A 144,179-nucleotide genomic window follows, 5' to 3' on the forward strand; every position below is an offset into this window, starting at 1 on the left:
TGTACTATGCGACCAAGGGCTCTTAAAGAAAGTGCGCCAAATATCAGCATGTTAGTTTGTTGTTGCTGTTGTTGTTTTTGTTTTTCTTGTGTCTTATGATGAAATGTGATACACTGTGAAGAAGGGTTGACCTTAATGCTACATACATATCTAAATTAGTGCAACAAAACAAAAAAATAAAACAATTTTTGTTATAGATATCTAAGTATGTTTATTTATATATACGAGTATGCCTGTGTAAATATACTTACCAACATATTAATTAAAATGTGTGTTTATTCATGTGCGAGTTAATGAAAATTAGTTTAGCTTGTTTGATCATTTGAATAATTATTTTATTTTGATTTTTGTATTGAAATGCCATTATGTCCAATAATGAAAAGGACGTTTTCAATTTTCTACAACAGCTATTGATTGGTTCGTTTCGCTTGCAACATCATAAATTGTATATATTGATCACAATAAAATTCTATGTCAATTCAGACATATTCTTCTGTTCAAATCCTACTACTCCTTGGATTTATGGGTCCCCATAAAACCATAAATACCATTATTGGGGTTTTGAACGTTTTAGCCGTACCGAAGAATATGTAATCTAGCATTCCCGGAGCTTGGATGGCGAGAAGTCTTATTTGCTGAACATTTTCATTATAGGTCCATATGTTGACATAACTCCCATATCAAGCTCGACACCCTAAATTTTAGGTATTTTTATATGGCTTGACTCACTTTCCAACCAAAGTGACTGTAATTTGGCATTTTGAGTTATTAGTATGTTAAAATAATAAAAATTCTTCCATGTTTTGACATATCCTTCATATGCGGGACTTGACCAATTTTAAAGGGTTTCAAAAAATCGATAATTTATTCTTATTTAATATGAATGAACCATGGCCCAAATATCAAGTCATCCAGAAGGCGAATTTCAGGAAATACACAGCCCTGTCAAAAGTTGTTGTTGTGGCGAAAATATCTTTGAAAAAATCTCGATTTTTTGCACTTTTTGAACGCGCACAACAAAATTTATACACAACACTGACTTTATTTTAATAAATAATTATTTTTTCATCACATTTTGGGAACATTTTTAAACAAATTGAAAATTTTAATTCCGTTCCAGAACCTAAAAGAATCTACTCATTTTACATGTTTTACAACTTTTTACTCGAAAACCGTTCCTCAACCCACAAAACTGGTAAAACATTGAATCAAATTTAGGAGAGCACAAAACAAGATGGAGTTCTCTTTGTAAACTTTTTAGTCTAGAAATTTTGCCGAGTAGAAATGGTAAACAGGAATGCCTACTTCTGATTGGCTGTTATGTCGATTTTGAAGTATTGCCATGTAATTTTGGCATGTTTACTAGATTTGCGTTCCCGAACTTTTCAAATTATTTTGTACTCTGAGAGCAATTTTGAAATGTTTCCCTTTTACTAGATTTACAATTAAAAAAGTACTGGAACAGACCATTTATCGATGCGTTTGTCAAAGCTAACTATGGTCATTTTTTGAATTTAAAATATTTTGACAAAAAATGTATATATAAGCTTGTCTTACTGGGTGACCTTTTATATAGACCTTTATGTAAACCTACAACATCTCAAGAATGTCTCATTAAAACTTTTGGAAGATATAGCCGATTTATTGTGTCAGCATCAAGCGACGGTAAGAGTGATTTTCAAACTGTATACCAGTTTTTCTCGAAATTGTGTTTTTACTATTGGCGGGCATGATAGCTTAAAAAAATTTATACAATCGGTTCCAAATTTAAAGGGATCCTGGGGACAATTCGGCACTTTAGAGCTCTATACCTCAGTACTAATTCAACAGATATGAAAACCTAATGGCTGTGTATAGACATCTGATACTCAATTATAAAAAGTTGTGCCAAAAACATATAATAAATAAATTTGTATTAGTTAGCAATTTTTACAGGTATGTAAAAAAGACAAATTCGCCGAATGTGCCCCATTTGGCACCATAGTCATAGCCTGGTAATTATTACCGCTATCAGTCTGGTTGAAGTTCAGATCCTCTACATGTTCCAGTTTTAATATGCGACTCAATATTTGACTTTTAAGGCTATATTTTCTAGCGGCGGACGTTGACGTCTCAAGGCCACTCATACCATCAGAAATAGTTTTCTATCACATTTTCGTCAATATAAGCACGTTTCGTCTTATACTGTAATTTCGAACCATATTAAAAGATTATTTTTAAAGACAAACTTAAAAATATTTTAAATAATAATATTGGACTATCTGTATATGTCCGAATGTTCTCCACTTCAAAATGCCGATTCTACCCCGAATGTACTTGTTATAGTTTTTTCTTTTATTTTTATAAGAATGTACATTGTAATTAACTACTTTTTAACAATATTGCCTTAAAAATTTAAAAGTTTTATACACGAAATACATACGAATTGGAATTGAAATATTACAAAAACATCTGTAAAAATACAAAAAAACTTTGCATCTAAATAGGTAAGTTTATTAGCTAGAGATATCAAACTTTGCGACAATTATTTGTTTTGATATTCGATACCTATGTGTCGAAGCTATTGATGTACGGTGAAAGCTTCATATCAAAAACGCGATTGCCGAAGGTGCCCCTATACCGAAGGTGCCCAGTCTCTCCTACATATTTCCAAAACTAGATCCAACACCAAACCTCAAACAATAAATTTAGTATGCATTTCCAAACTTCCTACATAGACCAATTCTATACCTCAACAGTGATCCCAACTCCAAATTTCAAGATTCCAGCTATATCGGTTTACCAAAAATTCTAATTTTACCATTTAATACCCATAAGTATGAATTTCCAAAACAACATCCATACCCCAATCCTACACTCCAACAGTTACCCTATTTCCAATATTCACTGTTCCAGCTCAATAGGTTCACCCAAATCCAAATTTGGTACCTTTTAGCCATCCTAAATCCAAATTTCAGGATCCCACCTCTATCGGTTCACCCAAAATGCAAATTGTACCAAATTTACTACCATTAATACCCATAAGTATGAATTTCGAAAACTGCATCCATACCCTAATCCTACACTCCAACAGTAACCCTATTACCAAAATCCAGTGTTCCTGCTCTATCGGTTCACCCAAATCCAAATTTGGTACAGTTTAGTACATAACGGTACGAATTTCCAAAACTTCCTACATAACCCCAATGCTACTCCTTGACAGTGATCGTAACTCCAAATTTCAGGATCCTACTATTTGGTACAAATTCGTAGCATGTGAATGGAAAGAGCTAAAAACTTGAAATGTGGAATGCGAATTAGGGTTGAGATGTAGAGTCTATTTACGAAAAGTACTATATGGTACTATATATTTGGTACAAATTTAATCTATACTAATAAAAGAGTAAAGTGATTGACTGACTGATTTAATGATTCATCAACGCCTAGACGAAACGGCTGAGGAGTGTAGGATTGGGATATAAACGTAGTTTTGGAAATTTGTTACGTATATGTAAAAGTACTAAATCGTACAAAATTTGGTACAATTTGAATTTTACGTGAACCAATAGAGCTAGAATCATGAAATTTGGAGTCAGGATCACTGTGGAGGTGTAAGATTGAGACATGTAAAAGTTTTAGAAATTTGTACTAATATGTACTAAATTTGGTACAATTTGAATTGTGAATGAACCGATAGAGTTGGAATCCTGAAACTTGGATTTGGGATCACTGTGGGGGTGTAGGGCGTTGGTATGTAGGAAGTTTTAGAAATTTGTACTAAATTTGGTACAATTTAAATTGTGGGTGAAGCGATAGAGTTGGAATCCTGAAATTTTGATTTAAGATCACTAAGGAGGTGTAGGATTGGGGTATGGGGTATTGGGGTAGGAAGGTTTGGAAATTTGAACTACTATGTACTAAATTTAGTACAATTTGATTTGTGAGTGAACCGATAGAGTTGGAATTCTAAAACTTTAATTTAGGATCAGTGTGGGGGTGTACTAAATTTGGTTCAATTTGAATTGTGGGTGATCCAATAGAGTTGGACTCCTGAAACTTGGATTTGGGATCAATGTGGAGGTGTAGGGTTGGGGTATGTAGAAAGTTTTGGAAATCGGTACTTCTGTGTACTAAATTTGGTACAATTTAAATTGTGGGTGAAGCGATAGAGTTGGAATCCTGCAATTTTGATGTAGGATCACTGTGGAGGTGGAGGATTGGGGTATGTAGGAAGATTTGGGAATTGGTACAACTATGTACTAAATTTACTACAATTTGAATTGTGGGTGAACTGATAGAGTTGGAATCCAAAAACCTTAATTTAGGATCAGTGTGGGGGTGTAGGATTGGGGTATGTAGGAAGTTTTGGAAGTTGGTACTACTGTGTACCAAATTTGGTTCAATTTGAATTGTGGGTGCACCGATAGAGTTGGAACCCGGAAACTTGGATTTAGGATCACTGTGGAGGTGAAGGATTGGAGTATGTAGGAATTTGGTACAATGTAAATTGTGGGTGAAGCGATAGAGTTGAAATCTTGAAATTTTGATTTAGGATCAATGTGTGTTTTGGAAATTTGTACTACTGTGTACTATATTTAGTGCAATTAGGATCAGGGTATGCAGGAAGTTTTGTTAGATGGTTGAGAAGGGTACTTATGGAAATAATGTGGATTTGGGTAAGCTCGAATCATGAAATTTGGTACTAAATGGTACTCAAATTCAATTTATGGTCGATATTAATGTGTGGGTTGTTTAGTTTTTCTGACATATGCAGTTTTCTGTGAAAATAAAATAATATGTTAATATATGTTTAAATATTACCCACATTTGCAAACGAAGTAGCGGGTATATGCTAGTTGATGATAAAATTCATATTTCCCACGTTTTCAACCAATTGGGTAGTAAAGGAGGAAACATTTCATATAAAGCCAACTTAACATGCCAGTCCTGAATTCTCGTATGTGTTTTCCCCTTAAGCCAAAATTTTAAATTCTCAATAAATTATTCGGTATTTTATATATTTTGAGAACTTTTTCAATCAAATCAAATATATTTTAAGTTTAATTATGGTATGTCATAACATTATGCCCTTAGTTTATGTACATAAACTAACGACTTCATGCTATTTTGATATTAAAAACGGCTAAGAAAAGAAATATTATTTGTTTCTTATTTTTTATCTGAGATTTTTGATTCCTTTAATTGATTGATTTAAAAGTGAGTTATAGAGTTTTTTTATTTTTACTTTTCTCACGAGCTTTGATGAACCATTGCTTTTTATTTATTTTATAGATTACTCAAAAGTAGACGAAATTTGTCTAAATTTCACACGCAGAGTATTTTATGATTATGATCTTTAAAAAATATAACCTAAATTATATATCACTCAATATTTCTCACGTTTAGTACAAGCAGTTACGCTGTAATATTTATTTAAATGCTTAAACACTAATCCTTAATCAAATAACCTATAATTATCTGACTAATCATTTTCCACTTCCATTTTTCATGCCGCTACCAGCAACAGTATTTAATTTGCTTTAAATAATTGCTACCTTGCTAATCACTTTGTAAAATATTGAATTTCAATTATAGTCCTTTGGCAGGCAAACGCAAATTGCACAAAAGGACTCTTTGTGGCAAATTACCATCACTTGATGATTTCGATGCGGATGATGATTATCACAATAAATGACAGCAAAAAGCTTATGCCACGTGTCATCCATCAGTCGCTACTATCTACACCAATGATGAGTGGTTAGCTGCTTCTCACTCTGCGGATTAAAATCAACCGCACACACAGCAATGGGCACGAAACGAAAACATATTGTCGACATCACTTCTTGCGTGGCCACCGTGCACATCCTTCACAAAGTGATGATGATGGTGGTGATGAAAAGGGGTGTGTTTGTCTGTTGCACACAAATATCCTCCTTATCTTGGCTAAATAATCTTGTGGGTTTTTTGGTATCCCGCAGTCCTTTGGGAAATATTTTCATATTTTGTGGTAAAGGACCTCCCTTGATAACTGTCGTGTTGTACATTTCAACAGGTTATTATGTCGTCTTGCATCGTCGACCCAATGACATCAATGAGTGACTGACTACCAACTACAAGCATGGCTGTAAGTCCTGTCAGTGTATTGGTGGTGATTGGATTTTTATCAATGACCAAAAAAACGTCTGATGTAGTGTGGGAACCTTCTGCACAAGGATACTCTGCTAATATCCTTTACAAGTTAATTTCATTTACTTAGTCCCTTGGAATAAAGAGTGGAGACCAGTTTTTTTCGGTTGCTGTTGCCGAGCACTGTGTGATTGAATGAACTTGATTTTTGTTGTTTCAATTGAAAATATCAAATTTCAGAAATACGTTGTGAATTGTTTCTTTCATAATTTCTCAGTAATTTTGTTAGTACAACGTTTTGGGAAATTTAATCAATGTAATTGTTGAATAAATCAAAGTTCCCACTGCACTGTTCCACAATTTGGAAAGTTTTTTTTAATTTAATGTAAAGACAGAATTAATGTAAGTGTTGCATTAGTTTATTAAACATGTGAAAAATGAGTTAAATTCAGCCGAGCCGAACTTTGGATATCCTTTACCATAGGTACACAGGTAGTTACTTGAAATGAAAATATTTAGAACATACCAAAGAGTATAACGATACCAAAAATTGTACTTTATGCTAAATGTTAAAAAAACGAAAGTCCGTATTTATTATAAGGGGCTGGACCTAAAAGCGGGTCGATTACAAAGATTACAACAGTTGGCTAAATTGTCTTAGATTCGTTATATAGGCGATATTTTACGCTAATCAAGAAAATATAAACATTATTGGGTCGGAAATGATTATTTCGATGAGTTACTAACAGAAAAACAAAATTAATATACCCTCCATACTATTGTGGAGGGTAAAAAAGAGACATATCTAATATAATGAACAGATAAACTTATTGAAAAATACTATACTAAGAAAATAAATTATTGACAAAAAATAAACACATGTCTAATATAGGTCGAAACCGTTGTTTGGACTGATACCTAATGTTTTTCACCACCGTGCAATTTTTAAATACAAATTTTGAGAACATGACTATTCTTATTAGAGCGTTGCACTTATCCACTGATTTAGCGGATGAAATTTTGCACAAATACTGTCTTTACTTGTGCGAATTGGTAGGCCGAATGTGGACTTGATCAGATCATGTTATGCTAATGCTCCCATATAACTATACCCCTTACAATTTTTTACTCGTTTTTTTCTACGACTGTTTTAGATCGCAAGCATATATTTCAAGGGTTAATTTTATATCATGTTTATACCCTTCACCACACAAGGCAAAATGAGATAGACACATGGTTCCTTTGAGAATATGTATTGAATCACTTTCTGAGTCGATTTATGCATGTCCGTCCGTCTGTCTGTCCATGTTAAATTATAAACAAAGTTCAGGTCACATTTATGATACGAATTGGATGAAATTTGGTACAGCTCATATATTTGGACCAAGGACAAGTTTCGTTAAAATCGGTTCAGATTTAAATATAGCCCTCATATATATATATATATATATATACAGTGGCTCCATCGAATAATCGGACAAGTGGTTGTCAGATATAATAACGCTTTACATTTCAAAAAAATTGTTTAAATGTGTAGTTTTTTCGCTTTTATTTACACATTACTTACTTTTATTTCTGAACAATACAAAAAACAACAACTTTCCTAGTGATAACAGTAAATTTCGCTAGAAAAACAAAATTAATTCAATTTATTGTGTTCAACGCAAAATCGGACAAAGCAAAGTATCAATGGTAAAAAATGCAAAAAATCGAGAAACTAATATTTAGTTGCATATTCTTTGTTGTCCAGAACGGCCTGTAAACGCTTCGGTATTGATTTGACCAAATTTTGACATACCTCCGGCTCTATGGAGTTCCACGATTCCAGTAAAGCCTCCTTAAGCTGTACTAAGGAGTTAAATTTTTTTTCATACACTCTCCTAGCTAATTCTTCCCAAAGATGCTCAATTACGTTAAGGTCTGGGCTCTGTGCAGGTGTTTGTATAAGTTTGGGGCAGTTATGGATCAACCAAAGCTTTGCTACACCTGATGTGTGCTTGGTATCGTTGTCTTGATAAAAGGCAAAGTTGTTCGCGATACCCAATTTGTCTGCACTTTGCTTTACATTTTGTTTTAAAATGTTGAGGTAGACAAATTTGTCCATTTTACCATCAATAAAATGCAAATTACCTTCTCCCGCACTCGACATGCAGCCCCAAACCATAACGGAACCTCCTCCGTGCTTAACAGTGGCTTTTGTATTCTCATGATTATAGTCAGCATTTGGCTTACGCCACACATACATCTTCCCATCTGATCCGTGCAAATTAAATTTGCTTTCGTCAGTAAACAGAACCTTAATATAATGAAAACTATCAATAGAAATGTATTTTAAGATGATCTATCATTAAATTACCTGCTTCCAATAATCGTCTGGTTTTAGTAAAAACTCCTTGGCATATTTTATACTACAGTTTTTATTTTTAAGGCTAATAAATGGCTTTTTTCTTGCAACTCTCCCATAATAATTATATTTATGCTATGTATTGCGAATAGTATTTAGGCACACATCTTTTCCAGTGCGAGTTTTTAAATTTATTTTAAGTTCTTTTGCGGTTTAAAATGAATATTGTTTTATTTCTTTTAATATCGAACGCTCTTCTCGCTCTTTTAATATCTTCCCTTGACCTTCTCTGCTTTTATTGGTCAATCGGAACTCATCACGGAACCTCTTTATAATGTCGTGGACAGTAGATTTACTCATTCCTACCAATTCGGCAATTTCTCTTACTGTTTTATCTTCATAACTCAATTTATCTATTAATTGCCTGATTTCCACACTGGATTGTTTCCCTTTTGGAGCCATTTACATTTATTTTTATTTAGTATTACCACTTTCTTGGTCTAAATGCAATTTACGAATGAATATGACAAACAAAATACCGATTTGAAGTTAATATTTGCATAATAACGGGACTTTAAACATTGATACTTTGCTTTGTACCATTTTACGTTGAACACAATAAATTGAGTTAATTTTGTTTTTCTGACGAAATTTACTGTTATCACTAGGAAAGTTGTTGTTTTTTGTATTGTTCAGAAATATAAGTAAGTAATGTGTAAATAAAAGCGAAAAAATTACACATTTAGACAATTTTTTTGAAATGTATAGCGTTATTATATCTGACAACCACTTGTCCGATTATTCGATGGAGCCACTGTATATATTCGTCCGATTTTATGTAAATGGTGTACTAAAGTCACCATATTTCTTTCGATTTACATGAAATTTTGCGTAGCCTACTGAATTTAGTCTACAATGATGTGTGCTAAGTTTCGTGAAAATCGGTTGAGACCTAGGTGTAGTTGTCATATATATTTCCTTCCGATTTTATGTAAATTGCTCACTAAAGACCCAAAGTTTGTCCGATTGTCACATATTTTGTACTATTTACTGAAGTTAATATAAATGAATCTCTGGCAAGTTTCCTTGAAATCTAGCCAAATGAAATGAAATTTAGCATATTTTTCTCGTGGGCGGTGAAGCATTCAATAGCATCTTTCCAATTTGTAAGAGGGCTTGTCAGAAGTAATTTTTGAACGTGGCTGTTGCTCTTTCCGCAACCTCCCTTATTTGAAAATATGAAGGCGACTTTACAAAAATCACCTTTTGCTAAATCAGAATATGCGATACAAGAAACGCTGGGACCGGGTCGGGCCGTGTATAATTAAAATGAAAAACAACTCAATTCGAACACTTTTGCACGTATGTATAAGAAAAACTAAAAATATTAAGCGATCTTTAATATTTTGTCTACGATCTATGCTCTTTTTATACCCTCCACCATAGTATGGAGGGTATATTAATTTTGTCATTCCGTTTGTAACACATCGAAATATTCATTTCCGACCCTATAATGTATATATATTCTTGATCAAGGTAAAATTCTAAGACCTAGCCATGTCCGTCCGTCTGTCCGTCTGTTGTAATCACGCTATCTTCCGAAGGAATTGAGATACGGTGCTGAGATTTTGCATAGGGTTGTCTTTTGTCTGCAGGCAGGTCAAGTTTGAAGATGGGATATATCGGTCCACGTTTAGGCATAGCTCCCATATAAGGGTACCCCCTAATTTTCGGTATTTTGGGGTTCTTGAGCACGTTTTTCAACCGAATTCGCTGAAATTTGCTACAATGGGTTCTTATTGGGTTCCAAATCTCTCGACAAAAAATTATAAATATAGGTCCATTTTTTCGGATAGCCCCCATACAAGGGTACCCCCAATTTTCGGTATTTTGGGGTTCTTGAGCGCGTATTTCAACCGAATTTGCTGCAATTCGGTATTTTGAAGTCGTATATGGTAAAACATCGCCCTACCAAAAATTATTAATATTCGCCCCATTTTTGGGGTAGTACCTATATAACCCCCTTTTATTTTATATTAAAATAGTTATCTGATTTGTTCCGCGTTTTGCGTTTGGTTCCAAGACTCTGTTGTAATCATTCACCTGCGGAGGATAGCGAGATGAAAAATTAGAACGTAAGGTTCGATAATGAACTATATCTGCATTTAGGCCTAGCTCCTCTGTGGAGGTTCCAGAAGGAGTGGACCGATATTCCCCATCTTCGAATTTTAACTAAGTTTGGAAGAAATTATAAGATGGGCAAAGTTTATTCAAAAGAAACATGGGGTCTAGAACCAATATTTCGATGAGGCACATTTTCACCGTTAGCCATAAAACTGAGGGTATAATTATCCATTAAAAACTTCTCTGTTAGGATTCATCTGTTGAATATACCCAAAGTAGTGAAGGGTATCATATAGTCGGCCCCGTCCGACTTTACTACTTTCCTTACTGGATTATATTAAAATAGATGACTGATTTGTTCCGGTTTTTGGGGTTACCTCCATATACCCGTATTCCACCATATTAATCCGGGGTCAATGACCCTTAATCCATATTAATCCTTAATAAAGGTTCAATGACCCTTTAGCCTTAATCCAAGGTCAATGACCCTTAATCCGGGATAAATGATTCTTAAACCGGGATAAATGACTCTTAATCCGGATTAAACCTTAATCCGGTGTCAATGGACATTAATCCGGGGCCAATTACCCTTAATCCGGATTAAGCTTTAATCCGGGATAAATGACTCTTAATCCGGGGTCAATGACCCTTAATCCATGTTAAGCCTTAATCAGGGTTCAATGGCCTTTAATCCGGATTCGGGGTCAATTACCCTTAATCCGGGATAAATGACTCTTAATCCGGGATAAATGACTCTTAATCCGGAATAAACCTTAGTCCGGGGTTACTGACCCTTAATCCATATTAAGCCTTAATCAGGGTTCAATGACCCTTTAGCCTTAATCCAAGGTCAATGACCCTTAATCCGTGATAAATGATTCTTAATCCCGGATAAATGACTCTTAATCCGGATTAAACCTTAATCCGGTGTCAATGGACATTAATCCGGGGCCAATGACCCTTAATCCGGATTAAGCCTTAATCCGGGATAAATGGCTCTTAATCCGGTGTCAATGACCCTTAATCCATGTTAAGCCTTAATCAGGGTTTAATGACCTTTAATCCGGGATAAATGACTCTTCACCCGGATTAAACCTTAATCCGGGGTTACTGACCCTTAATCCATATTAAGCCTTAATCAGGGTTCAATGAACATTAATCAGGATTCGGGGTTAATGGCCCTTAATCCGGATTAAGCCCTAATCCGGGATAAATGACTCTTAATCCGTGATAAATGACTCTTAATCCGGATTAAACCTTACTATGGGTTCAAAGATGCTTAATCCATATTAATCCTTAATAAGGGTTCAATGACCCTTAAGCCTTAATCCAAGGTCAATGACCCTTAATCCGGGATAAATGACTCTTAATCCGGGATAAATGACTCTTAATCCGGATTAAACCTTAATCCGGGGTTACTGACTCTTAATCCATATTAGGCCTTAAATAGGGTTCAATGATCCTTAATCCGGATTTGGGTTCAATGACCCTTAATCCGGATTAAGCTTTATTAAGCTCCGGGATAAATGACTCTTAATCCGGATTAAACCTTAATCCGGTGTCAATGGACATTAATCCGGGGCCAATGACCCTTAATCCGGATTAAGGCTTAATCCGGGATAAAAGACTCTTAATCCGGGGTCAATGACCCTTAATACATGTTAAGCCTTAATCAGGGTTCAATGACCCTTAATCCGGGATAAATGACTCTTAATCCGGATTAAACCTGACTCTTAATACGGATTAAACCTTAATCCGGGATTACTGACCCTTAATCCATATTAAGCCTTAATCAGGGTTCAATGAACATTAATCCGGATTCGGGGTTAATGACCCTTAATCCGGATTAAGCCTTAATCCGGGATAAATGACTCTTAATCCGTGATAAATGACTCTTAATCCGGATTAAACCTTAATCTGGGTTCAAAGATCCTTAATCCATATTAATCCTTAATAAGGGTTCAATGACCCTTAAGCCTTAATCCAAGGTCAATGATCCTTAATCCGGGATAAATGATTCTTAATCCGGGGTTACTGACCCTTAATCCATATTAAGCCTTAATCAGGGTTCAATGATCCTTAATCCGGATTTGGGGTCAATGATCCTTAATCCGGATTAAGCTTTATTAAGCTCCGGGATAAATGACTCTTAATCCGTGATAAATGTCTCTTAATCCGGATTAAACCTTAATCTGGATTCAATGACCCTTAATCCATATTAAGACTTAATCAGGGTTCAATGTCCCTTAATCCGGATTAAGCCTTAATTCGGGATAAATGACCCTTAATCCGGATTAAACCTTAATCTGGGGTCAATGACCCTTAGACCTAGCCCCTAGTGGAGGGTATCCAAAGTTCGGCTCGGCCGAACTTACCGCTTTTTCACTTGTTTTACACTTTTAACGTGGTTTGGCTATTCTCTACCATTTTTTTATGATTTCATTTAAAATTTTGTGTATGTAGAAATTTGGGCGTACGTCCATGGGCTAGAGTCAATTATCAATTTGGTAAATATTAATTTTTATAAAAAAAATCTGCCAATATTTTAGAAAAATTTGTGACCAGCTGAAAGTAATCAGCTTTAGCCACTTTAGAATTTTTTTTGTAGAAATATATTGTCAAATTAAATTAAATTTACGTTTGCAATTCAAGTTATTCCTTTATAAACCACTAAGGAAAGTAGTAAAGTAGGACGGGGCCGACTATATTATACCCTTCACCATAATGGTACATTAAACGAATGCATCCTAACAGAACATGAAATTGGATGAATTAAAATATGTGACCTTTATCTAAATGCGAAACGACTTAGATCAATCCGTAAACATGTCATTCGTTTGTTACAATGGGACAAAATTATGTAAATCGATTTAAAGCAAATACAAATAATATCAAAATGCTCAATTTTAATCAAAATACCATGTCAAATCGAAATATATATAGGGACTTTGGTGCACCATTTACCTAAAATCGGGCAAAAATATATATGGGAGCTATATCGAAATATGAACCTATTTTCAAGAAATTTTACACACATCATTCTAGACCAAATTCAGTACACTATGCCAAATATCGTGCAAATCGGAAGATATATAGAGACTTTGGTGTACCATTGGCATAAAGTCGGACGAAAATATATATATAATTCAGTACACTATGCCAAATGTTGTGCAAATCGAAAGATATATAGGGACTTTGGTGCATCATTTACCTTAAATCGGACGAAAATATATATTGGATCTATATCTAAATCTGAACCGATTTTCACGAAACTTAACACACACCATTCTATACCTAATACAGTACACTGTACCAAATTTCGTGCAAATCGAAAGATATATAGGGACTTTGGTGCACCATATATGGGAGCTATATCTAAATCTGAACCGATTTTTCCCAATTTCAATAGGGTTCGTCCTTGGGCCAAAGAAATGAGCTGTGCCAAATTTCATCCAATTTGAATCATAAATGCGACCTGTACTTTGTTTACAATATAACATGGACAGACAGACGGACGGACGGGCATGCATAAATCGACTCAGGCAGTGATTCTATGCATATTCTCAAAAGAAACCATGTGTCTATATCGTTTCCTTTTGCCTGTTACAAACGTATGAACAAAGACATAACACCCTGTACCACAGTGTTGTGAAGGGTATAAAAATAAACATATTCAACACTGGTCTGGCATGGATTTCGTCAAAGCCTAAAAGTATGCTTTAAAAAGTGCATGCAATTACTATTATTTTCTGGAGGCGGACGTTAACGTCTCAAGGCCACACACACCACCAGAAAACCTTTTTCTACCGCATAGAAACACGTTTGGACTTATATGGGAAATTACAAAAATCTTTTAAATTCCTTGAAGCTGAGGTTTGGAAGGTTATAACTCGCGAAATATGAACATATTGCATATAATTTAAATTCAATTCTATAAAATGAAGCGTTATTGTCAAAATCTTAAAATATTAGTAATACATAATAAGTTGCGTGGAAGCTATGATGGTGGTAATGTAAAAAAATGGATGAAAATGTGTTGAAGCCAACGAGTTTTTTTGTGTTCCTTCCTGATTTGTGGCTAAACTACACAACGCACGCACATGTGATCAGTGACTAAGTTGCAGAATACCCAATGGTCATTTTTATATGGTTCTAATATATGATTTTTTGATATAATCACTGCATCCACCCAAAATGGATGCTGACATTTTGAAGCCGGATTTTCCGTGTTTTTTGAATTTTTCTTATATGCACATCCAGATAATAGAATAAACTAATTATATGATTGTAGAACACGTGATTCTGCTTCGTTTAGTGTATATCTCATTAGATTCACATTCATGCATGAATGTGCTCACTGTAGCTTCCTTGCAATTAGGTTCCAAAGACGAAAATTTGGTGCGTAAATTTTTATAAAAAAACACATTTTTTGAGTCTAAAATTAAGAAAGTCCTTTCAAATTCCGTGGAACCCCTAAAAATGGCGTGATTTTAGTTTTTTTACGTGTGGGAAAAACTGCAAAAACTTATTTTGACAAATTCGCGTAAATAATCGCGGGTTTCTTCGAATTAATTTTACATGCATTTATGCTTGTATTGTCAAATTCGCGAATCGGTGTGGAAATAGGTAAAAATACATCGATACGCGAATAATTTGCGTATTTTATCCAAAATTGATTGTGGAGGCACATCCGCGGTTCTTAACCGATCCTTTTATTTTTATTTTCATAGGAGATTACTGAAATCGGATGCGCATAAAAATCGTATGCTCGTTGCGTTATTTTTAGCCATTTTTAGGGTTTTTGCATAGTAAAGTGCATCGAGTGGCACACTTTGACCGCTAAATTAAACATCGAAAAATTAATAACTATTGAAAGACATTGATTCGGTTTATACGAAAATCGCATGCGCATCAACTGATTTCAACTAATTCGCGAATTGCAAGCTTTTCAATATTGATCATTTTTATGTATAGTAAGTGCAATATATTTAGCCATTAATGACGTCAAAACTCTTATCAGATGAATCTACCAATATTTAACAATCAACTAAAAGAAGAAAGCGTCGTATATTTCAGAAGATTAAGGCAAAACCGTATCCTCTTAACCATACTAAAAAATCGAAAATTCAAAAAAAAAAATTGTTTTAATTCAAAAATTAATTTATTTTATTTTCCGATATCTTCATGTTTCTATTTGTTTTTCGCGACTATTAAACCGTATTGCAGTGTGATTTGACTAGTATGCAAAGAAAACAATGGTGTTTAAGCATTTGTGAAGAAATTCGCGAATTACAACGAATAGGAATCCATTTCATTTATATTTGAAATACAAGATTTAAAACCGCTATAACTTTTGTGCGCAGCATCCGAATTTGTGAACGCGAACAGATTTCGAATCAGCATATTTTTCTTAACCTATGTACCAAAAATCATAAATGTGCTCGCAAAAAATTTTTTCAAAATTTTTTTAATGGAATTTTAAAAAAAAATTTTAATAATACTGCTTTAAAATTTTAAAAGTTTTATACACGTAATACTTACGAAATGGAAAGGAAATATTACAGTAACATATATAACAATGCAAAAGCCCTTGAACAGACGTAGGCTTATCGGTGCACCATTTACATAAAATCGGACGGAAGTATATATCAGAGATATATCTACATGTACAGATTTCAACCAATTTTAACAGAAAATATTCTAGACTAAATTCCAACCCCGCTTCCAAATATCGTTAATATGGAACTATTTACATAAAATCGGAAGAAAATATAAACAGGAGATATCTAAATATCAACCGTTTTTACAAAATATAATATACATCAATCTAAACTCAATACAATAAGTTATGCAAAATTGCGTCTTAGTCGGATAAAAGAGTGCAAGTTTGGTGCACCATTTACATAAATAAAATCGGATGAAACTGTATATAAGAGCTATATATAAATCTGGTCCTATTCCAACAAAACTTCGGATACATCAATTAGGACCTGTGCAACATTTTGTCTCTATCAAATATTTGGAGTTTGGTGCACCATTAATCTGAACCGATTCCAATAAAACTCTACGGACATCAATCGGGATCTAATTCAGTACTTAATTTTATGCGTAACTTTTTTAACGTAATTTTGTCTCAATCGGACAAATATTGGGAGTTTGGTGACCATTCGAATATAATAGGAAGAAAATATATATGGAAGCTATATCTAAATCTGCACCGATTTCAAAATAACTTTGCATATATCAGTCCGGATCTAATTTAGTACGTTGTGCAAAATTTGGTCTTAATCTGACAAATATTGGGATGAAATGAGGTTGAACAAAATCATAACCCTAATGATCATACTTTAACCTGCTCACTTTAGGATTTTTTGTAATTCTAGGGACATTTTTGATTCCGCAGACATTTATCAACTTAAGAAAACGATTTCGGTTCCCCCCATTTGAATTTTGGAAGGGTAGTCACATTTTCCAACCAAATTAGGCAAATTACAATGAACGCCCCTTTAAATTTAATTTAAGGGTCCCGGCCGATTTTACATATTTGAATACCCATCTCTTGGTGGATGGTATAAAACGATCATACCGGCTATCAGAAGGTTCTTATGTTTTAAAATGAAGTATATATCTGATTCAAATAGACTAATCGCAAAAAAGGAAATAAACACATTAACACAATTTTATTGTTTATTTTATTTTATTACAAAAATTTTAATGTGGACTTATAGTAGTACATAATCAAAATACATACCAAATGTACTTATGTAGATATGATGAAGTTTACAAAAAAACAACCTTATATAAATGAAAAAGAAAATTACCAGTCACTAGGTTTCGCAGATACAACAACTAATTTAAATCTTAGGATCTTGAGGAGTCAATTTGCAAATTTTAACGGATTCTTCCCAGATACGAATACCCTTTTCAACATCCATGGCAGCAGGACTTAATGTAGCCTCCTTGCAGTCCATGAAATATTTGCCAGTAACATTGGCAACCTCATCGGATGTGGCCAAATAGATGGAGGTTTGCGCGCCACCTTTAGGGGTCTTGAAGAAACCCTTGGTGATGGCCTTCATGGGCAAATTCAAGGGGAATGGAACATTACGCCAGATACCGGAATCAATCATACCGGGATGTAAGAAGTTGACGGTGACACCGGTGCCGGTCAAACGTTTCGACAATTCGCGGGCAAAGAAAATGTTGGCGTACTTGGAGACATAGTACAAATAGGCAGCAGGGAAAGTGCCGATGGGGTTCAAGTTATTTTCATTTACCGAAGCCAAACGATACAATTCCGAGGCGACGATCACGATACGTGCTGGGGCACTCTTCTTGATCAAATCAATCAATAAATGTGTCAAAAGGAATGGACCAAAATGATTGGTGGCCATGGTCAATTCGATGCCATCGACACTGGTCTGTCCACGGAAAGCCAAAGCCATACCGGCATTGTGAATGAGCACGTCAATTTTGCTTTCAGTCTTTAGGATATCAGCGGCAAAGTCGCGAACCGATTGGAAACTGCCCAAATCCAGTTTTTTCACAATCAATTTATTGTTGGCTGTTTCCTTGGCAATTTCATCTGTAAAAAGGAAATTAAATAATTAAAATAGTCACAAATATAAATTTATTTTAATGGACATTGGGCAATGCCCACTCACCTCTGACAGCATTGGCTGTTTCAAGATTTCTGCATGCCATGATAATACGGGCACCACGCTTGGCCAAATCACGGGCGGTTTCTTTGCCAATACCACTGTTGGCACCGGTAATTATAACAGTTTTACCTTCCATTCTTGTCTAAGGGAATATAAACAAATAAAATTAGTTTATTTTTATTTAAGGAAAATACCATTTTTTGTTGATTTTAGGGAACAATAAAAATTAGAAAGGAAATTTGAAGAATTCTGTACAATTGGGATTAATGTGGGGAACATTTGGCCCTAGAAATAGAGGGAACCATACAGATTGGTAATAACATAATATATGTACAAATATCTAGCAGAACCAAATACCGTATATAATATCGGAGCAACATTGGATAACATAATCTGATAAGAGTCCAAATAAAAAAAATCTCCAGACAAGTACTTGCAAAACCATATTTTCATATATAAAAACATAATATTAAATTTGAATAACAATTCGAAACCTCTTTAAGTACGACCGGTCCGAATTTGTTATACCCTTCACCATGTGGTATATTCAAATTTTTCAAAAAAGTGGAAAAATTCATATGGTGATTATGCCATTGTAAGTTGTCTTTGAGAAGGTAGTTAATTTGGGAAAATAATATACCAAATTAAAAAAAAACGCACAGGTATATAAACGGGACTCTGAACTTCAACATACAGGAAAAATTAAGCAGGGTCTTTGTATGTATTTAAAAAAATGAACCCATATTAAAAAATATATCCAAAGAAGTTTGTTATTCAACAGGTATTCATAACATTTCTGCAAATGTGTGTTTTACCCTTCAAGAATTCGGAATGTTGATTAACAGCCTCTTCCGCGCAAAAATGCGACTAAAAAGTACCGAATATCGGTCTGGACCATCATGTGGAGGCTATGTCCGAACATGGAACGATATTGAATATTATCTGCAAAAATCACTCTCCAGGAAGCCGGGAATGCCACTTCGCTGCAAATATGCTGCTAAAACCTTAAAAGTATCGAAAATGGGTCGGGACCATTATGTGGAGGCTATGTCCGAACGTGAATCTATATTGAATATTATCTGCAAAAATATTTCTCCAGAAAACCGCAATGCCGAATAACAGCAACTTCGGTGCAAAAATGTGGCTGAAAACATAAAAGCACCAAAAATGGGACAGGACCTTTGTGAGTCTCTTTATTGCGGAGTTATGTAAAAACTTAGGCTATAAAAAATTGTCTGCAAAAATGTTGGAACGATATTGCATATTTTCTGAAAAAATTACTCTGCAGGAAACCGGGACAGCAACTTCGGTGCCAAAATGCGGCTAAAAATATGGAAAATGGTTCGGGACCATCATGTGGGGGCTATGTCCGAACGTGGATCTATTTTGAATATTATGTGCAAAAATCATTCTCCATGAAACCGAAAATGGATCGAGATCTTTGTAATTCTCTTTATCAAAACTGTCAAAACTTGGGACTATAAAGAATTTTTTTCTGCAAAAAGAATCTTGAATGTTAAATTACAGCTACTTCGGTGGAAAATGCGGCTAAAATCTTCAAACTGGGGGTTACATCAAAACGTGAACTTATACTGATCATTTTTGGGTAGAGTATCCCCTTAGAAACCAAAATATCAAATAAAAGCCAATTCGGTTCAGAAACGTGCTGAAAATACCAAATAATGATAGGTACCTCTACCCTGACATTTGTGCCAATATTGTCAGTTTTTCGTACAGAGATTTCCTATCCAATGATAATCCAAAATATCAAATAAGAACCACTTCGGTTCAAAATTGTGCCTACAATCCCCGAAATACTAAAAATTGGGAGATGCCGTTATATGGAGGCACTACTGATATGTGGGCCGGCATTGATAATTCTTTATGGGGGAAAATTTGACATCACACGAGATCCCAAAAAGTTACAGTCAATTCGGTTGAAAAGACCAAATTTTTTGAGGTAAATTTACATGGTAGCTATGATGAGATGAAAATTCCAAATTACAACCAATCCAGTTGAAAAATTCCGAATATTGCGTCCTCCATTGATGGTACCGTTATATGGCGGCTTTACCGAAACGTGGACCTATATATACCACTTGCAATACCAAACATCCTATGAGATGTAGCTATGTGTGAATCACATAAAATTTTATTCTGATCAAAAGTTTCGAGATTTTCTTGTTTGAAAATGGGACTAGGACTTAAAACCCACGGTCATCATACAATGATACATTTTCTACATAGTCCACGTAATAACATCGTAGGTAGTGAAATTATATCCTCCTTTGTTTAGTATCCTTTCAACGATCATCATTAAATCCACACCAAATTTATATCGGCCGAACTTACGACCTTTTTCCTTGTTTTTGTTGAAAATAACCCCTATACGACATTCATAAAAAATAAAATCTCATTAATTTAAATATAGTAACGTCATCTATGCGAAATATCGGAAAATTTGCAATAAACATGTACCTGATTGATTTATCTCGTCGGAATATTTCGAACAGTTTATAATACAACTTAGTATTGTAGGGTCGATTGACAATAATATATCTTTGCTTGTAATGTAAACACTTTAGTGTTTTACTCTTAGGTTATAATTAACAGTTAATTAATTTTAAATTTTATACAATTGATATTTAATTAAATGTTTAACCTCTGGCATAAAATAATAAACTTAACCACACGAAAGATATATAGGAAAACAAAACAAAAACAATAGATTTAAAAAAAGGATGGGAAAAATTATACAATTGCAGTATAAGTAAATACGTAGGTATGACACCTTTTAACAAAATTAAAAGAAAAAACAAATATTTTTTTTGGCAATATATTTAAAATTTAAATACAAAATGTACACAATTCTGGTATTTTATTTTTTACAAGTATAAATTTTTTTTTAAACAATCCCCACTGTATCTCCAATTACGATTACTTAGAATTTACAAATGGATTAAAAAATAACAAAAACAACTCTGAGGAAATTCCATAATACCACAAATTGTAGTTTATTATTATTTTTTGGAATTAATTAATAGTAGACGTTTAAAGGAAAAATTTTACAACCAATAACCAATGTGTGAGTAATCCAAGGGAGGAAATTTCCATATAGAAACAATAAAAAAATATTGAAAAATAAAAACAAAACAAAAAAGTCGTTACCTCGGTGAAACACCTTCCCGCTGTAATACGCAAATAAAAACGTAGACTAAACAAAGTGGCAATAAATGCTGAGATGACAGCTATTATGAAAATATCTCGTGCATAATTTTCAGATGGTGGTAACAAGGCCAAGAGACCCATCTATAAAATATATACACACACATATACATTGAAACATATAGTTATTACAGATACATGAGATGCACAAATGTATTATATAAAAAAATAAGATTAATTAATATTTATTAGGATCATTGATCGATGGCATTGTATTTGAAAAGTATTGCTGTTGTTATTGTCTTTTGGGTTCAATGTATTCAAATTTGATTTACAAATATGCCATTGACATAAATCTTATTAGCATAACATAGTTTTTTTACGAAAAAAGATGCAATAGGATTATTAGGTTGAGGTTTTTAATATTGAATTGCTTTTGTAGTTTATATAACCTACGGAACTACAGTAAATGTTAATCTAAAAATGTCAATAAATTGATAAATTCTTAATACCTTATTTTCTATCACATCATCTAGGTTGTTGCTAAGGTGATTTAATTTCTAAATATAAGACAAAATCTTGAAAAAATGTGGCAAAAATGTTGCCAGGAGAAAATTAATACCAAACTACAGACACTCAGGTCGGGAAATTGGAACCTAGAAAATTCTAAAACTAGATCGACTCAGCTTGTCGAGATATGACGATCGGTATACTTAATAGTGGGTCTAGGACCAATATTTCGCGGCGTTACAAACTCTTGGGTCTGCATAAAGCTATAATACACTGACAACTTAGTTGTGTAGGGTATAAATAGAAACATATTCAATATAGAACAGCAAATAGAAAACCAAAATATCATATTGGAGCTAACTCGGTGAAAAACATGTCGGAAATCCTAAAAATAACGAAAATTAGAGGGTTGCATTATATGAAAACCATACCTAATCATGAGCAGATATAGATACCTATTAGTAAGAGCGATTTGCCACTCATCGAAAACCCTTGAACCAATATTGATAATTTTTTGGTAGGGAGATTTTCTTTTCAATGAGAGACCAAAATAAAAAAATACAGTGAATTTGTTTGAAAAAGTCCACAAAATCCCGAAATAAGGAGGTACCATTATATGGAGTGCTACCCTAAAATAAATATTGATAACACTGTGCAACACTAAAACCATGATCCAATCGGGACCGCCAAAATCTGAAAGCTTATGATGGCAGCAGAAAACACCTAGCTATGTTTTGAATTATTAGCTAAGGTTTTTGTTGAAAATTATTGCTGACCTTTGTACTTTCTTTTTATACCCTTCACCACACTGTGGTACAGGGTATGACTTTGTGCATGTCTTTGTAACAGGCAAAAGGAAACTAGACAGACACAGGGTTCCTTTGGAGAATATGCATAAAATCACTTTCTGAGTCGATTTATTGATGTCCGTCCGTGCATCTGTACGTCTGTCTCTCCATGTTAAATTGCAAGCAAAGTACAGGTCGCATTTATGATCCAAATTGGATGAAATTAGGTCACTTATTTGGCCCAAGGACGAACCCTAATGAAATTGGGAAAATTCGGTTCAGATGTAGATATAGCTCCCATATATATTCGTCCGATTTCATGTTAATGGTGCACCAAAGTCCCTATATATCTTTCGCTTTCCACAAAATTTGGCATAGTGTACTGAATTAGGTCTAGAATAATGTGTGTTAAGTATCGTGGAAATCGGTTCAGATTTAGATATAGCTCCTATATATATTTTCGACCGATTTAATGTGTATGGTGTACCAAACTCCCTATATATCTTTCGATTTACAGGAAATTTGGCACAGCGTACTGAATTAAGTGCAGAATTATGTTTGTTAAGTTTCGTGAAGATCGGTTCAGATTTAGATATAGGTCCCATATACATTTTCATCCGATTTACTACAAATGGTGCACCAATGTCCCTATATATTTTTTGATTCCCACGAAATTTGGCAAAGCGTGCTTAGAATGGAATTAAGTGCAGAATAATGTTTGTTAAGTTTCGTGAAAATCGGTTCAAATTTAGATATAGCTCCCATTTATATGGTGTACCAAAGTACCTATATACATTTTGATTTCCACGAAATTTGGCATAGCGTACTGAATTACTTCTAGAATGATGTGTGTTAAGTTTCAGAAATCGGTTCAGATTTTCTTATAGCTCCCATATATATTTTCGTCTAATTTCATGTAAATGGGTTCAGATTTAGTACAAATTAATCTCTTGCAAGTGTCTTTGAAATGAGTTCAGATTTAGATATAGTTCCCACATATATATTTTAGGTAAATTTTTAGGAGTTTGGTGCACTCCTAATGTTTGCCCGATTGACACGAAATTTTTTGACAACGTATCAGATTGGGACTAGAACGACGTTATTGCGTTTTGTTGAAAGTGGTCCAGATGCAGACATATGGTCTGTTCTCCTACTACAAGATTCTACGACTTTCTACTACGATAACGAAATTTCCTTTATATTATTGAAGAAAATAGTAAAATGTAGTAGATTCTTGCAGTACGGGAACAGACCAATAGCTTCCATATATATATATTTCGAACGGGAGTCTGATTGGGAACAAATTTTGAAAAGTGCTGCATACCGAATAGGGTGTATCAAATTTGCTTTAAATCGATTAGTCTGCCCGAATGAAATGAAATTTTACATAGGATGCAGAAAATCATGTGTATGGATTGATGTTGGCCGGTTAACTTATAGATAAAGGTCACATCTTTAAGTTCGTTCATGTCAGGATACATATGTAGAATATACCCAAAGTGGTGAAGGGTACTCGTCGGCCCGGCTTGAGGTTTTTAAACCCGGCTTTAATTTGCCGATTTGGAGTAGATTTTCAATTAATACGTACGCTTATCACGTGAAATATCGATTTTAAGAAGAGTTGTTTGTTTTACTTTGACATTTCCAAAAATTACTATTATAGTTTATCCGCTGGATTTAAATAATTTTTCACTATTCGCCCTGGTTTTATGTTCATATTCGTAATATAATTTATAAACCCTTCACAAGTACACCGTTATATGTTAATTACCGATAAAATTATTGTTAACAGGTTTTGATTACTTAAGCATATTTATGGCAATATTACTTAATACATGCAATAAATAAACAACAACAAAAACAAAATGTTATATTGAAAACGAAATCGAAAACGATGAACCACAATAACAAATCGAGGTCACAAGTGATGAGAGAGGCTCTGCACAGTGTCAAGGAGAGAGGAAATGTTTTTTAATGATAACCCTTTCTAAGATGTTCGATGATTTAAAAAATAAATAAAAAAGTATACGAAATTTAAATATTTGCGTAAAAAATAAATTAATTTCCAGGCACCTATTTGTATCCCCTCAGCCTTTGGCGAATGAGGGTATATACCCTTCACTACGCAAAAAAGTCGATTTAAAAATGTCCTTCGATTTTATCCAAATTTAAAAATGATGGACCACACCTTTTGGTGCCAACCCCTTAGAGGGTAAAAATTTGAAAATATTTTAAAAATTATATGAAGCGAAAGGAATATCCATTTTCATCCTAAATTTGCTCATCGACCCATCGGCCTACCACCATTCTGGCACCTCGCCACAAAGGGCAAAATTTTAAAATAAATTGGTAAACCTAATATGAAGCGGAATATCCAAATTTATCCAAACTTTGAACAGCACAATATTTCTAAAGTCCTAAGGTGGGACTTCTGACACCTCCTACAAACAGATTCAATGTTTTGAAATTTAAGCCTGACTTTGCTCATAGAAAAAAAAATTAGCAGACCTAGATCAAGTCCGATGCTTCTTCTGGTATCTTTTACACACAGAGTAAATCCAATATCAATTAAATTGAGTGTCCGATTTGATCCAAACTTTACACATCGTAATATTTTTACCAGATCTATATAAAGTCCTAAGAAGGGACCAATCGACCCACTTCTTCTTGAATCTCCCTCACATAGAGTCCGAAGATGAGGTATATATGGAACTTCCCTATGCTATGCATTTTTTATTCGAAATTGGTAGTGTTTTTAAAAAAGGTATGTTCAAAATTAATTAACGATATATTTTGTTCGAACTTTGATGTTCAGAAATCCTATTTAGAAAACATACATTTTGTCAAATTCGAAAAATAAACAAAAATATCGAAATTTTATTCTTAAAATTTTTTTCTCATAAAAAAACTATTTCAAACCACTGTACTAGCCAAGAAAAAAAGGTAGCCAACCCGCATTGGTATCAAACCAACATGACCATCAAATCAATTATTACACACACACACAGCCCATTGGTATTTACGAAATTTTGGTGTTGGTATTTCAAAGCAAGCACACCAACCGTCCAATATTAAGACCCCACTTTCGCTTCGAAGTTGACACAAGCATAAACAACTAAACAAAAGTTTTGCCGAAAGGTTTGTTCGATGACAAAACAGACACTCCTACAGAAGATTCACATAATAATGGTCGGAAATATTACAAAAACAAAGCAAACTTTATCAAAGTTCAATGTCGACATGTGTAGACCAGACGAAAAAAACACTAGCACTAAGCATAAAAACAACACAACAAAACGAAGCATCAGTAATGAGAAACTTGAAGTTAATGACCGTAAGAAAAGTTAAAGAAGATGGAACGGAAGAAGAAAACTACCACGTCACACAGAAACCAAAAAAAACTATGAACTTAATTAGAGGCAATTTTTCCATCAAGTGTTGAACTCTACACAGTTTTCCATTATTATTTTCACTTTTCCATTAATTATACAAGTCATCGTTAAGTTCACCTTTCTTATTGTTTGTTTGGAATTTATACTTTAATTATTTTTTTCTCAAAAAAAAAAAAACTTACCTTTTTATGTTAATTATATATAATATATTTTTTTTTTTTTTAATATCGGCTTAGCTGTTTCCACTTTATTTCGAACAGCAAACTAAAAATCCACACAACCTTCGCCTTGAACGTTTTGTTTAAGACTGGTCTTTATAGCCATGAATTGAGCGGCTCTATAGTAAAACTCACGTTTAAACCATAGCTTTGTGTATGTATAGTTCGTTTTTTTTTTTTTTTTGTCTTTTCTTATAATAATATTGTTATGGTGTAGTTGGCCCACTTCATATTCGGTCTCTAAACCGCTAGTTGCAGTAGCAACAACAACAACAACAGGTTGCTTTATATGCTGAGATTGCATTTTCAACACAAACAAACTCATTTTTGTTTTGTTTGTCTCTGAGTAAATGTTTTGTTGTTAAATGAAGTTTTTGCCAATTTTTAGTTGGGAGAGAGGCAGTGAGAGTAATTTTTGATGCTGTGACTTTTCTTATGCCTCCCTCCCATCAAGATAGTTATAGCGAGAAATCAAGTTTGTTGCTTAAGTCTTTTGTTTAAACATTAACATAAAAAGAGAAGAGCGAAATATTGTTGTATAGGGGGATTTTTCTATGTCGCACGCTGACTATTAATTATCAGAGGCGCTTGGTTGTATTTTATGAAAGACGATCAAAATGTCATATCTATGTCAGAGTTTATAGGTGACTCTATAATATTATTGTTTTATTCACATGCAATTATCTACTGTAGGTTTTGTGAAATAATTAGGCAGAGAAAAGGCTACTACTTAAACATGTATGAGACAATAATAAGATAAGATTTGTTTTTAAGACATCTTCTACGTATCAGTGGAAATAATAAAATAATTGAATGTGATATTGCCCAGAATCGGGAGTGAAAGAGCAAATTATGAAAGGAATGCTTTATTATTAGGCCATGGTTATATTTCTAGACAAACGTACAATATAACTAAAACATAAGGGCCCTAAAAAACAACAAGATCCGTATCTATTGTATGTCCCTCAGAGTAATTTTCTGTCTGATATGCATTTTTATACCCTCAGCCTTAAGGGTACCACAAAAATGTGTATCATCGAATTATTGATTTAAGACACCAAGTACCATTTAAAGGCGACCAGATTTTGAAATTGAAAATTAGTAAAATTTGTTTACATATTTTACAGACCGGGGGCAGAACTAACAGCATGTGTTATTGTACAACAATCCGAATCGGATATAACAATTTAGAGGTAGAAAAAATATTAATGTCACACGTAAACTCAATTGAGAATACTTGGACTTCATTCACTGTTAAGTTACAAACATCGAATTCAACACCAAAATATCGAAAACAAATATTTTTTACTTACATTTGAAAGGGCAATTGTACCTATCATTCAGAAGCCGGACGGGCCGACTATATGATACCCTTCACCACTTTGGGCTTATTCAGCAGATGTATCCTAACAGACGTAACATTTTTGAAGGACCATAAACATAAATTTGGATGAACTAAAATATCTAAATATGAACCGACTTAGATCAATCCAATTAACATGAAGTCGGGCGTGAATATATATGAGCTATGTCTGCATTTCTACAAAACTCCAATACCTAATTATATGCCCAATTTTGTAGGTTGTGTAAAATTTCGATTCAATTTAACTAACATAAGGACTTTGGTGCACCATCGGACGAAAATATAAATTGAAACTATATCAAAATCTGAACCGATTTACACGAAACTTTTCACAGATTAGGTAATTTGGGCATTTACTTAAAATTGGATGAATATATATTAGAGCTTTTTCCAAACCTGAACTGATATCAACGAAACTTGGCACACGTTAGGCTATACTATCTTCGGTAAGTTTGCCTATCGGTCCAATTTTGGGTCCTTGGGGCAACATTTACTTAAAATCGGACGAAAATATGTATGGGAGCTATATCCAAATCTGAACCGATTTGAGCAAAACTTGACACACGTAATGTTATAGTAACGTCAGTACGTTGTTCAATATTTTGTGTCAATCGGCTTAACTTTGGGTCTTTGATGCACCATTTACTTATAATCAGATAAAATATAGGGTAAACGCACCTAATTCCGTCATGTACCAATAGTCGGCATATGTTTTATATAACTTCAAATAACTAAAAAATTCAATAACTAAATATGAAAAATACCGTGTGTTTGCGTTGATGCAAAATATGAAAATAAATGGAAATAAAAACACAATTATTTAAGAATTTTTTCCAAACGTAGATTTGAATTGTTTTTTTGAATTGTTCGTTGAACAATTAATATTACCTTTTCTACAGGGTGTAGGGGTTGATGCTTTTTGGTCGTGAACCAAAGAACGAGTGTAATGTAAAGCTAAGATGTCACAAAGCGGCGCTTTGACACAGTTACTCGTTAGATTTTGCTACTACCTTTTGTCTTTAGAACGAAATACTAAAAGACGTATACAAAGGTAGTGAACAAAATCTAACGATGGGGGTACAATTTACTTGAATTCAAACTTATATTTCAAATTAATCACCTTGAATAATCTTTAATAACACTGCATCATATCTCTGTATAACATTTAATCTAGCTAAGTTCTTATTCAGTCAAAATTTGGCATTTGGTCAATGACGTTGTCAACACAATTTTTTTCATTTCTTAAGAAAAAATTAGTGGGCATTTCGATTTCAAAAGACTTGTAACAATATTAAAATTATATATTTTTCACAAGGATCATATTCGTAATTGTAAAGAACATACAGGAGAATACATTAGAAATTAAAATCATAAAAAAAATATTTGTTTTCCTATAGTCGGCATATGGCATATAAGCACCTATTCGATAATTTTGGCTCAAAAATGTTAAATTGGAAAAATGAAAAATGATTATTTTTTAACAAAAAAATCAGTTTTGAGTGGTTTTACATAATGGAAGACGTGGTTTTAATCTTAAATTATTTTAACCTCTGAAATGCATTATTTAGCCATGCCGAGAATTGGATAAAAGGTTCCCGAAGCCGGCACCATGTTTTATAATTTAATATTTTAATAAATAAAATTATTTGAATGAAAATAGCAGAAAAATTAATTAAATAAATAATTTTTGTTTAACTATAATACGACATACCGACAATTGGAAAAAAATTGCCGACTATTGGCACAATGACACTATTTTAGCTAATTATCAATTTAATCTACTTTAATACATATTAATTAAACAATTGTTTATTGCATCGGGGAGTAAACAAAATCTGGAAACATATGAACATAAATACAATACAGTGAAAATAATGCTCTCGGGATGGTGCAATGTTTAAAATGCGAAAATTCTTAAAGTGCCGACTATTGGTGCACTTACCAATATGGGAGCTATATTTAAATCTGAACCGAGTTCAACACAACTTCGCATACGTCAATCTGTGCTTAACTCGGTACGCTGTGCTGTCACAATCAGAGACACTTTGAGTGTTTGGCACCATTTGCATCAAATCTGACGAAAATAGATATGGGAGCTATATCGAAATCTGAACCGATTTTCTCCAATTTCAGTAGGGTTCGTCCATAGGCAAAATGGGCTATGTAAAATTTCATCCAAATCGTAAATGCAACCTGTACTTTTTTTATAATTTTACATCAACAGACGGACGGACATGCCTACATTCTCAACTCAGACATTGATTCCATGCATATTCTCAAAATGAGCCATGGTTCTATTTCGTTTCCTTTTGCCCGTTACAAACATTTGCCAGTAAACTTGACATTCTGGGCTCGTGGTGATTTAATAACACGTATTCAAATTACAAAATAGCCAGGCGTAATCCATGTTTGTTTTTATATATATATATATATAAAACTATTTATTAGTGGAGAAAGTACGACATTGTCCACCAAAGTGGTAAGGTAGGGAAGACTATAATTTCGGATCTCGCCACTGAACCACATCAGTTCCATTAGTTTTTTTTGTTGAGATATTGTCCCCAGAATGAATAACAAGATAAAAATAGCATCCCTAATAACCTGCCAACACTACTGGAGAACATTCTGAATATAAGTCCATGTTTCGGCTATATTTTGAATGTCGAATTAAGTTCGAGCAAACTATCAATATGAGCATGGTTTAATATTAGGTATCAACTATAAATATTGACCTTCGTAATCCGACTATGATAATCACACTGCTGCGCAAGGTTCATGAGATTTTACTGCAGGAATCAGCCAATTTTTTTTTCTTCGAGAATTATTGTTCCGGTTTAAAATAACTCTTGTATATACGGAGAGCCGTGTAGAATATCATATAGTCGGCACCGACTTTGCTTCTTTCCTTATTCTTTGTTTCTTTTTTATATTACCAATTCTGTTATCTTCATCTGTCTTGGCAATCTTAGTAAAACGTACTTTACTATAGACTTCGAAGTATGAGATTCGTTTTCTTCTGTTGGTTTTGAATTTTTTCGTATTGAACAGACAACACTGGCCAGGTAGTTGTGTTGGTTTTTTTTTCACATTTTAAATACGTTTTATATGATTCATAAAATAAATTTTATAACATGTCCTTGTCCTCTCCCCTTGGAGAGGGCAAAGTTTTCTTTTGTTAAAGGAAATTTTAAAGGTTCTGTATAATATTCATCTTCTAAAATCGAGCTTTTGGTTGTTCATTGACTGGATCCAGTGGACGACGATTACAATATTTTTTATAACTACCCAAAGAAGTTCTAGCTGCACTGGGTTATATCTTTACTTTATCCACTTTAGTGGCATCACATTCCATTTCATGGAAGACATTTTCCTCTTCAATTTTCGTAAATCTACAAAGTTCCATATTTATATTCGGTACCCGAAAATGTAACCGAAAATCGTGGTGCTCTCAGTTGCACCGTTGAATTACCCGTATTTCTCGTAATATCAGACAGTAGAGTCAAATTTGCACTCACGCTCTTATTATTCAACATAACCTGATTATCACTCATGGTTTGTTACTTATATCAAATTTTTTTCAAAAAAACCACACATAGTCCCATCTAATCATTTCAAGATTTTAATACTAATTATAGTTGCATTCATTTTAATTTAAATATAGTTTTTATTTGTTATTTAAAATAAATAATAACATATTGATAAGTGGTATGCTAATAATAATAAAATAAATATTAATTTATATATACTTGATAAACAATAAAATTAAATGCCACATAATAATAAAATAAATATCAGAATAGTTGTATTTAATCTTTACGATATACTTCATTGGCAATTTCATTGGTGGAACTTTGTAATTGTTTGGTCAATGAATTGTACCATTCGTTGACATGCTGTGACATAATATCGACAATTTTCGAGACTTGAGTTTTAAATGTTTTCACCAATTTCTTTCCCATTGAATCGATTTCATTATCTGAATCGGATCTGGTACTGCGTACAGCTTCATCGACTTTATGTTCAAAGGCGCGCATGCGGCGTGGAAACAAACCGCTGGCCGAGGCAATGGGTTGATCATCCTTATCAACAATATCGTGGTGTGTGGAATCAGTAGGGGTTTCGGTATCTACAGAACGTTTCGAACGTAATGGTGATAGATCCCACCAGGGTAATTCATCAAATTTTGTTTTAGGTGTTGTTGCTTTATCGTCATCTTCCTCATCGTCATTTTTATTTTTATTTGTTTCTCCAAAAATATTACCCGACATGAAATTTGAGAAACGTGACTTTTCAGGTTTGCTTGATGTTTCTAAATGTTCCTCCTCTTCTTTGGAATCTGGCTCACTAGTATCCTCATCCACGTTATGGGCTTCTTTATTCTTTTCACTTATATTCAATTGAGCTTGAGCAAATTCATCGGCATTTTCCTTTAATGGGTCTTCGTGGAATTTTTTATCCGTGTTAAACATTGACGTGGCCAACTCCTCAAAATTCTTACCAAACACATTGACTTTATCCTTTCCAAAAGGTTTATTGTAATTTTCTGCAAAAAGCAATGAATTTAAAGTGGGTCCCATATTCATTTTACTCCCTTCCCGTGGCTGGTTAGGATTGAGGGCTTCATAGAACTCCGTGGGCAATAGGCGCAAGGGTTTCATTTCACTAACAACATCCTGATTACTTCTGAACTTATCCAATTTTTTATTTTGTTGGCCCGCTTCGATTTGTAACTCCTCATCCAGCAACTCTTCTCCATTGATATTTGCAATGTTCTGTAGAAATACATCACCCTCGGGTATTTTAATGTAATCCGGTTCCGATTGGACGCCAACATTTTTAAAGAATTTCTCTTCGTCAAATTCCAAGTCGTCGAAGGTTCTTTTATTCAATTTCTTTTCGGGTTTCTTAATTTCGGTTATCTTTTTCACAAAGGCTGTCTTTTTGCCATCGCGTGTCATGAAAAAGGGCCCGGTGTAGCTATCCGAATTTCTAGCCGATCGATGTAACAGAGGCATATCAATATTTAATGGTTCCTGAAATAACTTCTGTAACCAGTCCAGGGCTGCCTTTCTCTTGGAGGGAGTGAAGGCATCTCTTTTCAAGGGAAATCTTAAAGGTTCCGGAAGTTTGATACTATCGGTTAACGTCTTTATGCCCTCAGTGCCAGCTGTAATGGCATCTTCTAAAATAAACCTTTTTTGACGTTCATTGACTCCACCATCCAATGAGCGTCGATTGCGATATTTTTTATTGCGACTCATTGGAGTTCTGGCAGCTTCCTTAATCAGCTCCTTTAGTAAACGATCTGTTGAGGAATATCTTTTGACTTTCTCCACTTCAACTTCTTCTTCTTCACTTCCCATTTCTTGGGACACATTTTCCTCCTCCACTTCTGTGAACACACAATGTTCCATATTGACATTTGGCAGAACCCAGAAAGTCACTGATGACCCTGGTGTTCTCAGTTGTACCGTTGAGTGGCCCGATTTTCTCTTAATCTCAGGCAATAGAGTTGAATTTACGCTCACTCTCTTATTATTCAACATAACCTGATCATCATTCATGGTCAAGGCATATTTCCACAACTCCGTATCGCGTAGTTTGGTGGTAGAACGCACGGAAATTGTCAAAGGCATTTCTTGTTTATTAATGACCATAAAAGCCAAACCACCGGATACACTATTGGCACAATGGGTATATAGCTTATTGTTCCGTCCAAACAACCCAGTCAGTGGTTTGGCATCAAACACCCTCGAACCCATAATTTTCTTAAACAGTGCCGTTACAAAGAAACTATATTTTGGGTTTTCTAATTCCGATAGTGATAAGTGTTTGAAAATGGTGTTGAAACCACTATTGGCGGCATCACCCATCGTCTGAGCCCAATCTAAACCTTCGTGTAATTCTTCGTCCATCATTGACATCATCAAGGAGTTTTGAGTTTGTGGCAGTGTCAACCAAACTGGTACCTTTTCTTTAAATAGTACCTTCAGAGCGGGATCTTGGTCTTTGAGAGCTGCACTTAGGCTATTGCCAATGAATGTATCGGGAGATCTGTTCAAAGGAGAAGAGAAAAATACGATTTTTATGCTGTCAGTACAGAAAATAATATTTATAAGGATGTTATATCTAAAAATGGATCGATATTATTATTTTTTGTAAAAAGATTTGCCACCCAGGAAAACCAAAAAAAAGTAAAATTAGAACCAATTATATTTGAAATCTTAAAATACCTTAAATAAATCTAACCTTTTGTTAGATTTCTCAGTTAAATATTCTGGGGCTTATCGTGATTTTAACAGGCGTACAGACAGAGGGCTGAACAGAACAGACCTTGCAACCGAAACTGAACACAATAATAACAAAAAATATGAAATTCGAACCAATTATTTTTGAAATCCTGAAAATACCTTACATTAGGATGGTACCTTTATATAGGAGCTTTGACTTAGCGCGGTATTGGTAAAATTTGCCTGATTTCAAAGCTCTATATTTAAGAATTAGTCTTCTTCCCATCGCATATAGAGTGCTATTTAACATTCTGTGTGAATGACTGAAACCAATGGCCAATGACATTATTGGACCATACCAATGCGGCTTCAGACCTGGCAAATCCACCATAGACCAGGTTTTCACTCTACGCCAAAGGTCATACCAGAGGCAAAAGTAAACAGAAATGACAATCTGTACACAAAACCATACACGTTACTCGCCAACGCCGATGACAGCGACATAATGGATCGAACATTACAAGCGGTAACGGCCACCATTGAACAAATTGAGAAGGAGTCTGCCAATGTGGGTCTGATAGTAAATGCCGTAAAGGTCAAGTAGACTCGTACCAACTGTGAACTTCGGAGGAGAATAGTATCAGGCAATAGATGCCACCAGACTAAAATCACACACACAGAAGAATGGGTGCTTGCGTAAGCAGCTTAGGCAGCTCTTGCAGTGTTTGGGAGAAAAAATCTCCGAAAGATCTATGGACCGATCTATGTCGACGGTGAATATCGACGTCGAATGAACCATGAACCACCAGCTATTCTCGGACATCGGCATTGTTAGACGTATTGAGCTGCAGCAGCTACAGAGGCTGGGATATGTTGTACAAATGGATGAGGATGCCCCAGCTCAAAAGGGAGCATACTGATGGTTCACGCAGAAGGAGAAGGCCTCGAATTATTAAAGATCTTCAAAGAATGGTCTTTCAAATTGGAAAAACTGAGCACAAGATCGACTCGCCTTTTTTAAATTAGGCTTATATTTAATATTTTAATATTTTGAGCTCTATCGTGATTTAAACAGGCGTCAACCACGTCAAACTGTTCGAGGACATAGAGAAAAATCATACCCGTCCGTCGACATAACCAAATATTGTTGATTAAATACCTGTTTGGTTGATATCATCGGGAAGGCCCCTGTCATAGCCCCTTGGACAGGTCTTCCCGCCCCAGCCACATCAGTGGAGAACTCCATAGTGTAGAGAGAGTTCCAAATATACAAGCCTATCAAGCAGGTCTGAATATCAGACAAAAGATATAATCGAGAACCATCCATTGCAGAAAGGGAGAAACAGCTGCCTCCACAGACACAAGTAGTCTTAGCACAGTCAAGAACTCCGCAATTCCTTATGGACACAAATTGATTTGGTACCTAACACATGCACAGCATGTGGACTAGAACCACACGATACGTTGCCCTATTCGAATTTCCCATCTAAGCCTACTCACGAGTCACCGATTTCCCTATTGACGCTGCCCATACAGGTTGCAATCTTCCTTGATTTGGATACACAATTGCAACAATTTCAGTTCCTACAACAACAACGAAAGAGTTCCATCAGTACATGTCGCCACTAAATCAACGGCCACATTATTTACCACATAGCATATTACAAAAGCAGTCATCCGAACGGAGGTCCAAAGGTACAAATGAGAGCCTTTAGATCAAAATGTCTATCAAGCAGAATTGTGTCGTATTCACACTGATGCAGTGGAGGAAGCAATTCGAGAATACAAGGTGAATACGAAAACTCCAAACGGATAGCAGTAGGAGAGCAGCGACGAACCAGAGTGGTTGTGCCTGAATTCAGTTTTGGGATTTGGATTTGCTGCCTCAATTTGTATTGGGCACGAATTGATGGTACGGTGGACAACATTTGCTCGGCATTTGGCAACGATCCAAATGACATGCTACACCTCTTCAACTGCACAGCTGAAAACACTTTCCTAACACCATTCTCACTGTGGACCGGAACCGGTCGCAGCTTTTTTGAAATGGAGCAAAAAACAGATTAATAGAAAAATTAACCGCAGTCTAAACTGCAACAACAACAACTAGCATGCGGATATACAATTTTCTTCTGATCAAGAATATAAATACTTTAAGTGGCATCCGACGAATATATCGAGGTACTTGCAAACGAAGTGACAAATGCAACCTTCCTTCCACCTCATGATGGACATAACATACAATTCTTCTTCTATCAAAAATTCGGTACCTATTAAAGTCATCCATACAATATTGTATTTGGTTTTGTACTTACTCAACCCATCCGAAAGCTGTATTCAAATCTCGTGACATTTCAATATAACGACGTGTTTCATCCGGACTACTGCCCGATGAAATGTCAGCACCCATAATTTGCCAATTGTTATCGGCATCTCTAAAAGAATCCACCATTAAATTGAATGTTTTCAGTTCGTTGACATAATCCGTGGCGGCAGAGGTGCCAAAATCTAAAAAGAAACACACACACATAGATAAAAATAACAGATAAAAAATGACCTTTAAATTATATCCTTACCTGTTCCCAATTGCCAAATACACTCATTAATACCAACGGCTTGAGAATTATTTAAAATTTTCAAGGTATGCATGGGATCCCAATCGTTCGGTGTATATGGAACTGGTATTACCATTGTCCAGTCCAAGGCTCTACACAAAAAAGAAAATCAAATAAAAATTCAATATTTTTATTTATTTGAATGTTGTCTGTAAGAGCGATGATCATTTGAATGAGTTTTGATTTAGAGAAGCCAGACTTTCCTTTTCATTGCAAAACTTCGATTCGAATGAGAAAAAATGACTTAGAAATGTAATATTTTATTTACACACCATCCTTGTAATGGTATCCTTACCTTGTCCATTTATTGAAACCCTTCCACACAATCTTTGTGGGATTGCGTAGCTTTGTATTCCTTTTGGAGGCAAAATAATAATCACCCACAAACTTTAGATGCGAGTGACTTAACATTGAGGCCATGCGGGTAATAGATTTCCTATAAGAAGATTTATAAATTAAGATTTATAAATAAATTATTATTATTACTTATTAATTAACCCTTCTCCTTCCACTTACCTATGCGAACCATCCAAGGCTTCATACAAATCCTCCGGTTTCATGGTAAAACTTACAAATTTATCACTTACATCATTTACCGGCCGATTAACATTTAACTGTACCATAATATCGGCATAAGCAACTGTCGCACACAGTGCTACAAATATATACATCACAATTCTTTTCCAAGACATTTTCTAAAATTCTGGAAAACTTGATCTTGAAAATTATTAACAACTTAACTCTTCGACTCGTTGTAACCAACTACTGCCCAGAAGCTAATAGTTGGTGATCTTTAAACACTTTCTGTTGAATAATGTGTAAATTTAATTTTTTTAGTTTATATATAACCGCATCGTTACTTTAAGAAAAATTCTTTGTCAGCAAATTTCAGCAAAGTTCATTGAAATTAACAACGGTCATGATGTTCTACAAGTTCATTTGCATTCGTGTGTTTCTTTGAACGCATTTTCTTTAGATCTTTGCGTACTCGAGAAGTACATTTTTAGTAAATCAGTAATACTAGCTCATAGTTCTTTTAATTACAAAAAAATTATAATCGTGAGAGATCACAGAGACCCACGCTCCGCAATATTAACAAATATTAGGTTAAGCAAGTAAAAATACCAACATAACCTTAATTTATATATTTAGAATATAAAAGAAGAGTTGTTGAACTACGCAATTGTCAAAACATGGACCTATATCAAATATTTTCTACAAAGAAAAACATGGACCCATAACGAAAATATATATTTTGACCATTCAAACTCCACAAAATACCAATAAAATGGGGGATAGCGTTATATGGCATCAACCCCCAAAAAGGGGACCAATATTGACACAATATTAAATTACAGTCAAATCGTTTGAAAACGTGGAAAAAAATTCCAAAATACCGAATATTAGAAGTACTTTTCCATGGGGTTTCACAAAAGCTTAGACCGATATATCCCACTTTTAATACCAACAAGTGAAAAAGCGTTAAGTTCGGCCGGGCCGAACTTTGGATGCCCTCCACCATAGTTATACTGTCAGATACATTTAATGAAAATATAGGGAACATACCAAAAAGTGGGTATATACCGATAATTCTACAAACCGATTTATGTAAACCATTATGTACACCAAATACAAACTTCAGCAATTTTTAATGGGGATTTTTCCCAAAATCTGCAAGATCCAAAAAGTGGACTGATACTGATAACGCATGGTAAAGTATAAAATCCTAAAACTACTGTAATTTAGATTACAAAGTTATATGAGGCTATGCCTAAAGGGGGACTAATATTGATTACATAGTGTAGGAAAATAGTGAATATTTGGGCATATCATTATATGAGGGCTATGCCTAATTAATGACCGGTATATGCCAATATTGAACCCAATATTTTAATTGTTTATCTCAATTTTTTCCTTCAGGAGGTATCACTATATTGAGGAGATGCCTAAATGTCTGCCGATATATTTCATTATCGTCATGTTTGGGGTTTCTTTTATCACAATACCTTTAGAAGGCGGAATGCTTGCAACAGATGGCTAAATAGTCTTTGTAGGGTAAAAATTGACTATTCCCCGTAACGACTAACCAACCGCAACACACGGAACAAATCATTTAACTATTTTAATATAAAAAGGGGGGTTATATGGGGACTACCCATAAAAAGGGGGTGAATATTAATAATTTTGGTGGGGAGATTTGTTACCATATACGACTACAAAATAACAAATTTCAGCGAATTCGGTTAAAAAACGCGTTCAAGAACCTCAAAATATCGAAAATTGCAGTAACCCTCCGAAAAAAAAAATTTTCTGCTACCCAATAATAACAGAAATTACTAAATTACAAATTGGAGAAAAAATAAGGTACCCTTATATGGGGGCTACCAGAAAAAGTGGACCTATATTTATAATTTTTAGTGGGGAAATTTGGTACCCAATAAGAACCTAATGTACCAAATTTCAGCGAATTCGGTTGAAAAACGCGCTCAAGAACCCTAAAATACCGAAAATTGGGGGTACCCTTATTTAGGGGCTACCCGAAAAAATTGACCTATATTTATAATTTTTAGTATAGAGATTTGCTACCCAATAAGAACTCAATGTACCGAATTTCAGTGATTTCGATTGAAAACCGCGCTCAAGAACCCTAAAGTACCGCAAAATTGGGGTACCCTTATATTGGGGCTATCCGAAAATATGGACCCATATTTATAATTTTTAGTGGGAAAATTTGGTACCCAATAAGAACCCAATGTACCGAATTTCAGCGAATTCGGTTGAAAAACGCGCTCAAGAACCTCAAAATACCGAAAATTGGGGGGTACCCTTATATGGGAGCTATGCCTAAACGTGGACCGATAAAGCCTTCGAACTTGACCTGCCTGCAAACAAAGGACGACTCTATGCAAAATTTTGACGATCTATCTCAATTCGTTTAGACGCTAGAGTGATTACAACAGACAGACGGACATGACTATATCGTCATAGAATTTTACGCTGATCAAGAATATATATACTTTATAGGGTCGGAAATGATTATTTCGATGTGTTACAAACGGAAAAACAAAATTTACTCCATACTATGGTGGAGGGTATAAAAATCCTAGGAGAGGTACACGTATTCTTACTTACTTAGCTGGCTTGTGACAGCACATTTGTTCCATAAGCCGAGCTTAAAAAAGAAAACATTTAGCTTCGCTTTTATATGCCTTCCATGCCGGGGCATCCCCATCCATTCTCACAACATGACCTAGCCAACATAGTCGTTGCAGCTCGTTACGTCTGTCTATCATCGTCGTCATGGTTCATTCGACGATGATATTCAGATCGGCCCATAGAGCTTTCGGAGAATTTTTCTCTCTAAAACCCCAAGAGCTGTCTCATCTGCTTGCATAAGTACCCATGCTTCAGATCCATATAACAGCACGGGTAGTATCAGCGTCTTGTAAAGTGAGAGTTTGGTCTGGCGGGAGGTGGCCTTGTTTCTAAACTGCTTACTTAGACCATAGTAGCATCTGTTGGCCAATACTCTCCTTCTCTGAATTTCAAAACTGAAGTCATTAGTACCTCGAAGCTGAAGTTTTCAAGTTCCACAGTTAGTCCGAGTCTACTGGACGTCTTGCACGTTGATACCATCGGCTTGACCTTTTCGCCATTTACTGCCAGTCCCACTTTGGCCGACACCTTCTCAATTCGTTGAAAGGTGGCTATTACCTCTCACAATTATGTCGATGTTGTCGGCGTAGGCGAGTAACATGTGCTGTTTGGTGTACAGAGTGCCATTTTTGTTCACATTTCCATCTCGTATGACCTTTTCCAGCGGGATGTTAAAAAGGTCACACAATAAACTGTAGCCTTGTCTGAATCCTCGTTCGGTATTGAAGGACTCCGAGAGATCCTTCCGACTTTAACTGCTGAACTTGTGCCACTTAAAGTTATCTTGCATAGCGGTATTAATTTTGCAGGAATGCTACATCTGAACGGATAGGCATGTAGAATGTGGCTTTATATTCGACGAATAGGTGAATGTGTCAATGTGTTTTTATCGGGTCATTTTAGGATTTGGCACAGAGTGAAAATCTGGTCAATGGTGGATTTGCCAGGTCTGAAGCCGCATTGGTATGGTCCATAATGTCATTGACCGTTGGCTTCAGTCATTCAAACAGCACACTGAATAGCACTTTATATCCGATGGGAAGGCGACTTATTCCTCTATAGTTGGCACATATCGTCGTGTCTCTTTTTTGTGCACGGGACACAGAATGCTGAGGTTCCAATCATTGGGCATGCTTTCCTCTAGCCAAATTGTACTAATCAGCTGGTGCATACTCCTTACCAGCATCTGACCACCAGTCTTAAATAGTTCGGCTTGTAAACCATCGACACCTGCTGCTTCATTATTCTTTAACCTATTGATTGCTATTCTGACCTCATCTTTGCTAGGTGGTATACACTCTATACCGTCATCTATTATTGGTTCTGGCCGCTACTATCTGATACCAGAATTTTTTTCAAATTTTTTGTAGGGAGTGGCAATTCTTTGCCATTGTACTTCTATACCATTATCGGGACAAAAAGTGCTTTCGTCAAGCAGGTGGGTAAGTTGCGCTACCTATTGTGTTTGCAGCTTTTCGACGTCGAGTTTCTGTGTTGTGTTATATCGCACCTTTTTTGCTACATTCAGACGAGTGCGAACCTTGGCTGCTACAAGGTAGTGGACCCATATCGTTGCTTGATCACGAGGAATCCAGGTGAACTTGTGTATATGGTTTTTGCTGCCGCGAAGTCAATCAGCCTCATCCCGTTGCCGGATGTTTCTTCATGAAGGCTGAATTTTCCGACAGTGATGCCAAAAATATTTTCTCTTCCGATTTTTGCATTAAAATCTCCTAGCAGAATTTTACTGGGCATAGCCAGGGCAGCGGTCATATGCTGTTTCTAGGCGCTAGTAAAAAGTCATTGGTAGGCTTATCTATCTATCATCCCCTACGCCACCTATATTTATAATTTTCAGATCTATATTTATAATTTTTAGTGGTGAGATTTGGTACCCAATAAACGTGGACCAATATAGCCCATCTTCTATTGTGACGTGCCTGCAGACAAAATACGACTTTTTGAAAATTAGAATTATAAGTATCCTAAAAGTACAAAAATGAAAATTACCGTCGGAGTGTATGATTGGGATATGTACGTAGTTTTGAAAAAATTGGTACAATTTGGATTTTGGTTAACCGAAAGAGCAGGAATAATAAAAATTGGAGGGTAGGATTGGGGTATGGATGAAGTTTTGGAATTTCATACTTATGGGTACTAAATTTTATACAATTTGAATTTTGGATGAATCGTTAGAACTGAAATCCTGAAATTTGGAGTTAGGATCATTGTTGGAGTGTAGAATTGGTGTATGTTGGATGTTTTGTAAATGCAAGTTGGGAAGTGGTGTTGATGTATGCAAATGGCTTTAGAAATTCGTACTTATGGGTAGAAAAGTGTTAAATGATTTAATATGGTACAATTTGGATTTGTGTGAACGGATAGGGCTCAGGTCCTACAATTTAAATTAAAATTACTGTTGGAGTGTAAGATAGAAGAAGTTTTTAAAATTGTACTTAGGGGTACGAAAAGTACTAAAGGTACTAAATATGGTAGAAGTTGAATTTGTGTGAACAGGCAGGGCGGGAGTCCTAAAATTTGGAATTAATATTACTTTTGGAGTGTAGGATTGAGACATGGAGATAGTTTTGAAAATTCGTAATTATCTGTACTTAATGGTACTAAATTTAGTACAATTTAGATTTGGGTGAACGGATAGAGATGGAAAACTTATATTTAGAAATAAAATTACTGTTATAGTACAGGATTGAGGTAGTGTTGGAAATTCGAACTTATAATATCAAAAGTACTGAATGGTACTAAATATGGTACAATTAGAATCTATGTGAACAAATAGGGCTGAGATCCTGAAATTTATGATTAAAATTACCGTCAGAGTGTCGAATCGGGGAAGTTTTGGAAAATCGTACATACATATACGAAAATTAATAAATTATACTAAATTTAGTACAATTTGGACTTTAGTGATCTAGAATCCTGAAAATTTGCAACCAAAATTGGTACCAAATCTGCTACAATTTGGATTTTCGTGAACAGTAGAAATTCGAATTTATGTGTACCAATAGTACTAAATGCACTAAATTTGGATTTGGGTAGTTGAGAGAGCTGGACAAATTTGGAATGTGGGTCACAAACGGAGAATTAAAAAGAATACCATAGGGTATTTGGTACTAAATTTTGTGAAAGTAGAAGTACGATTGATATATGGACATAGTTTGAAAATGTTTGCTTATGTGTGTTCCAACAGATAAGCAAACATTTTCAAACTGTGTTCCAACACATAAGCAAACATTTTCAAACTATCTCCATATATCAATCGTATTTCTAATTTCACAAAATTTAGTACCAAATACCCTTTGGTATTCTTTTTAATTCTCCGTCTGTGACCCACATTCTGAATGAAATTAAATGTAGAACCTGCAGGTGTTTCCTAACAGCCCTACCTAAATTTCGACTAGCTCGTTCGACGTTATTCACAACAAAGGTAAAACACATGTATTTATATAAATGTTATCTTTGTTTCACAATAGCATATACAGTGAGTGTAATAAGTATTTTGCCTCAATACAAATTTGACAAAATTCCAATATATACGCCTAAAGCCAGCATACTAAAGATGTAAAATGAATTATGTATGATGGGATATGTTTGTGGACATATTTAGATCTTATTTCTGCAAGAATCACTGCGAAAGACCTGTTGGTCTAGAAGATATCGGCCAAAATCTATACCAACCCAAAAATGATTATCACAAAAAAGTATTTTGCTTTTTATTATTATTTTTGAAAAAATCATTATAGAATATACGCTTTGTCTTTTTATAGTTACCATTGCGGGTAACCACATAATAAAAGCGATTTGGCGATGATTCCAACAAACCACGGCATTTTTTCGCGAATATTTTAACACATTTACGTTCAATACATTCTCCAGCAATATTTCATTTAATATTTGGTAATTTATCGTCCTAATCTCAAAGTGAGAGTATTAAATATGGTCGTCGCGGCTTCAAAACATCCCAAATAAGTTTAGAATAATAAAAAGGAGGCTTTGCAAAATATATCGCGAGGACAGGACCTTAAAAACTATTAAAACCAAAATCCGACAAACAAATTATTTAAAAAAATATCGCGAAACGCAATTTTTTTGACTTTGAAAACTTTATGGTCCATTAATATTGATCTAGGAACCAATATATGCGATGAAAATAGCAATGAGGAGGTCAGATTCAAAGATATGAACGGTTTTGTGGCAATATAAATACATCTTATTTCGAAAATAAATAGATCGACCAGTTTATTCACTGCTGCATTTTATTCGCAACTGATGGTGTTAATCGGAGATAAAATACAGAATGCGTATTCGCCACCAGCAACCACAGTTTTTCAAAAGACAAAAGTATTTGACGAATAATGATGTTTTCTCCCAACTTCATGTATTGTTTTTTATTACTATTGCTTTTGAACTGTTCATATCTTTGGATCTGACCCCATTATTTCGAAGTCAGAAAAATTGGGTTTCGCGAATTTTTTTAAATAATTTGTTTGTCGGATTTTGGTTTTAGTAGTTTTTAAGGTCCTGTCCTCGCGATATATTTTGCAAAACCTCCTTTTTATTATTCTAAACTTATTTGAGATGTTTTGAAGCCGCGACGACTATAGTTAATACTCTCATTTTGAGATTAGGACGAGAAATTGCCAAATATTAAATGAAATATTCCTGGAGAATGTATTGAACGTAAATGTGAGAAAATATTCGCGAAAAAATGCCGTGGTTTATTGGAATCATCGCCAAATCGCTTTTATTATGTGGTTACCCGCAATGGTAACTATAAATAGACAAAGCGTATATTCTATAATGATTTTTTCAAAAATAATAATAAAAAGCAAAATACTTTTTTGTGATAATCATTTTTGGGTTGGTATAGAATATCTTCTACCAACAGGTCTTTCGCAGTGATTCTTGCAGAAATAAGATCTAAATATGTCTACAAACATATCCCATCAGACATAATTCATTTTACATCTTTAGTATGCTGGCTTTAGGCGTATATATTAGAAATATGTCAAATTTGTATTGAGGCAAAATACTTTTTACACTCACTGTATATCATATCAGAGTCTTTCGCATTTAAATTTCATAAAATGGCCTTCGGGACTTTCAAGCATAGAAGCCTTTTTTCGCACATTATTAAATATACCCAATTTATGTTGTCAATTCATAAAACTATTTTTCTTTTTTTTAATTTCTTTATTTTATTGTTTATTTATTTTCATGTCTCTATTTATTTTTTGTTTGTTTTTAAATTAATGTGTCTCACAAATCTTTTTCAAAGATATTGTACTTAATAATCAAAAATCAAAAAAGTCTGTATATATAATGAAATAACTTAAAACAATCCTTCTTTTTTGCATTTACTCATACATTCATTTAATAGTAATAATAATAGCTGTGTTAATTTGATTTGTGATCGAGTGAATGAAAATACAACTTTGATAGATGTTCCGACGCCTTCAACTTGTAAACATTGTTTTTTTGTTTCATTTGAAATTGCTTGAAATTGAATTTAGTTAATTTTAAACGATAATATAGAATTTAAATTAAAACAAAATTTACAAATACAATAGACCACTGGCGGCAGCATGAGCCATCAGAGTATTGGCAGCTTGTTGGGTTTCCAGTAGCAAACGAGTTTCCTTTAGCCAATCGCTGGCAATTTTGCGTGGAGCGCCTTGCAAAAGGTTCATGTATTTCAAGGCCATCATTAAATCGCCACGATCAACGAAATACCTGTTAAGATAAAAATATATATTATATTGAAGATTTATTTTAACGGAAAAATTCTGCAAAAATTTGAGTTCTGCAAAAGTTCGAATGAGTTATGACCAAACTCTATATGTGTAAGTTTTTACATTACCTAGCTCTATTCAAAATGTCATAGGTGTCCAATTTGCTATAGTCGAATTTCTTGTTTTGTAGTTCATCTTGAGAAATGGGATCATCGGGAGTCAAAATGAATAGGGATTGCAGATAGGACAACATATATTTGGGTAGGCTAGCTCCTTCCTCAGGAACCAAGGCTAATTTACGTGCTACACGTTCTACGTTCAAGAAACGTTCACGCAAAGCATCTTCGGGGAATACACCGCGCTCTTGGGCTTCTTTGGGTAGATTTTGTATGACAACAGCAACCAATTCATCACCCTCTAAAGAAAGATGTGAAACAATAATCGACATAGATATGCTGAATCGATTTTCTATAAACAAAATTTACTTACCAGCAACTTTAGTTATGGCCTTGATTTCTTTCTTCAATGGACGCAATTTGTTTTTCCAATCTTCACCGGGTTCACCAGTCCTGACAGTTGACCACAAAGCTTGGCAGGCAGCCCACAAGGCTTGAGCTTGATGAGCTGAGCGCTCGGATTCGGCACGAGCTTTAAGTAAAAAATGTGAAAAATGTTATTGTTTGAAATGTGAAAATAATAAATTAAAATATAATTTAGCAAGCAAATCATAATGCCTAAAATTTATGTTTGTTTTTAAATAAAAATTGATACTACCTCTTAACTCAGCATCAATTTCTTATGGCAGCATTTAATGAATTTATGTTTATTTAATTGTGTATAACATTTTTGTGTAACAAATTGCCTTACCTTGTAATGCAGCATCCATGCCACGCAATTTACCCAACATGGCAGCCAATTGCAATTTATAGTTGGCCTTTTCAGTTGCCAATTTATCTTCCAATTCCTTGGAGTAGTTACGTTTCAATTCACTTTCCCGCATGCTGATGGCATCCTTCAAATGATCCATATGTGCTTCAGCTTGTTGTTTCAAATGCTGGCGCAATTGCCTTTCAGCATCGGCACGAATTTGTAGAATTTTCTTTTGATTTTCAATTGCCAATTTACGCTTTTCTGCTTCCAACAGATATTCCAATTGGGCCTTAACAGCCTCGGAATCACTGTCGCCACGCAAAGCGTCAATGGCACGCTTCAAACGCAATTCTCCATCTGTTTGCAAACGTTGCAATTCCTTTTGCAAAGCCAATACATGCGAGTAGGCATGGGTGATGAATAAATCCAAATCTTCGGAAGACAACAGCAATTTCTTCTCAGCCAAATTTAAACCGGGGAAAATCGATTCAATCTCTTCAACGAAATAGTTACGAGCTTTTTCAACCTAAAATAATTACGGTAAAAGAAGAAAGGTATTTATTTATATAAGTAGTATTTGAAAGATCTGTAAATTAACTTACATTTCTCCAGTATTTTTCCGACATACTAGCAAGATCTTTATTCTTATAAAGTTCATCCTTGACGGTGTTGATGTGATCAACCAAAGTCTTAATTTTATTACGGGCAGCCACTATTTGCTCATGGTTTTCAGGTTTTGCAGCCTTTGCCAAAGCAATTTCACATCTTTCTAAAGAAACAAAAAACGAACATTTTAAATTTAAAAATTAATTCCACAATTTAAAGGAATTTATTATATTTACCAATCTTTTCCAAAGCCTCACGAGCCAATTTTTCTGCTGTAGACACAGAAGAATCGCGAGCACTTGTCTTATTCTTCAATGTGTTCCATGTTGAGGCATCAACATTTTCAACAGCCTGATCAACAATGCGGCGGACATCATTATTGAAGCTATATAAAAAATTATAACATCTTTAAAACTATACATATATAGATGCTGGGAATGGATTTACTTCTTCAAAATATCAATGGCCTTGTTGTATTCTTGTACAGCCACAGAAGCAGCAACTTCCACAGCATGTTGCAATTCTAATACATCAGAGGGCAATGGTTCAACAGGTTTGGGAGCAGGTTTAGGCGTTGGTTCACTAACTTTAGCAGCAGGTTTGGGTTCGGCAGCTTTGCTGGCTGGTGTGGCAGGCACCTTTAAAAGAAAGATATGACTGTTATTGATGAAATTAATTTCATTAATTATATGATTCTTACGGTTTTTTGAACGGGAGCTGCTTTCTTGACTTCTTCTACTTCTGTAAAAATAAAAAAATAAAACATATTATTAAATAAAAAACTTTAATTTATTTTATTCCACTCACTCTTAGATTGTTCTTTCTCCTTATCCGAACCACCAAACAAACCAGTCACACTCGATGTGGCATTTGTAATGGTTTTCGATACACTGTCAAATTGTTTTTTAACACTATCGATTTGATCGTTAATACCTTTGAATGGATCTTCTTCTTGTAAAGCGACTTTAATAAGCTTCTCGGCACCGGGCACATTTTGTTCGAGTGTTTTTCGAAATTCTTTGTCGTATCTGAAGGGAGATATTAAAATGAAAAATTATCAACATGAAATAACTATAATTTATGTTAGATCATACTTCGCATATGATATCGCACCACCGACAACAGCAACTGGTGTCAATAGGACAAATAATTTACCAAGGCCGGCTTCCCGTACATTTGGTGGTAAGCCATTACTGTTGCTATATTGTCTGCGTGTTTGTTGTTGCAGAGTTCTCTGGAAAAATAGAAAAATAATTGGAATTGAAATAATTTTAAATGAAACAGGTCGGTTTTCGTAATATTTTGTGGTACAATTTGTTGAGGTTTAAAAATGCTTTAGAAGATTCACGATAAATAGTTTTTTAACAATAATTTGCAATAGCAAGGTTATTATTATACAAAAACGAAACGTATTGCCTTTAAATTCTGGTAATTCGGCATGTGTGTCTACATAAAATCGGAAAAATTATGAAATTGTGTGTAATATCGGCGATGTGGGGATGCATAGCTTCTTTACAATAGACCAGTGACCATGTTTATTCGATTGGTAAGGAACCTGGATGTAGAACCTCAAACACTAAGCGGAGTCCTACCTAAAACAATGATGTCTATGGGTAAGTAAGATGAAAAGGTGGCTGACATTGCAAGATCAGGACTCTCTTTTTAAAATAGGAAAATAATGAAGTGAAATACTGCCGTCTATGTGAGGATGGAGATGAGATGGAAACGATCGAACATCTATTTTGTTTATGCTCCAAAATTCGACATTTTTTGGTAGACATAAGATAAACAATACTTCCGTCTATGTGAGGATGGAAAAGAGCCGGAAACGATCGAACATCTATTTTTTCGATCCTCCATACTTCGAAATTTTTTGGTAGACAAGAGATAGACAATCCAACCTTTTCCCCTGAAGTCGTGTGCAGCTTCACCCAAAAATTGCCATGACCGATTTGCCAGCCCTATTCCTTATATCTTCCTACTTATTTTTTTATATTTCAATCTTTTTTAGGTCCCTTTTCTATCTTTCTCAGATCTTTTTTTTACTCATCTCATGCCACTTTTCTAACTTTTTCAGGTCTCAGATTTTAACGACTTCTACACGGTACGTATTGCCTTCGACGAAGGATAGATTTCGTTCCCTAACTGTTCTAATGTCACGTACTCCATATGGTTGGTAGTTGACTAATGAACCAGTCAATCTCTCTCCCCTTTATTTGCAAATTCGTTTTCCGAATATAAGCGACCAATACAACTTAGATGCAATTTTAAATATTAAAGATTGAATTTCCAATTTTGTTAGTATATCTGATTTCATTACCACCAAGAGAAATGGAAGAGTACTGATAACGTCGTTTACGACATACATGGAGAATATCGATGTTATTAGCAGGGATAACAACTTCAACATATTTTACCCAGTCCTGAACTGTTTTGTTAAAGTTCTGCAAGTGAGATTTCACTTGCTGTTGGTCTCTAGAAGAAACAGCGAATATATTGTTTGCAAATACCTAACACATTGAGTACCTGCATGTGGCAGCCTCTAGGACCACACGACAACGTACATGAACCACCTCTTCAACTGCATTCGCTCAGGCAGTAGAGCAATATCGCGTGAATACCACAATTGGAGACCACCCCCATTCATCGCAGCAGAGTAGAAGCAGCTGCCAAGGCAAACACGAGTAGTCTTAGCTCAACTAAGATCAGGATGGTGCAACCACCTCAATTCATATTGGGCAAGAATTGACGGCTCGATACCTAACACATGTCCTGCATGTGGACTAGGCCACACGACACGTTACACCTCTTCAACTGCCCAGCTAAGCCGACTCATCTATCGCCGAATTCACTTTGGACGCAACCTGTTAAAGTTGCAACATTCTTGAATTTGGAGGTAGAGGAAGCAGAACCAGACGATGAATGACCAACAACATGTATTCAGTTGCTACAACAACAACAAAAATCGAGTCCTTGTTGACGTTCTAATATTTTCAACAGAAAGTTAACGTAGATATTATATAGAACTACTGAGGGGTGAAGACAGACAGGTGTTGAGAGGACTGGTAGCAAAGATATGGGTTATACCTTCCACAAAGCATGGATTTTTTCCTTGTTTTGGTATTCGGCAGAGGATGGTCTTTTTCCAATCATTTGGTATTATTCCGTTTTTCATAATATTGTTTAATAATTTGAAAAATGTATTTTATAAATGGATTCCTCCCGAGAACCCTAATAATTATTGCAATCGATGCGTCGATAAGGACATTAAAAAAATAACTAAACTTCCCGAGGAAATTCGAAGAGTTGTGCTCATTTAGCAACAAGTAAACTTCTTATCTGTAGGACTCCTATACCACAAAAACAGTACAGATTTAAAATGCGTATAGCATTTCCACTAGATCTAATTAAAATTGTTCACTATTACTTACACGAATAATTGCAATCGAATAGAAACACCTGCAGGAAGGACGTCAACTACTATAGGTGCATAAACAAAAAGTCCGAAATCTACAACAATTACAATTAAAAACTGAGCTGAATTTCTTATCGGCGCGATCAGATCTGTCAACAAAATTTCTGAAACGTTTTCACTTCTTCACATCTGTAACTTGACTAGGTACGTATATAATCCCTCATACCTAATTTTTCTATATACCCCGAGTCTCTGCTACAGTGTGGAAGAATATTATTATATTAAATTTGTTTATACATGGGAACATTGCCCACAGTGCCAAGGTTCCATAAACAACAAACAGCAATATATAGAAGAATAACTGATAAAAATGTCAGTGTCCACTAATTTGTATAATATAAAAATCTTGCTTAAGGATTTATTCGTTAACATTTTATCCCAACACAATATCGGGCCTTAAGACTCTTCAATTTGGATCAATGTCAACCATCAAAATAAACGATGGCATCAGCTGGTACTTCACATTCATCATTCAAGAAGAAATTGACCAATAGCACACACAGCAACTAGAGCAGCCAATGATTTGCACGCTGTTGTAACCACCAATTTTTCTATGACAAACTCTTATTTTCTAACACACTGGACCCGATCAGAATTCCTTCTGATAACACCTGCAATAGATAGCCTTAACATTAATAATTTGGAAATGCTGCAGTTCCAAATCCAATGGTGACATAACAGTACGACTAATTTTCGATATTTGTGAGTGCCACCACACAGCCATACATGGGCAAGAAAGGTGAGGGGCAATGGTTATGTTTTTGCACACAATGCTACACACATGCCGTGTGAGTGTAAAAGATCTGCTATGTCTGTCGTTAGTCCCCGCAAATGAAGAAGACGTCAGCTTTTTCATAACTCACCTGCAGAGCACTTTTGCAAGGCTCCCTCAAGGCCAAACGATACATGATGGGCTAAGCGAATATTTTGTAAATTTTAACGCTAAATCAATTTTGTTTGGACCGGCTTAAAACCTCTGTTTTTTTTCGTAGGAAATCTCTTCCCGTAATCAACTTGACCAAGAGCAGCAGAATAACTACAGAGAGAAACGATTTTCAAGCAGTTGTCAAATTAACAAAAGAAGAAAAAACTAATGACAGCGTATGTCAGAAATAAGATGGGGAGCTCGTTAATGTTGTTTCGGTTCACAAAAACCGAATACGATAGAAATGGAAAAGCAAATATTTATTTTGTTTATTACAATTTTCGAAATTAATTCATCATATAAAGAAAGACAATGCAGATTCCGATAAATGAAAGACAATAGAAACTAATAAGTGATAAATAAATTTGCTTGGCCATCCAATAACCCAGAATGTATCGGTTCGTTCCATGTGGTTCAATGCATGTGTTCACTAATGGAACATAGCAACAACAATAGTAATCATATGTTTTTGACAATTGGCATTGTTCATATTTTTCGTGATTCTCCTTCACACACTGTTTTTGGTTATGTGACTCGAGGGGAAATAAACGATTCTGAAAGAAAATATAATTTCCTCAATAAAAATGTTGCGTTCTTTAATTGGAAATGGTAATATTTACATAGAAATATTGTTTAATATCTAATAACCTAAACCATTTGATATATTACAGCACTTAGAACTGGTGCAGTCGCACTGCGTTCACCAGTCGTATCCGGACCTTTGCAAAAGTGTGCATTCTCCTCCCTGCAAGTTAACACCGGCTGCAATACCGTTTTCCCCAAACTAACATTGCCAACGATCAGCGGTAATGTGCTCCAGCAACCATTGCCTCTGCAAGCACAACAATCCCGCAGTGTTACGAAATTTTCCCTTAATAAGGGTAAACGTAAGAGTGTAAAGGCTGTTATAAAACGTTTCAGACGACTTGATTGGGGTGCCTGGATTCGCACATATACTGGCCGTCAAAAGAAACTGTTCTCCAAATCGCCCGAACGTAGACGTCGTTTGCGTCAACATGTATTCACAAATTCCACTCAAAGTTGGTTACTCGACAAAATGGTAACAAGCTATTGGAGGCGACCCAAGAATTGGGTAGATGATATCTATGCTCCCTATCATAAGCGTGATGAATTCTTTGCCACCAAAAGTAAACCATTTAAGGTGTAAATAAATATGAATAGTACAGATTATATTTGTTGTTGAAATAAATGTGTTAATTATGGTAAATAATACGTAGGTATTTCCATTACTGTTTTCATAGGATGAAGTGTTTATTCTTCCCTGAGGAGAAATCGGTTCGAAATTCTGCATACTTTGTTCATAAGCAAATTATAAATAATTATATGTAATTAATTACTTACAATTATAAAATTTACTGCCGATTCATTAGCTATTATGAAAAACCACTTAAAGGGACACCATTCTCGGTGTCAACATTTTTTTTTTTTTTTGATTTAATTCGAATCTACTCTAATTCAAGAATGTCCCTACAAAATAATCCAATCGGTCCCAAATTTTGACACGTTTCTCTGGGAGTATATAGCTCTCGTATGAACTAGAATAAAGCCAATCGGTGAAAATCTTCCTTACTTTTTAACCTAGCTTGTGGTCAAAAGTAGGTGATTTTCCCAAAAAAAAAAATTCAAAGTTCCGCCATTTTGTTAATTGTTGTGTGGATTATTGACTAATCCTAGTTCATACGAGAGCCAGACATGTGCCCTTTCTAACACCGTTGCAATTTTCGGATTCTGATGTTCCAGTGAGGAGTTATCATCTCCGCCATCAAAAATAAGGACTTTTCTTTGATCACAAAAAACAACAACAACAAAAATTTTTGTAAATTCGAGAATGGGGGGTTCCCTTAAAACAGTTTTTTTTTATAAATGAATCGGACTTTAGTATACTTATTTAAGACTTTTACCCATTCTGAGCCTATTATTATTGAGATAATGCTTATTTTAGGAAAACACCGACTTTATTGTTCCGAAAAGCAACATCAAAACGATTTCCATATTACAAATATTTTATAATAATTTTAAATTGTAGCATGTTTTTTTATGCGTTCTTTACAATTATGACAAAGTCCGTGTGAAAATATTTAATTTCAAAATACTTATTGGTCGTTAAAAATCGACCTATTTTGTCGTTAGTGGTAAAAGAAAACATACATTTCTGCCTAATAAATGAACTTAGCTTAAGGGAACCCCACCCATTCTCGATTTTAATTTTTCAAGATTTTCAATGGACTGGCAAATCAATACCAATGCTTGTTAAGGTTTGTAACATTGCACACATATATTTGAAGATTTAAAAGAGAAGAAAAATAATTTACAAAAAAATTTTGTTATTGCTTTGTTTTTTTTTTTTTTTTTGTAATTAAAGAAAAGTCCTTATTTTTGATGGCGGGCATGAACTCCTCACTGGAACATCGGAATCCGAAAATTCCAACGGTGTTAGAAAGAGTACATGTCTGGCTCTCGTATGAACTAGGATTATTGACTTCGCTCTAAAATTAACAAAATGGCGGACCTTTGAAAAAATATTTTTGGAAAAATATTTAAGGAAGATCTTCGCCGATTGGCTTTATCCTAGTTCATACGATAGCTATACACTCACAGAGAAACGTGTAAATATTTGGAATCGATTGGGTTATTAGTTTTTGAGTTATCGTGCCCGCCATTCGCAAAAGAGAAAACCCCGTTTAAAGTTTGGGAAGCCCTTTAGCCGTCACTTGATGCTGACACAATAAATCGGCTATATCTTCAAGAGTTCTTGAGATTTTCACTTGAAATTTTGTAGAGACATTCTTGAATTATTGTAGAATCGAATTAAATCAAAAAAAAAAATTGTCCCCGAGAATGGGGGGTCCCCTTAACGAAATTTTAAACGGATATATATGATCATATTAATGAAGATTATTTAAGGTAATTGTGATATATATCCAGTGACAGGATTTTTTAGTTATTTGAGCTTAAATGCAATAGATGCCAACTTCCAGTATATACCGACATTAGGAATACTTAACATATAGTTTGCATTTATTATTTGAATCCGTTCGTATTTATAAATATGTCCCTATGTAATGTTGCAGGACATAACTTCATTAATTCAATATTAAACAAGTAAAAATGTGGTAGGGCCGGCCCGAACTTTATTTATACCCTCCACCATGTGGTGTACATTCAAAGTTTCTTTAAAAGGTCCAGTTGTCCATTAGTAGTAATTTATGTTTTGAAGAAATTAAATACCAAATAACACACACGAAGTTTGGAAAACCAGACCACCATACCAACAAATTAGCGAAACCTTTGTATGTATTTTAAAACATTGACCTGATGTTGAAAATTTTCTGGAAAGTATTTTTTATTTGAAATGGTGAATTACAGCCACTTCGAAAATGTGGCTAAACATTCAGAATACAAAAAAAGTTATGAGAGGTTATTTCCAAATATAACCCTACATCCAAAATCTTTTGTAAAGATTTTTGTGTCTTATGATAACTTGGCATTCCAATTTACAGTCGTTTCGTAGGTGAAATTCAGCGAAAGCCAATTACAGCCACGTCGGTTGGAAAATTTTGCTAAGTTAGAAAATTTGGCTAAAATGTGGGATCTATATCAAAACATGGACCATGGATCTACATAGATGTATGTCAGCCTTCAAATTACAGCCCTTCGGGCTATTGTTTTAGAATATGAGTCAAATATGTTCATGCCAATTCCACCCGATTGAAAGCCACTAGGTTTTAAAAACAGTTGTGTATTGCACTTTCCCCCGTCAGCCTCAAGCGGGAAAGTATTGTCAAAAGGACACAAAGACTAACAATTTCGGAACTGAATTTATTTTCTTCGGCTAATCCAATATATTGCCTAACCGTGGATATAACGAATTTCTATAAAGAACTAATTTGTTTGCCCCCTACTTCTTCGCTATAACCGTACTTTACTGTAGAATAAAAATTAATTAATAGTGTTACGAAACTCAAAATTTAAATGTTTTTAATGTTACAACCACGTAGTAAAAAAGTTGAGTAAGAGTTTGGACTGTTTTAAAAAAAATTGATGACTAAAGATGACAGATTATAGAAATAGATTACAAATAGAGGACATAGATTTTATAGATGAAAGTTAGTTAATAAAGATGATTTTCCTCTAAAAAAGAGCACCTTATATAGGGACCCTCGACTATCCACTACATGTCATCTATAAAGATTTTTTTGGGCTGTAGTTCGTTCTCAGTTTTTCTATCTGGACTTCCTGACTTCGACTTCGCTATTTATTTTAGTTTCAGGGTGCTGTATTAGAAGTCAATTCCTTTTAATAGGATTGTTATAGACTCGACTGCACGATAAATTGTGTATGCATTATGTAAATCCATTTGTAAAATCTGAAAATATTCTTCACAGAGAGATATTCTAGTCGATCTTCTTGTTGTCCTATCAAAATTTAATTTTTAATTTATTCCCTTCTTGAACGTAACAATTACGAATAAAAATACGTCATACGTTATACGCCATGAATAAATTGTATGTTTATATATACACACACACATAAAAACAACCCTGATGCTATACAATTTTCTTTCAGCATTTGTTCTATACACATAACATAAATTGATAATTTGATATAGGCCATCAACAAGTCAGGTTGGCCGAGCGGTCTAAGGCGCCAGATTTAAGCTCTGGTTCCCGAGAGGGAGCGTGGGTTCGAACCCCACACCTGACAAACTTTTTTCAGTTTTTATAATTTTTTATTTCACAATATTTTTATTTATTTTCATTATAGATTTTTTGTTTTCTGAAATATAAAGAAAATATAAACACTTCTATAAATTATAAGGATATTAAAAGGGGGATTTAACCACATAAAATATATTCTTTAGAGTGGTCAAACGAAAGTCACCAGAAACAAGTTGAAAATTTTTTTAATCATTAGATGAATGTATATAAATTGTATCATTCCATTTACGTATTTGGCCCCAAGGGCGAAATCTATATAAATTAATCCTCTAACTGGCTATGTTTTTACACACTACGTCTAAAAATTATTTTGGCGCTAATTTTTAATCAACTAGAAAATTTTCAATGCCTTTATTCCTAGCAAGGGTAGAAATTCATTCAGTATCTAGGTAATTCTGCGTAGCAAAGTTTTTATCGCCTAATGGCGGGCTTGCCGGCTATAGGGTTGATGAAAATCGGTTCATATTTTTATGTAGCTCACATATTTAATTTGCATGTAAATAAAACACTCATTATGCTACATCTGTCCGATATATTTGAACTTTTGCACAGACGGCTAAATGAAGTCTATCGTATAATTCAAACATAGATTTCACAGCTGGCCTAAATTTTATTTGAATACATTATGTTTTGGTAGTTTAATCCCAAAAGCATATTTTACAAAATGGCAATGTGCTGTATGATGGCCCGTTTGCCTTAAGTCCGTTACTTAACTAATGTATTAATATAATTGTTATTGATTGCTTTTTCAAATTTTAGATTTTCTATTTATTTTACATATTATTTGCTCTTTCATAATTTTATTAGATATAACACAAACTTATACAAAAAAAATAGATTAACATTTTATAAATGCACATTGCTTAAAACTTTATATTGATTTTGGAAATCGAAAACAAAGAAACAAATATATAAACAGTTTACACAGGATGTCCAGCAACTGGATAGAACACTGTCACATTCTAATTTAGGGGGCAACAACTTTGTTCACCAATTTACCCAAACATTGGATTTCACTTTCAATAACATCACCAGGTTTAAGGTATTCGGGAGGGTTACGATACATGCCAACACCTTTGGGTGTACCAGTCAATAGAATATCACCAGGTTGCAATGTCATTGATCTGAAAGAGAGAAAGGAAAATATTTGTTAATTTATTTTCAAAATGATTAAAGCAAACATTTCAACTTACTGAGACAAACGGCTAATCATATCATCAATTTTGTAAATCATATTGTTGGTGTTACTGTGTTGTTTTTCAACACCATTAATTTTGCACACCATTTCCAAGTCATGTGGATCTTTAATGAGACTTTTGTGTACAATCGATGGACCAATCGGTAAGAAGGTATCCATAGATTTGCCAATTAAAAATTGTCCACCATTACGTTCCTTTTGCCAGTCACGTGCTGAAATATCTTGAGCAACACTATAGCCAAAGATATAGTCCATAGCCTGTTCGCGGCTAACATCTTTGCATTTCTTGCCAATGATGACAGCCAATTCAACTTCCCAATCGATTTTCTATAATGAAAAGGGAAGCAAAAATGATATGAAAAAATTAATACTTAAATATGTATGTAAATTAAAATTAAAAAAATATGTGAATATTTTGTATTTCATAATTCGTCCTAGACTATTTTATAAAACTAAACAATTAAATATAAGTGAGTTCGACTATTCCATCTGAAGTAGGAAGTTGAAAATCCTGCTTAAATATACTGAATCTATAAATAATAATTCTGTAGGCCAGTATCATTTCAATTTTTTTTATTCATTTTGGAGTACTTTAGCAATTATTATCTATAAAAATTATTTTATCGCAATGACATCTACCGTGCATTTCTGATTTTATTTAATTCTGGCATTATCTAATAAAAAATATGCTAATATAATTTGTTGATGTTTATACAACTAAATATATGTGTGGATATGCCTACTATATATATGTATGCCAATCACGCTATGTTTGTTTATTGCATATCATTTAGATTGCTTCTTTTCATATTCAGCTGATAATGTTAATCAAAGGCTAGCAATTCCCATAAAATAGCAACATTTTTGAATACTCTTCTAGAAAACAATCAGATACACTCAAGCTGTAAATATTCAAATGGGCTAACTATTTGTTAAGTATGGAAAGAAACTGGATCTTATTTTTGATCCCAAAACACTAACGTTATAATTAATTCTGAATATAGGTATGTAAAAAATATTACTTACATTTGTAATTTTATGAGCAATAACATTACCCCTTGGTCCAACCAGAGTATTATTGAATTTACTAAAGAACATTGGCTGCTTTGGTGGTTCCTTATTTTGTTCCTCACAATGATCCTGATAGTTCAAGCCAATGCAAAGAATCTTCTCGGGATTGGTAACAGGTGGCAGCAACGTAATCGAATCATTCATTTCTTCACTTTTGAAATTTTTCAATTTCTCTTCCAATTCCGAAATGGAATAATTTTGTTTAATAAATGAGACCATGTCATTTGAGACGCACGATCCACTGGATAATTCCACCAAAGAGGTGCCATCTTCCGATACGACACCCAAACGTTGGCGTTCATCATTTTTACGTAAGAATTGTACAAATCTCATTTTCGGTACCTGTTTCCTTTAAAGAAAAATTCCACAAAATGAATTGAAATATTCTTTTATCAACCAAATGAAAGTAATAAAGTCTATGCGATCTTTCTGTCATATAGGTACGTACGTTTCACAGCTGTAGTAACGCATACAACCAAAGCCGGGGAGAGATTTGTGCGTGTGTTGTCTCAAAAGTACTCCAAAGACTCTCAGAGAAACCATGTTTATGCAATTTGGCTAATCAAGTATTTTGCTAAAAAAATTTATTTTAACGTTTTATTTCTACTACATTTATCTTGTTGCACTAGATTACCTTATTAGATGTTTTTATTAACGGTAATTTTTTTAATTAATTTAACTAGAAATTTTGAGTTTTCCGATTATCCTCAAACACAAACACCGGAAAATTAATTTGCTATTCACATGGAAGTGATAACAAATAATTGATAACAAATGGTCGCATATGACGCAGAGTTGCTTCAAATGGTATGTATTTTACCGTTACGTTTGGAATGAGGACATATGAGTGGTGTAGAGGCCGTCTTGCTAAACTCTGGTCCATTCTGCTTATGGTGTTTTTACACGATATGTATTTTACATATGTGATGTTACTTTTTTACACATGGAAATCGAATTCGTCATGTGAAACATACGGAAATTTCAATGTGTCAAAAGGATATACAATTACATATGTATTTTTTTCCGAATAGGACGCGCTCTATTTTCGTATGTGAAACATAAGGAAATCAGCTGTTTGAATGAAACACATTGTTGGAAGAAAATATTTCAATTGTAAGTCAAAGAAAAGGATTAAAAGGCAACAATTACAAATTATTATTTCGTTTGTAGATGTTTAATAAAAAAATGATGTTGATTTAAGAAAAAATAAAAGTGTTTTTTTATAGGTTTCATTTCATACAATGTAATCATGGTACAATTATAAAAGGTAACAGCAAATCCCAGCTGATTTGATTCCAACGTAATACTAGTGTCAATATGAATTTGACAAATTATGTTTTTAAAAATCACCCAACAGGAAAATTGGGAACGGATACAATTTGAAATTGTTCATTGTTAAATGTGCTCCCGTATTCAATTTACTCAATCTGCCTGCTGGGAAAGTTTCAGAAAGCAAATCTTTCTTGAAGGAATAACTCGCTATTCCCAGCATTTTCATATGTGTTACACATATATATGGCAATGGCTCAATTAAAGAAAAGATGTGGAAGCGATAGAAATATAAATTTGATAGATTTTCATTCATGTTTTTCAATTTTTATTTTGAGGATTCGAAAATATTCCATTTTCAAAATAAAAATAATTTGATGATAATTTGTTTGTTTGTTTACATTTTTCTGTCAAATGAGTTGACACTAGTAGAACTTACAACAACAAATTTCCATGTGGTTGTTGTATCGTTTTTTGTACAACAACACTTGCTGTTACCTTTTATTATTATACCATGCAATGTAATATAAAAAATTCCAGCATGGCCAATAACTTATATTAACTTATATATAAAAAAATCCAAACAAAGAATAAACTAAATAAATTAAAAATACATAACAGTAAAAAAAACCCTACAAAATGAAATTTAATGCTAACAGATTCAAAAAAAAAGAACCCCAATCCACTGCACTTTACTTACCTTTCGCTAAGAAAAGTGGAGAGGAAAGGAAGCATAAGAAACCCTACATGAAAGTAAACTATATATCCCTAGCACCACAGACACTAAATTTCATATGTACCAGCGCATATGTACAGTATTTTTCGGTTAATTGCACATCAAAATTTGCACAAATGTTCGTTCAATTAACCGAGGAATCAATTATCCGAACCCGCTTAATTGAATAGTTGGTTCAATTACAGTAATCACGTATAATTGGAACTACTAATGATTTAAAAAAAAAAAATCCAACGTCAAATACAAATTACGCTTTCTCGAAGTTTTTCCTTAGCCATAAACACATGTTTTGAATTAGTAAAGATGCCACCTAGTCTTTTCACAAATTATGTCAAATATGTATGTAAAAAAATGACAGATTATTTTTTAATTATTATTGTGCAATTAACGGTGAAAAGTAAAGGGAAATTTATTTTTGATGACATGAATTTTGAACCAATTAAGCGGGAAAATCAATTAACAGAGTTTAGTTATCCGAGAAAATTTATATGTATATTCCTATGAGATATTTGTTGCCCCATCATGTGGTTCAATTAAGCGTGGAAACCAATTAACAGCCAAGAATTAAAAAAAAAAACAAAGTAACACTATGCAACCTGTAATCAGCGATTTCATCAAAGCCAACTTAATCAAATACGAGACGAATGCACAAACAGTTCCCTCCTATACGCAAAAGTGGAAGAGGTAAACTTACGAAGGCTCAAAGGGAGCTGATTCCACAATCTTACGACTCTAACTACAAATTATCTTTCACAAATTACAGACGAAAAACTCGGATACAACAACTGAGGGTTCCGAGAGGATCTCCACATCACAAACCTACTACACAGCCGTAATTCAACATTTCTCATAATTCTATAATAACACAAAAGGACATGATGACTACGACCCAAACCATATACATAACGAACAATGGATTTAACAACCTTTTGAAGCCGATGCAAATGACCAGAGTTAGAGCCCGAAATTACCTCCAGACAATAGTTTACCTGAGCCATCAACAACGACCTAGCCACCTTCACCCTAACGCCAAGAGGCAAATATGCTTAGACACTATAAAGCTTCCTAAGCTGGAATCGCACACGAGACAACAGAAGATCAATGATCGAAAAACTATGTTTGACAGCAATAATTACACGCAAGCACTTCATTTCATCAACAATATTAATAGTAAAGGAACTAACGCGAATATTAGGCATATAACCGTCATAGAAACAATTGAAAAAAACAGCCTCAGTCTTATTCCAATTTATATCAAGACCATTGGATGAGATCCACATAGAGAGAGATTGCAACGTTGTGTTAGCCAGATTTTCCAACCTGGCGAGATCAACACTCATAAAGAAAACATGTATGTCATCCGCATACAAGAAGAGACTACAATTACTATCAGTAACAGAATCCATGATGTCATTAATGAACATATTAAAAAGTAATGGGCCCAGCACAGAATCCTGCGGGACTCCACACCGGATTAGACATTTCCACACAGGGAAACATTTCAAAATTGCTCTCAGAGTACAAAATAATTTGAAAAGTTCCGGAACGCAAATCTAGTAAATATGTCAAAATTAGATGGCAATACTTCAAAATCAACATAACAGCCAATCAGAAGTAGGCATTCCTGTCTACCATTTTTACTTGACCAAATTTCTCGAGTAAAAAGTTTACAAAGAGAAAGCTATTTTGTTTGGTACTCTCTTAAATTTGAGTCAATGTTTTACCAGTTTTGTGGGTTGAGGAACGGTTTTCGAGTAAGAAGTTGCAAAACATGTAAAATGAGTAGATTCTTTTAGGTTCTGGAACGGAACTGGATGTCGACTTGTGGCGCAGAAAGTTCCACCACACAAGAGAACCATAGGATAGGACGCGCCCTACCAAGGTGTTATACAACTAGTGTATAGTCGATGGTTTTAGCTGGGGCTTTTCCAATGAAGTTATTGAATGCATGAAATGAATGCAATCATCCCTCTCTTCGCCCGTTACTCAGCGTTCCTATTCCATCGTAGTTGAACGTCCAGGATTGTGACGAGGTACTTTGCTTCAGGAGACAGATGAAGTTGCACTCCATCCAGTGTTGGTGGAGCAAAAACGCCGAGCTTACGTTTCCTTGTGAACATTACCAGTTCAGTCTTTGTTGAATTTACTCCAAGGAATTTAGCCTTGGCCAGCGTGACAGCGTCGATAGGCTCTTTGCATAAGCTCCGAGATTGTTGACGGAAACTTTCCGGAAATCAATATCACCGCGTCGCCCGCATATGCTACGAGTTTGATACCTTTCCCGTCCAGTTTCATCAGTATGTTGTTGATTACCAATAGCCATAGCAACGGTGAGAGCACCCGCCCTGAGGAGTACCTCTTCTTACTGTTTTCCTGATTTTCGTATCCCCTACATTTGAATTTATAATTCTGCTATTTAGCATTTTATCTATCCAACAGGTAAGGGTTTCAGGAATAGTAACTTTCTTTCTATATCTAGAAAGGCGGCCAACATAAAGTTCGAGTTTTCCATATTCCTCTCAATATATTTTATCCACATCTTTGAAACCTGGGAAATGGGTTTCTGCAAGGAGAATAAGAGTCTCAGAATCGGAGTTCGTCCACGCACCATCTAATTTCTTAATACTCCTAATGATTGCTCAACCACGCTATTCACCGGACTTTTTCATTTTTTCTAGTGTAATGTCTTACAGTGTCATATTTACATATAAGAATATTCAACAGGTTGTTTTGTTTATTTCACATATTTCTACAATTTTATTTAAGGAAAATATCGCGAAAAATAAATGGAATGTTATGTTTTTTATGTTAATAAAATGTTATGTTAATAAGAATTATTCCCAATACTCCGAAAGATTTTTCTCTGAGTGATGTAATGCTGAATTTTAATTGCAACTAAAATTGAAATTATTTTCATTTTGTTTATATTTTTTCAAGGCATTACAAACACATTTACAAATTGAGTAATTGTTTTGACAAAACAGGGGCACACCTACTTCTTGTTATTGTACCATTTTTTCTATTTTTCCTTTTTTAATTTATACAGTTTTATCATATTTTAATTACGGGAACAGACCACCTGTCTAACTTAATCGATAGTCTATATCCACCTCAATTCCAATTTGAATTGTCAGAAGTCGATTAATCGTTTCACCGCAAATCGACTTACACATCCCTAACTGTCAGCGCACAGCTGGAAAAGGAAAGGAAAGGTAAAGAGCGAGCTTGCAAATTTTTCTCAATTCAAAAATTATTCTATTTAACAAAATTAATTTTTAGTTGCTCTGGGCATTTGTAAAACTTGTAATATTGTAAAGACAGCATAATAATGGCTATGTTAGCTAGAACTCTTGGACGCACCCTTGTGCAGGTGAGTAGATCATTCAAAAATATGCTATTCTTGTATGCGGCACTAGCGCTTACATAAACACTTGATGCCCCAATCGCAGACAAGAAGAATGTCTTCTTTAGAAGAAGAACAATGCATTTGAGGTTATAATCCTTAGAATCAGAATAAACATATCCTTTGTGGTTATAATTTTGGTTTTAATCGTATTTGTTTTTTCTTCGACAGGGTCTTCAGACAAGCGCTTCGCGTTCAATTCAAACTACAGCTGCTGTCAATAGTGTAAGTACAAGTTCATAGATAAATATTGCTGGAAAACGTCCAATTGTTATTGTTTTATGTATTGTTTACAGGATCCTGGTACTCATGGTGGTAATCGTACAACTTGCACCTTGATTCCCGGTGATGGTGTTGGCCCTGAATTGGTATACGCCTTGCAAGAAGTTTTTAAGGTTAGTGTGTTTTCTACAACGGCAATTAGTTTCCATAGTATTTTAATCGTATGTCCATCTATCTCATATAGGCAGCCAATGTTCCTGTTGACTTTGAATCCTATTTCCTTTCCGAAGTCAATCCTGTTTTGAGTGCTAAATTGGAAGATGTTGTAGCCTCAATTCAAAAGAACAAAGTTTGCATTAAGGTAAGTAAAAAGTATAATTAAAATATATAATTAATATAAAAACGAAAAATCATAAACATATTTATAATTAATATAAAAAAAACATTTTTGGAATATTAGTGTTCGATCTATATTACGAAGAAATCCAAAGCATAATAAAGTTGAAAAGTGTCCTAACAGGTTTCTTAACATAAAAGTCTTTTCCAAGGAATATGTTCTCGCCATTGCAATATACAGCCACATATTTCATTCATTCATGACTTATATTTATATAAATTATATTCTAAAAAAGTATATCTCAACATATCTTCCGCCGGCCGGATGTTATATGGTGCACAAAAAACGATACGTCTGTCTAATCACGAATTTTGGTACAGCGGCTGAATTTGGTCTAGAATGAAGTTTGTATAGCTTGGTTTAAAAAGAGTAAAATATTGATGTAGGCTCACATGGAATTTCGTTCGATTTATGTAGGTAATATGTAAAGATTATCAACCCCAAAAAAATGTATATCATATACCATCGATCATTTGCTGCAACACCATCATAAATCAAAAATCTATTTCACGGAAAATGCTTTTAAAGTTTTAAAAACAATTTCATAAGGAAAATGCTTTTAAAGTTTAAAATTAGGCATCATTAAATTAAAAATCATGATTTATGACCTATGCCGCTTTTGCTGTAAATGAGCGATATATAACCAAATTCAGGCTGGCCGAATTATTAAATTATGTCTCAATTTCAGAATCAATCTATATTTAGAAAACATAATTTAAAAAAATTGAAACTTTGAATATATTGCTAACATTAGCCCTCGTATTTCTTGCCTATACTATATAATACATATCATTGACATTCGATATAGATTTTCTGTTATTTTTTTACACAGCTGTATATGCTTCCATTGAAAGTGTTTTTGCATCGTCTATCAATTTGTTCAATTTCCACTAATTGTTGTTGAGAGAACCTCAATTGTTATTATGAATAAATAGCAATATGTTTTATATTGAACGTGCAGGTAGCGTGTGTGTGTGTGTGTGTATGTTTCTGGTGTAGTACGGGTAACGATAATCCGTTATAATTTATATTTACATATTTGCAGTTGTAATTAAACTAAATTAGTCAACATGATAATTTGAACACATTTTGTCGGAATGGAAAGGCAGATTTTTACACATATGGAGATTTCTGGAAAAAAGTAAAACAAAGCCGAAGAATTTGTTTCTTTGTCATTTTTTCTTCTTGTTCTTAGCATAAATACTACTAAAGACACTGCAGAAATAAAAACTGAAAAATCAAAAATATCGCGTGAGTGACCGAGAAAAATCCTTCGCAAATAAAGGATATTCCAAATTTTGAAAGTGCAATAATAAATTTTGACATCTTTTATTCATGTAAAGAATATTTAATGTTCAAAATGTTCACACAATTCGCAGAGTTTTCCATTATTAGCAATGATGTCTTAGGTCATGTATATTTATAGTCGAGTGAGTGACGCTCTTTTGTTGTTTTTATCTCAGAAGATAAAACCCGGAGGCCCTCAATTTTTTACCACTGATAAAGTGCTACAAAAAAGTATTAAGAGTGAATTGTAAAAAATTTAATAGTTTTTGATTTATCAGTAGTGTTGGCGGTTTATTTGGGATACCATTTGTATTTTGTTTTTGCAAAATAGTCAGGCTGAATCCCAGTTTGTTGTTTATATACTATTTATGTGGGGAATGTATGGCATTGTTTGCCGAGGGGTAAGGCAGGGAAGACTATAGTTTCGGATCACGCCACTGATCCTCATCAGTTCCCTTAGTTTTTTGTTGGGATATTCTCCCCAGAAGCTATTGCTTCTATACAAAAAACCTCTCATACCCAAATGTCTCTTGTAACAAAGCGAATAATTTAGCTGACCAACGACATAATCTGCATGAGAATTTCGCTGGAGTCTCACTTCGAGGTTAACAAGGCATTTACAAACAATACCACACCTTTCCCACTGTCTTCCCTGCCTTACCCCTCGGCAAACAATTCCATACTTTCCCTACTAATAAATAGTTGTTTTTTATAAAAACAACAAACTGGGATTCAGCCTGACTATTTTGCAAAAACAGTTTTTGATTTATTTAACATTTCAAATTTGATTTTGCCTCTGAAAGATATCGACTTTGTGTGTGTTTATCCCTTCTTTGCATGATTTTTTATTGTTTGTAAAAAAAAATCTTGGTGATAGAGTTCATCCTCAAAAAGAAGGAAAATTTATTTATAATCATTTTAGTATTAATTAACATAATTAATTTAAAATATGATGGGAATTTCCATCACCATGCAATGCTGGCTCATAACATAGTATAAAAACCAGTAAGGAAAGTTGTAAAGTCGGACTGAGCCGACTATATGATACCCTTCACCACTTTGGGTATATTCTACATATGTATCCTAACAGACGTAGCGTGTTTGTTATATATCTTTATCTGAACCGATCTATGGATCTTTTCACGAAGCTTAGTAACACTAATTTAGTACCCCATATCAAAATTCGTGCAAATCAAAAGATATATAGGGACTTTGGTGCACCAATTACATAAACTCGGACGAAAATATATATGGGTGCTACATCTAAATCTGAACCGATTTTCACGAATTTTAGCACACGTCATTCTAGACTTAATTCAGTACGCTATGACAAATTATGTGCAAATCGAATCGAGAATTTGGTGCACCAAGTACCTAAAATCGGATGAATATATATATATATATATATTTATGGGAGCTATATCTAAATCTGAACCGATTTTCACGAAACTCTGCACACATCATTCTAGACTTAATTCAGTACGATATGCCAAATTTCGTGCAAATCGAAAGATATATAGGGACTTTGGTACACCATTTACCTTAAATCGGACGAAGCTATATATGGGAGCTATATCTAAATCTGAACCGATTTTCACGAAACTCTGCACACATCATTGTAGACCTTATTCATTACGCTGTGCCAAATTTCGTGCAAATCGAAAGATGTATAGGGACTTTGGTACACCATTTACCTTAAATCGGACGAATTTTCCTAATTTCAATATGGTTCGTCCTTGGGCCAAACAAATGAGCTGTGCCAAATTTCATCCAATTCGGATCATAAATGCGACCTGTACTTTGTTAACAAAAATATATGGACGGGCGGACAGACGGACATGCATAAATCGACTCAGAAAGTGATTCTATTTATTTATTTCAATCTTAACATGTATAACGAAGCCTTTAGGCCAATAAATGTAATACATAATGCATAACAGTATGATTTAACTGCAATAAAAGTGGATATAACTGAATAATTTTTATACCCTTCACCACACTGTAGTATAGGGTATTATGTATTTGTGCATTTGTTTGTAACAGGCAAAAGGAATCGAGATAGGCCCATGGTTCCTTTTGAGAATATGCATAGAATCACCGTTTCCAATCAGATGACAACAAATATTACTGGCACCGCTCACATGACAATAAAACTGTGGGAAAGTTTGATGGGAATGTTTCACTTGGCGGAACTTTAATGCATATCAACAAGAAAAATGTTAGAAATTGGTTGCCTTACCAAAAATGTTTTTTCACAATATTGTATTTAGGTTCATGTTTCCAAATTTTATTTACTCTCTGATACAATAATAATGTGTTTAAGTAATTTCTATTACAATAGTGCCTTTGTGCCAATAATAGGCACTTTTTTCTAATAGTCGGCATGTCGTATTTTAGTTAAACAAAAATAATTTAATTTAATTTTTCTGCTATTTTCGTTAATAAATAATTATTATCAGACGTTTCCATCAGCGTTGTATTAAAAAAATTATATAAAATAATTTTATTTATTAAAATATTACAATTATAAAACATGGTGCCGACTTCGGGAACCTTTTATCCAGTTCTAGACATAGCTAAATAAGGCATTTCAGAGGTTAAAAGAATTTAAGATTAAAATCATGTCTTCCATTATGAAAAACCACTCAAAACTAATTTTTATCGGTATTTCGAGCACTTATTTAAAATTTTTTCCAATTTTGAGCCAAAATGATCGAAAAATTTTAAATGTACTTAGCACGATTAAATTTTATACAGAGATAGGTTGCAGTGTTATTGAAGATTATTCAAGGTATTTTTCAAATTCATTTAACACTTAAAATCGAGCTGCATAATGTCAGCATCATTTAAAGGTAGATGTAGTTAAAATATTGAAAAATGATACATGAGAGACGTAGTCCCCATTTTGTAGGCTTCTAGTTTAACTTTGTCACGAAGACCGTGATATGTCACAAATCGATAGAGAACATAAAATGGTTCGCCTCAACCGGTTTTTACACATTTTTTACATTAAAGTAGACACAGCTTTCACCTAAATAAAGTTATATCAATATCATAAAAAGTTTGTAACGACAGATCAATTAACCCAAAACTATTCACTTCTTTTCATATACTTAAGTAATTCTCGAGTTATAAAAGGGGGAACCTCGGCTTCAGCTATGTTAAAAAATTGGCAATATTGCCTATATATATTCTACGACTAAAATGTTTCGTTTATTTATTTATTTTTTGATTATGGACACGTTTTCGAAAATAATGTGTCCATATTGGGAGCAGATCTCTATATGATTATCACCATTGGTAAACTTTATAATAAAAATATTAAATAAACATTAAATATTTATTCAATTTTCTTATTTTCTCATTTTAGGGTATTTTGGCAACACCCGATTACAGTGTTTGCGGTGAATTGCAAACTTTGAATATGAAATTACGTAACGAATTGGATTTGTACGCTAACGTTGTACATGTACGCAGTTTACCCGGTGTTAAGACCCGCCATCAAGACATTGACACCGTCATCATTCGTGAACAAACCGAGGGTGAATATTCTGCCTTGGAACATGAATCGGTGCCCGGTATCGTTGAATGTCTGAAGATTATCACTGCCAAGAAATCAATGCGTATCGCTAAGTTTGCATTTGATTATGCTACCAAGAATGGTCGCAAGAAGGTCACCGCCGTACACAAGGCTAACATTATGAAATTGGGTGATGGTCTGTTCTTGAGATCCTGTGAACAAATGGCCAAATTGTATCCACGTATTCAATTCGAAAAGATGATTGTAGACAATACTACCATGCAAATGGTATCCCATCCTCATCAGGTAAGGAATTTGTGAAATGTTGGTTACGAACGATGGGGTAATGGGAATAAAAATTTTGGGACATTCAACATTAAATTATTTGTAGTACGATTTAAAATAAAATTCTAAACAATATTTCTTTTCATATTACACACTTCCTTTTTTTTTAAACAAAATTGGAAGTGTGAATTCCCAAATAAACAATTTCGGCATCGTACTAAAATTAAATAATAATAGCACCTCTATTAATAAATGTTGGGAATTGGGAAATATGAATTCAAATTCATTCTTTTTGGAAAAGGGAATTCACATCTACCAATTTCTAAAATGTTTATAATAGTGGATAAATAAAATCAGATATAAAATGCATTATTGATTTTATTTATTTAATTTTTTTGCAAATAGTTCGATGTCATGGTTACACCAAATCTTTATGGTAACATTGTCGATAACTTGGCTTCCGGTTTGGTTGGTGGTGCTGGTGTTGTTGCCGGTGCTTCTTATTCTGCCGAAGCTGTTGTATTTGAACCTGTAAGTATTTATAGCACCCATTGCCTCTTGTATGTACTCAAATTATATTTTTCATGTTGTTGTAGGGTGCACGTCACACCTTCGCCGAAGCTGTAGGCAAAAATGTTGCCAATCCCACTGCTATGTTCTTGTGCGGTACCAAAATGTTGCGTCACATCAACTTGCCAACCTACAGTGAAATGATCAACAATGCCCTTCACCGTGTACTTAAGGATGGCAAGGTCAGAACCAAGGATTTGGGTGGTCAATCTACAACTCAAGATTTTACACGTGCCGTCATTGCCAACATCCATTAAAGATTGTCTTCAAGGTGCCGACAAAAACCACAACCAACAACAACAACAGTAAACAAGAACTACAAATTCTACAGTTGCTTTCCTTTTTAAACCAAATATTAAGTTAAAGCTGTTGGGCCAGGAAGTCAAGAGTCAACGGGGTGTTGCTTTCGAACTTTTTTTGTAAATGCATAACTACTAGCAGCCAGCCACCTTCCCTTTGCCGACAACATAACTGTTATTGTTTTCTATTTTTTAATATGATGTATTTTTCAAACTTTGAGTATTAATTTGGCGAATATTTTTATTTAAATCCTTTATCTCTTTATTTTTTAGTATGTTTTTTAGTCAATTGTGTCCTTGTCCTATGCCCCACACCCAAACCCATCGATTCAAATGTATTGTATTAAACAAAAAACACACACACAAATTGTTCTATTGTATTATAAAAAATCCTGCCATTGTCCTGTAACCCGAGTTTTTCTTTTAGTTTTTATTTATTTTTTTGATTTAAAATCTTTTTTTATTATTTCGAAAGAAAATAGTAGAGGCAAAGTTTCAATATATAATGGCAGACGAAAGGTGTTCACACGGTATTGTCACAACAAAACGCCTCAACAGTTACCAAAAACATTGTCTCAAATTGCATGCAAAACTCACTCTACAATATTTATAAGATCCTTAGAAAGATATAAACTGTTTAAAGAAACAAACAATGTTATAAACAAAAAAATATATACAGAAATTATTGAAGGTAACAAAGTGATGATGGTGGTTTTGATTTATTTGGAATTGATTTCTTTGGGGACACGAACATTAGATAAATTTCTAATGAAATGATATTCATACAAATGAGTTATAATGTATCTGAAATAAGATGTGATGTTAATCGTAGCGATAACGATTTGTCATAAACAAGGTCATCCATTTTAATTTATTTAAAAATACATTTCCTTCATTTATCAAAAATTGTTTCTATCCGATGAACATCACATCTGATTTCTGGAACTTAACACCCATACACTTTTCGTGGATGTAATTAAAGAGGATTTAAGATATTTTCTTTGGTTCGGCTAATTCTTTTAGACGTGGTGTAGCTTTTGCTTGCAATGCTTTGCGTGATACCCGATATGCATCTGAACGATTATTTGAATCGGAATATTCTTTTGGATTTGCCAATTCCTGGACACGTTTAGATGCCACCGCTTTTAAGGCTTTTATATTTGTTTTGAAGGGACTCTCGGCGGGTGTTTCTACTTTGAGTCTTGTTTTTGCAGGTTCAGCGAGGGCTTTTATACGACGGGATGCTGAGAAAAAGAAATTCATGGGAATGCAGTTAATCGTGTACTTGAGTTCATATTAGAAATATTTTAAAAAATTTGTACAGTTACTGTTATATGAATAAGGCCGTGAATATTAACAGGTAGTATTCCCACCTTACCTTTATAAATTAAAGCATTCTGTGGAATATGAAAGGGATCTTCTTTTTCATTGCTTTCGTACTTTTTAGGTCGTGACATTTTCAATAAACGTTCAGAGGGCTTAAAGTTTTTCAAGTCTTTTGTAAACATCCATTCGTAGGGTTTGATTTCTTTTCGCATTCTGGGTTTACTTAATCGTCTAATACGTTTCATTTTAGGACCATCACTTCGTTGTCGATTTCTTGACCGATCATCCACTTCAGTTTCAATGGGTTTCTTTGGCATTGCCAATGCTTTCATTCGTTGCATAAGTTTTGATTTATTTTCCGTTGTCCATGATTTTGGCGGAGTTCTGCGGAGGGAAAAATGCGATAGCGAGAGGTAGAATGTGATGACAATGTGTGTGGAAGTAAGTTCGACTAGAATTATAGTTGATGAAAAAATAGAAGTACTTTTGGATTACGATATTTTTCCGTCCTATTTTTGAACGTTTCAACAGCAATGGGTGCATTATCGGAACGTAACAACAAACAAAATTATTTTGGAAAGAAAGTGACATCGAAAGACTCTTCAATAAGGTAGTGTTTAAGGAGACACTTATGGTTGCATTGATGAACGATAACTAAGAAGGAGGGATAGAGGCTCAGATGGCATAACGACCTGTTGTCCGGATTATTCCAATTGTAAAACTGATAAATTCGATATTACTGCCTGATTTATGTTCATCTGCCGCTAGCCAAGAGTTTAAAGTCCGAGTAGCGCAAATTTTTGTATCACTATCTTCTTCCCGGATTATCCACCTCAAAGTCAACCTCACTCACTTTTCACTTAATGGGCGTGATAAGTTGATTTAGAACAAATTTAGACATTTCTGCCAATGTTATGCGTCTGCCCGCCATCGCACTCCATTTTAATCTTCCATCGTAACCCTCGGCGATCTGAAAAAAATACTTACTCAGGTTCTTCTGGTACTATGTTTTGTAGTCGACTATAGACGGAGAGGTAACTTTTTCTCATTAAACGATTTATGCCACTTTTTCGCAGATCATTGAAAATGTCGAAGGATGGATGGCTTTTCAGTTGATAAAGTTGTCTAGAATAGATAAACAAGACCATAAATTAGCTATGTAATACTAAAGATCGTTGGTGACATGCTGTGTTATCAATATCGGCATATTATATTCCTACATCGTTCGCAAAATTCCGATCCTATTTTTCGTAAATACTCACCTCAATTGTGGATATGCCAAATGTTCGGTGCGTGTACTTTCGATTTTATCACATCTATTTACAATTTCAATTTTACATGTCGTGACCGCGGGACATTTGATTTTCTGACGATATTTCAATTTCTTGTGTTTCGGTTGAGCTAATTTCCAAATTTTCCTACGTTTTGTTATCACGCGATTATAGCGATCACAAATGCGACAATAATTTTGTATAATTTCACTCCACATATAATTGTATTGCGGTGGAATGGAATTATTTTCCAATGGACATTCTTTGTCAAAATAACGCATTCTCCAAAAAATTGCAATTGAAATTTAAATAAAAAAACAGACAAATAAATAAATGAAAATAGATTGTGTAAATAAAGAGGAAATGAAATTGACATGAAACTAGCTACGAGGGCAGGTAAGTAAAAACCCGTATTTTCGAATAAAAGGTATATTTTACAAAAATAATAACAAGTGAGAGGATCAGTATAGTGGGACGGATTGACCATATGATACCCTATACTATATATCTGATCCTTGAGAGGATCTATATGGCGTGTTTGACTCTCTCGGGTGTTCCGGGTCTATGGAACGAGGTAAAGGTTACTTACATTCCCAAAGCGGGTAAACCAAGTCACTCGGCACCAAATGACTATAGACCCATTAGCCTATCATCCTTTCTCCTCAAGACTCTCGAAAGACTGACCGACCTGGAGATTAGGAGGTCCGTCAGTCTTTTATATATGCGTGCTGTGATTTGCACGCATATATAAAAGGCAAGTCTGTGGAATCTGCTCTGCATGAGGTGGTAAGTTATATTGAGAGGAATATGGAAAACTTGAACCTTACGTTGGCCGCCTTTCTAGATATAGAAGGAGCTTTCAACAACGTTAAATTTGAGTCCGTAAACCTCTCACTACAAAAAGTTAACATTTATGAAACCCTTACTTGTTGGATAGATAAAATGCTAAAATGATAAATTCAAATGTTGGGGATACGAAAATCAGGAAAACAGTAACAAGAGGTGCTCCTCAGGGCTGGGTGCTCTCACCGTTTCTATGGCTATTGGTAATTAACAACATACTCATGGAACTGGACGGGAAATGTATCAAAGTCATAGCCTATGCGGACGAAGTGGTGATATTGATTTCCGGAAAAATTCCGTCAACAATCTCGGAGCTTATGCAAAGAGCCTTATCGACGCTGTGTCGCTATGCCAAGGCTAACTGTCTTGGAGTAAATCCAATAAAAAGACAGAACTGGTAATGTTCACTAGGAAACGTAAGCTCGGCGTCTTGGCTCCACCAACACTGGATGGAGTGCAGCTTCATTTGTTGCCTGAAGCAAAATACCTTCCTGGACGGTCAATTACAATCGATTAGAAACGCCGAGGAACGGGCGAAGAGAGGCCAGATTACACTCTATGCATGCAAGAACTCCATTGGGAAAAGTTGGTGGTTAAAACCATAGACTATACACTGGTAGTATAAGACAGTGGTGTAAGGTCCATCCTTTCCTCTGGTTCTCTAGTTTGGTGGTACTGCTTGCGCCACAAGTCGACATCCATCAAAACTAGACAATGTACAAAGAGCCGCCTCTATTCTAATAACTGGAGGCGCGAGAAGCACTCCACAAGCAGCTGAATTTAAGGCCTCTGTGTCTCAGCATTAAGTGTTAGGCAGCGAGTAGTGCTGCATAAACAAAATCTATGGCGAAATTGTACCATGGATGCATCCTGAACGAACTAGGTATGACACTGGACCAACACGTAAAACTAAACGACTATATATCACCAGTCCTGAGATTTGACGATATAGATGTCGTTATCCCTAGTAGATACGACCGGAACCGTAACAACTCTCCTCTAGACGGTCTGGCTTTCTATACATACGGATCCAAGATGGAAGACGGTTCAGGGGCTTTCGTCAACTGGATAGCAACTGTAGTGTTTTCCAAGCTGAAATCTTCGCTACTCCAAGAATCTACAACTTTTTACTACGAAAAAAAAATTTTCTTTATGATATCGAAGAAAATAGTAAACATTAGTAGATTTTTGCAGTACGGGAACAGACCAATTATAAGAATTTAGATGTGATGAGTAATCGTTTACCAATAAAAAAAACTGTCGATAATGACATTTTAGAAAAAAATATTTTTTTTAGAATCAGAAATAAAATTTAAAATTATTCATAAAAATTTTAGTGTATAGACAAATTTGTTGTGTGTAGAATAAAAATTATTTGTGTAGGAAGAAAAAAATATTTAAAAAAATGTGGCTAAAAGAGAGCAGTCCCGCATGCTGTGAAGTCCATGAGAAATTACCAAAAGATATTAAATGTTTTCAAAGCGAGCTCTGCAAAGAATTAGACTATCTGAAATGTTTACATAGAAACACATTTATAAATAGTCCACGTATAATGTCTTTGGCCAGGCCGAAAAGTTTCAAACGGACACCAAGATTTGTACCAATTTGTGCATGTAAATTGAAGAAACCTGTCGAATTGGTACATTTGGATCAGCGAGGTAATACACGAACGGAACAGTTGGCATATCCTAAAGCCAGGTGGGTTCAAAAATTTGCAAACTTCCTATTAATTGTAATAATATTTTAAATTTTATTTCAGAAAACTACTGGTATTTAAAGAGGAGATAAAGAAACGCTTCCCTCCGGATCGTATAATGAATTTAAATCGTATGATACGCAAAAGTCTCTTGTCGCTCTATAGTCGTTTGGCAAATGTCCAACCACCGGAAGAGAAGTATTTACTATCATTAGATTTTTATTTGGTTTTGTAATTAATTGTGTAATTTTTAGACAACCAATTAATAAATGGGATCGTGCAGAATGGGCCAAACATATGAAAAGATTGAGAAAACTTGCCAGACCCAAGGTGCCGAAATCTTCACCCAGAATTGTAAGTAGTTATCCAAGATTGTTTGCGGTCATTCTTATTACTAAACACCATCTACAGATCTTCAATATTTCCTATAAGTCTTTTTATAGAATAAATAGGGGAGGCTTTGTTAATATTACTATACATAGAATACTCGTTTTATATCTTCTACGGAAAACATAGCATTAATTTATATAGAAGGTCTTGTATAGAAGAATTCCGTATAGGAATACTATTGTCTGAAGATCCTTTAAAGGTAGTGTGTAAATTGATTAAATATCTAGAACCTCAACAGTTTACAAATACCTTTTCTTTTGTAACTAAGAATGAAATGTAATTGAAGATTTAAAAGAGAAGAAAAATAAGTGAAAAAGAGTTAAGTTCGGCCGGGCCGAACTTTGGATATACTGACAGGTACTTTAAATAAAAATATGATTCTTTGGACCAAATTTGTTTCAAAAAATTTTGATTTCATCCAAACTTTGCCCATCTTATTATTTCTTCCAAAATAAGTTCAAGTTCGAACATGAGGAATATCGGTCCACTCCTTCTGGTACCTCCAACACAGGGGCAAGGCCTAAATGCGGTATAAGGTTAATTATCGAACCTTACGTTCTAGTTTTTTTATCTCGATATCCTACGCAGGTGAAATGATTGCAACAAAGTCTTAGAACCAAACCCAAAACGCGGAATAAATCAGATAACTATTTTAATATAAAAAAGAGGCTTATATGGGGACTACCCCAAAAAGGGGGCGAATATAAACAATTTTTGGTAGGGAGATTTGTTACCATATACGACTACAAAATACCAAATTCCAACGCATTCGGTAGAAAAACGCGCTCAAGAACCCCAAAATACCGAAAATCGGGGGTACCCTTATATGGGGGCTACCCGAAAAAATGGACATATATTCATAACTTTTTGTGGAGAGATTTGGTACCTATTAAGATCCTAAAATACTAAATTAGAGCCAATTCTGTGGACAAATACGATCAAACCCCCAAAAATTAGGAGGTACCGTTATAGGGGGGCTACCAGAAAAAGTGGACCTATATTCATATTTTTTTGTGGAGACATTTAGTACCCAATAGGAACCCAATTTACCAAATTTCAGCGTACAAGAACCGCAAAATACCGAAAATTGGGGGGTACCCTTATATGGGAGCTATGCCTAAACGTGGACCGATATATCCGATCTTCGAACTTGGCCTGCCTGCAGACAAAAGACAAAACTATGCAAAATTTCAGCACCCTATCTCAATTACTTCAGAACATAGCGTGATTACAACAGACGGACCGACGGACATGGCTAGATCGTCTAAGAATTTTACCCTGATCAAGAATATATATACTTTATAGGTCGGAAATGAATATTTCGATGAGTTACAAACGGAATGACAAAATTAATATACCCTCCAAACTATGGTGGAGGGTATACTAATTTGCAAAATTTGGTTGTTGTTATTTATGGTGATTAAAGAAAAGTCCTTATTTTTGATGGCGGACATGATAACTCCTCACTGGAACATCGGAATCCGGAAATTCCAAGGGTGTTGAAAAGAGTACATGTCTGGTTCTCGTATGAACTAGAACTAGGATTATTGACTTCGCTCAAAAATTAAAAAAAATGGCAGACCTTTGAACATTCTTTTTTGGAAATTCGCCTGTTTTTGACCAGGACTTCATTATGATTTGCAACAATCGCTTGGTAGAATTTTCGCTATACGCTATATTTTCCAAAACTTTTTACACGTACCACTTTCCTTATCTAGACAAAGCTGCATACAAAATTTTACTTGTAACCCTTCCTGAGTAATACATTTTTACCATAAAATGTCCGACATACATACTTATTTGAATGGCCATCTTAAGGTAGAAGAAAATGAAAAATTCGGCCTTGCCGTTTTTATTTGTTTTAAATTGTTGTAACCCTAAATGTACCACTAAAAATTGTAATTCGAAACATTATTCTCAAAATTGCAGCCAAACAAGCGAATGCCATTGAAGCGAATGAGGCGATATAAATTCCTATCGAAACCGTTGAAACGTAAAGTTGAGGACAAACCTGATTGGACATTGACATCTGAAATGAGAAAATTTCAGCCCTCAGATCGTCTCAAGGATTTGGCAAAACCCATGATACGTGATACGTCAATGTTGTATCAGGAGTTGCCCATAAAAATACCACAAACGGCATTGAAATATAAAGGTTGGTGGAAATTATCTACTAATTGTTTAATACTTGCTAAATAAATAATATAATTTCTGTGTTTTTGTACAGCATCGAAACGAACACAAGATTTATCTCAGCCGAATGCGATTAGGACAACTCAGATGACATCACCGGAATTACGTGAAAATCCCTTTGCCATATCACCGAATGCTCTGAAAGCGAAAGCATCGAAACGTACCATCGAATTGGCCGAACCCAAGGAATATGAAAATAAACACATTCGTGATAATCCCTTTGCCATATCTCCGGCAGCTCTAAAGGCCAAACCTAAGCCACGTACAATAGAATTAGCCAAACCGAAAAAGTAATTTGAAATGGTGTTTTGCAACTTCCTTTCGTTTTTGTGAATTTTAAATTGTCGCAGATTCATTTATAATTTATCTAAATTTAGAGTACCTTTATTAAGTAGAAAATTTGTATACATCGAAACAAATGAAAAAATTTATAATTTTGAGGCTCCCCTTAACTGGTGCCAATATTAATAATCTGTGTAAAGATATTTCGTACCCAAAGTTTATCTAAAGTATTTCAAAGGACAAACAATTTGGTTTTCCGAATTTCCAAAAATACCGTTATTTAGGAGGTACTGTGGCGGGACCAATATTCATAATTTTTTGAATATTGAAAATATCAAAATATCAGTACCAGCCGTCCTAGGAATATTAACATTGTACAAAATATCGAAGCTCTATTATAAATATTGGTTAAACTTTTGTAAAAAATCCACTCTTATTGATCTGATAATAGTCCTTGAAATAGTTTTGCTTACAAATTCAAGCATTTTGTTTTGTAAGTCCATGAAAACGTATTATTATAAAATTTGTTCTGAGGGTCACAGAATAGTGCAGACACAAAATGAAATTCTTGATTATGTCCCACGACAGTGAGGATATAATCTTGAGGATGGATTTTCTCCAATGGAGTAGGACCAAAATAATTTGTGCTGTGAAATACCGGATAAAATGCCAGGAAAATGTCAATGATATCTTTATTAAGGGATTTATGGATCCCCCACGAAGTCCGTACAATTCACCAATTACATTGGCTCGGGAGAAGAACAGTAAACAGTAAGTAGAATCTCGAGCCACGGATCCAATTTTGACCTACTAAGAGAGGCGAATTATATCAGTAGCCTCGACATAAAGGATGGGCATTGCAACATTTACTGTACACGGATAGGATTATACATTACAACACGCCCTCTGCACAGTCATCTGCGCGGAACCACACGGATTCGCATATTTCGATGACATCATTGTCAGCCTTAAACCGTGCATGAGCATTTGGAACATTTAAGAGAGGTATCACGTAGGCTATAAAGGGCGAACCTGTGCATAAATCCTGAAAAGTGAGACTTTTTAAAAAAAGAGACTAAGTCAGCATCCATTCGGACCCAGATAAGGTTGCGGTCAAATGGAAGTTATAAACCCCCAACTGCTTGAACAAAATTCGTCGATTTTAAGGGCAGTGTAGTACGACAAACGTTGGACACGTGTTGCCCATCTAAGTGAACTCAAACCATTGGTGACTTACCACCACCACCAAAGTCAATGCCGCTTTGGTTGAGAGTTGTGATTGACCAATCACCAAACTATGTGGAATTCGCCTAAACGGGACATTCTCCAATTAATGAGGGACCTAAAGGCACATATATATGCCTTTAGGCATCTGATGACGAGCAGGACACCCCGTCGGGACCTGTGAGAAATGGTAGCCCGATACCACCCGCCCCTTTGGTTTCGCAACATCCAAAGATGATTGGACGCTAGGCGAAGTATTACAGCACCCTGCAACAGATATGGGAAGGGGTTTCAAATCCGGCTGGACAAGGCAAAGGCCTTTGGTTAGGAAGCTGCGGAAGACATTGAAGGAAATTCGAGGCTGAAGAATGTGGTGGTCGTACCGAATGAGCCAGAGGGTGGGGTTCGTTTGCGCAAGAACGCTGTCTCCAGATGCGGTCAGGGAACTCCACCCGTACCTATAAAAGAGTAGTGGCTGATTGTGAGAAGAGGTTGCGAAAATGGGTTGACCGGAAGGGAATGTGACGGTTAAGGGCGAAGTGTGACGACCAACGACGTTACACTCAGTTATATCCACACAACGTATTTTTCTCCCGCTCTTAACAAATAAAAATTATTTTGCTAATCCATCACTCTACTTTGGCTCATCGCAAATAAAACAACAAAATACACGGTGTTAGGGTTATTCTCTTACGGTTATTCTTATGATCACAAGCAATGTTGTTGTGACATGTTGATCAAAACAAGTTCCCATTATCCCACGCTAGAACACGTGGTTGGCGTTTCTCACAGACATATCCAGATCAGGTAAGCTCCATATTGAACCCAGGTCCCTGAATTTTACATTCTCATTACATTCCTCGCCAAAAGTACTTCTCCAGGTTTCGACTTCGAAGTTCGGCTAATCTTACAATCAAATATCGGACAGATGGCGATCAACTTCGTACTGAATGAACATTTGATAAAACATAAAACACCCGTTTTTCGCTCTCGCTCATAAATATTTTTTTTCTTGCTTCCACGTCTATGACCCTTATATTTCTCGAAAAACAATTCTTTAAAAATCCATGCTTATATTCAAAACATATCAAATGTAATTCGAGAATTCCATTTGCAATTCATTAGACATCAGTTGTAATTAGAGAATTTCATTTGAAATTCGAAGAATACCTTTCGAAATTCATAGAATTCCATTTGAAATTCAAAAGATTGCATTTGAGATTCATTACGTTCCATTTGAAATGAATAAAATTCAAAGAATTCCATAAAATTTCATTTGAAGTTCATAAAATTTCATTTGAAATACATAACATTTCATTCGAAAAAACACACAAAAACAACTGAATTATTATGAATTACAAGTAAAATGTTATGAATTTCAAATTTAATTCTTTGAATTGTTCAAATCAAGGTGTATGCATCAGATACAACAACAAATATTTTACAAAAACAACATTGTTGTTATAGAAATTAAATTGTAATGCTGACAATAAGTTTTATATATAAACAAAAATAATTATTAATTTATTTTTGTCAAGAACTATTCTTTGAGAAATAATTAATGAATTTGTGTATCCTTGGGTTGTTGGCAGTTTTGGGTGAATGAAAAATAAAGTTTAAGACCTGGTCGCGATTAATTTTAAGTTTCCCACATGCAGCCCATGTTGGATGTTGTTTATATTGTGAATTACAATCTATTTTTTCTATGGAGTGGCTTCAAATTTTGCCTTATAGACAATTTTATGTCCTTCAATTTCAATCCCCGGCCAAAGACTAAATCATGGAAATTGTGTAAACCGTATAAAACCTTTCTATAGGCGTATTTAACCTCCGCCGAGGATTGTGACAAGCACCAAGGGGCCGATTCCAATATAGGCTAACATAATCTCCTCGATTTCATGAGTAGCTGGGATTTATGGACAGATTTCCACACATAACATAAAATATGTGAACCAATCGGCGAACGGTGTTATAACTGATTTAAGCATAGGTTTCCTTTCCGTCCGCCTCTATGAATGTATTTTCTTTAATTTTTATTATTAAAAAATACTACATTTAAAGACCATTTTTGAAATCGAAATTTAATATTGAAAATGTTTTTGACAATTTACTTTACAAACAATAAGCATGGTATAATAATAGAAGGTAACAGCAAGTGTTGTTGTACAACAAACGATACAACAACCACATGGAAATTTGTTTTTGTAAGTTATACTAGTGTCAACGTCATTTGACAGCAAAATGTAAACAAACAAATAAATTATATTTATTTTGAAAATAAAATATTTTCGAATCCTCAAAATATAATTTGAAAAACATGAATGAAAATCTTTCAAATTTATATTTCTATCGCTTCCACAATTTTCCTATAATTGAGCTATTGCCACTGATTTGTGTAACACATATGAAAATGCAGGGAATTGCGAGTTATTCAATGAAGAACGATTTGCTTCCTCAAACTTTTCCAACAGGCAGATTGAGTAAAATGAATACGGGCAATTACAAATGAAATTCTCGAATTGCAATTGGAATATTTTGAATAACATTTGAAAAATGCGTAGTCCTTGGCAACATATTATTTTAAAATCCACGCTTATGACCCTTATAGTTACCTTGAAAAAATATTGTTTTAAATTCAAACTTAATAGCCTAGACAGACGACAGCCTTAATTTGCATTAACAGCCTTAATTCAAATTAACTTGTACATTATCTTCATTTTTATGTGTTGTTAATGCACAAAATCAAACTGAATTTATACTGAATTAAGCAATTTCAGTATGGCAATGCTGTAAAAAATAAATTGAATGTTGTCAAATTTGTCTACGTTGTCTACGTTTACGAAAATAAAAATTAAATATAAAGGCAAAATTCAACATTTCTTCAAATTTGGAGCTGTTTTATCTTCATTATAGCTGTTAGTTTTGCTTCCTGCCATGTATCAATTTCAAAAAGATGTAATCCTAAAAAATTTTGTAAAGAAATGTCAATATTTTCTTCCTACACACATTCAAACAATAGTTTTGAAACAAAAAACTGGTTCATAAATGCAGAAACTCTCGTCTGTCAGGGGTAAATTTTAATTCAAATTAAGAACTTTTTAATGCAAATTAAGGCTGTCGTCTGTCTATGGTATAAGGCTCTAACATTCCTTACCTCTGGCAGTTCTTTGATGATAGCCTTGTTTCCAATAAATTCATAAATAAAAATACCAAATTTGTATGAATTTTTGTTTTTTATGTTATTTTTTTTTATTTTTCATTAAATAGCAGTATTCATAAAAAATACTGAAAGAGTATGCTCCATGTTCACATCATTTTTGTTTTGTTTGTTTGTTTTTTTTTTATTATACAATAGGTAAAGTACATTTGTTCGGTTTGTGTTTTGCTATATTTGTCAGTTATTTTACAACATTTGTTTTATTTATCCAGTTTTCTCTTTGGGGGATATTTTTCATTTCATTCATTTTTAGTGGCTTTCAAATATTTGTATTTAATGTTTTTTGTTTGTTATTTTTTATACACAATTTCTCTTTGCTCATTTAACCGCCGATTTTTATTTATTTTATAAAGCGAAATTCTTTACTTCAATAAATTGTTTTTTTTTAGAAATTCCATAATCATAATACACTTAGGTGTAATTATAAAAAAAATAATAACGTAGGAGAATAGAAAAGAATTTATTTTTTATATATTAAAATAAGGGCTAATTTCATAATTTTTGTTTAGATTTTTCTTTAAAAAATAAATAAATAAAAAAATAATTTACACATTCATAAATAGCACATGTTAAATTACAGTATACAATGAATTCGAATAATGTTATTTTTTTAATTTTGTTGATTTCAGTTTTTTTCTGTGTGTAATTTAGATTTTATTTCCAAAATATGGGCTAAAATGTAAGGGGGGAGTATTCCAATTGGATTTTATGCCAAATATGTTGCCTACTTCTAGGCAAAATATTTATTTTTACAGAATAATTGTAATTTTGATTTTTTTTGTAAGAGATCCATGTTGTTGTATTCAATTTAGTGTCCAAATTTTTTGAATATTAGATTTTGGATATTTTTGTATGATTTGTATAGTATTTTGATTAATTTTTTTTGGGAAACCCACTTAAAATGCAATGATATTTTTTATTTTTTTTTTTTGGTAATTTTGGAATTTTGCCTTAAATATTTTTTTAGACAAATTATTATACCATCAATTTTGTTGTTGTATTTAATTCCTAAATTTTCCATTTTCCTTTCATTATGGAATTTTGTTTTGTAATCATAATAATATAATTTTCCTATATGTTTTGTTTTCTTTTTTAAATCGTATACGCCTGAAATGTTTAATTCCATAATAATAATATATAAATATTCATTTACAACATATATATGAATAAGTTTATATATTGTTTTTTTGTAATATTTGCCAAATATATATTTTTTTTTATATGTATCAGTGTTTCTTTTTGTGGGTATGTGTGTGTGTAAATTTATTAATTATAATTATATTTTTCATTCTTTAATTTTTTCTTTATTTGTTATTCCAAAATGTATATACAAAAAAGTTAATTTGTTTCCATTATTATTAGGCCTTGATTGAATTTCCGTTTGGATATGAATGTGTGTTTTTGTGTTGAAATTTCAGCTTTGAATCGGTTTTTTTGTTTGTTGTTTTTTTCCAGTTTTGAAAATCCTGATTTTGATGTTTAATTCTATTTCAAAAAATGTTAAATTATTTTTGTTTTGTTGTTGTTGTTTGTTTATTTTTTTCCATTTTGTTTTGTGGTTTGTTCTTAAATATTTCTTACTTTTGGTCCCTGAATGATAAGTTTGCTTTATTATTTGTTTTTCTTTCTTTTTCCATGTTTATATGTATGTGTTTTGTTGTTTTCCTTTATCTAGGTTTTCCTTTTTTTTGGTTTCAAAAAAAATAAATCTTACTTTTGTTGCTGCTTCTGCTGCTGCGGTTGTTGTTGTTGTTTGCCATTCATCTAAACTAAGTTTTATTGTTCAAAATTTTACAGTCGTTTAGTTTTGAGTAAATTTTTGTTTTCAGTTTTTTTGTTGTTCATTTTTTTATAAATACACTTAAAGAAATTTCTCATATTAATCTACTCAGTTATTTTCTTTAAGTGTATTTGAATTTGTATCCAAAGTGTTTTGAGAAAAATAAATAGAGTTTTATCAAAAGCATTAAGTGGGTTGCGTTGAAAATTAAGAACATTAACAATAAAAAAACAATTATAAAAGAAAAAAAATCCAAAAAATTAAAAAAAAATAAATAATAAACTGAAAAATTCGGTTATTTTTTGTATCGGTTTCCTTTCTATTTGTTTGGTTTATTGATGCTTTGACTATTGTATTGTTGTTGCTGTTGATTATATCCGTATTATTGTTGTTTGCTGTTGTAATTGTTGTTATTGCTTTGAAGCCAATTATTATGTGAATATGGAGCAAATATAGACAGTGTTAGTTTATTTATATTTTGTTTGTTTTTTTAATAAATAAGTATTTTTCAATATATATTTTTTTGTTTAGCAAAAAATGATCAAGTTTTGCATTTTTGAACACACTCCTCAAGTTATGTTTGACTTTGTATCATTATGGTCAGCCTAAGGGTAGGCAATAAAGAAAATTAAGTTGTTTAACCAATACATCAAATTAATTATACCCTTCTCCATTAAACGGGTATCCAAAACAATCTATAAATGGTAATCTGTTGTAAAATGTAGCTTAGCCCTTATTAAAAAATTGAACTATACTTTGGGTTAATTCAAATTTGGGTATAACCTAAAAAATCAATATCGATGAAGCATATGCAAGCTTTATATATGCTTCACCATAATGTGATATACAAATGAGCTACTGAAGAGCAAAATAAACCTGGCCCTTGCGCATACAACTCAAACACGTTTTCAAATCTAGGTATACTTTCATCAGCACTACAATTTAAACCATTTAAACCATATACCTGAGGAAAAACAATAAATCTACCACTTTAATGATGATATTTATATTTTTACGGAATTGAATCTAGAACAGATATATATATATATATATATATTTCTTCGTCCGATTTTAAGTAAATGGAGCACCAAAGACCTAAAGTTAGACCGATTGCCAAATTTTGCAAGACGTAATGATATTAGTACAGCCTAACATGTGCTAATTTTCGTTGAAATCGTTTCAAATTTATATATAGCTCCCACATATATTTTCGTTCAATTCAAAGTAAATGGTGAACCAAAGATTCAAAGATTGACTTATAACACAACATTTTGTACAATGTACTGAAGATAATGATATTTTCATCACATTCGTTTTAGCAACATTATGGAAAACAGCCGATTCCTAAATTGTCAACGGTTCATAACGCCAATGATTTGGGGCTTTGTCAAATTGAGAGCTTTTAATAGAGTAATTTGTTGAAGAAAAAAAGATCGTCAGGACAATCGAAGACAATTGAGTTGATACATTAACTGTCAAAAAATTAAAAATTGTCTTCGTAATGTAGGCGCCCAGTAAACTTGAAAAATAATTCTGAAAATGTTATTTATATTACAACAGAATTTCTTTCTTTAAAATCCAATCCATTTTGGCCCACTTATTTAAAAAATTAGTTTGTTCATATACTTTTAAATGTCATAAATTGTCCAGGTTTATTGCCTATTTGTTGCCATTTTAAAGGTAAGTTCATAATGCGTCTCTCATAGAAATCCTGCTCCATATTTTCACAATCCTCCCTAGATACCGATTTTTTTATCATTAAAGAAATTTTCTAATGCAAGAAAAATATGATAATCGCTTGGTCCGGACTGTATGGTGGATGCATTAAAACTTCCCAACCACGCTCCCGAAGTTTCTGACGAGTCACTGTAGATGTGTGTGGCCTAGCGTTGTTCTGGTGAAACACGACACCTGTTGACCTGTTGGCCAATTCTGGCCGTTTTTGGTCAATTGCTATCTTCAAACGGTCAGTTGTTGACAGTACAGATCAAAATTTAGGGTTTGGGCATATGGAAGCAACTCATAATAAATATTCCCCTTCCAGTACCACCAGGGTTATCGTATGTGATTCATTTCTCATATCTAATCGCCAAGGCTTCGCAGATGGAAATTTGATCCATTATATTTTTTCTGTTAATTGGTGTGGCACCCAACTATCGAGATTCTTTTTGAATCCAGTTTTGTGTAAATGGTTTAAAACAGTTTTATGGCCGATTTTAGCTCCTGAGCTATGTTACGACTGCTAACATGCCGGTCAACTTCGATTATTTCTCCGATTTTATCGACATTTTCGACGACCGGCCTAATGGATTTATTTTTACCCAACCTAATATTATTTAAAATGGTTTATATTTTTGTCTACCCAAAAAATCGTTTGTAAACATCAGATAACTCCCTACAGGCGAAAATGGATTTTTGTATGGAAAAGGCATTGGGTTGATGGAGAAGAAATTCATTTCTAATTATCCCAAGTAAAGTTGCTTTTATACATTTGGATTGTCCAGATTTGTTGACGCTTGTCCAGCGTGAAGCTAACATTTAATTTGTCCAGCTATACAATTCTCATAGAACATTTCAATAACTTGGTAACATTGATTCTACACTTGTTATACGACTATGTTTATCGTTTACCTATTCTAATCTCTCTTACAATATGTTCCTCATGCTAACAAATTTCATCTCTATGTATTTTCGTTTTATGTGAACAAAACTACGTCGATCGGATAGACCGATTTCAATCAATCCATACAAGTGCAATCTGGCAGATTTCGACCTTTGGAGTTCCATTTATATAAAATCATACAACATTAAAAATGAGAGCTATGAGTAAATATGGACCGATTTATAATAAAGTTGACACACGTTTTTCGCTTTGTAAATTTCATATTAATCGGACAAACGTAGTGTATTGGTATGCCATTTAGAGTAAAAACTACAACAAAAATTAAGTCCAGCTTATTAAAACCAGCTCTGTACGATTCTCTTTTTGTCAGTCGTTTTTGATGATATACTCTCAGGGACGTTCTAATACCTAGGATACTCAGTGCTTCGCTATGTGTATAATTTTGAAAGTCCATTTTTATGTTTAAAGATACAAAATTAAGATTAACTTTACCAAAATTCAATTTGTTTTTAAACAAATTATTCTGTTTGTTTACAAATTATAACAAAACAGCTGATAAAATATCATCTGATGTTACTGGATTTTTTTTACTGGAAAATTTTCCAGTAAGAATTTTCATGCGGCATTATTTGAATGTATCTCTTATTTGGACACTCACTGCTTACCCTGCTGTATCGGTCATCGTCTTAGGACGGCTCATAATAAAGACAACATTTTGGAGTGAATCACGCCCACAGGCTTTACAAAAAGTACAATTATTTTAACAAAATTGTCCTTTGTTAATATCAAGCCTAAAAACGCACGTATTTCAAATATCTAAAATTATATGATTATCTGAAATGAAGACTTCGTAAATGTAAAAGGCTCAGTGGGCATAAACACTATTTAATTACCTAATTGAAGATATATTAAATATCAATCAACCAATACGAATTTATAAAAATATACCTAGACTATGACGATTACATGCTCGTATGCATCTATATGAGATATAAAAAAGAAGACAGCGTTGAAGTAAAAAATTGTGTTTCCGAAAATGGCTATAATACGACCCTTCTAAAAGAAATAATCTGGAGAAGAGTGCAGGATGTTTTCTTTTAACCTTTCATTTTCCCATCGCTTCAAATCCCACTTCCCTTACAGTGTGTTCAATTAACGTTTACATAAACGTTCTAATCTCAATGATCATTTTAATTAGCTTATTTGAAAAGAACGTCAATTGTCATTTACTTATGTGTCTTTCATTCATATTTGTTTTTTTTTTGTAATAGATTTTTATATTATTTTATTTTTTTTGGAGACTAACACAGTCAATATTTACTTTGGTCTATTGTTTTTATAGATTGAATAAATATTTAGTTTTCAAGTTTATTGTTGGTTTTTGTTTTCTGTTTTGTTTTGCATATTTGTTTGTTGCTGTAGTTTTTTTCATATTGTTTAATAATATTGTATTTTTTCTGTTTTGTAGCTGTATTGATATCTCTATTGTTTTTGTTTTATGGTAATTGGTTAATATTTTTTTCTGTTCGGTTTTTGGGGGAATTGGTTGATATTGATTTGGGTTTATATTTTGTTGGTTGGTTTTATGTTTTTGGTATTGCATGCGGAGTTTAATTGAAGAAAAAAATTGTAAAAATTATATTAGTATTTGTGTGTGTAAATATTTAATATTTGGGGTGGAAAATGAACTTGAAGATCCAAAAATTAAAACATCAAAAACCATAATAACGTAGATAAAATTATAATTAATTAATAATTGATAATCAAGTTTTTAAATCGTATAAGAAAATATTTGAATAGAACAGCATTATGGAAGCAAATATATGCATCGTATGTTAACTCCTTCAGCACGAACATTAATATACAAAATATTGTATAATAAATTGTTGTTCTCGTCCAATCACATTGTTAACAAATTTGAGTGGTTCCTATATCATATTCTTCACTTTAACACAGAATTAGGAATTACTCTGCATTAGGTCAGAAATGCGTAAAAACTTCGAATGTACTATAAAGTCGAGTATACTTATAACGAACATATTTCATGATCCCCAAGTTTAAAGACAGATTTTTCATACAAATCATTGCTCTTATAGCTAACTACTGGTATATCGAACTTTTGTCAAAAAGGACACAAAAACTGCAGATTTCGAACTGAAATTATTTTTTCCAGCTTATCCCTGGTTTTGCCTTACCTTGGATATAACGAACTTTAAAGCATACTTTAAGGAGAAACGTTGAATTTTTTGGCGCAAAATCAGGGTTGTATTTGAAATTATCTCGATTTAACATAGAATTTTGGACAACGGCGCGTTCAGACTATGTCTTCTAAATCGTATCGATTTGTAAATTGAGAAATAAATGAAATGGATTTGTCAGTTGCTTTCATAATTTCTCGGTCAATTTTTCAATCAATATTTCAATGAGTTTGGTAGGAATTGTTGCACAAAAACAGTTGTCGTGTTAAAGTGTAGTAAATGTATTGTAAATTACCATTTTTTTATTTTTTCAGCATCTGACATATGTTTGTTAGGCAGTTATTTTGAATATTAACTAATTTTAAGGAGACACGATAAATTTGTATTTACAATTGTGTCGATTTGCGCCTCTATCCTAATCCTAGCTATTTATATAGTATTACATTGAAATTAAGTTGATTTACCAGCTGTTATTTGTTTACGTATATATAAACATTTCACTGCTTTCACAATTTCTTGGGCAATTTTTCAATCAATCTATAATTTTGATACGAATAGTATATTTAATACAAATTGAAATAACTCAAGATTTCAGCAACTGACATATTTTTTATTATTATCTCATTTTTTGTCAGGGTTGTATTTGAAATAATCTTGATTTAGCATAGAATTAAGGGCAAAGTCGTGTTTAGACTATGCCTTCTAAATTGACTCGATTTGTAAATCGACATATCAAATCCACGCTGGATTAAAATGAAAAGAAGTGTAATAGTCAGCTGTTATTTGTTTACGTATAGATACACATTTCAATGCTTTCGTAATATCTCGGTCAATTTTTCAATCAATATTTATATAATTTTGTTAAAAATTGCTCTTCCTTAGATCAGAAATGCATAAAAACATTTGTTGTTTTAAATTATAATAATATTTATTATAAACAAAAAAATCAAATTTTCAGGAGCTAACATATTTTTATTAGGCTGTTATTTTGAATATTAAATAATTTTAAAGCATCAATTAGGGACAAAAGATTTTTTTTGGTAAAAAACAGGGTTGTATTTGAAATTATCTCGATGTAGCATATGATTTCGAGCAAATCGATATATTGACTGGATTTAAGGCGCGTTTAGACTGTGACTTCTAAATCGATTTGATTTGTAAATCGAAATTGTAAATCCTAGCTGTTTAGACTAGCATTAAAATTAAATAAAGTGGATTTGTCAGCTGTTATTTTTTTATTGCGTATTTTGTAGCACACTTTTACCCGAGCTGTGCTAGCGTAACCATATGATCACATTCATAATACAATCAATATATTATCTAAAATACCTGTACCCCAGCAATGCTAATGTGAACATATGGACACGAACAAAAATTGATCCTGTCTATTATCCTGATAAGAAAAAAGGATACAATTCAAATTTTTCGATTCAGTGACCCACAATCTAGAGAGGCGTTCCACAATTCGAAAAAAAATAATTACAGCAATAAAAATGATCAAATTTCGGTGAAATAACAGGGTTGTATTTGGAATTATGTATCTCGATTAAGCATATGATTTCGAGTAAATCTAGATATTGTGTGGATTTAATTTTGTATGGTAAATCGAATAATTGATTTAACGATTAAATCGAGTGAAAGTACATTTACATATACATACGATTTAAAATCGATTCGATTAAGGAGATTCAAAAATACACATCTCTTTAATCATGATCTAAATGTCAATCAGCTGAAGTTTGTTTGCATACATAAAAGAAATATTACAGCAATTGAAATATTGGAAAATACAAAATAAACACAATTTTATTAAGATGTTTTATTTTCTTTATGAATGTGAACCCAGTAGCAAATTTTGAACACAGTTGCATTTAGAGGGAGATGTATTTTTCGTACAAAAACCGCGTGGCTTCTCATTAGTATTATCATGATTTCGTTCATAATGAAATAAACCCTGCTGCACGATGATTTGGATTTGTATGATAAATCATTGTAAATTTAAAATACATTTACATATACGATTTTAAATCGACTCGATTAACGAAATCCAGAAATACACCCTAGGTGTTTACATATCCCTTTAATAATGATCTAAATGTCAATCAGCTGATGTTTGTTAGTATACATACAAATTTATTAATTTGCGCCAAAAATAATTGTTTGCAATTTGATAATAGAAAGAAAAATTACAACAATGGACATGTTTTTGCAATGCTGTGATCATTTGGAAAGAAAAAAAAAATTAACTAAAATCACAAAAATTCTATAAATAATTTTTATTTTCTTTTGATCTTTCATTTTTGCATTTGACAGCCGTCACATATACAACATGTGGAAACAGTTGCAAATTTTGGTACATTATGAGAGAGTTGTATTATTTCGTAAAAAAACCTCGTTGCATCTCATTAGTATCATGATTTTGATCATGATTAAAAATAAAACATGCCTCACGATGTATCACGATAAGATTTAAAAAGTTCTAACCGAACAGTAAAATTGTGGATCACTATGTGAACGTGGAGAGTTATAAAACCCTCAAAATCTCTCGAAGCTTTCATTACCCGTCGTAATCAAATATTTTCTTTAAGAATTTGTTTTTTTTTTTTTGTAAAGATATCTGCAAAAATGAAAACTAAAACCAAGTGAAAGAAAAATAAAACCAAATTAAAAAAAAAAACACAACAAACAATATTTTTTTTCATAACTGATATATTTATTAATAAAAAATATGCATATATGCTTATTTATTTATTTCTTTTATTCGTTTTTGTTTTATTTTTTTAAACTATTAAGAATTTGTATGAATAAAAAATATATGTATATGTATAATCAATATAACGAAAAAGCATACAACTATAAAATAATTAATAAAAAAATTAATATTGTTTTTTTTATTATAATAATGATTGTATAAAGTAATAAACAATTATCCATGTGTGTTTTTTCTTCTTTTCCTCTTGTTTTTATTAATAGATATAATTATTTTTGTAATGTTTAACTTAAATATATATAAAATAATTGTTTATTTAAAAAGAATGTTTTGTTTGTTTTTCTTCTTTGAGGAAAAAACGTGGATGTTTTTTTTTTTGTTAATTTTAACTGGATTTTTAAAAAATAAACTTAAACATTTTTATTGTGTTTAATTAAAACTAATTATGGTTATTTTGTTTTTGTTATTTTTTTCTTCTGTTAATTACTATGGTTAAGAAATTGTAATAATATTATACACACAATAATTCAAGTAAGAGGGAGAAGGAGGTGGCAGGATAGAGGATATGGAAGTTTGGTTGAAAAAGAGTTAACATGGGAGGGTAGATGGGAAAAGGTCATTTGTTATATAAAATTATAAAAAAGTAGTTATAATAAGTAAACAATTCTATTAATTAATTGTTTATATATAAAGAAAACAAGAAAAATTATAGCATGAGAGTTAAAAAAGTAATTAACACAGTTTATATTTATTTGATTTTTTTTAATTTAATTCGTTTTAAAATTAAGGCATTTTCCATTTTGTGGGAAATTGTTTTAAGAGCGAAATGAGAATAAAGAACTTTAAATAAAAAACGATTAACGAAAACAATAACAAAATTGCTATGACTTGATCCCTAAAGATATTTTAAAGGATCAGGGATGGATATTTATAATGATTAATATTTTCCAACCCTGGTTGTCTCATACCTTGTTTCCACGACATGTAAAATTGGCCATAGCATTTCGTAATTTATAAAAAAAAACATTTTTAGATAAAAAATTAGATTGGGATAAATAATAATTTTTTTGTTTACAACTATTGTTTGTTTTTTTATGGATTTTTTGTGGTTTTTGTTTTTAAAACTTAAATTCTATTGTTTATCATATTACATATATATGTATCTGGGTATATTGTAGGGGTAGGAGTATGGTAAAAGTGAAACATAGATTTTTTATACATTTCTATTTCAATTGTTTTTTTTTTGGTACAAATAAATTCAAAAAAAAAATTAAAAATTGTTTAAAAAAAAAAATTTCAAATTTTTTTTGTATTTCTATTTTCTTATATTTCATTTTTTTCACATTTAAAAACGAGAAACATTTTAATTATATTTATACTTTAAAAAAATTAAAATTTTTGTTAAATGAATTTAATTTTCATTTTTTTCCATTAAATTGTTGATTATATAACTATTGTTGGTGGAGTATGTATATGATTAAGTGGGGGGTGGAAAGGAGGATGTTTTTTTTTTTGGAATAAAATGGGGAAATGTGAGTTGTTGTTGTTGGTTTTTGTCTTGTTATATCTTTGCTATGATATTTAAGTTCTATTGTAATTTTTATTCTGTTTTTTTTTTTGTTATATACGGCTGTTCTATTTTGTCAATTAAAATCTATTGTAATTAATATGTTGAGTGGTGTAGGGGGGTTATCCAAGGGGGAAGCTTAAGATCTATTGTTGTTGTTGTGGATTGGTAAATGTGTGAATATGTAGTATGTATGTTATTTTTAAAATTTGCATTTTCTGTAATACGCTGTTCTATTGTTGATTTTTAAATATTATTTTTTTATAGTTTTTCTGCAAAATAGAAGTTTTGTAGTTTTTTTTTTGTTGTTTAAAAAATATTTTCTTTATATGCTATTGTATTTTTGCTTTTCTCTTAACTATTGCTTATTTAATTGGAAAGAAAATATATAGAAGATTTTTTTTGTGTGTTTTATTTTTATTATGCAAATCATTCTTAAGAAATATATATATATTTATGGTATGCTGCAAATAGATTTTCTTTCTTTCATATTTAAAAGAAATTCCTATTTGAACAAAACCGCTAAATAAAAAAAAACAAAGAAATTAATAAAAAATGAAACTATTTCTTAGTTGTATTCACAATCTCTAAACAGTATAGGTTATGTTAAGTTTTCTCTATAAGATTTCAGTATTTTTTTGTTTGCTTTTCGTTATATTTGAAAAAGGAACTTTATTCCGAAAAATTCCCCTAAATAGTTTATCCCAAAATGTATTAATAAATTCAACCAATACCAATGAAAAAGATTTTATTGTAAATAAATTAGAAAAAAATATATAATAATTATTTAAGTTCGGCCGGGTCAAGCTTTGTATAACACTTTACTGGGAATGATTAAAGTATGGCAATAGAAGAGTGTGGAAAATACGAATATTTGTAGTATTCAGGAGTAATTTCCATACTAATCAGCTGATAATCGTAGTCAGCTGATAATTTTTGCCGTGTAAACACGACCTAAAACGGAATTTACATTAGATATTTTTACCAGGTTAAACTACTCTATAAGGATTTATTTGGCATATATTCCTAGGAATTGACAATTTCAACCCACAGGTTTAACGAAATCCAGTACAATATAAACGTACTATAATCGTTTGATTGCTGATAGTCGTAGTCAGCTGATATTTTTTAATGTAAATCGTTTGATTGTTTTGTGAACAAAAATAATAATTTTCATGTGATAATGCAAGTGAATAATATATATTTTTAAGTAAACAATAATTATTTAATCCTTTAATTGCTCAATTATTGATCAGCTATTTAAAATAATCAGTAATGAAAATATTCATTTGGCTTTTTAAACTGACAAGCAAAAATACGTGGGCTTTATAATATATTTTCGTGTAAACATAGCATAATTTGAAGAATCAGCTGATTGCAGTAAATAATAAACGTTACAAAAATATTAAAAACAGCTGATATTAATAGTCAGCTATTAATGAAAAACATTTATGAAGTGATCACCAGTTAAAAAGATTATAAAAATCAATATAAATATAGAAGACGGAAATTACTATCAGCTGTTCAATCATTTTTAAAAAGAAATTTTATCAACAAGTTGCTGATAATAAAATTATGAAATATTCGTAAATAAATTAGCAAGAAAATCGGCAGGAATATTATCAGCTGACTGCAAACAATACAGCCAATCAGCTGATATTAACAGTCAGCTGTTTCATTTATGTATTTGTTTTGGGAACAATATCCTGTCTAAGCTCGAATGATCACAAAAAAAGGACAATCAGCTGATATCAAGAGTAGGCTTATTTAGCAAGAAAATCGATTGGAATATGATCAGCTGACTGCAAATAATAAAGCAAATCAGCTGATATTAACAGTCAGCTGTTAATTTAAAAAAACATTATGAAGTGATCACCAGTATAAAATATTATAAAAGTCAATAGAAATACAAAAGAAGGAAGTTACTATCAGCTGCTCAATTATTAAAAATTATCAATAAGTTCCTGATACTAAAATTATGAAATATTCGCAAATAAATTAGCGGGAATATGTGCTAGAATATGATCAGCTGGCTGCAAACAATAAAACCAATTAGCTGATATTAATGGTCAGTTGTTTCATTAAATTATTAGTTTTGAGAACCGATTATGTGCCAAAAAATATGATCACCAGTCAGCTGTTATTTGTTTTGGGAACAGTTTATGTTTCTAAATGGAAGTGAACACAAAAAGGACAATCTGCTGATATCAAGAGTAGGCATGTTATGAACTTTTGTTTCGAGAGATATGGAAGGGAATCAGCTGACTAAAAACTCCACAGCAATCAGCTGATATCAGCTGTTTGTTAAATTGTTACACCATGAGATAATTGCTTTGTTGAAATATCATCTGAATTGGAACGTAATTGAAAAGGAATGAAAGAAATTTACTGATTTAGAAATTGGCACAAAGGTGACTTCCAGTGTCAACATTTTTTAAATTGGACTTATTAATTCTTTTTTTGAAAGTTGGTTCCGGATTAACAGTTTGTAAAATTGTATCAACAGTAAGCTGTTTGTAAAATGTTACACCACGAAGAGGGTTTTTTATAGCTTATATAGAGACAAACAAGATTAGTAGCAGACTAAAAAATTATCTAAATTGGAACTATTTTATATATTCGGAATATTTTATATGACATTTAACAGCATGAACCGTTCTTGGTTATATTTTTGAATGTTAGGTTTCAATGTTTGTATTGTCTTCGAAGTATTGGAATATTATCGTTAAACGTATGATAAATTTAATAAAGTTTTAAAACATATGAACGATACTCAGCAAGGAAGCTAAAAACAATACTCATGTCAAAAATTTTGACTTTGTTTATGTTTTCATAGTGGAAGTAAATTCACAGTAATGGATTTTGACAGCAAACTTGAGAGGGACCTGATATCCAACTGGTCTCCCTGATGACCTTATTAATAGATCTTGGAGAATCAGCTGACTGAAGTAAACAGCTGATCATTTTATTATTTTGATGGACAAAAAAGGTTAGTCTTTAAATAAATCAGCTGATTATATTAATCACAAAACTTCAAATTAAAGCGATCAGCTGATCAACTTTTACAATAAACAGCTGATGTCTAAATTATGGAATTTTCTACTTTAAGTTATCAACTGATAACTTATTTTCTGTTTTCCACTCCCTTTCATTTCGCAATTTACAAAAATCGTTCCCCTTCTTTTTTGTAAAGGTTATACAAAGTCCAAAAAAACGATTACCGTTATTGTAATCACTTTTCATTGATGTGAAAAAATTACCCTTGAATATGAATAAATTAATTACTTTAGGATTTGGTAATTTGGTTTCCTTTTTTTTTCGTTTTGTTGGTGAATTTCCTGTAACAGTCAATTTCCGTTTATTAATTCTGTTATATGATTTTGAGAAATTAATTAAAACAAAAAAAAAAAATAAAACTATTGTTGATATACTATTGTTTTTGCTGTTGTTGTTGTTTACTTAGTTAATGGCTATTGTAGTTATTTGTTTTAAAGAAGTTTTGTTTTTTTCTGTATTTTTTAAAAGACAACTATTGTTAATTAAAAAATGGTTTTATGTTAATATGGTTTGCTGGGTTATACTATTGTAGTTTTTTTCTGTTTATTTTTTTTTTCTTCTTCTGCGTATGTAATTATGGATTTGTTGTTGGTTATTGATTTTTTTGTATTTTTTTTAAATTTTTTTTCTGTATCATTGAATCAATTAAGAACTATTGTTATTTGTTGCTGCTGTTGTGGTTGTTGTTGGTGTGTGGGGGCGGGGGATAAAGTAGGTAGGGCAAGATTTATGGTTAATTGGTATATATTTAGGTCTATTGCTGGAGATGCATGGGTTTGTTGTATGGATTTGCAGATTAATAATTTGCGGCATAGTATTTATATAGTTTTGTCTTTTTTCTTCTTCTTCTGATATCTAATTGGTTTTGTAGTTTTGTGGCTATTGTTGTTGTTGTAGGGGGAAGTTTTAAGCTAATTATTTGGATATCCATTTAATATTGTTGTTGTTGATGTTGGGGTTTTTTGGGTATCGGTCTATTTGTTTTTAAGTAAACGGAATTGATTGATATTTTCTTATTTTGTTTTCTTAACGAAAATATATTTGTTTTTAAAAATCAACAATCGACTGTTAGGCATTGCGTTTATTCTCTTTCTTTTTTTTTGTTGTTCTTTCTATTGTTTTATATATAGTAGTAGTATATTGTATCTTTCAGATTTTGTTTGCATCTGCAAACATATATACACACATAGTGATATGTATATTCGTATAGCAGATTGGTTGTCATATTTTGGTTATTACTGTTGTTGTTCTTGTTTTGTAATATCTGTACAGGGCTATTGTTTGTAGTCATGTTTGGGGTTTTTTCTGTCAGCCAACAAAGTGTAAACACATCATAAGGCGTAGGAATCATATGTTGTCTACAGAGACAGAGTTGTATTTTGTTTTAATTTTTAAATGTCAATGATTTGATTTGTTAATAGGATATTTTTTAGTAATTGATAAAATAAGTGAAATTTTGCAATAAAACTCTTTACAAAAAGTTTTCATTTAAAAGTGCAACACTGTAAATGGAAGTCACGATAAATAGGTATATTAGAGGGGAATAAAATCCCAACTGCAATGAAATGAAGCGTAGAGTATATGGAAAAGTATTTTTCAATACATTCGAATGAAACGAGTATTGGAGGCATAATAAAGCTTATTATCATGACCTTTAATGTGTGGATTATTAAATTAAAATACATTTTCTAGAGCAGATGTTTTTTTTAAATAACTTTAATGGGGTCTCAGAACGTCCCAAAGTGTGTTTTAAAATAAGTGGGGTTTTAAAATAATTTTCATGTAGTCTATGATGCATGGTGTGTTTTAAAAGAATTTCTCTAACGAGATGATTTAAAAAATAAAAGTTATGTAGGCAATGAAGGTCTCAAAATAGGATTTTTTTTAAAGAAATGTTCTAGAGAAGATGCATTTTTTTAAATCCAAACATTCATAGTAAATTTGAATCAGCTGATTGTTAAATGATTAAATTAAATCAGCTGATATGAAATAATTGTTTAAAATACGAAGAAAATAGCTGGAATTTTTCAATAAGTCTAGCTGAAAATGATGGGATAAATAAAAAACTAGATTTTTAAAATAAAAAATCTAGGGAAGAGGGACTTTTAAAATGACTTTCATTTTAGCCTCATTGAGACCTTCAATTAATGGATTATTAAATTAAAATAATTTTTCTAGAGAACATCTCAAGTTGTGTTTATTTTATAGAAGGTAACGTTTTAACAATTTTCATGTAATCTAAGAAGGCCTCAGGTCATGGAATGATTTAAAAGAACATTTTCTAAACGAGGTGGATTTTTTAAATAAATTTCATGTATGCAAAGGAGGTATCAAGGGGTGGATTCTTCTAAAAGTTTTCATAGAGAGGATGAATTAAAAAAAAAAATTTCATGGAGCCTCAAAAGTTCTCTTGATATAATCTTTATGGAGCCCTAGAAGGTCTCAAGACCTGAATTAGTTTAAAGAGTTTTTATATTGAATTTGGATTAAAAATAACTAAAGAAACTGGGTTCTTAAAAGTCTCAAGGGGTGGATTTTTTTAAAGAAATTTTTTGGGTGATTTTTAAAAATTACATTCATAGAGCGCCGGAACATCTAAAGATATGCATTTTTAGCAGGATTTTCTGGAGAAAATATGTAGTCTATTAAAATCTCAAGCTAAAATTTGGAAAATAATCTAAAGAAAGTGGTCTATTAGAAATTAATAGGAAACTGGAAATAGAAGTGTGTCGCTCATGGTCATGAACTGTTCCGTATAAGATCGCATGTTACTACTGAAAATGTCTAGTGACATGTGAAAGATTAATGAACGAATTATTGAGTATGCTATGGTGGATAAAATAGAATACATCGGAGTAATCTAATATCGATCCTCTGCAACAGAAATTTAGGTGGGAATCACCGAGTTGAGCTCCAAATGAAATATTTTTTATGACCTTTCAAATGACGAATTATTCCTTATTTTCTTCATCAATCAATTTGAAATAAAAGGTCATAGTTTTTCAGGACTTAGGTCGCATTTACTCTGATAAACCATAGTTGTTTAATCGCAAGTTGTCAACTTCTTAAGTGTAAATGTATCCTCACTTGTTTGTTTTGGTCAGTTTCAAAAACAGCTTCTTTGAAATCGTGTAGCATACTTTCAGGCGTCAACCATTTTGCAGTGTCTAAAAGTGAATGTTGTATATTTTTAAATTGAAAATCAATTTTTGTATGTTTTTTTTTTAATAAAAAATCAGTCCTGTCAACAATTCATTAACTGACATTTAAAGATAATAACAAACTACAGATCTCTCTCACACGAATAACAAATCGCGGCGCTTATGTTGTAAATATTCTTTGTTGGCTGTATAAAAGTGCATTGGGCTATTGTTGTTGTTGTAGATGTGGTTATGGTAATTGTGGCTGTTGTTGTTGTTATATTTTTATATTATTGTTGAGTTGTGGTCATGGATTTTTGTGGGGGGTTTATTTCATTTTTTTTGTTTGATCCTGAACTATTGTTTTTTTTGTTTCTCTGATTTGCATTAATATTTATTGTTGATCTATTATTTTTTTGTAATTCAAATTTATTCAATATTCTCGGTGTAGAAAACCAATTTCGAAATGCCAACAGTGATGCACATACATATGTTGCGGTGATTACATATGTACGCTTTGTAAAAATTTGTAATTTTTGAAAAGCCAAAACTTATGTTTGCATTACAAAAAGAAATTGTAATTAAAGAATGTTTTTGTTTTTCGTTTTCATTTTCTTTAAATTATGTTTCTCGTTTTTTGTTTCATTGTTTTTATAACTTTGGATAATTTTTTTGTTTTTAATAAATTAAAAATAAAGGGAAAAGAAATTAAAGGGGGAAATGAAATTGAATGTGTGTTTGAAGTTTTTTTTTACATTTGGTTCCAGAGTTTGTTTTTTTTGTTTGCAAAAATTTGCTAATATTTTTGTTGTTTGTTTAAATGTTAAGTAAAAAATTTATGTTTTTTTCCTAAAAACAAAATACACATTTTCTTTAAAGTTAATAAATCTGGGTTTGTTGTTGTTTAGCATACACCTAAAAAATTACAAGTTATATTTAAATGTTTGTATGTATGTGTGTGTAAAAAAATTATATTTAAAAAAATATTAAATTATGTATGTATTTGTTTTTGATTTGTTTTCCTTTGGAGATTTGTTTTTGTTTATAATAAAAAAACATATGTTTTTGTTGTTAAATATAAAAAAGTTAAGGATCGTTATACAATTATTTTGTTTTACCATTTTTCACTATTAATATAAATCATTATTAAACAATTGCACTATAAATTCAATATTAATATGGTTTTCTTTTTGTTTGTTATCATATTTTTGTTTCGTTTTTCATGTTGTTGTTGCTGTTGTTAATTAATTAATTTTCTTGTCTTTAAATTTGTAACTATATTTACAAAAGAAACAAAATTATAGAAATAAGTATATGTAGTATATGTACTACTAACTTAATAATAATTATTATTAAAAAAAAAACAACACAATCATACACAAAATAATAAAAAATTATTGTAATTATTATTATCCTCCATTCTCGTTATGACAAAAATATTATGCAAAAAATATATAGATCTGATAAAAAAATAGTTTTCTTTGTTTTTTGTTTTGTTTGTTACAAATAATCAATCTTTTGTCTCTCCGTACTAAAAAAAGAACACATACCTGAGGGATTTGCTTTTGTTGCCAGTACTGGATGTGGGTATTTTTAGACAATTATCGCTCGGATAATTGTCTAAGCATATATGCATATCCAATTTTGTTGCTGGCATTAAACGATATAAGTTATTCCCCTTTTTATTGCAAACACTGCTGAACATTATAAACATAACTTTTTCATAAGTTTTTTTTTTGTTTTTTGCATTTACTACAAACGATATCCTTGATTTTCTCTAAAACAAATATAAATGGCTTACAAATAAAGTAAACTATACTTTGTTGCATTAATTGTCCCTCCTATTAAAAAAAATGTAATAATTATATATAAATGATATTTTTTTTGGTAATTAATTTTATTGACTTTCTTGATGGTGTTGAAAAATTGAGAAAATTGAGGTTTTGGTGAAATTGTTTTCCAAAATATACAAAAAAATTCATATGGCAACAATTTGATGAAAGATTTTAAAAAAATACATACAAAAATTGTATTCCAAAAAAAAAAAAATTAAAAATAATTTTTAATATATTCTAAAAAAATTCATGGTAACAATTTACAATGTGATTTCAAAAATATATATTTTTTTGAGATTTAGAGACTTGAGAGCACCAATAAAAGTGTTTTTTTTTCAGGAAGATTGAAAATATATATATTCAGGCCCTTTTTACTCAAAAAAGTAAGTGTAATTTTTGTACCCTTCCAAACATACATTAATACATGATGGTTTTCTTTTATTATAATCTATAATGGATTCGACCGGCAAAAGCATTGCAGAGCACTTTGGAATTTACCATCAGATAAATGGTTGAGATGGAAATATCTTGAAAATCGATCTTTATGAAACTGAATAAGTTGCGCTCTTTCAAAAAAGTACTCTTTAATCAAAAAGTTCTCATTTAGTACATTCCATCACTGATTTAGTATGTATTTTGGTTCTGTTCCAATTTGCTTCACAATTAAGGAATACTATTCATCCGAGACCCTCAAGAACTTTAAGTATATTACTGGCGACTCATATTTTGTTCTAATGTGTCTTCCGACTTTCTTCAGAATTATATGAGAAATGTCTGAACTCAATTTAAAATTGTCATTAAATTCCATTTTTCAGAATTTTAAGGCCAATTGAACCATGAATTCTGCATAATAATATTTACATTGTTCCGCCGTTCTAGATAAAATAGATTTATCGGAACTTAATTCTAATTGCCATCAAATAAGTTGTTCTCTTTGGAATAGTGTTCAGCTCAGTCTCTAAAAAAATGTTTAATTATAAAAGCGGCATTTCCTTCATAGGCCATTTTTTGGGCCTTTGGTGCATAATTTACTTAAAATCGGACGAAAATATATATGGGAGCTATATCCAAATCTTAATCGAATTCAACAAAACTTGACACACTTTAGACTACACTAATTCCAATACTTTGTGAAAAATTGTGTGCCAATCGGCCATTTTGGGGTCCTTGGTGCATCATTTACTTTAAATCGGACGAAAATATATATGGGAGCTATATCCAAATTTGAGCCGATTTCAACGAAACTTTACACACGTTAGTTTATAGTAACGTCGGTACGCTGTACAAAATTTTGTACCAATCGATCTGTATTTGGTGCACCGTTTACTTAAAATCGAACGAAAATATATATGGGAGCTATATCGAAATCTGAACCGATTTCAATAAAATTTCTCATACATCAATCTGGACCTAATTCAGTACGCTGTGCGCAATTTTGTGTCAATCGGCTTAACTTTGGGTCTTTACTTAAAACCGGACGAAAATATATATGGTGGCTATATTTAAATCTGAACCTATTTCAACAAAATTTCGACTTCATCAATCTGGACCTAATTCAGTACGCTGTGCAATATTGGGGATCAATCAGCTATATTTTGGGTCCTTCGTGTACCATTTACTTAAAATCGGACGAAATATATACGGAGGTATAGGTAAATCCCAATTTGTCCCTTGGGCCAAATCAATGAGCTGGGCCAAATTTCATCTAAATCGGATCATAAATGCGACCTATACTTTGTTTACAATTTAAAATGGACAGAAGGACAGACGGACGGACATGCAGAAAGTGATTCTATGCATATTCTCAAAAGGAACCATGTGTCTATCTCGTTTCCTATTGCCTGTTACAAACATATGCACGAAGACATAATACCCTGTACCACAATGTGGTAATAGGTATAACGAGTTCGCTACAAAAATTATAAACAAAATAGTCGGTTGGTTCGAAATTGGGAAAATTTTCGGACGTTTAATCCGAAATTCGGAAGAACTGTGAATACTGTAGAAAGTTTTATCGCCTGGGGGTGATATTGGGGTATTAGGGATACAAATTTCTAGTCCTTCATTCCCTTGACTGATAAAAACGATATTTGGACATTAAACGTGTAGAAAATGTTCGAGAATCTTAGAAAAAACTGTTTTAACCTTTTCTGCACATTTTGGAAAAGAAATCATTCAAAAATTGACCGATAATAGAATTTTTTTAGATGCCTTTTTATAAATTATAAAAAATCGGTCAATTATTGCGAAATTCTGAAATTAATCCGACGTTTTCGGGAGAGTCCTGAATACTGTAGAAAATATTATTCGAAAATCGTACGCCTGGAGGCGATATTGGGCCAGTAGAGATACAAGTTTCTAGTCCTTTATTCTCTTGTCGGATAGAAGTCGACATTTGGACATTATAGATGGAGAAAATGTTAGAGAATCTCGAAAAATATCTATTATCAAAACACACTACAAACATTTTAAGCTGGGAGATTTTATTTTGACATAGAAGGTCTTTCTAGAAATGTAATCAAATTTTGAATTGGATATCCAAATTTTATGACAAAATACAATTGGCATTGTTTTCTAACGAATTATTTTCTGAGAGCCACTGTAAATATAACGGTATAGTTGAAATAGGCATTTTTTAAATTTAAAGCATATTTTTAGGATGCATGGATTTAAATAACTGTTTTATATAAAGCGACCAGGTCACATATTGATTTCTTTTTGAATTTATAAACACATAACCTTTAACCTCATTCTATCTCATTCACATATTTTTCACACCATAGTTGAAAGTCAATAAATTATTTGCACTTAATACAAATGAAATTAAAAACAAATCAATATTTTTTTGTTTAAATATACGTATATAAAACAACACATTTAAGAAAAAATAAAAATTCAAATTATGGCCAAATACGATTTTTTTTTTTAATAAATTGCTAAATAATAATTCTTTTTATATTTATTAATAATAAAATATAAAAAAATAGCTTTTGCAAATTGCATAGTTACAATTTCAAATAAGAAGAATTGCAAAATTGTGTTAAAAATTAAATTTCTAATATTTGTTTTTATGACAACATTACTAAATTTTGGTGTTAAAACGAAAAAAAATAATTTGTGTTTTAATTTTTTCGTTTTGGTTTTTGGGTGGTGGTATTAGAATTTTATCGTCTTATTGTTAATTTGTTTGTTTTCATTGCCTAGATTATTATTATCAATGAATTATAGTTAAATTAAATAAAAAAATTCTAGAATGAATGCAAACATTCGATTGTTTTTTGTTTTATTTTTGTTGTAATTTGTTTTAATTTTTTTAGATATTATATTTTTGCCTTTTACTAATTTTTTTAACGATCAATTTATTTTATTATCCATATTTGTTTAATATTCATTTTTTTAATCAATTTTTCTTTTACGATTTTTATTTGGGGTTTTTGATTTGATTTTGTTGGGGAGGATTTAGGGGGGAAATGTTTTTTTCTTCTTTGTTTCGTTTTTGTTTTAATGTGTATATTATGATAATTTAATTTTTGTTTCTCAACTTCTTTTACCATAAAACAATCTACTATGTTTAAACATCATGTATTAGATGTTGCGGTTTTTTTTAATTTATTATTGTTGTTATTTTTATATTTCTTTAGGGGGTTTATTTAAAAAAAATATTCCACATAATTGCACTTTTATATATTGTTTGTCATTTCATTTTTAGCCAATTTATTTGGCATTATGAATATTTGTTTCTCTTTCTTCTTCTTCTTTTTACATTGTATGTTTGTTTGTTTTGTTGTAAACGGTTGTTTATTTTAATTGAATTCCGGCCTTTTTTATATAGTTTGTTGTTTTTTATGTATATATTTTTATAATACAAAACATTTACAAAAAAATTGTTTATCATAATAGATTCAAAGCTTTTGACAGTTAATTACCTAAATTGATGATGTTTTAATATAATAGAGTTGCCAACCTCAATGAATTCCACGAGAAGGTAAATGCGTGAATTGCCAATCTAAATAATAAGGTTGTCTAGAACAGCTGATTGTCACTTGAAGACATTCAACAATTGTTGTATTCGTTCACTTTTTCTGAATAAACATCGAAAATATATTCCCAAATGAAGATTATCCAATAGATTAGCTTATCAGTATAAAGATAACTTTATTTATTTAAATAGTAAATGTCAAAATCAGCTGTGGCTTTAAGACTTGGAGTTGTAAGTACATTTAGATTTATGGCATCCACTTGAGCTAAAAAGCCAATTCAATAGTGTATACAAAGAATAAAATCCATTAAATTCATGATGAAAATTTCGTATACGCTATGGAATTGACTTCTGAAATCGAGTGGATTTGGTCAATCTAAACGTACATACAGTTTCAATTCTCAACAGCTGATTTTTACATTTTTTTATTTATAAATTTAAATTATCATTCTACTACAATTCTGCTAAGCTATTTCAGAATCTTAATTTTAGAATATTTTAAGATGGTTATTGAAAAAATGTAATATGCGAATTGTCAAACCTAATGATAAGGATGTCAACAACAGCTGATTATCACCGGGAGACATTCGTCAATTGGTCTGATCGTACATTTTTCTGAATAATCATCTAAAATATATTCTAAAATGAAGGGTCAATAGATTAGCTTATTAGTATAACGAAAATTTTATTTATTTAATAACAAATGTCAAAATCAGATGTGGCATGGAGCTTTAAGTACGTTTAGATTTACGACATCCCCTTGAGTTTACTATACGTTTAGGGACCCCGCGAAACGATAGAGCCATGAAGGACCCCGCGAAACGGAAGGGCCATTAGGGACCCCGCGATATGTGAGCCAAATCGTGTGTTGTTTATTGAGGGCCGCCTTACAACGATTTCGTACGATTTACGAAAAACAATTTATGTTATAGGACCAGTAATTATCCAGCCGAATTTTGTATTTTGAGCGAGCAGCGATCGAGACGAAAGTCGAAAACTATGATTTTTTACGATTTGTGGATATAAGTCTGCTCCTATCAAAATATCTACTGGACGAGATTCAAGGAAATTGGGATCTGCCAAAACTATATTTGACAAATCCGATTTAAGATCCGAAGTAATCGAAATGGATGGAAGATTTCCCGATATGGAATCTACTACCAATGCTGACGTTTCCAAACTGTGAGACCTATTACGACAACTACCCAGTTTAAATGAACATATTTTTCGACAAGTTGTGGCAACAGTACTATTTACTCTACGAATTGTCGAAATTGTGGGTTTAACCGGCAATTTCAATTTCTTCTGAAGCCGTTCAGAAATGAAAGACGACTCAGAAGCCGGATCTATTAACGCCCGAGCAGGAAAACAACCACCATGGTGAACAATATTGACCATGGCTGTCCCCAATAGAACTGCTTTGTTCTGCGTGGCGTGAAAGGTCTGTCGAATAGCAGTGACCGCCGATGCGGGTGGACCGATCACAGTGGAAGAGGACGAATGACTACCATTAACATTTAAATTGCGTGGTCGAAAAGGTGGTGCCGAAGACGATAAATTAGAATTTATAGGAGTCACCATCTGACTCGGAGAGCTCACAATAGAGCTATCTCTGTGCAATAGAGTGTGATGTCTCTGATTGCACTTTCGACAACAACGACTATTACAATTTTTGACTTCGTGTCCCCTACGAAGACAATTAACACACAAACGATGTCTTTTGATCAATTTAAATCTATCGGCAGGTGTACAATTTAAAAACCGATAGCAATAATGTAGTGTATGTTGCTCTGAACAAAGAACGCAACAAGAACCAGAGGACGAACGAGGTGTAGATGATGCACATTTAGACGAAACGGAATTGATTTTATTATTCGATTTTGACACAGTGTTAACATTTCTCATTTCATGCAAACACAGAAGAGTACGAATTCTCTCTGTCAAGAATGCATCTAACTCTTTCCAAGATGAAAGAGACGATTTGGATTTTACACTTTGCTCCCATAAAGCGTGTGTCAATTTGGGTAATTTTTGCAAACAAATAAATACCACGATCGGATCCCAATTATCCGTAGGTATGTCATAGATTGCCATTGCGGAAAGACAACTATTAATTCCGCGTTGAAGTGACTTAAGTCCTGAACTACTTTCCTGATTCAACACAGGAAGGCCAAACAACATTTTCAAATGGCTATGAACAATAAGACGTGGATTATCATAAGTGGAAATCAAGGCATTCCACGCAGGTTCAAAACTCCGATGAGTCAAAGGAAATTTCGAGACGATTTCTCGAGCCTCACCACTAGTTTTACTCACCAGATGACATAGACGCTCAATGTCTGTCAATCGGGAGTTATTAATATATACCGCACTAAACAAATCTCTGAATGTGGGCCAATTAAGAATATCTCCACTGAAAATATCGATATTGCAAGGAGGAATCGCAAGGTTATGAAAGTTATCGACATTAGAAGAATCAACAATATTCAATATTGTGGAGCTAGATGTCTGCATTCCCACATCACAAGAAGTGCGAAACGATGAGCTCAAATTATTAACGGAGGCATCGACTGACGGCTTTCCCGGAAGAATATTATCGGGATGCTCCGTTACTGAAACAACTGAATTGCTAGGAGAATTCAGGGTCGATCTATCAGAACTTCTAATCTTTGATAACAATCTTTTTATAGTGGATATGCCAACCATGTATTCTTTAGATGAAACATCATACTTGCTATATAGTAAATCGAGATCTTCAGGATTTTCTATATGTGAGAGACAATTATTGAAACTTTCCTCAACAGATTTCCACAATTTTTCAATTTCCTCACTCCTAACCTCAATATCATAAATATCTAATTCGTCTTCCTTCAATGCACCGAAGTGTGCAGCGAATCTCACCATAGAGTTGGAAGCACGAATGAATAAATTCAAGGGAGTGGAAGCCATTTTATAAATTTAACCAAAAATATTAAATAATTCTAGGTTCAGGAAAAGACAGTGGAAAACAAAAGACAAAAGATATGTCGAAATCAAATGAAATGTAAACGAAAAAGATTTAAAATCTTTAAAACAGTCAAAAAATATTTCAAAAATAACGAATTTGTTGATAGAAAATACAAATTTTAATTTAATCTATCTTGCAATAAATAAATGGTTTTTTTCTAAAATTAATAAAGCTGAAATGAGATGACTGAATTACAATATAAAAGTGAAAACTTTTATGAAAGTTGAGCAAAACGAAAACAAACTACCAATTGTAGCAGACAATAAAACAAACAAAACTACCGATTGTAGCGTTTTTACAATAAAAATGGCAATAAAATGCGAATAAATTATTAAAATTACAAAAAGAAATCAATAGGCAACTATATGCCAAATACACACCCTACACAATATAAAAGTACAAACGACCGATTGTGGGGCACTTTTAAAATTCAAACAAATATTAAAAATCAAACAAATACCAAAGAATCCATAGACAAGTGCATCAAATTTCTTACAGTTGTCAACAGGATCACAGAAAAGGTCAAGACCATGATTTTGACCTGAAGGGACAGATAACTTGGAGATTTGCAAGGCTCTTCAACCAGGCCTTTTTCAATCGGTTCAGGACCACACTAAACACTCGACTGATTATCAGATGTGCTGCGTTTATCAAAGCCGCTGGCAAATCTCAGGACATAGAGAACATGACAGTACTAGCAAGCTCAGTAAATCGAAATCTATTTGACCAGGATCTGCAAGTAGCCGAACAATACCTGTCATCAAACACCTATGAACAGGACAAACCTCTGTCACGGGATGCCACCAATGTGTTCGGACAAACCACGCCCAGGATGCCAGAAGAGCATTTTAATGTCCGCCGCTTTTGCATGTAACACACAACCACCAACATAAGCGCAAAGCAAAGACGAATATCAAACAAGTGAGAAGAAGAATAAAAAAAAACCAAAGTGAGGACGATGAGCTCAAATTATTAACGGAGGCATCGACTGACGGCTTTCCCGGAAGAATATTATCGGGATGCTCCGTTACTGAAACAACTGAATTGCTAGGAGAATTCAGGGTCGATCTATCAGAACTTCTAATCTTTGATAACAATCTTTTTATAGTGGATATGCCAACCATGTATTCTTTAGATGAAACCTCATACTTGCTATATAGTAAATCGAGATCTTCAGGATTTTCTATATGTGAGAGACAATTATTGAAACTTTCCTCAACAGATTTCCACAATTTTTCAATTTCCTCACTCCTAACCTCAATATCATAAATATCTAATTCGTCTTCCTTCAATGCACCGAAGTGTGCAGCGAATCTCACCATAGAGTTGGAAGCACGAATGAATAAATTCAAGGGAGTGGAAGCCATTTTATAAATTTAACCAAAAATATTAAATAATTCTAGGTTCAGGAAAAGACAGTGGAAAACAAAAGACAAAAGATATGTCGAAATCAAATGAAATGTAAACGAAAAAGATTTAAAATCTTTAAAACAGTCAAAAAATATTTCAAAAATAACGAATTTGTTGATAGAAAATACAAATTTTAATTTAATCTATCTAGCAATAAATAAATGGTTTGTTTCTAAAATTAATAAAGCTGAAATGAGATGACTGAATTACAATATAAAAGTGAAAACTTTTATGAAAGTTGAGCAAAACGAAAACAAACTACCAATTGTAGCAGACAATAAAACAAACAAAACTACCGATTGTAGCGTTTTTACAATAAAAATGGCAATAAAATGCGAATAAATTATTAAAATTACAAAAAGAAATCAATAGGCAACTATATGCCAAATACACACCCTACACAATATAAAAGTACAAACGACCGATTGTAGGGCACTTTTAAAATTCAAACAAATATTAAAAATCAAACAAATACCAAAGAATCCATAGACAAGTGCATCAAATTTCTTACAGTTGTCAACAGGATCACAGAAAAGGTCAAATACCTAGACCATGATTTGGACCTGAAGGGACAGATAACTTGGAGATTTGCAAGGCTCTTCAACCAGGCCTTTTTCAATCGGTTCAGGACCACACTAAACACTCGACTGATTATCAGATGTGCTGCGTTTATCAAAGCCGCTGGCAAATCTCAGGACATAGAGAACATGACAGTACTAGCAAGCTCAGTAAATCGAAATCTATTTGACCAGGATCTGCAAGTAGCCGAACAATACCTGTCATCAAACACCTATGAACAGGACAAACCTCTGTCACGGGATGCCACCAATGTGTTCGGACAAACCACGCCCAGGATGCCAGAAGAGCATTTTAATGTCCGCCGCTTTTGCATGTAACACACAACCACCAACATAAGCGCAAAGCAAAGACGAATATCAAACAAGTGAGAAGAAGAATAAAAAAAACCAAAGTGAGGACGATGAGCTCAAATTATTAACGGAGGCATCGACTGACGGCTTTCCCGGAAGAATATTATCGGGATGCTCCGTTACTGAAACAACTGAATTGCTAGGAGAATTCAGGGTCGATCTATCAGAACTTCTAATCTTTGATAACAATCTTTTTATAGTGGATATGCCAACCATGTATTCTTTAGATGAAACCTCATACTTGCTATATAGTAAATCGAGATCTTCAGGATTTTCTATATGTGAGAGACAATTATTGAAACTTTCCTCAACAGATTTCCACAATTTTTCAATTTCCTCACTCCTAACCTCAATATCATAAATATCTAATTCGTCTTCCTTCAATGCACCGAAGTGTTCAGCGAATCTCACCATAGGGTTGGAAGCACGAATGAATAAATTCAAGGGAGTGGAAGCCATTTTATAAATTTAACCAAAAATATTAAATAATTCTAGGTTCAGGAAAAGACAGTGGAAAACAAAAGACAAAAGATATGTCGAAATCAAATGAAATGTAAACGAAAAAGATTTAAAATCTTTAAAACAGTCAAAAAATATTTCAAAAATAACGAATTTGTTGATAGAAAATACAAATTTTAATTTAATCTATCTTGCATTAAATAAATGGTTTGTTTCTAAAATTAATAAAGCTGAAATGAGATGACTGAATTACAATATAAAAGTGAAAACTTTTATGAAAGTTGAGCAAAACGAAAACAAACTACCAATTGTAGCAGACAGTAAAACAAACAAAACTACCGATTGTAGCGTTTTTACAATAAAAATGGCAATAAAATGCGAATAAATTATTAAAATTACAGAAAGAAATCAATAGGCAACTATATGCCAAATACACACCCTACACAATATAAAAGTACAAACGACCGATTGTAGGGCACTTTTAAAATTCAAACAAATATTAAAAATCAAACAAATACCAAAGAATCAATAGATAAGTGCATCAAATTTCTTACAGTTGTCAACAGGATCACAGAAAAGGTCAAATACCTAGACCATGATTTTGACCTGAAGGGACAGATAACTTGGAGATTTGCAAGGCTCTTCAACCAGGCCTTTTTCAATCGGTTCAGGACCACACTAAACACTCGACTGATTATCAGATGTGCTGCGTTTATCAAAGCCGCTGGCAAATCTCAGGACATAGAGAACATGACAGTACTAGCAAGCTCAGTAAATCGAAATCTATTTGACCAGGATCTGCAAGTAGCCGAACAATACCTGTCATCAAACACCTATGAACAGGACAAACCTCTGTCACGGGATGCCACCAATGTGTTCGGACAAACCACGCCCAGGATGCCAGAAGAGCCATTTTAATGTCCCCAGCTTTTGCATGTAACACACAACCACCAACATAAGCGCAAAGCAAAGACGAATATCAAAAAAGTGAGAAGAAGAATAAAAAAAAAACCAAAGTGAGGACGATGAGCTCAAATTATTAACGGAGGCATCGACTGACGGCTTTGCCGGAAGAATATTATCGGGATGCTCCGTTACTGAAACAACTGAATTGCTAGGAGAATTCAGGGTCGATCTATCAGAACTTCTAATCTTTGATAACAATCTTTTTATAGTGGATATGCCAACCATGTATTCTTTAGATGAAACCTCATACTTGCTATATAGTAAATCGAGATCTTCAGGATTTTCTATATGTGAGAGACAATTATTGAAACTTTCCTCAACAGATTTCCACAATTTTTCAATTTCCTCACTCCTAACCTCAATATCATAAATATCTAATTCGTCTTCCTTCAATGCACCGAAGTGTGCAGCGAATCTCACCATAGAGTTGGAAGCACGAATGAATAAATTCAAGGGAGTGGAAGCCATTTTATAAATTTAACCAAAAATATTAAATAATTCTAGGTTCAGGAAAAGACAGTGGAAAACAAAAGACAAAAGATATGTCGAAATCAAATGAAATGTAAACGAAAAAGATTTAAAATCTTTAAAACAGTCAAAAAATATTTCAAAAATAACGAATTTGTTGATAGAAAATACAAATTCTAATTTAATCTATCTAGCAATAAATAAATGGTTTGTTTCTAAAATTAATAAAGCTGAAATGAGATGACTGAATTACAATATAAAAGTGAAAACTTTTATGAAAGTTGAGCAAAACGAAAACAAACTACCAATTGTAGCAGACAATAAAACAAACAAAACTACCGATTGTAGCGTTTTTACAATAAAAATGGCAATAAAATGCGAATAAATTATTAAAATTACAAAAAGAAATCAACAGGCAACTATATGCCAAATACACACCCTACACAATATAAAAGTACAAACGACCGATTGTAGGGCACTTTTAAAATTCAAACAAATATTAAAAATCAAACAAATACCAAAGAATCAATAGACAAGTGCATCAAATTTCTTACAGTTTTCAACAGGATCACAGAAAAGGTCAAATACCTAGACCATGATTTGGACCTGAAGGGACAGATAACTTGGAGATTTGCACGGCTCTTCAACCAGGCCTTTTTCAATCGGTTCAGGACCACACTAAACACTCAGATGTGCTGCGTTTATCAAAGCCGCTGGCAAATCTCAGGACATAGAGAACATGACAGTACTAGCAAGCTCAGTAAATCGAAATCTATTTGACCAGGATCTGCAAGTAGCCGAACAATACCTGTCATCAAACACCTATGAACAGGACAAACCTCTGTCACGGGATGCCACCAATGTGTTCGGACAAACCACGCCCAGGATGCCAGAAGAGCGAGATCTTCAGGATTTTCTATATGTGAGAGACAATTATTGAAACTTTCCTCAACAGATTTCCACAATTTTTCAATTTCCTCACTCCTAACCTCAATATCATAAATATCTAATTCGTCTTCCTTCAATGCACCGAAGTGTTCAGCGAATCTCACCATAGGGTTGGAAGCACGAATGAATAAATTCAAGGGAGTGGAAGCCATTTTATAAATTTAACCAAAAATATTAAATAATTCTAGGTTCAGGAAAAGACAGTGGAAAACAAAAGACAAAAGATATGTCGAAATCAAATGAAATGTAAACGAAAAAGATTTAAAATCTTTAAAACAGTCAAAAAATATTTCAAAAATAACGAATTTGTTGATAGAAAATACAAATTTTAATTTAATCTATCTTGCATTAAATAAATGGTTTGTTTCTAAAATTAATAAAGCTGAAATGAGATGACTGAATTACAATATAAAAGTGAAAACTTTTATGAAAGTTGAGCAAAACGAAAACAAACTACCAATTGTAGCAGACAGTAAAACAAACAAAACTACCGATTGTAGCGTTTTTACAATAAAAATGGCAATAAAATGCGAATAAATTATTAAAATTACAGAAAGAAATCAATAGGCAACTATATGCCAAATACACACCCTACACAATATAAAAGTACAAACGACCGATTGTAGGGCACTTTTAAAATTCAAACAAATATTAAAAATCAAACAAATACCAAAGAATCAATAGATAAGTGCATCAAATTTCTTACAGTTGTCAACAGGATCACAGAAAAGGTCAAATACCTAGACCATGATTTTGACCTGAAGGGACAGATAACTTGGAGATTTGCAAGGCTCTTCAACCAGGCCTTTTTCAATCGGTTCAGGACCACACTGAAATGAGATGACTGAATTACAATATAAAAGTGAAAACTTTTATGAAAGTTGAGCAAAACGAAAACAAACTACCAATTGTAGCAGACAATAAAACAAACAAAACTACCGATTGTAGCGTTTTTACAATAAAAATGGCAATAAAATGCGAATAAATTATTAAAATTACAAAAAGAAATCAACAGGCAACTATATGCCAAATACACACCCTACACAATATAAAAGTACAAACGACCGATTGTAGGGCACTTTTAAAATTCAAACAAATATTAAAAATCAAACAAATACCAAAGAATCAATAGACAAGTGCATCAAATTTCTTACAGTTTTCAACAGGATCACAGAAAAGGTCAAATACCTAGACCAATTTGGACCTGAAGGGACAGATAACTTGGAGATTTGCACGGCTCTTCAACCAGGCCTTTTTCAATCGGTTCAGGACCACACTAAACACTCAGATGTGCTGCGTTTATCAAAGCCGCTGGCAAATCTCAGGACATAGAGAACATGACAGTACTAGCAAGCTCAGTAAATCGAAATCTATTTGACCAGGATCTGCAAGTAGCCGAACAATACCTGTCATCAAACACCTATGAACAGGACAAACCTCTGTCACGGGATGCCACCAATGTGTTCGGACAAACCACGCCCAGGATGCCAGAAGAGCGAGATCTTCAGGATTTTCTATATGTGAGAGACAATTATTGAAACTTTCCTCAACAGATTTCCACAATTTTTCAATTTCCTCACTCCTAACCTCAATATCATAAATATCTAATTCGTCTTCCTTCAATGCACCGAAGTGTGCAGCGAATCTCACCATAGGGTTGGAAGCACGAATGAATAAATTCAAGGGAGTGGAAGCCATTTTATAAATTTAACCAAAAATATTAAATAATTCTAGGTTCAGGAAAAGACAGTGGAAAACAAAAGACAAAAGATATGTTAAAATCTTTAAAACAGTCAAAAAATATTTCAAAAATAACGAATTTGTTGATAGAAAATACAAATTTTAATTTAATCTATCTAGCAATAAATAAATGGTTTGTTTCTAAAATTAATAAAGCTGAAATGAGATGACTGAATTACAATATAAAAGTGAAAACTTTTATGAAAGTTGAGCAAAACGAAAACAAACTACCAATTGTAGCAGACAATAAAACAAACAAAACTACCGATTGTAGCGTTTTTACAATAAAAATGGCAATAAAATGCGAATAAATTATTAAAATTACAAAAAGAAATCAATAGGCAACTATATGCCAAATACACACCCTACACAATATAAAAGTACAAACGACCGATTGTAGGGCACTTTTAAAATTCAAACAAATATTAAAAATCAAACAAATACCAAAGAATCAATAGACAAGTGCATCAAATTTCTTACAGTTGTCAACAGGATCACAGAAAAGGTCAAATACCTAGACCATGATTTTGACCTGAAGGGACAGATAACTTGGAGATTTGCAAGGCTCTTCAACCAGGCCTTTTTCAATCGGTTCAGGACCACACTAAACACTCGACTGATTATCAGATGTGCTGCGTTTATCAAAGCCGCTGGCAAATCTCAGGACATAGAGAACATGACAGTACTAGCAAGCTCAGTAAATCGAAATCTATTTGACCAGGATCTGCAAGTAGCCGAACAATACCTGTCATCAAACACCTATGAACAGGACAAACCTCTGTCACGGGATGCCACCAATGTGTTCGGACAAACCACGCCCAGGATGCCAGAAGAGCCATTTTAATGTCCCCAGCTTTTGCATGTAACACACAACCACCAACATAAGCGCAAAGCAAAGACGAATATCAAACAAGTGAGAAGAAGAATAAAAAAAAAACCAAAGTGAGGACGATGAGCTCAAATTATTAACGGAGGCATCGACTGACGGCTTTCCCGGAAGAATATTATCGGGATGCTCCGTTACTGAAACAACTGAATTGCTAGGAGAATTCAGGGTCGATCTATCAGAACTTCTAATCTTTGATAACAATCTTTTTATAGTGGATATGCCAACCATGTATTCTTTAGATGAAACCTCATACTTGCTATATAGTAAATCGAGATCTTCAGGATTTTCTATATGTGAGAGACAATTATTGAAACTTTCCTCAACAGATTTCCACAATTTTTCAATTTCCTCACTCCTAACCTCAATATCATAAATATCTAATTCGTCTTCCTTCAATGCACCGAAGTGTGCAGCGAATCTCACCATAGAGTTGGAAGCACGAATGAATAAATTCAAGGGAGTGGAAGCCATTTTATAAATTTAACCAAAAATATTAAATAATTCTAGGTTCAGGAAAAGACAGTGGAAAACAAAAGACAAAAGATATGTCGAAATCAAATGAAATGTAAACGAAAAAGATTTAAAATCTTTAAAACAGTCAAAAAATATTTCAAAAATAACGAATTTGTTGATAGAAAATACAAATTCTAATTTAATCTATCTAGCAATAAATAAATGGTTTGTTTCTAAAATTAATAAAGCTGAAATGAGATGACTGAATTACAATATAAAAGTGAAAACTTTTATGAAAGTTGAGCAAAACGAAAACAAACTACCAATTGTAGCAGACAATAAAACAAACAAAACTACCGATTGTAGCGTTTTTACAATAAAAATGGCAATAAAATGCGAATAAATTATTAAAATTACAAAAAGAAATCAATAGGCAACTATATGCCAAATACACACCCTACACAATATAAAAGTACAAACGACCGATTGTAGGGCACTTTTAAAATTCAAACAAATATTAAAAATCAAACAAATACCAAAGAATCAATAGACAAGTGCATCAAATTTCTTACAGTTTTCAACAGGATCACAGAAAAGGTCAAATACCTAGACCATGATTTGGACCTGAAGGGACAGATAACTTGGAGATTAGGCCTTTTTCAATCGGTTCAGGACCACACTAAACACTCAGATGTGCTGCGTTTATCAAAGCCGCTGGCAAATCTCAGGACATAGAGAACATGACAGTACTAGCAAGCTCAGTAAATCGAAATCTATTTGACCAGGATCTGCAAGTAGCCGAACAATACCTGTCATCAAACACCTATGAACAGGACAAACCTCTGTCACGGGATGCCACCAATGTGTTCGGACAAACCACGCCCAGGATGCCAGAAGAGCATTTTAATGTCCGCCGCTTTTGCATGTAACACACAACCACCAACATAAGCGCAAAGCAAAGACGAATATCAAACAAGTGAGAAGAAGAATAAATAAAACCAAAGTGAGGACGATGAGCTCAAATTATTAACGGAGGCATCGACTGACGGCTTTCCCGGAAGAATATTATCGGGATGCTCCGTTACTGAAACAACTGAATTGCTAGGAGAATTCGATCTATCAGAACTTCTAATCTTTGATAACAATCTTTTTATAGTGGATATGCCAACCATGTAAGATGAAACCTCATACCATATAAAAATATGAAACTTTCCTCAACAGATTTCCACAATTTTTCAATTTCCTCACTCCTAACCTCAATATCATAAATATCTAATTCGTCTTCCTTCAATGCACCGAAGTGTGCAGCGAATCTCACCATAGAGTTGGAAGCACGAATGAATAAATTCAAGGGAGTGGAAGCCATTTTATAAATTTAACCAAAAATATTAAATAATTCTAGGTTCAGGAAAAGACAGTGGAAAACAAAAGACAAAAGATATGTCGAAATCAAATGAAATGTAAACGAAAAAGATTTAAAATCTTTAAAACAGTCAAAAAATATTTCAAAAATAACGAATTTGTTGATAGAAAATACAAATTTTAATTTAATCTATCTAGCAATAAATAAATGGTTTGTTTCTAAAATTAATAAAGCTGAAATGAGATGACTGAATTACAATATAAAAGTGAAAACTTTTATGAAAGTTGAGCAAAACGAAAACAAACTACCAATTGTAGCAGACAATAAAACAAACAAAACTACCGATTGTAGCGTTTTTACAATAAAAATGGCAATAAAATGCGAATAAATTATTAAAATTACAAAAAGAAATCAATAGGCAACTATATGCCAAATACACACCCTACACAATATAAAAGTACAAACGACCGATTGTAGGGCACTTTTAAAATTCAAACAAATATTAAAAATCAAACAAATACCAAAGAATCCATAGACAAGTGCATCAAATTTCTTACAGTTTTCAACAGGATCACAGAAAAGGTCAAATACCTAGACCATGATTTGGACCTGAAGGGACAGATAACTTGGAGATTTGCAAGGCTCTTCAACCAGGCCTTTTTCAATCGGTTCAGGACCACACTAAACACTCGACTGATTATCAGATGTGCTGCGTTTATTAAAGCCGCTGGGAAATCTCAGGACATAGAGAACATGACAGTACTAGCAAGCTCAGTAAATCGAAATCTATTTGACCAGGATCTGCAAGTAGCCGAACAATACCTGTCATCAAACACCTATGAACAGGACAAACCTCTGTCACGGGATGCCACCAATGTGTTCGGACAAACCACGCCCAGGATGCCAGAAGAGCCATTTTAATGTCCCCAGCTTTTGCATGTAACACACAACCACCAACATAAGCGCAAAGCAAAGACGAATATCAAACAAGTGAGAAGAAGAATAAAAAAAACCAAAGTGAGGACGATGAGCTCAAATTATTAACGGAGGCATCGACTGACGGCTTTCCCGGAAGAATATTATCGGGATGCTCCGTTACTGAAACAACTGAATTGCTAGGAGAATTCAGGGTCGATCTATCAGAACTTCTAATCTTTGATAACAATCTTTTTATAGTGGATATGCCAACCATGTATTCTTTAGATGAAACCTCATACTTGCTATATAGTAAATCGAGATCTTCAGGATTTTCTATATGTGAGAGACAATTATTGAAACTTTCCTCAACAGATTTCCACAATTTTTCAATTTCCTCACTCCTAACCTCAATATCATAAATATCTAATTCGTCTTCCTTCAATGCACCGAAGTGTGCAGCGAATCTCACCATAGAGTTGGAAGCACGAATGAATAAATTCAAGGGAGTGGAAGCCATTTTATAAATTTAACCAAAAATATTAAATAATTCTAGGTTCAGGAAAAGACAGTGGAAAACAAAAGACAAAAGATATGTCGAAATCAAATGAAATGTAAACGAAAAAGATTTAAAATCTTTAAAACAGTCAAAAAGAAAATACAAATTTTAATTTAATCTATCTAGCAATAAATAAATGGTTTGTTTCTAAAATTAATAAAGCTGAAATGAGATGACTGAATTACAATATAAAAGTGAAAACTTTTATGAAAGTTGAGCAAAACGAAAACAAACTACCAATTGTAGCAGACAATAAAACAAACAAAACTACCGATTGTAGCGTTTTTACAATAAAAATGGCAATAAAATGCGAATAAATTATTAAAATTACAAAAAGAAATCAATAGGCAACTATATGCCAAATACACACCATACACAATATAAACGTACAAACGACCGATTGTAGGGCACTTTTAAAATTCAAACAAATATTAAAAATCAAACAAATACCAAAGAATCAATAGACAAGTGCATCAAATTTCTTACAGTTTTCAACAGGATCACAGAAAAGGTCAAATACCTAGACCATGATTTGGACCTGAAGGGACAGATAACTTGGAGATTTGCAAGGCTCTTCAACCAGGCCTTTTTCAATCGGTTCAGGACCACACTAAACACTCGACTGATTATCAGATGTGCTGCGTTTATCAAAGCCGCTGGCAAATCTCAGGACATAGAGAACATGACAGTACTAGCAAGCTCAGTAAATCGAAATCTATTTGACCAGGATCTGCAAGTAGCCGAACAATACCTGTCATCAAACACCTATGAACAGGACAAACCTCTGTCACGGGATGCCACCAATGTGTTCGGACAAACCACGCCCAGGATGCCAGAAGAGCCATTTTAATGTCCCCAGCTTTTGCATGTAACACACAACCACCAACATAAGCGCAAAGCAAAGACGAATATCAAACAAGTGAGAAGAAGAATAAAAAAACCAAAGTGAGTTCGAGGAAAAAGCCGGTTAAGTCGAAGATCAAGACGAGTAGTGAGAAATCAATTATAAAACAACAGTGAAATGAAATAAAATAATAAAATCAAATAATTGAATAAAATAGAATAAAATCAAATAATACAATAGACAATTTCGGTGTCGACCAGACTCATACCTCTTCGAGAGCAACAACAACCACAAACTCTCAAGCAAAGAATGAGCATAAACAGTTGGTGAGTGCATTTTATATCAATGACGATTTGTCGGTACAAACAAGTGGTTTTGGAAGACCCGTTTGGAGCAACAACAACAACTATCAGAGCAGTGTTACATACATATTGACAGAACCGTTAATCCATGTAAAAAAAATTAGATGTTATTGGAAATTTAGGGATAGGGTTGCCACGCTGCAAAAGTTTGTAATTAAAGCAGGGAAGCAAAAAAAAGGCCGATGTTTGGAACAGTGAAACAACGACGGTAAATAAAATGGCATTAACCTCAACATTATACACATTTTTGGAAAGCATTTAATAACAATATTAAAAAACTTAATTCTGCATTTTCTACATGAAATAAAACAGAAAAATAGTTTTCTACATGTTTGCGCGAAGTGGTCTATGCCAATAATTAAAAAAAACAACATTACAGGTAACTCTGCAAATAAATTGAATTAATAAGTGCAGCAGCCACACGCTTGTACCTAAGTAGATTGTGAAACTTTTATAAAATTACACTCCACGAGAGAAATTATTTCAAGAGACAATGGCACTGCGAAGAAAGTTTCTTTTTGATTACCATCAGGTCATTTATTTTTGCAAACAGTTCGAGAAGCTAGAGATTGACAAAGTAAGCGTTCAAATATTAGAGGTGAAAGATTTGGAACTCGAAAGGAGATGGGGTCTCTTGCTTTCGAGCTATGAAGCTCTAGTTTTAGAAGATGAGGCTGAGGAACATAATTTCCATGATTCCAGCGGGAAAAAATATGAAGAGGCTAGTTCAGCATACCAAATTTGTAAAGGAGACATAATGAGTGGCATTTGCTCGAAAACGCCAAAGGAGCCTAGTGTCGAAACGCAAGACAATAAATACGCGCAGACGTTAAAACTACCCCCGTGCGACACTCCACCCTTCGAAGGGGGCTATTCTCAATGGCCAGCATTAAGGGACATATTTATGGCCGTTTTCGGGAAGCATCCGCATTTATCTCCTGCTCAAAAGCTTTATCACCTCCGCGGTAAAACAAGAGGAGAGGCGCACGATATCGTAAAGAAATTTGAATTAGTAGACTCGAATTTTCAGTTGGCGTGGGACGCCCTCAAGAACCGGTATGAAAACCGGAGGATACTTGTCAACCAACAAATGAAGAAGCTTTTTTGCACACCATCCGTACAGAACGAGTCTCCCAAATCAATTAGGCAATCCTACGACATACCTGTAGAAAATTGGGATCCAATTATAATCCACTTGGTGTCCACAAAAATTTCCGATGATACACTGAGAGCGTGGGAGGATTCATTAATTAATCACAAAGTCCTACCCAAATGGAAAGAAATGGATAGTTTTTTGTCAAAAAGAATAGAAAAACTGGAAACAATTTTGGATTTTAGAAGACCTCAATATTGTCCTAGGGGAAGGTACCCTATTTAGCCTTGTTGAACTGGCTTCAACATACTGGTGGGTACAATTATTACGTTCCGCGGACTTGCTCCTAACTCCTAGTAGGAGGCTTGATGTGGACTGTAGTTGTACTGAAATTCCTGCTCCTAGCAAATTCTAGGCGAAGGAAAATCTCGGATCCAAATCTCAGTCATTTTATACACAATTTGAATCCGGAAGAAATTCGATTTTTTGCAAACAATGTAACCAATATCATACTTTGATGCAATGTAAACATTTTAAATCCTTGTCTCCGCAAGATCGTATCCAATACGGCATGTCCCATAAGAGGTGTATCAATTGTCTCTCGCAAGGTCATTTTAAACCCAAATGTAGTAGTACCAGGAAATGTAATATATGCAATCGTATGCATCATACTATGCTCCACATCGCACTCTTGGATGCAGGGTCTGAGAAAAGTTTCCTATCAAAACGAATTCAACAAAAGCTTTTAATTCCACTTGAATTTAACAATTCCCAAATTTCGGGCCTCGGAGGTACAGTCGTTGGCAGCTCTAAAGGGAAATGTAATATACTTTTACAATCAAAGCTCTCCCATTTCCAAATTCTCATCGAAGCTCTTGTGGTGTCAAATCTTGCTCACCTTTTGCCTTCGCGGACTATAAAAACAGAAGTTCTCGATGAAGTAAATCATCTAAAATTAGCCGATCCGTATTTTTATAAGCCAGGTCCAATAGACATGATCATCGGCAGCGACTATCTCCCATCAATTAATAAAAAAGGGGTTCTACACGATATTGGAAGAGGAATCGAAACCCGCCAATCTCATTTTGGGTGGTACTTGTCAGGTCGGGCTGAAGCCGAGGCGATCAATACATTTTCTACACAAGTATCTACTTTGGACACAATCGCTCTTCAAGAGCAACTTAAAAAGTTTTGGGAGCTGGAAGAAGTTGACCGAGCACCAATACAATTAGAAAAGGATTCTTGGTGCGACGAGTATTATACCAAGACGACTTTTCGCCAACCCGACGGCCGCTATGTGGTAAGATTACCATTCAAGAAAGAATACCCAAATGACACATTCTTAGGCCCTTCCAAACATACTGCCATCGTCCAATATTGCAGAATGGAGAAAACATTAATGATAACTCCGAATTTAAAAGATAAACACGAGGAAGTTCTACGCGAATACATTCAATTAGGACACATGGGCCCGACTTCCGCTCTTGAAAATTAAAATCGGAAGGCGAGTTTCTTTCTCCCTCATCATGCAGTAATTCGCCCTGAAAGTACGACAACCAAGGTTCGAGTTGTATTCAACGCGTCAAAAAAGTCAGCAAGTGGTTTCTCCTTGAATGATATTCTACACACCGGTCCAGTCTTACAGCAAGACATTGTTAAGGTATTATCAAATTGGCGACTTTATCAGTTCGTTTTTAATGGCGATATACAAAAAATGTAGCGCCAGATATGGCTCCACGAAGATGATTAGCCCTTTCAGAGAATTGTATTTCGCAGGTCTCCCACAGATCCCATCCAAACATTTCAATTAAAGACCGTGACATTTGGAGTTAATGCGGCTCCGTTCCTTGCAATTCGCACTCTGTTACAACTTAGTAAAGACTGTCAAGATATTTATCCTAACGCTTCTAACATTCTGGTCAAGGAAGTCTACGCCGACGACATTTTGTCTGGTGGTCACACTCTCGCAGAAACCAAAATTAAGCAAAATCATCTCCTTAAAGCGCTTTCATCTGCAGGATTTCCACTTAAGAAACTGACAGCAAATAATATAGATCTACTAATAATTGGCCCCGGGAAGATCTTCTAAATGAAGATTTCTTAATGATAAAGGATCATAGCTCGATGAAAACTTTTGGAATAAAGTGGAATGCCATGACTGATAGTTTTTATTATACAGTTGAGCCAATCGACACATCGTGCACGGTAACCAAAAGGAGGATATTGTCAGCGATTGCCAAGTTGTTTGATCCACTTGGCTGGATAGGGCCTACCATAATAATAGCCAAAATGATTGTGCAAGACCTGTGGGAAGAAAAATCAGAATGGGATGACTGCATACCCCCCCAAATATTGTCCAAGTGGCTGGAATTCGCCCACAACTTACCCCTTGTGTCAGATATAAACATAACACGATGGGTTCAATACTCTCCCAGAGAGGCAAAAACAAAAGTCCATTAAAAATACACGGATTCAGCGACGCATCCGAAAAGGCCTACTGTGCCGCAATTTATATTAGAACTGTTGGACCAAACCAAGACACGCACTCACATCTGGTCGTGGCAAAAACAAAAGTGGCACCCATTAAAAAGTTGACCTCCATGGTTAACTCAAGATATTAGTTGCTGGCCTGAACCTCGAACATTTGAACCAACGGATTTGGAAACGAAAAAAGTAGCAACCTTTCATATAGAAGTCAACATAGAAGACATCATTGAACGATTTTCCTCTCTTAACAGATGTTTGCGCACCCTATGTTACGTGTTTCGTTTTTTCAAGTCATGTCGAAAAGAAAGAGTTGATGCCGATTCTACATTACGTAGTGCAGAAATTGAATTCATAAAATGCCGAATTATCAAGCTAACACAGCAAAAAGGTTTCCATAAAGAAATAAATTGTCTACAAAATCAACAATCGCTCAGCAAATCTAGTCGAATTGTCACGCTCAGTCCCTTCTTGGATGACAACAGCATACTTCGCGTTGGAGGCAGACTTGCTAACTCAGGTCTAAAGTTCGAAGAAAAACATCCCATTATTCTACCAGAAAAATCGGTATTAGCTAAACTGCTCGTCCACTTTACCCACAAAATCCTGCTCCATTCAGAGCATCACATAATGTTACGCGCTATTCGACAAGGATACTATATACCTAGAATCAAAAATTTAATTAGAAAATGCATCAAGGGTTGTCGATCGTGTGTCATATTTAAGCATAAATATCAGCACCAGATTATGTCTTCGTTACCATCCGAAAGAGTACAATTTTCGTTACCATTTACATACACTGGCGTTGACTTTGCGGGGCCATTTCATATTCGGGCCTCTAACATACGAAACGCAAAAATGCTTAAAGGATATGCAGCTGTTTTTGTATGCTTCTGTACAAAGGCAGTTCATTTGGAAACGTGTTCCGAGCTATCCTCTGAAGCATTTATCGCATGCTTCCAACGATTTACCGGACGACGGGGCCTTCCCAAAATCATGTACTCCGATAATGGTCGAAATTTCGTGGGCGCCAGTTACAGGCTTTTAAAGGAACACCACCAATTCCTCAAGGAAACCGAAAAGGCAACGATAGAGAAGTATGCAACCCATGGGTTTAACTGGTCTTTCATCCCCCCCCCCCCCCCCCATGCACCCCATATGGGCGGCCTTTGGGAGGCCGCAGTCAAAAGCATGAAGCATCATCTTAAAAAGGTCACTACAAATCACAACTTTAAATTTTAGGAGTATACCACCCTCTTGGTGAAAATAGAAGCCATACTCAACTCCAGGCCCTTATCCGCCATTTCCGAAAATCCCAACGAATTAAACCCTCTAACTCCGGATCATTTCCTACGTGGAGCTCCCATTATTACCTACCCGGAAATGTCTTCAAACGTTCCAGATAATAGAATTCCTCTTCTTACCCGATGGGAGCGTGTGAAATCTCTTCTCCACATCTTTGCACACCGATGGAAAAACGAGTACGTCACCGAATTACAACGTCGAGCCAAGTGGAAGACCACGCAAAATAATATAAAATTGAACGACTATGTCATCGTCAAAGACGATCTCTTACCAAAAACCGAGTGGCGCCTCGGGCGCGTAACTAAAATATACCATGGAAACGACAACAACGTTCGCGTAGTCGAACTATTGACACAAAACGGTACAATTACTCGGCCAATCGTCAAACTATGTATTTTACCTATGCACACAAACTGAACCCAATTCGACACTTCCACTACGCACTGATCCATTAAATCCAAAAATACCAAATAATCATCTGTATGCACTCATTTTCTTCTTTATTTTCAGATCACCATGGTACAATGTCACCTCTGCAAACGCAGTCACCAGCTTAAGTACTGCCAATTTTTTGTTATGATTAGTCCTGTTCTCCGACGCCGTACAGTGGAGAAGAACCAAATGTGCTCCAACTGCCTCGCGCACACTCATACCGTGGAAGCCTGTGACAGCCCAACACGCTGTCGTTACTGTGGCAGTAACCATCACTCGATGCTCCACCCAGCCGACACTTCATCAGCCATAAACCCCCCCAACATCATGAATACAAATCCTGAACTATCCACCACAACTAAAGTAAAGGTCCAACTTGTCCCCATCCGTGAACTGCCATCCGGAGCCACAAACCAAACTCCTCCACCGCAGAACTCCACCGCTGAAATGAATAAAACGCCACCCTTACTTTCCCCAATCCTTAATGTTGTCCCTATGATCAGAACTCACGTCGCCTATAAGGGACATCTGCTTGCGCTCACCCTTATGGTCAACGAAAAAGCTCGTCATTCCCAAATAACATGGGCAGCAGCCAGGAAATATCCCGATTTTAAACCCAAGTACAACCCAGCCGGAGCCCCGTACGGCCGTTTCCTCGTCCACAGTTTGGGTCCTCGATATGACTACGTGTTCGCTCTGGTAGATAAAATTGAGACCCCTGAACCAATCGGAGATATTAGGCTCCGAGCTCACTTCGATAATTTTCTGCCCTTAGCACACGACCATTTCCAGGACGTCAACGAAGTCGATGTAGTCATCAGCAAAAAGTCCTGGGAACTCATCAAATTAAACCACCCAGTAAAACAAACCGAACACACCCCGGTAGCTCAAGCAACTGAGTTTGGTTGGGTAATTCATGGTCCGTGGACCGGCTGTTCCTGCCCACGACACGAAGGACGAACCCCACTCCGCCTGCCATCGCGAGGCGGGAATATGTTGAAGCCAGTTCAACAAGGCTAAATAGGGTACCTTCCCCTACTACAATAATGAGGTCTTCAAATTTTCAACGCGCGAAAGAAGAGCGCCAATATGTTTTACCATAATAAATCTTTCTTTCTCTTTCTTTATTTATTTGGTTTGAATACCCATCACGAAGATGCATATACTTTTTTTTTACCTATGTAATTCCTAAATAACTAAAAACCGTTAAAAACATTCTTGCTCATTTTTAAAAAATTGTATTTTAGTTCAGTTAAGTTTATTCTATCTAAGAAGGTGGTCAAGGAGACCTAAACCTTAATAAAAAAGTTCCAAACCAACTCAAGTCTTTTGTTACTAAAGGCGGTTTCCCCACAAGGGCTCCTAGAGAAAGGGCAAAGGAGTCCAACAATAATTATAGGCAAAATTCAGAAATATAAGGTCAAAAACAGCTGATTGAATGAAATGACGTTTCAAAAAACAAATCCTATTTTATTATAACATCATCAATTTGTAAAATGATATACGGCTGTTCATGTGTTGAATGTAAATAATGTTGTATTTGTTGTTGTTGTTACACAATATAATATTTATGTATCTCTATATACATAAATATATATGGCAATTTTCATTTAATATGTTTATATTTTATGAACTGTATGTGATTGTTGTTGTTGTTTTTATGTATGCATTTGTATATAAATGTTCATCAATATGTATTATTTTTATTATATAATAATCCGATCATGTTGCTGTTATTTTATTATTATTTTTAGTTTCCCTTTTTCTTTAATTAATATTTATTCATTTATTTTTTTTTGTTATAAATTATTAACTAGGTTTTCTTTTCTCTTTAATTCCTTAATAAATTTTGTGTTGTTGTTTTTTTTCTCTTGTCCTTGTTTTCATGTTTGTTTTTGTGTATGTTACTTATGTTTTGTTAATAGATTTTATTTAGAAAATTTTCATCAAAAATTTTGGATTAAAAATCACAGATAGTGTCTAATGTGTATATAATAAATATGTTTTTTTGTTGTTGTTTTTTGTTTTCTTTTTTTTCAAAATATCATAAAATTAGCAATAATAAATATGATTTGTTGTAATAATAATATTTTATTATTATTCAATTCTTTTTGTTGTCTTCAGTTTTTACTTTAATTAATTTTTTCTACCGAATATTTTATGACCACGACAAAGATTTTTTTGTTTATTTTTTTGATATTATATTTATATAATAATGATAATTGTTGTTAAATAAGAAATATCAACCGATAAGGTTATGTTTACATCATATGTCAAATAATCGACGATAACAGAGTTGATGGAACTAGTTCAGTAGGTCATTTCAGTGAATTACAAAAGGATTTAATCATGATCCAATAATAAGGTGATGTATCAAAACAAAAACCTTTGTTTTTGTCGATTAACTGTCAAACTGGGTAACTTCTACTTGAATTCGATGTACAGTGTTGCCAACCATTGGAAATATTATAAGGACAAATTTGACAGATGATTGAGACAAAAACAAAGTTTTTTTTTGAGTACACTCGACAACATTCCAAGGAAAACTTTAAAACCAAAAAAAAGGTTTTTTTATGCATCACCTTATTATTGCATCATGGTCTCGACCATCTGTCAAATATTTTGTTATAATATTTCACATGGTTGGCAAAATTGCACATCGAATTGAAATAGAAATTAAGTCTGCATTTAAGAAACAGTTTTAATCGGAATATCACAATAATGTGAACGTAATAATTGAATTATCATTAAGCTGTTAGATTTCCGGTTTATATATTCATATGCTTAAGGTCAATGTTAATAATAAAATTTAGTTTATTTTTCTAAAGTTTAATTTTAGAAATTTGGAAGTTTTTGTGTTTTTACAATGTGAAGTGAATTCAGAATAATGGATTTTAGCAGCAAACATGAGAACAGCTGATCCTCCTGGGGGACCTTTTTAAAAGGCGTTATTATCATTGAATGTACTAATCAAGATCTATTTTAAGGTCAAAAATTTGGAATTTGTTTACGTTTTCATAATGGAAGTCAATTCACAATAATGGATTTTGTCAGCAAACTTGCGAGGCAGCTGATATCTAGCTGGTCTCCCTGTATGGCCGTATTAATAGGTTTTGAATGAGACTACCAACTACAAAGAACAGCTGATTTGTCGATCAGCTGTCGTAAGATATTATTGGGAATCGAAGTAATGTTAAAATATAAAGAAGTAAAATATGATAAAAGAACTGAGATATTTTAGATTGAATTTCTCCAATAACATATCGATTGATATTTCTTATTTAACACTATATTTTTGTATCATAAATAAAATTGTTTGCCAAAGTTTTATATATAGTTATGCCAAAGTGTTTCAAAATAAAATTTATGCACACTCTAGAAAATTTGGATTATTTTTTAGATTTTTACAAAATATTTGTTTTTAATTATTTTCTTAGCCAAAAATTGTTTTTTTTTTGTTTGATTTGTTCAGAAATATATATATATATATATAAAGAGAGTACAGAGAGTGCTTTTATAATTTTGCTATAATTTAATAAAAATTTAATTTTATTTCATATTTTTTATTAATCATCATATGTTATGTTTTCTGTATTAATAGCTAATTTTCTTTCCGTTTAAATATATAATTTTGTTTATTTTATGTTTATTTATTTTTGACACTTACTAAACTAGCACACAAAATATTTTTATAAGGTACATTTAATTTGAGATTTACTTGTTTTTGCATGTTTTAAATAGAGAGGTTTGGAATTTTGTAGGAGGAGGTTTTGGTTTTGGTTTTGTTTTTTTTTTTTTTTTGATTACAAACAAAATAAAATGGAGAAATGAAGAAAAGAGAAAGATAACATAATATTATGTTTACACAAGACATGAGATTTTTGTTGTAGTCAGAAATTATAAAACTGGACAATATATTATTGTTGCCATATAGTTTTATACAAGGCCTATTAATAATATCATCCAGAAATCTGTGAATATTATTTACATGTTCATAATGTGATGTTAATTCACAATAATGACAGCAATCATACGAATCAGCTGATCTTCATGGATGATCTCATTAATAGGTTTTGGTTTTTCTGATTTCGACAACAAATGAAAAATGTTGGCTTAGTGTAAACATAGTTTGATTTTGAATTTGTTTTGTTCCAAAAAATAAAAAAGAAGTGTTTTGTTTTAAATTTATTTTTGTTTTTTTTTTATTATAAAATTTTTATTTTCTTGAGGTATACGCGATAATAAAGACACACACACTTATGTTTTATAAATATAATATGTATGTATATAATATTATTATTTTATTTTTGATATATAATATTTATGCCTAAATCTTTATTTTGGGTTTTTTGATTATTTTTGCCAAATATGTATGTATATAAGCCAAATATTATAATGTTGTTTTTTTTGGGAATATTTTATATAATACACAAATATTTTATGCCAAACATTGTAATTGTAGTTTTTGTATTTTTATAAAAATATTTCAAAATAATGAACAGTTTACCATGAGAAGATTCAGGAAAGTATTTTTTGGTTTTCATGAAAAAAATCTGGATATACTATTAAAATAAGCTGGGGTTTACATAGGGTTTTTATATAAAATTTGGATTTTTGTTGTTTTGTATAATTTTTAATGGCTAGAAAGAAATGTAGTCCAAAATTTGAAAGAGGTTTCTTTTAATCTTATTTATTTATTTTTGTATATTTTGTGTGCTTTCATATTTTTGCTTTGTTAGTTTCTGGAATAGTATTTTTTTTTGTTATTTTTAAATATTTACGTTTTTGTTGTTGTTTTTTTTTTGTTTTGTAAAATTTGAAGGCAGCTTTGTTTATTGATTTCCGTTTTCTTATTAAAAGAATAAAAAATTTTCAAAAGAAACTAAAATACTTTGTTTGAAAATTATACATCGTCGAGTATTTCAAATCTTAAAAAAATATTTATAAAATGAAAAATTGTATCTGTTTTCTGGATGGGTAAATTTTGAAGTCTGTTTTTATTTTGTTAGGGGGGTTTTGTGGGGTTTTGTATTTGTTGTTGTTGTTATTGTTGATTATTTGTTATTTTATTGATCGGATATTGTTGGTTTTGCTGTTGTTATTGCTGGTGGAGTTCAATTATTTTTGTATATTGTAACTATGGTCAGGAAATGGTTTTTACGAAAATATGGAAATTTTTAAAGAAGTTGAATTTTTTAAATCCTAATTTTAGAATTTTTGAAAAGTACTTCCAAAAACCATTTCCATTCTTCTCTTGTATTATTGTTGTTGTTGTTGATATTGTATGTATTTCATTTTTATTGCTGTCAATTAGTTTAGTTTATTGCCTTGGTTGATTGGATTTAAACTATTTCGTTAAAAAGTCGGTTTAGTTTTTTTTAATTGTTGTCTCGGCTTTGATGTATGTTGCAGTTATTTTTGTTTGTTTTAAATTACTTGCTCGCATTTATATTTCAATAAAAAATATACGTTTTATTTTTTTATTGGAAATATAAGAAGAATAAAATATTCTTGATTTGTTGTTTGTTTGAAAGAAAACGAAACTTTGTAGTTTATTGTTGTAAATTTTGTAGTGTAACTTTTGTGTGAGTGTTGTAACCAATTTTAATAGGGTGTTCACAATGTCAAGAAATCGAAATAATGATATGCTTACATTAAACAAAGATTTACAAAAATGTTTTATTCAAAATTTAAATAAAGCATTTGTATTAAAATGTTTTTGGTGTAAATATGGCATAAATTACATTTAGATTTACGAAATCCACGCGATGCAAAAATGTCAATTCCATAGCTTATAGGTAAAATAAAATCCACTGTATTTATAGGATTTAATTAATTTATAAGCTTTGAAATCTATAATTAAAATCGAGTGGATTTCGAAATCTAAACACCCTTTAAAATATCTAAATTGTTTCGTTTTTTAAAACGATTGACATGTGAACACCCTTAGTGTTATGAATGTATGATCGCTTCGTCACATACATTTTCCCTAAACAATTACAGTGAGCGTCAAAAAAATATCACAGATTTAAAAAAAAAAAAAAAAAAAAATAATAATAATAAATAAATTTATAACAGAAAAGTTCTGTTTTTTTTTTTTTTTTTGGATGAACTAACATGTTGACAATGCAAAATCTATTAAGAAGATCACACATCTAGCGAAAGTCAGCTGTTAATTCTCATGTCTAATGTCAACAATTTGGGCTTTGTTTACGTTGCCATGATGGAAGTAAATTCACAATAATGAACTTTGACAGCAAACTTGAAAAGCAGCTTATATCCAACTGGTCCCCCTGGATAACCTTATTAATACATGCTGTTGACAATGGTACGAGGTCTATTTATAAGGAGTCCATCTGCAAATCAGATGATTCATAAGTTTGCTGTCAAAATCTATTACTGTGAATAAACTTCTCATTATGAAGACGTAAACAACGTCCAAATTTTGTACATTTAACTTCAGAAATAACTGCTGTTTTCTGATTTCGGTTGCTAGTTGTGTGACCTTATTAATACCTTGACAATGGTATAGGTCAAAAATTATTAATACGTTTACATTCACTATTGTGAATGAAATTCACAGTACAAAAACGTAAACAAACAAGCACCGTTTTTATGATAGAAAAGATTATTTGCCATAGTCTCATAGAATATCAGCTGATTTTAAAATTCAGCCTAAATGCAATATTGTGCATTTTTTAGCAAATATTAAAACCTATTTCTGATAAACAAAGGAAATTGTAAATTCATCTGTGTTTATGTACAATTATGTGTATTTTTATGAAGTATTTTTGCGGCGAACTCTGTAATAATTATCTATGTTCCATTGAGAAAACCTTGTTGAATTGAAGACCTAATAAATGAACCATTAGATTCACAAGTTTGCGGTGAAATTTGAATGCACAATGTGATATAGATCAAGATTTAAAAAATTAGCCGTTTCTGAAGTTTTCTGTCACAAATTTTTGATTTTCAACTGGAGAAATATCAGCTGGTTGTCGCTTACTGTGTGGCCTTATTGATAGATCTTGCTTTAATCTATACCAAGATCAACTTATTACATAATCCAAGCAAAACAGCTGATCCATCTGAAGAAAAAGAAAATAATATATTTGACAGCTTGCCAAGGTTGATATGAGAATTGAAGTTTTGAAAAACACATTTTAAAATCGTTTGAGCATGTTTACATTATTACCTCTTAGTTCAAAGATTGTATTAATACATTGACACCTAACATATGTTTTTGACAAATATATCGACTTTTTTGACGTGTAATTAGAGAATTGACAATCTAAATTATGTGTTTTATTTAAAAGGGTTTGATGTAAATATATTTTAAAAGACAAAAAAAGACAAAAAAGTGATATATTGTAATTATTTTGTCTTACAAAAATATACGTGATAATATTAACACCAAACTTGATTTAACAAAACACATAATTTAGATTGTGAAATTAGATGTCAGTGAAACAAATAGACATATACAAAGATTTTCAGAAGAAATGAACCTAGAACTGTACAAAATTTAGAAAGTTTTGCCTGTTTAACCTCTTCTATGAGGATTTCTTGGTCATTTATGCAATGAAATTGGCAAATTAAATGTGTTGGATTTACAAAATCCATTACAATGTAAATTTACTATAAAAAAAGTTTTTGTAGATTTTCGAACGAGTTGTCGTTTGTCAGTAAAAGTCAAAAGATTGGAAAATATTTTTTATTGAAATCTGTCTGTTAGCGATACGTAAAGGCGCGTTTAAACTATACCTTCTAAATTGGCCCGATTTCTGAATCGTGTTACTAAACTTTAGCTGTTTTTGGACTAGTATTAAAATTATACAAAGTAAGTCAACTGATATTTGTTTACGTATGCATACACATTTCTAATTACAAGTAGTTATGCCTTCTAGCTATTTTTGGACAGTATTTTCATAATTCTAATAAAAATTTATCTCCAAAGGGTGAAAATTTTGATTTGTTCTCAGCTTTTGCTTGGCTATTATTTTGACGGGTTTTTAAATTTAAAGTAAACAAATGACGCAAATGACAAAATATTGCAATTTTTACTTTTAGGAAAGGTGATTTATTGGTACAAAATCAGTGCCGTATTACGCACAGGAGTTCGAGTTACAGAGTGGTTTCAGTTTTGTATTCATTATCTCGATTTGCCCGAAATTATATGCTAAATCGAGATAATTTCAAAGACAACACTGCTTTTACACCAAAAAATAAAAGTTTATCCTTAAAGTATGCTTTAAAATTAAGCAATATTTCAAATAACTGCCTAAAAATATGCCAGCTGTTGAAAAATTATTTTTTGTTGAATTTATAACTCTTACTATAATTAGAAAACAAATATTTGTTGCATTTCTGAGCCAATAGAAAACAACAGTTGAAAATTCACTTCATTTAATCTTAAAACTAGTCTAAACAGCTATGATTTCGTACCTCGATTTACAAATCGAGTCGATTTTGAAGGCCTAAATGCGCCTTTACCTAGTATTAAAATGAATGAATTGATCGTCAGCTGTTATTTGTTTACGTATGCATGATTTCTGAGTCAATTTTTCAATTCATATTTTCATAATTTTGTTAGGAATTGCTATCTACAGGTCAGAAATGCATAAACACCTTTCTCCTTCTCAATTTTAGTAATATTTATTATGATCGGCAGTTTTTTTAATAATAACTTATTTTAAAGCATACTTTAAGGAAAAAAGATTATTTTTTTTGTGACAAACGCAGGGTTGTATTTTAAACTTTCTCGATTTGTCATAGGATATAGAGCAAATTTTTGTATTTTAATACCAAATGCCAACTGCTGTCATTAGTCGGATTGATTGGCTTTAAGTCGATTTTGTAAATGTCGAAATTTGATTTTGATCTGATTTGAGGCAAAACTAAAAAATTTGTCGATTTTAGATGGGATGTGTCTTATTTTTTACTTTCGGCAATAATGTCTGTTGTCATTAGTCGGTAATGTAAACAAGTACCTATGTTTGCGGTGAAGTTTTTGTAATAAATTGTTATTTTTGATTTTTTCAGTGTAAACATGTCTTTAGTTTTGATATTGAAGACTCTGAGATCCGATTGCGATTCTATTTCTCTCAATTTCTGTTCAAAGCAAATGACATTTCTCATTTACCAAATAAATTCCAAATTTTATAAAAACCCATCTATGAGACTTTTAATGACACTCACTGTATTATAAATATTGTTGTTGTTATTGTTTGTATTTGTTTTTATTGTAGTTTGTTTGCTTAACGCATTTGCTTGTTTTTGTTTATTGTTTTGGTTAGTTTGTACAAGTGCCTATTGCGTCGATTGTCAAAAAATGAAAGAAAAGAAAACTAATAATAAATATATATAGGAAAAATTTGAAAGTATTGTATATATTATATATAAATATATATATGCACATACATATGTGTATATATACACATATATATTTATTATTATATATACATATACTTGGTAAAAAAATCATCATTCAATATATATATTTGTTTTGTTGTTGTTTATATATATGTAGGTATATATAATAATGTAGGTTGTTGTTGTATATTGTTTTCATTTGTATTGTTGCTGTTTGTTTGTTGTTGTATTTTATAAATCTATAGTACTGTTAAGTTGTTGTTTGTTGAGTTTATTAACTATTTTGGGCTTTCTTTTAAAACTGTTAAAAAGTGTTGTTTGTTGTTGTTTTTGTTTGATAATGATTTGTTTTGTTGTTGTGTTTTTTTGTTACCATTCTAAGATTATCTATGTACAACGCGACCATATATAATTGTGTTTGTGTGTGTGTTTTTTAATTATGTTTGTATGTTTGTATTTCTATTTTGTATTATTTGTTGTTGTTTTTTTTAATTGTCTTCTTATCTCATGTTTGTTTTGTTTTTGCTCTTTTAACCTAAATACATACACTTTTGTGGGCTTTTTGTTGTTGTTGTTGTTATTATTATAATTATTATTATTTCACTTGCCTTTTCATTTAGCTTAAAGAAAATCAAAATTCTAAAAAATATACATTATTTATATATGTATATGTATATAGTATATATGTATGTAAAAAAAAGAAATATTCTATTAAGAACAATTATGAAAAACAAAAATAGAAAACGAAGAAAGTAGTAGAAAAGAAAAACAAAAAAATTTTGACTAATTCCATTTCATTTAACTTTGACATATTTGTTGTTGTTGCTGTTTCTTCTTCAAATTGTACATCTTGACACGTTTGACAATTGTAAATGATTTCATGCTCTCTTTATGTTGTGTTGTTTTCTTTTTTCGGTTACTCTCTGTAGCACAGGCATTTGATTTGTGTTTAGTTTGTTTTTTTGTTTTGTTTTACTTAATTTTACTAAATTATTACCATTTTTCTTTTTTTGTCTAATGTTTCAGCAGTTGGTTTGTTTGTTTCCGTTTCCCGCTTGCCACTTTACTCCCACACTTGCTCTCTTACTTTGATATTTTTCTTCTCTTTCTCTCTTTTTCTCTCAGTAACTATAATAGTTATTAGCTAATGTCTCACTACCGCTCGTACCATGATGTGTTGTCAACCATGGATTGTGATGATGAAGATGGTGCTGCTGATGCTGCTCCTCATAGTGTTGCTGCTGTTGCTGATGCGGATCATACCAAACTGGTTGGGGATGACGCCTTGGCTGCTGGTATTGATAATGTGGCATTAGGCCAACATCATCAACATCAACACCTTCCGCCACACCACAACCGTATGATAATTGATTCTATAAATTCTCTTCGTTCTCCTGTTGTTCCGATTTAATTTGGGAGAGTTTCTCTTGGAGTATGGAGGTGCCAGATTCGAGTGTAGGAATTTCGCTTTTAACATTGATGGCCACACCGCCGCCGCCGCCATTTATATCACTGGCAACCATGCTGTTGTTGTTGTTCGTGTTATTGCCATTGTTGTTGTTGTGATGCATATGATGACTGTTGTTGTTGTTCATTTGCAGCTGTTCACTCTTCAAACTACTTGCATCTGTCTCGGAGGCGGAATCTCTTGAAGCAATGCGGCGATCTCTTTGATGTAACAGCGTTTTCAAACTACCCCCTTTACTACAACTACTGCTGTTGTTGTTATTATTATTGTTATTGGTTTCCCGCTCATATTCATCGGCACCACTTTGAGAAGTTTCATCCTCATCACTACCACTATCGGTGCGTTCTCGCTTTATTGATGACGCCCTTAATGACAGAGGACTACCGCCACGTTTATTGGCCAAGTGTGTGGGGGAGCGTGAGAGGCTGTTGTAGTCACCCATACCACCTCCGCGATTATTGGTAAACGGCAATGGTGTCTTCTTCATTAACAACTGATCCAACAACACACCTCCTCCGCCGCCACTCGCACTGCTGCCACCTGCCTCATTACTCTTGCGATCGAGCGTGTGCCGTATTATGCCATCCAAAAAGTTGGCTCCATTGGCCGCATTTGTCTCATACAGTTCCCGCGCTCGATTTATATCATGGCCACTTAGTATGGGAGGACTTGATATCGGACTGGGACCATTTGAGGAATTTGTTGTATTACCACCACCACCGGCTGCCGCCTGTTCCTGATAACGCTGGATATGTGATTTCAATATTTCACTGCCCGACTCAGTGGGCGAGGCAGCGCTGCCGGATGCTGTGGCATTGCGATTGTACTCCATTTGCAGCTGGCCAAAGGCAGCCTGTGGATGTTGCCAAAACATCGAAGAGGCATAGGGTAGATGTGTTAAGGCGGGATCAAACAGCGGCAGTTTCATACCGTTACCGGCATTACCTGGAAATACGGATGCTCCAGTGCCACCGTTATTCTTGGCTCCACTCAATTTCATGCTGGCACTGGTGCCATTACCGGCCTTTAGCTTGTCAAGACCAGCCAGGCCCGACGGAATGTTGGCATTCGATTTTGAACTATTGCTGGCACCATCGAGGCCTGCCTGTGGCTTGGGCTCACGCTTTCGCGGCCTCATCAGATGACGCTCTTTTACCTTGTACTCTAGTGTTGAATGTGGAACTCCGTAGTAACTGCCAGCCCGATGCACCGACATTTCTCCCCGCTGCACAGCCTTGACAGCCTCAACCAAGCTGTCGCGGTCATAGTTGCGATATTTGCCACGTTTGGGTCGTGTCCCCTTGCCGGCAGCCAAGGCGGCTGCCTCCTGACTGCGCAGATGGTGGGCGTGCATGTGGTGATGTTGATGATGGTGATTGTGAACGGCCGCATTGGCCAATAGGTTGGGTGCGGTGCCAAATCGTGATGTATCCGTGCCGCCAATATTTTTCACCACCGAGATGGTGGGTTTCTTATAATCCATGCCGGAGGAGCTGTTACGCTCACTCTCTGCCACCAGACCCAAAAGCGATGCGGCATGCGCTTCCTTGTTGGCCTGTTCGCTCATCGTGCGGTGTATACTATTGGCAATGACATCACGCATTCTCAGCGACTGGGTAGTTTGGCTATCAACGGCGCCATGTAACAGTGGTGGGGTCACGGATAAACTGTTATTGGCGCCCAACTGATTTTTGGCTGCATTAACTGCTGCTGCCAGCATCAAGGGACCCGGACTGTCGCCACCACCACCATTACGATTGGAATTACTGTTGTTGCTGTTGTGACAATGCAAAGCTGGCGAACCCCTAGAACTGCTGGGACCCATGGACGAGGAAGTTCCAGCCACTGGTGTATAGGACGGAATTTTCAATATCGCCGAGGTGGGATCATCGCACGACTCATTGGGATCCAGAGATGAATTTGTTTCAGGTGTATCAGACTTTGGTAAACGGGCACGGCCAGGGGTAAATGAATTTTGCTGCTGCTGTTGTTGTTGTTGCTGCAACAGCAACTGCAATAGTGGACGGTAGTCCTGTTGTTGATTACCATTATTTAGGTTACTATTTGTATTGGGCTCGGAGGCAGCCGCCGCAGCAGCAGCGGCCGTCGCCACAGCTGTGGCAGCCGTTGTGGCCGCTGTTGTTGCACCCATCAGGACATCCTTCAAGTTAATGGTGGAATTCAGCAACAAAGCACTAAAGAGATCACGTAGATTTTTATCGGACAGCAAGAGGGTCTGCAACAGCAGTGTGGTATCGATTTGGGGTATTTGTGGCTGTGGTGGTGTTGAGAGTTCGGCATTTGAATTTAGTATATCATTTGTTTGAGGTTTTGAGGATTCGGTGTGAGCTGGTTTCGGCGAGTTCAACAAATGTGGCCGCTGGTGATCATCAGTGACATCCATCGCCACCTCACCGTTATTGGCAGCGGCAATTTTCTTTAACATTGTGGGTGTGTTGATGCGTCGCAACTCATCCTCGGGCTGTGGCGTTGAGGCATTACTATCTACGCCGCCATCGTCCGCCTCATCACCGGACATATCTTTTTCGAGTTCTTGTTGTAGTATATCTGTGGCGCTGTCAGAGCCCGGTCGCTTGGTCTCCGTGGCCAATTTGTACATTTTGTTACGCAGCGTGGAACGTGGCACATTGAATTGAACGGCAGCCTTGCGAGTGCCCAATCTACCAGCAAGTACTTCGTGCATGGCGTTATTAATGTCCTCTTCGCTGTAGGTGCGACGTGTTGAAGGAACAGGTGTAGCACGTGATGATTTAATTCTGCAATGAAAAGGACAACAGAGAGGGGGTGAGGTGGAGCATGATATGAAATTGAAAAAATATATTTGTAAATGTTATCTACAGAATTCGATTGGCATTTATGAAATATTGCTTTGTTTGCAATAACAACAAAAAAATATTTAGTAATAATGACTAATTGAGGAAGTCTTTTTTGATTTGATATTATCGGTCACTCCCACTTGCAATTTTATTGATAATGGATATTATGAAAGATTGATAAAGAATATTATGAAACGAAAATTTGAAACACATAAAATTAATGTGGTAATATCTTGTTATCTCTTATACTTGGCAATTATGGCGGCGAAGCGCTGCTGACTGACTCCCTGTGAACTTTATTTTTCATTTCCCCGTTTTTATGAACACAAAAATTACAAAGTGACATTTTTTTTGTTTCAATTTGCAAGGACCTCTTTTTGAAAGGAGTTTTTCTCTAGTTTTTGTTTGTGATGATTTTCTTTTTGGTATGATTGATTTTGACAGTTATTCCCTTTATTTGTCTTTCATTGCGTTTCGCTTTGATTTTTTCTTTCGAAATTCATCTCTTACCAAGTTTTTTTCAATTTTTGTGAGTATCTTCTTTTTTATAATTTTTTCTCAACAATATTTACTTTTTTTGGCTATCTGTCCCTTGAGGAAGAATCGTCTTGACGGGATGAATGCCAGAAAAGAGAAGAATAGAAACAATGGCAACATGCTTTTTGGACAGCCCCAAAAGAAGAATGTGAACTTTTATGGTGTGTGTTTACAGGGTGGAACAATTGCTACTCAATGAGAAGACCAATTTCACTTCTACGTGGACGAGAAGAATACTTCTCATCTATGGGAAGACACATCTTTTTTTCTATAAAGAAAATGCGTCTTGTTCTTCCATGAAGATAAGACCTTTTCCTTTTCTATGAAGAGAATACATATTGCTCTCCTACGAATAGACCAATTGCTATGCTCTTCTATGAGAAGATGTATTGCTTTTCTATAAAGAGAATACCATTACCCGGAAATTCGGAAGCTGCAGTGCCACCGTTGTTCTTGGCTCCACTCAATTTCATGCTGGCACTGGTGCCATTAGCGGCCTTGTCAAGACCATCCAGGAATGTTGGCATTCGATTTTGAACTATTGCAAACGGGGCATGTCTGTGGCTTGGGCTCACGGCCTCATCAGAAAAAAAACTTATTGCTATCCTCAAATAAGCTGTCGCGATCATAGTTGCAATATCTATCAAAAGTGGCAGTATCACGGATAAACTGATATTGGCGCCCAACTGATTTTTGGCAGCATTAACTGCTGCTGCCAGCATCAAGACATCAGGACTGTCCCGGAACATCCAAAGCGGCTGCTCCTGACTGTTCAAATACTGGGCGTATCACGGATAAACTGTTATTGGCGCCCAACTGATTTTTGGCAGCATTAACTGCTGCTGCCAGCATCAAGAGGCCAGGACAGTCCCGGAACATCCAAAGCGGCTGCTCCTGACTTCTCAAATGCTGGGCGTGGAAGTGATGATGATGATGGAAATATGAACGATAGCATAGACCAATGGGTTGATTGCCAAGCCAAGGAGTAATGTATCAGTCCTCTAATATTTTGTTTGCATTCTTATTTCCATGCCTGAGGAGCTGTTACCAACGAATTTGTGGGTTTCTTGTAATCCAAGCCTGAGGATCTGATACATTCGCTTTCTGCCACCAAACCCAAAATCGATGCAGCATGCGCCTCTTTGTTGGCCTGTTTGGACCCGGGGACGCGGATTGTCCCCCAGTTACTGGCGTATAGGAAGGAAAATGCAAAGCTGGCGAACCTCTAGAACTACTCGGACCCATGGACGAGAAAATTCCAGCTACTGGTGTATAGGAAGGGGTTTTAACCCACACCTGAGGAGCTACTGGGCCATTTGGCTACCGACCGCGATATCGCATGTAAAAGAGGCTGTATCACGGATAAACTGTTATTTGGCACCCAAATTATTTTTAGCTGCATTCACTGCTGCTGTCATCATCAAGGAAACCAGACTGTCCCCACCACATCTACGATTGGAATTACTGTGGCGACAATGAAAAGTTGGCGATCCCCGAGAATTACTGGAACCCATGGATGAGTTCCAGCCTTTATATAACGGCACCCCCCAATTTCCAATTATTGGGGGTTTTGAGCACATTTTTCAACCGATTTCCCTGTAATTTAGTACTTTGAGTTTTTATTGGGTAGCAAATCTTTTCATTAAAAATTATAAATTTTGGTTCAGTTTTTCGGTTAGCCCCTCTATAAGGGTGCCTCACAATTTACGGTATGTTTGGGGGTTTGAGCGCATTTTTCAAGCGAATTTGCTGTAAATTGATAATTTCAGATCTCACCTTATGCCAACTAAAAATTATAAAAATGGGTAATTTATTTCGGGTAGCCCCCATATAAGGGCACCTCCCAATTTTCAGTATTTTGGATTCTGAGTGAGTTTTTCAACCGAATTCGCTGTAATTTGGTATTTTTTATTCGTATATGGTAACAAATATCCCTCCCTAAAATTTTTTATATTCGTCCCCTTTTAGGAGAAGTCCCCGTATAACCCCCCTTTCTAATGTTCAAATAGTTCATCCCACCTTTAGGGCTTATGTCCCCGCGGACCAAAACTAACTACGGGGTGTTCTCCTAAAACAAAAAAAAAAAAAACAAAGGATGGAAAAAGTTGACCCAGCCTTCAGAGACAGGAGGGGACTCAACTTCGAATTTTGAATATGAACATGATAATCAGACAAACATAACCGTCTTGGAGAGCCGGAAGAGAGAAGGGGCCGACAAGATGATAGACGAGCTGAGTAAGGATGTCGCCAAACTCGCAACCAGGAAGAAGCAATTGTCTGAGGCACAAAGGCGGAAGTTAGCCAGAATTAACCGGATGAACAAAAAGTGAGGATTTAAGGATTTTATACACATATTCAATACCTGTCCACCATTTGGGGTTTTAGGAAAAATCTCCATTAAAAATTGCTGAAGTTTGGTACAATTCGCTTGGTACAATTATCGGTAGAGACCTACTTTTTGGTATGTAAGTTCCCTATATTTCCATTTTGAGTAAATATCTGTATACCTATGGTGTAGGCTATCCAAAGTTCGTTCCTAGTGGCATTTTTATGAATCACCCTGTGTAGCATTAATAAAAATTCCATTCAATGCCGAAAAAATGAAAAAAAAACCGAAACGATGCGTCTAAGATAACTACCAGTGTATGAGTATCAAAAAATGTAAATGAAGCTTCAGCCGAATTAAGACAGGGAGAGAGGCAACAATGTAATGTTGCCTTCATTGTAATGATGATGACTTCATGATGTGTCGGTCATGGAGACATAAAGATGACAAGTGTTGTTTTCGAAATAAGAAGACATCTAACATCTTGTTGTTGTTCTGCTTCCTAGCTCTGAAGTTCATTAGACGATTTTGTCTTCATTCCTGGCGTTGTTGTCGTTTTTTGGCTAAAAAAAAATCATTGCACTTGAAATTGAAACGGAAGGGAAAAAAGACATTATGCATGTATGAGCAGAGAAAAAAATCACAGATTGGACTTGCAATAAAAATTTAGGGACATGTTCAAAAAGGATTCAAAAAAAAAAAAGTGAAGAAAACTTGTTGTGAGAGTTGAGGGTAGTGAAGTGAAAATGTCTGGAATGTACAGAAGGCCTTCCATTCAGATAACAGGAAACTCGATATGTTTTTTACACTGTCAAGTGCAACGGAACATTGTGTGGAGTAATGATTCTGATGTCTTGTGCAGTTGCAAGGAAAAATGTTGCAAAAAACAAAAAACAGATATGACATAAAAGGTGACAAGTGAAGGTTATACAAAAGCAAATGCATATCAAAATTAACAACGACAACAGCAACAAAAAATGAAACAAAATTTTTGACAGATTTCAAGGAGCACAGAGTTCGTATGTGTGTTTTCCCCCACAAAAGGAAGTGAATGCATTGCTGCAGAACTCAGCATGCATTATATGTTCACATATCTTATAGACATCCAGTATCATAATCATCATCAGTTCTCATTTTCAGTTATTGTTGTTGACGTCATTATGACCCCAAACCACCAGCCATCCCGCCAGAAGACACGACACAAGGTAAGGAAACCGATGCAACTCTTCTGTTTCATTCATTTTTTTTAATGATGACGATGTTGTTATTGTTGTCAAAGTCTGACAAAAATTTTGCAAGTCCTTAACATCCTGTCAGAGGCAAGTCATTTTTGTCGTTGTTGTTATTTGCAATGACGGATTGCAACGTTGAACTTTCCCCAAATTGTGT

The 144,179-nt window shown here is 33.5% G+C and overlaps 9 protein-coding genes and 1 non-coding gene across 11 annotated transcripts; 4 read left to right on the plus strand and 6 right to left on the minus strand.

Annotated features, from left to right (window-relative positions):
* Nucleotides 1-17,392: 17,392 nt before the first annotated feature.
* LOC133325390 (retinol dehydrogenase 14) lies at nucleotides 17,393-26,308 on the minus strand. 2 transcript variants are annotated; one of them, XM_061534161.1, is made up of 3 exons: nucleotides 26,272-26,308; nucleotides 18,238-18,376; nucleotides 17,393-18,158 (listed from the first exon to the last, which is right to left on the minus strand). In XM_061534161.1, exons 2-3 carry the CDS (start codon nucleotides 18,368-18,370, stop codon nucleotides 17,428-17,430), a joined length of 864 nt encoding a protein of 287 aa, XP_061390145.1. In that variant the 5' UTR covers nucleotides 18,371-18,376; nucleotides 26,272-26,308; the 3' UTR covers nucleotides 17,393-17,427. The 2 variants fall into 2 exon arrangements, with proteins under 2 accessions (XP_061390145.1, XP_061390144.1); XM_061534160.1 differs by lacking the exon at nucleotides 26,272-26,308 and adding an exon at nucleotides 21,403-21,424.
* A 5,168-nt stretch (nucleotides 26,309-31,476) lies between these two features.
* LOC133325397 (uncharacterized) lies at nucleotides 31,477-37,207 on the minus strand. The gene is made up of 5 exons (XM_061534167.1): nucleotides 37,032-37,207; nucleotides 36,811-36,951; nucleotides 36,477-36,607; nucleotides 36,216-36,408; nucleotides 31,477-33,724 (listed from the first exon to the last, which is right to left on the minus strand). The coding sequence occupies exons 1-5, from the start codon at nucleotides 37,205-37,207 to the stop codon at nucleotides 31,477-31,479; spliced, it is 2,889 nt and encodes a 962-aa protein (XP_061390151.1).
* An 8,030-nt stretch (nucleotides 37,208-45,237) lies between these two features.
* LOC133325392 (MICOS complex subunit Mic60) lies at nucleotides 45,238-51,344 on the minus strand. Its single transcript, XM_061534163.1, has 11 exons — nucleotides 51,236-51,344; nucleotides 47,992-48,131; nucleotides 47,705-47,925; nucleotides 47,598-47,638; nucleotides 47,345-47,535; nucleotides 47,134-47,282; nucleotides 46,894-47,060; nucleotides 46,289-46,817; nucleotides 45,911-46,069; nucleotides 45,550-45,838; nucleotides 45,238-45,422 (listed from the first exon to the last, which is right to left on the minus strand). The coding sequence occupies exons 1-11, from the start codon at nucleotides 51,278-51,280 to the stop codon at nucleotides 45,245-45,247; spliced, it is 2,109 nt and encodes a 702-aa protein (XP_061390147.1). The 5' UTR covers nucleotides 51,281-51,344; the 3' UTR covers nucleotides 45,238-45,244.
* A 537-nt stretch (nucleotides 51,345-51,881) lies between these two features.
* LOC133325398 (large ribosomal subunit protein bL35m) lies at nucleotides 51,882-52,470 on the plus strand. The gene is made up of 2 exons (XM_061534168.1): nucleotides 51,882-51,906; nucleotides 51,969-52,470. Exons 1-2 carry the CDS (start codon nucleotides 51,882-51,884, stop codon nucleotides 52,463-52,465), a joined length of 522 nt encoding a protein of 173 aa, XP_061390152.1. The 3' UTR covers nucleotides 52,466-52,470.
* A 3,468-nt stretch (nucleotides 52,471-55,938) lies between these two features.
* On the plus strand, nucleotides 55,939-56,022 carry Trnal-uaa (transfer RNA leucine (anticodon UAA)). The gene has a single exon. It is a non-coding gene; the product is annotated as a tRNA-Leu (tRNA).
* Nucleotides 56,023-57,001: 979 nt separating this feature from the next.
* On the minus strand, nucleotides 57,002-58,882 carry LOC133325389 (fumarylacetoacetate hydrolase domain-containing protein 2A). Its single transcript, XM_061534159.1, has 4 exons — nucleotides 58,754-58,882; nucleotides 58,261-58,654; nucleotides 57,230-57,561; nucleotides 57,002-57,160 (listed from the first exon to the last, which is right to left on the minus strand). Exons 1-4 carry the CDS (start codon nucleotides 58,846-58,848, stop codon nucleotides 57,004-57,006), a joined length of 978 nt encoding a protein of 325 aa, XP_061390143.1. The 5' UTR covers nucleotides 58,849-58,882; the 3' UTR covers nucleotides 57,002-57,003.
* A 4,627-nt stretch (nucleotides 58,883-63,509) lies between these two features.
* LOC133325386 (isocitrate dehydrogenase [NAD] subunit beta, mitochondrial) lies at nucleotides 63,510-70,291 on the plus strand. Its single transcript, XM_061534155.1, has 8 exons — nucleotides 63,510-63,522; nucleotides 63,590-63,680; nucleotides 63,885-63,938; nucleotides 64,010-64,108; nucleotides 64,180-64,296; nucleotides 68,990-69,445; nucleotides 69,830-69,955; nucleotides 70,021-70,291. The coding sequence occupies exons 2-8, from the start codon at nucleotides 63,639-63,641 to the stop codon at nucleotides 70,249-70,251; spliced, it is 1,125 nt and encodes a 374-aa protein (XP_061390139.1). The 5' UTR covers nucleotides 63,510-63,522; nucleotides 63,590-63,638; the 3' UTR covers nucleotides 70,252-70,291.
* Nucleotides 70,292-71,280: 989 nt separating this feature from the next.
* LOC133325399 (sperm microtubule associated protein 2-like) lies at nucleotides 71,281-71,864 on the minus strand. The gene is made up of 2 exons (XM_061534169.1): nucleotides 71,672-71,864; nucleotides 71,281-71,537 (listed from the first exon to the last, which is right to left on the minus strand). Exons 1-2 carry the CDS (start codon nucleotides 71,862-71,864, stop codon nucleotides 71,281-71,283), a joined length of 450 nt encoding a protein of 149 aa, XP_061390153.1.
* A 3,421-nt stretch (nucleotides 71,865-75,285) lies between these two features.
* On the plus strand, nucleotides 75,286-78,307 carry LOC133325400 (sperm microtubule associated protein 2-like). The gene is made up of 5 exons (XM_061534171.1): nucleotides 75,286-75,431; nucleotides 75,493-75,627; nucleotides 75,684-75,783; nucleotides 77,749-77,974; nucleotides 78,047-78,307. The coding sequence occupies exons 1-5, from the start codon at nucleotides 75,286-75,288 to the stop codon at nucleotides 78,304-78,306; spliced, it is 867 nt and encodes a 288-aa protein (XP_061390155.1). The 3' UTR covers nucleotide 78,307.
* A 58,644-nt stretch (nucleotides 78,308-136,951) lies between these two features.
* On the minus strand, nucleotides 136,952-140,991 carry LOC133325401 (mushroom body large-type Kenyon cell-specific protein 1). Its single transcript, XM_061534172.1, has 2 exons — nucleotides 140,858-140,991; nucleotides 136,952-139,867 (listed from the first exon to the last, which is right to left on the minus strand). Exons 1-2 carry the CDS (start codon nucleotides 140,989-140,991, stop codon nucleotides 136,996-136,998), a joined length of 3,006 nt encoding a protein of 1,001 aa, XP_061390156.1. The 3' UTR covers nucleotides 136,952-136,995.
* Between the last annotated feature and the right edge of the window lie 3,188 nt (nucleotides 140,992-144,179).

This window comes from Musca vetustissima, unplaced genomic scaffold, assembly GCF_032173495.1.
Source record: "Musca vetustissima isolate MV318-11 ecotype Yass unplaced genomic scaffold, APGP_CSIRO_Mvet_v1 utg5761, whole genome shotgun sequence".
Lineage (NCBI taxonomy): Eukaryota > Metazoa > Arthropoda > Insecta > Diptera > Muscidae > Musca > Musca vetustissima.

Coding starts and splice junctions, on each gene's coding strand:
- LOC133325392 (XM_061534163.1), bottom strand. CDS start 51,280: ATGTATCGTTTGGCCTTGAGGGAGCCTTGCAAAAGTGCTCTGCAG. Junction 48,132..51,235: donor CTTGCAAAAGTGCTCTGCAG/GTGAGTTATGAA, acceptor CTATTTTTCCAG/AGAACTCTGCAACAACAAAC. Junction 46,818..46,893: donor CGGAAAAATACTGGAGAAAT/GTAAGTTAATTT, acceptor TAATTATTTTAG/GTTGAAAAAGCTCGTAACTA.
- LOC133325400 (XM_061534171.1), top strand. CDS start 75,286: ATGTCTTTGGCCAGGCCGAAAAGTTTCAAACGGACACCAAGATTTGTA. Junction 75,628..75,683: donor GTCCAACCACCGGAAGAGAA/GTATTTACTATC, acceptor TGTAATTTTTAG/ACAACCAATTAATAAATGGG. Junction 77,975..78,046: donor AACGGCATTGAAATATAAAG/GTTGGTGGAAAT, acceptor GTTTTTGTACAG/CATCGAAACGAACACAAGAT.
- LOC133325389 (XM_061534159.1), bottom strand. CDS start 58,848: ATGGTTTCTCTGAGAGTCTTTGGAGTACTTTTGAGACAACACACGCAC. Junction 57,562..58,260: donor TTGCTCATAAAATTACAAAT/GTAAGTAATATT, acceptor TTTTCATTATAG/AAAATCGATTGGGAAGTTGA. Junction 57,161..57,229: donor ATGATTAGCCGTTTGTCTCA/GTAAGTTGAAAT, acceptor TCTCTCTTTCAG/ATCAATGACATTGCAACCTG.
- LOC133325399 (XM_061534169.1), bottom strand. CDS start 71,864: ATGAAACGTATTAGACGATTAAGTAAACCCAGAATGCGAAAAGAAATC. Junction 71,538..71,671: donor GAATGCTTTAATTTATAAAG/GTAAGGTGGGAA, acceptor TCTTTTTCTCAG/CATCCCGTCGTATAAAAGCC.
- LOC133325390 (XM_061534161.1), bottom strand. CDS start 18,370: ATGGAAGGTAAAACTGTTATAATTACCGGTGCCAACAGTGGTATTGGC. Junction 18,159..18,237: donor AACAGCCAATGCTGTCAGAG/GTGAGTGGGCAT, acceptor TCCTTTTTACAG/ATGAAATTGCCAAGGAAACA.
- LOC133325397 (XM_061534167.1), bottom strand. CDS start 37,207: ATGTCTTGGAAAAGAATTGTGATGTATATATTTGTAGCACTGTGTGCG. Junction 36,952..37,031: donor GCCTTGGATGGTTCGCATAG/GTAAGTGGAAGG, acceptor ATCTTCTTATAG/GAAATCTATTACCCGCATGG. Junction 33,725..36,215: donor ACAGCTTTCGGATGGGTTGA/GTAAGTACAAAA, acceptor TCCTTTGAACAG/ATCTCCCGATACATTCATTG.
- LOC133325398 (XM_061534168.1), top strand. CDS start 51,882: ATGTTGCGTTCTTTAATTGGAAATG. Junction 51,907..51,968: donor GCGTTCTTTAATTGGAAATG/GTAATATTTACA, acceptor GATATATTACAG/CACTTAGAACTGGTGCAGTC.
- LOC133325401 (XM_061534172.1), bottom strand. CDS start 140,991: ATGCCAACATTCCTGGATGGTCTTGACAAGGCCGCTAATGGCACCAGT. Junction 139,868..140,857: donor GGTATTCTCTTTATAGAAAA/GCAATACATCTT, acceptor TTTTCATTGCAG/AATTAAATCATCACGTGCTA.
- LOC133325386 (XM_061534155.1), top strand. CDS start 63,639: ATGGCTATGTTAGCTAGAACTCTTGGACGCACCCTTGTGCAG. Junction 63,681..63,884: donor TTGGACGCACCCTTGTGCAG/GTGAGTAGATCA, acceptor TTTCTTCGACAG/GGTCTTCAGACAAGCGCTTC. Junction 64,109..64,179: donor CCTTGCAAGAAGTTTTTAAG/GTTAGTGTGTTT, acceptor TATCTCATATAG/GCAGCCAATGTTCCTGTTGA.